We start from the raw sequence: 144,179 nt of genomic DNA, 5'->3' as shown, positions 1-144,179 counted from the left end.
GGAACTCAAGCTATTTTTACTTCTCCCGTGCCCCTCACCTCTATAGCTCAAGAAGAAATCATGCCAGTGTGACGGAGAAATCTTAGCACGCTGAGTGGGAGCAGCCTAGTAGAAGACGGCGGCTGCTCTCTGCTACTTCAGGTCTCCTCTTCCCTTCGTGTCGCTAAAAAGTTCATGTGGCTTGCAGTTGTCTTCTCCCACACCTGCTGCAGTATATTCATCTATTTGGGGTTTTGTCCCATGAAGAGGATTTCCAGACTAGGGTTTGTGCTTAGGAGAAGGAGCGGCATAGGTCAGCCTCTGGCCTCTGTCTTGTGCTCTGGGCCTCCTAACAGAGAGAGGAGAATTTAGCTTTCAGACACAAGCTCCCTTGTCACTGCTACCAGTGAGCATATTGTCCTGAAGAACTTTATGGAGAAGAGAAAGAAGACTACATGCCTTGTTTGGGGAACAGGATTTGGCCATTTCCTGAGGGTTCCTGGCCACCTTCCCCCTCCACCTCCGTGTTTACTGGGAATGTTTTCAAATGTACAGGAAAAATTATCAGAATAAAACAGTGAGTACCGGGCCCATATATATTCCTCCTAACTCACCAACCGGAGAAGGCAACAAGCACCCCACTTCAGTACTCTTGCCTGGACGGAGGGACGGAAGGCACTTCATGCCTTCCCATGGACGGAGGAGCCTGGTAGGCCGCAGTCCATAGGGTCGCGAAGAGTTGGACGTGACTGAGTGATTGAACTGAACTGAGCTGAAACTGTCAGTTTATTGCCTGAGCAATAAATTTGTGTTTTGTCAACCTATAATGGTATTTAGTCCGGGAAGGCAATGGCACCCCACTCCAGTACTCTTGCCTGGAGAATCCCAGGGACGGGGGGAGCCTGGTGGGTTGCCGTCTATCGGGTCGCACAGGGTTGGACACGACTGAAGTGACTTAGCAGCAGCAGCAGCAGCAGCAGCAACTCACCAGCTGTTAAAGTTTTGCCACATTTGCTTTATCTATATGTATGGTATGCTGCTGCTGCTGCTGCTAAGTCGCTTCAGTCGTGTCTGTTTTTTTTTTTTTTTTTCTTGTTTTGAACCATTTGAAAATAAGTCATAGGTATCATGAAACTTTATCCTCCACATATGTCAGAATTCATCTCCTAAGAATATGGACATTGTCCTATATAACCATCAGTATACCTAAGAAAATTAATAATAATTCCATAATATCAAATAGCCCAATTGTTGCAAGAATGTCATCTGTTGTATTGTTATTGTGGTAAAACATCCATCAGAGTTACCATTTTAATACTGTTAATTGTACCTTTCAGTGGCATTAAGTACCTTTACATTTTTGTGCAACTATCACCACCATCCATTTTCCCAAAGCAGAACTGTTCCCTTTGGGCAACAACCCTTCATTCCTCCTCTCCTGAGCTCCTGGCAACCATCATTCTGCTCTGTCTCTACACACTTTGACTATTCTAGGTACCATATGTAGGTGGAATCATACAATATTTGTCCTTTTGTGTCCGGTTTATTTCACTTACCATAATGTCTTCAAGGTCCATCCACAATGTAGCACATGTAAGAATTTCCTTCCTTTTCAAAGATGAATAAAATTCCATTTAACATATATATCACATTTTGTTTATTCATTCATCCATTGATGTCCACTTGAGTTTCTTTTACCTTTTGACAGCAGTGTATTAACTACTGCTGCTATGAATATTGAATACACAAAAAGTGTTCAAGTCCCTGCTTTCAATTCTTTGGGGTATATATCCAGATGTGAAAGTGCTGGATCCTATGGTAATTCTATTTATTTTTTGTGGATTTACCATATTGTTTTCTACAGAGGTTGCACCATTTACATTCTCATCAGCAATAGTTTCAATTTCAATAGTTTCAACTTCTACACATCCTTACCAACACGTTTTATTTCCCATTTTTTAAAATAATAGTCATTGCAATCAGTATGATCTCATTGAAGTTGTTTTTTTTTTTTAAACACCAAAAACATTTTGTACTGAGGTCATTGAAGTCTTGATATGCATTTCCCTAATGATTAGTGGTGTATCCATCAGTGATTATCAATCAGTTGTGTATCTTTTTTGAAAAATATATTTTCAAGTTCTTTGTCCACTTTTAGTCTAGTTATATTTTTGTTGTTTTTGAGTTGTAGTTCTTTATATATTCTGTATATCAATCCCTTATCAGATATATGATTTGCAAATATTTTCTCCAATCCTGTGGTTGCCTTTTCATTCTGTTGGTTGTATCCTTTGATACATATACGTTTTAATTAGGCTATAGTCCAATTTATTTTTTTTTATTTTGTTGCCCGTTGGTGGCTACTAGAAAAGTTAAAACTACGTGTAACTCATATTATACTTCTGTTGAATAGTGCTGGCCTGAAAGTTTGATTAGATTCACTTTGGGCAAGAATACATTATATATTCTTGATTATATCATCAACTATATGGGCTCATGGCCACACAAGCATACAGAAGAAAATTTAGAAATTTCACTGAGTGGTTCTCTCCTACTTAGCTACTGTAATGTATAATATGACTAGCTGTCCCATCTGGAGCCTAAATGAATTTCACATTCCTCTGAAGAAAAGTGGGCAGGAGTGCCAGGAGCTGATTTGGCTAAAGGAAGAGGGAAGGTGTTTTTCCTCAGGCACCTGGAGAAACAGGGAGATCAGAAGAAAGCAAGGTGTCTATCCTGGATATTTATGACGATCCTAGTTCTAGAGACTGAAGCAGAAACTGAAGGATATGATTTCACAATCAATGCTGTGAGGCAGAGGAACACAAACAGAGGTGCTACCTTGGCATCCAGGGAAAAGTGCCCTACCCACATGGTCTTCTCCACCTTACATAGCAGTCCTCACCAGCAGGACTTTAACCTGGGAAGACTGGAAGCATGGGGCATCTTTGGCACCATGGAAGTTTGTAGGTCTGGGAGCCCTGAGACATTGGCATAGACCAGTGTGGTCACAGAAAGAAAGAAGTGGCGACAGAGATGAAAACAAAAGAGAGAGGTTCTCGAGTGCATGAGAGACTCCCCTGTTAAGTCTCCAAAACACTGGAGTAAAGGGTTATTGCCAGTAACAAGATGGGAAAGGAGAGCTGGGTAAGCTTTAGGGACAGTTACAATGGAAACGACTGGCTCATTTGAGAACTACAGGTTATTTAAACGGCCATGAGGAAGGAGGACAGGGAAGGTAAAGCATGGAGTGCTTTCTTCCTGTTGCAGACATGAAGAGGTCAAGGGCTAAAATGGCCAAGAGTTAGCTGAACTGCCCTCCCTAGGAGAGTTATGGATTCAAGATTTGACTCTTTGATGATTATCCTTACTGTTTATCTGTAGATGTTGGCTTCTCTAAGAGGGCTAAGAAGGTTTAATGATAATTTTAAAAGTATTCTGGTGACTTCCCTGGTGGCCCAGTGGTTAAGATTCCACATTCCCATTGCAGAGCCATGGGTTGGATCCCTGGTTGGGGAGCTAAGATCCCACATGCTGCATGAAGCAACCAAAACAAAAAAAGGGAAAAGAAATGAAAAAGTATACTGGTAAATAGTATCATCTCACAAATGATTTGTAGCTGCAAAGGAAAAACATATATCTGAAAGTTACCATTTTAACCACATGATCAAATTTAGCATCACCACTAGTCAAATAATCTGATATTACATATCTCCTTCTGAGATACATCATGAAGTACACAGCATCATATATAATGGACTCCAGCTAGGTCCTTTTCATTATATATTAGATTCACTTTGGGCAAGAATACATTATATATAAAGGATGCCAGCTAGGTCTTCAGGTTTATTCCCCTTATAGATACAAAGAGATGCTACTGACCCTTCCAGGAAAGAGCCGTGGACCCAAGGATCTGAGCGATCAGAAGAGGAAGATTATGCACAAAGATATAAAATCCTAAACCATACAATTTCTAAAAGAAAACACAGGAGAAAAACTTTGCAATCTCAGGGTATGAAAAGATTTCTTAGTATACACAAAAGATAAAATTAAAAGTTAATAGATTGGGGTTAATTAAGAATTTTACATGCTGCTCTTTGAGCTGTCTTTAAACTGTTTTTAAACTGATACTGTTTTTAAAAATGAAAAGTTATGCCACAGAATGGGAAAAATATTTGTAGCACACATATATAGCAAATGACTTATACTCAGAATATATAAACATGTACAAATCAATAATAAAAATACAAAGAATGAAATTTTAAAATGGTCAAAAACTGAAGCAGCATTTCATGAGAGAAAGTTATGAATGGCCAATAAGCACATAAAAATGCTCCACATCATTAATTGTCGGTAATTAAAATCATGGTATACCATTACACACTCTTTAGAATAGGAACAAATTTAAAAAGACTGACCATATCAACCATTGACAAGGATATGGATTAACTGGAACTCTTCTATAATACTACTGGGGATATAAAATAGTACAGTCACTTTGAAAAAGAATGTAGCAATTTTTTAAAATGTTAAACATACACCTGTCATTTAGTCAAATCATTGAACTCCTATTTATCCAAGAGAATTAAAGCAAACATGGAAATTTGTACATGAATATTCATAGCAGCTTTAATCATAATAGTCCCAAAGAGAAAGCAACTTAAATGTCTCTCAACAAGGAAACAGATAAAATGTCATGTACTCATACAATGGAATACTATTCAGCAATTTAAAAAGTAAAAATTTTGATATGCCAATAAGATGGATCAATCTCAAAATAAATAATCATAATGAAAAAAGCCAGACACTAAAGAGAATATATTATAAAACTATTTATACAGAATTTTGGAAAATGTAAACTTCCATACAGTGACAGAAAAGAGATCAGTGGTTCCGTGGGGCTAGGGACACAGGGAATGATGTTTTGCAGATACGTCTAAGGAAACTTTTAGGGGAGCCTGGACATGTCCTGGGCTTCCCAGGTGGTGCTAGTGGTAAAGAACCTGCCTGCCAGTGCAGGAGACACAAGAGACACGGGTTTGACCCCTGGATCAGGAAGATCCGCTGGAGGAAGGCGTGGCAAGCCACTCCAGTATTCTTGCTTGGGAAATCCCATGGACAGAGGAGCCTGGTGGGCTACAGTCCATGGGGTCCCAAAAAGAGTCAGACAGGACTGAAGCGACTTAGCATGCACGCATGCAAGCACGGACATGTGCTATAGTTTGATTGTGCACATGGTTTCCCAAGGGTATGCATCTGTCAAAATTCATTAAACTGTGTAAATTTCCAAAGTAGCAAAGAGAGAGTTAAGGAAGAGAGGGGAGTTGGAAGCTGAGAGTCTGTCATATCCCCAGGGAAATTCAGAGATCTTTTTCCTTGGGTGGGAAGGGGATGGACTGAGTGCCAGATAACTATAGTCAGAGGAAGAGAGATCATCTCTGCCCTTAAGGATCACTCAACAGTGATCAGTCCGAACCCCTGTGAGCCCTGCACACATCTTTCCTGGCTGGAAGGCTTTTCTCTTTCCAGCCATGTTGATCTCTTCTTCTAAGACTCTCTTCCTCCAAGAATTATTTTCTATATATTCCCAAACATTCTTCATTCATAGCATGATTTCCACTAAATCATCTCTACTTCCTTTCACAGTTAGCTGTTGCCCATAGCTGTATATACGTTTTGAGTCAGATATTACTAAGCATTGGCAAGGAGGTGGGGAAATCAGACCCTCATCCACAGCTGGTATAGCCATTCTGAAGTAGAATTGAGTACTTTAAAATCTACCAAGGGAGAAGGCAATGGCACCCCACTCCAGTACTCTTACCTGGAGAATCCCATGGATGGAGGAGCCTGGTAGGCTGCAGTCCATGGGGTCGCTAAGAGTTGGACCCGACTGAGCGACTTCACTTTCATTTTTCACTTTCATGCATTGGAGAAGGAAATGGCAACCCACTCCAGTGTTCTTGCCTGGAGAATCCCAGGGACGGGGGAGCCTGGTGGGCTGCCGTCTATGGGGCCGCACAGAGTCGGACACGACTGAAGTGACTTAGCAGCAGCTTAGCAGCAAAATCTACCAAGCCCGCTACTGTGTATACCTGGAGGGAAATTCCTCCTAGGGAACACAAGGAGATGTGTCTAAGGAAGTTCATTGCCTCGGTGTTGGGACCACCTAGATGTCCATCTCTAATGCATGGACAAGTAAAAGTGGTGTATGCATACAGAAGCATAATGAACCAGATATACAGAAACCTGGATTGATCTCAAGAACAGAGTTGAGAGAAAAAAATAAAAATAAGATTTATAGCCCAATTCATTTATGTATTACACACCCACATAAAACAGCCTTGTGTATTTTTGTTAAAGTTGCTCATATATCTAAATAAACATGTGTCAGATGTATTGGAAGGACTATATTAAATATATTAGAGTAGAGGCCTATGGGAGGAGGGCAGGGAGATTGGGAATGGTGGGTGAAGGGAAAACACATTAAAATTGATTTTTTTCTTGAAAAGAAAGAGGGCCATTCCATGGACAGATGATGATATTCCATGAACTGAGGATGGGATCAACTCAAGCATGTACACTTGAACCCCAAAGGATATAAGAAAGAAAAAAATAGAGATAGATAGATAGATAATAGGTAGATGGATGATAGACAGACAGGTAGGTAGATAGATAGATGGATAGATTTTGCCATTCACATTAAAAATGAATGAACTAACTGTTCCCTGGTATGGTGTATTCGTTTCCTATTGATGCTGTACGTTGCACAATTTTAGTGGCTTAAAACAACATGAATTATTGTTGCACAGCTCTGTAGGTAAGAAGTCAACCACAGGTCTCACTGGGCAAAAATCAGTGTCGTCAGGGCTGCGTTCCTTTCTGGAGGCTCTAAGGAAAACTCGTTCACTTGACTTTTCCAGTGTGTAGGAATCACCCCCATTCCTTGACTCATGGCCCTCTTCCTCCACCTCCAGTAAGGGCAGGCCTAGTTTTTCTTACATGTCCTTCTCCAACCCTGACCTTCTCTTCTGCCAGCCTCTTTCACTTTTCAGAATCATTGTGATTACATGAAGTCCACCTGGATACTCCAGAAATATCTGCCTGTCTTAAAGTTGTGTGACCAATCCCTCAATATCACGTAAGTTAACACATTCACAGGTTTTAGGGATTCACGGGCTCCGTGTGGACATTTTGGGATCCATTATTCTGCCTACCACACCTGAGCATATAGCAAATCCCGGTACCCATACAACTACATATCCTTTGTTATTGTAAGTCAGTTACTCAGCTAAACAGCAAAAAAGCAAAACAAAAGTGTGTTGAGTCCTACTATATGCCAGATCCCTGTGGTAGAGCTGAGGCTGGAATAGGGGTCAAGGATTGGAAATTTGATGATTTCTTCCTCCCTTTCAAACAAAATTCCCATCTGGCTTATGTTAGCAAAGAGATAAATAAGAAGTAATTTGCTTAAACCATTCTCATTACATGGTAAATGACTGGCCTATGGTAACCTGCTAAAAGAGACGTTTGTATTCTTTTTTAAAGGAGAACCCTAACCCAGGGCTTCTTAACCTCTAATGAGCATACAGATCACATGGGAATCTTGTCAAATGCAGTTATGATCCAGTAGGTCTGACATGAGGCCTGAGACTCTGCTCTTTGACAAGCTCCTTCTCAGGCAGTGCTGATGCTGCCTGTCCAGGTTGGCAGTTGAAGGAGCATAGCCCTAACTCAGATAAAGCTCAGGTTGACTTTGCCACCAGTCTATCCCTATGCAGGGTTTGCCGTAAGGCAAGAGGTTGTGGTAGCCATTCAATTTGCTAAAACATCACACTTTGTCAATGACAAAACACCTATGGCAGAGGGGACACTGTGCCTATTGGTAACAGCTTTGGTTTCCCACCCAGATTTCTGACCAAGACTCAAATTTATCCCCAAATATGGAACATACTATTTACAACTCTTGATATAAGAGTGAGTTACTTGTCTCCTAGACCAGGACTTCCAATACCCAAGGCTGACATGCCACCCTCCATTCCAGACAGTGACCTAGTGACCCAGTACCTGAATTCATACCTATTGTCAGAATTTTAAAAGATTTGAGCTATTTAAAGATTCCCTAGACAAGGGAATAAAGGCTGATTAAGACTCAAAGTTATCCATTGAATAGGATTGAGCTTTTGCATATTACCTCCTTTGGGGCCATGGGGAGAGATGGGCAGGAAGCAACAGAATCTCTACAGATAACTTAGATCATCTTGATAGGGACCTCTGACTAGTGACAGTGAAACAGTTCAGGGACCAGTGAGAGGACATATGATGGCATCAAGGGAATTGATACTGTAATTTGTTAGGTGAAAGAATACAGCATGTTCCTATATGTACCACATGGCTACTCCTGATTTCTGAGCTTGGCAACAGGACTTTAGGGAACACTTCTCAACATTGATGCACTTGGATGTCCTCTGACCTACAATTTTTCCAAATCTTTTTTTTTTTTTTTTGACCTCAGAAAGAGATCACTTTGGGGAAAAGAAGCAGATCCATACCTGCAGTTCCATTCCTTCCGTTCGCAAGATAGCTGGGTCCATCTCATCCTCTTGGCAGAGTGCTGTTGTTTCTCCCAGGCCTCCTTGAGGAGCCTTCATTGTATCTTCTCTCTAGGCCCGCTTCTCACCTTACTCTGGGTGGGTAATTGCTAAAGACTCTCTTGTGATCCACCCTCAGCATTCGTCCAAATATTAAAATACAGAATTTTACCCTTGGCAGCAGCTTCTAAGACATAGTATAATATCTGTATGGATAAAGAAAAGGAAGTCTGTCAAAGGGAAATAAATAGATCGAGACTGGAGAGGCAGTTCATGACAGAGTCTATATCCAAACCTAGTCACAGAGGTCTGGTGACCTGTTTGAGGTCATATGGCCAGTTGATGACAATGCTGGAATGAGAACCCAACTCCAAGAATTTTTTCCACTACAGCATCCTTCAACACAGCTAGAACACCCTTGCCCATTCCTGATGGGAGGACACCACATTATTGATTCACTAATGCTTTTGAAGATATTCACCTTGAGGGCTGAGTGTCAAGGTGGGCTTTAGGAAAAAGGGTAAATTGTGCTACCAGGAAATGCTAGTGACCAAATCTGGTTTTTTATCTCATACCAGCCTTTCCACCTAAATCCACTTTTATGGCTTAAGCTTTTTGATTATTTTCCTACCCAATCCCCCTTTCTGGCCATGTGTGATTATCTTGCTATTTCAAGTTTCTCTCCAGCTGGGTAAGTCTTCACATAGGTTTTTCTCTTTGATTTCATCTCATCTGCCTGGGGGAGGAGGAGAGGAGGGAGCAGCTTACCTTCCCACTGCTCTGTTCACCTCTCACTCATTTCTTCCCAGCTCTCCACTTTTCACCAATTTCTATTTCCCATTCCCTCTCTCCCTTCCATTTCTGTTAAAATAATGGCCCCTGAATTTCTTGCCCCCACCAAAATAGATGGCTTCCCTCCCTCTGCTCAAGGGGTGGGGGCGCACCGTGAAAACCCTAAATGCCATCTTTCATCTTTCTTATTTCCTATTTTCAGCACATATCCTATATTTAACTCTGCCTCCTTCTTAGCAGATTGACACAGCACTCTGCTTGGTTCCCAGAATAAATGCAATTCAAGAATGAGCGGCAAGTCCAGCCTCCCAGAATCCTCTGTAGGCAGGCATTTGCTAGGACTGTTGCTGCCAGCCCTGGAGAAGTATCTCTACTGGCATCTGTGTGTCTCAGAGCCCCATCTTTTGCTCTCCTGGAAACTCCTTCCATACAGGATTTTCTTCCTAGCAGATTCCCCTTCTTGATCATGTAAGCACCAAGCTTACATTAAAGATGTTTTTATTCCCCTAGCATACACTGGCTACACTATAAAAGATACTTAAGAAATGCTTGTTGAGTGAATGAATGCTGGCACATTAATAACAGATGATCACTGAGTTTATAGGAAGTCAATTTGGAATTATATGATCCACAAGGTGAACAATACATATTAGAATTCACATTTTAAAAATAAAAACCAATTTCGTATTACATCCAATATTGCTAATGTCTCCAAATCATTATAAACCTGAATGAAGGAGCAACATTTACAGAGCAACTTCCACTATCAGGACCTGTACCTTGCTTAAATGATTTCTTTTATTCTACAACCTCTGAAATAGGTACTATTATCCCCATTTGGGGGTAATAAAACCAAGACTCAAGTAGGTGAGCAACTTGGTCTTGATAACAGAAAGAGTAAGTGGATTCAACCCAAGTCTAACTGCCTTCAAAACTCACTTTAAAAACTGAGAGAGGACTTGGAGTCTTTGAACACAACATCTGAGGTAGCACGTGCTAATACCTTCTGGTTCAGCCCATGTCCCCTTGTCTATTTCTCTCATGCTTGGCACATAGTAGGTGCTCGAACAAATTATCTGTTGAATTACATTATTGAATGTACCATTCAGACCCAGTTTCCTAACCTGGTATCATTCTAATTTTCTGGGCTTGACATAGACACTTTAGAAGAAACTCAGCATCAAGCTCTGGAGGGTTATCAGATGGGGACACACAAGCCAATGTTTTCTGTCTTCATAAAGGAAAATGGGTATGGGATGCAAACCTAGCAGGCAGGATTCAGATTAGAACTAAAGGAAACGCTGAAAGACACTGGACCAGACCGTGAAGAAGACAAAATATTTTGTCTGCAGAACCCCATCTCTCTGGGATGCGTCAGACTCCTGCCTACAGGGAAGGCTCTATTTCTGAGGGTCTACAGAGGCACCAGAAGTTGCTTTTGTGCAAGTGTGGCAACAGTAGGAAGAGCCTGCCGCTGAAACTGCCCTCATTCGATGGCACCCTGTTCACAGCAATATGGTGTTGTCAGTTCCCTTGATTGCTCTCTGATGCATAGCTTTAATTGTATCCTTGCTTTTATGTAGAGAATAGAATCATGTTCCCAAGAGGATAGTCGGGAAAATCCACTGCCAGACTCGAATACAAATGGGAGCCTGCAGAAATTGCTGCTTCATGGGTGGGCATGGGAGAAAGGAGAAGAGGGAGGACACATATCCCTGAAGATTTGGGGTTTATGCAGGAAGGGTCACTGCCCCCCTCTACCTCTCCTAGGAGTACAAACAGCAGAATGTTATTCATAGGAAACTGCCTGGAAATCACATAGGAAACATCCTATGCATAGGAAATTGCCTGTGGAGGAGGGTTTATGTGTGCTGAAAAGCTGCCATCCTCCCAAAAAGCTGCCCCTCATCCACACTGGAGCTTCTGTGGCCTAATATCACTGTTGACATAATTATCTATTGCCTCCCTCAACGTTATGCGTGTTGCTATGCAATTGAGATCATACCGTACATACAGTTTGCAATCTGCTTTTTTCATTTAATATTGTAGATAATAAGCCTTGGAGGGTGGGAAAGTTTGGTAAAATCCAGCCATTTTATAGTTGGCAGTGATAACAGGCAAAAACAGCAACAACAACCAGCTCTGCGGTTCAGGTCCTGGGAGCTGGACTGGTCCTGTCCCATCAGTGGAAGGGTTCAGCTGTTTATACAACTTCATGAGGCAGTGGGCAGTGGTTGGCTCTAGGAGTTGGAATTAAAGGAGTTTTGTTTTGTTTTAATCTGCTCTTAACTTATTTTCCCCCCAAATTTCATAATAAACCAGTATCATTTTTATAGTCAGAAAAAATTATTTTAAGTGTTTCTTCATTGTGCTGCCAAGAAAGCAGCAAGACACTAGAATCTGAATCAGCTACAGAACAGCAAGCCACCCAGGCTCATGTCACCATGCCTTAGGCTGTTTATCTACAAAGTAGGACAATCACCCTAGACCCTCTCACAGTAGAGACTGTAACACCATTACTCTCATACAGAAAAGGTAAAGAGATTAGCAGCCTGGGTCTGGGAGGTGGCCGAGCCTTGTGGTCCACAGGTGCCCAAGCCTCCACACCCCTTCTCCAACAAGCCTCTCAGAAGAACATTCACTCACCTTACTTAGGCTCATAACCTCCCAATGTAGGCATCACTGAGAACAGACTGGAACTCAGTATCTTTAGATGCTGAAATAAGGCATCAAGCTCCTTTCTTGTCCCACTGCTCACTCACAGAGCTGACTAGTTCTTTAGGCCCAGGAGACAAGAACCTAGGGACCAAAAAATGTTTAGGGGTCCACAAAAATATTTTAATATATTACTGTATCTGTCATATACCAACAGAGTTGTAAACATACTTTTTTTTTTTTTTTTTAATGGTGGAAGAGGGCCCACAGAAGCAAATTTACCTGAGATTCACGAAAGCCATAATGTGATCCTGCTCAGCCTATATCAGCTTCATTTTTTCTGGGCCCTACTATGAAATTATCAAGGTGGATTGTGGATTAGATTTCTGATCAGTCCTCTCTATTCATCTTCTTTATCTTTCTGGTACAAAGGAAACAATACTTGGGTGTGGATATTTCACATAACAAGTAACTAGAATGATGAGGTTAGACCGAGAATCCCACAGCAGAATTAGGCAGATGGAGACATATTTAGCAGAGAGCAGAAGAAATAGGGCTTTTAATTGCCCACACAAACAACCATTACAACACAGGAAGAAAAAGAAACCATAACTCTAGGAAATGACTTGGCATTTTCCCTTTTTTTTAAGAATGATTATCCCTTATTCCTTAGGATAAGGTTTCTGCAAAATGTGAACATACCCTTTAATAACTCTGGTTCTTCTTTTCAAATTAGAGTTATAAATAAATAAGCACACTTTGCAAACCATTTGATTACGTCCCTGTACTTTCCCAAGATTCCCTAAGGAGGCACTTACACCAATTTTTGCATCATTAATATTTAAATAAAAATTCGAGTTGAATTGTGGGACAAAAAGGCATTTACAAAGCACATGTTTGGGCACAATGCAGCATGAGTTTTAGACTTAGGGAGCCAGTGGAACATTTGGTCCCTGCAGAGCAGCAACAGAATAATGCAGCAAAGGATTTTGAAAGGAGAGAATACTGGTTTCAAGGGAGGAAGCCAGGGCAAAACTCCCAGTTTTACTTGGAGGCTCTTATTCAGCAGCCACAAATACACGGACCACAATAAGGAACCAGGAAGTAAGCAAAACAGGGCAGTTGAGCAGGCAACATCAAGTCACAAAGCCCAAGTCCTTCTTAAAACATCAAAGAAAAGTTACTGTGCTTGAGACTTTGCTGGTGGTCCATCGGCTAAGACTCCATGCTCTCAATGTATGAGGTCCAGGTTTGATCCTTGATCAGGGAACTAGATCTCACATGCTGCAACTAAGACCCTATGCAGCCAAATAAAATAAAAATTTTTAAAAAGTTACTGAACTCAAATCACCCCAAATACCTGTGATACAAAAAAAAAAAATTAATTCCAAACGCCTTGTTTAAAAAATGAGGTGACTTTTCAGTACATCTTGTTGAAAATTTCATTTTGTAATTTTGTTGTAATTTTCATTGGTAAACATTTATAGAGCTCGGCACTATGCCAAGAAGGTGTATACGATTGTTCAATAAGTCAGCCCCCAGGGGATTGTAATGTGTTTGGGAAACATGAGAAATACTAGATGTAAATGCATCACAGCAGTATGGGGCATACCTGCTGAATGACACTGGAATGGCCCTGCCTCTAAGTTCTGTGCCAAGAGAAAGGCGAATCCTCAAGTGACTAACATGTCATTGAGGATCCAGTGGAAAGCAGATGGCACGCTCAAAGGATTTCACTGAAAGTTTAAGAAAATAATGATTGGAGTGTGGGCAGAGTTAAGCCAACTAATCACAGTGGCAAACAGGGCCAGCAGCAGGGAATGCTGGTGCCACTCTTGGCCTGTAGGGGAAAGCAAGGAGTGAGCCCCATTGAGCAAGTGCTGGTGCCTGGAAAATGGGAAGCTCCACAGGAGCTGAGAACAGAAGCTCAGGATGGGGGTTGGGGAATAAATCCCTAGCCTGCTGGTGCTGTCCACAGGCTCAACCAGAAACTGGAGGACAAGGGAGCTAGGAGATGCAGTCATGGGGCACAGATTGGGAGAGACAAAAGTGGAGAATGGACATGGTGACAAATGAAGACTAACCCAGTGCACAGGCTGGACACCTTACTATGGGCTTTGAGAGAGAGAGAGTTCTTGGCATAGTAATGGAAAGGGAAAGGCATCTTGGGCAGAGGAAGACATGCCCATCCAGGAAATGGGAAACAATTTATCTTTCAGCCAAGAAATGTGTGCAAAGTGCATTTTCTTGAGAACAGGCAGGCTGCAACATTCAGGAAGCTTGGAGGTAAAGATATACAGAACTCAATCTCAGCACTATGACGTCTGAGGTGGATTATTCTTTGTGCCTTGTAGGATGTTTAGCAGCATCCTTGGCCTCAGCAGCATTTCACTCTGAGTTGAGATACCCAGAAGTCTTCAGACATGGCCAAATGTCCTCTGCACCCATGCTAAGTCCCTTCAGTCGTGTCAGACTCTTTGTGACCCTATGGACTGTAGCCCACCAGGCTCCTCTATCCATGGGATTCTCTAGGCAAGAATACTGGAATGGGTAGCCATGCCCCCCTCCAGGGAATCTTCCTGACTCGGGCATCAAACCCCCATTTCCTGTGGCTCCTGCATTGGCAGCAGATTCCTTATCGCTGAGCCACTGAGGAAACCCAAATGTCCTCTAAGCAAATTTCCCCCCAATTGAGAACCACTGGGAAAAGAAAGGAAAGAGACTATAACCAGAAATCTGTTGAAACATGGGATAGACAGGAGATTCTAAAGGCTTAGATCAATACAGAACAGTAAGACAGACAAGAGAAGGACAAATGACACAGACCCTGAAAAAGAAAAGCAGGTAGGCTGTGAGGACAAGGGTGGGTGGTCGTGGGTAGCTTCCAGGCGTGCAGATTGGACAGCAGGTAGGATGACGTCTCCACTGACAGAACTGGGAAGGCCTGAGGATCATCTTATGGAACAAGATGTGTCTTCTGTGAACTTACTTGAAAGGAACCATCGTTTAGATACGGCACTGAGTGGAGAGCGGAGACTAGGACAAGAGGCATAACTTTGAGTCATCCACACAGAGACAGACTTCTACTCTCCTATGGACAGAAGGAAAAGTAGAGAAAACCAAGGTTCTCTTTTCTTTTTGCGGGGGGAGGGATGTTGGGGTGGGAAGGCATGGTGTGCCTATTTAGAAGAAACACGTGGGATAGAAACAGAAGGCTCCGCAGACAAGAAAACCAGGCCGTTTTCTGAGGTGGAAAATAGGCTGAAGTCCAGCTCCTGCCCCACTTGTCTGTTCCTTTGTCCAAGGACTCTGCCTGACACAAGCCCGACACACCTTTTTCTAATGTACAGAGATGCCATGTAGGCTGGGGGTGGTACTGAGGAGAGTCAAAGCTCCCACAACAGTCACGAGTGTCAAGAAGGGAAGTGCCTTGTTGGCCTCACCTCCCCAGTGATGAATGGTTCTCTTTTATTTTTTCTTTTAATCATTCAAATCTGTAAAGAAGTAGAATTTCCTAGGTGATAAGAATGACCATGGTGACTTTTGTTATGTTAATGAAGTGACTTTTGAAAGTCACCAAAGGATGGAGGCTGTTTACCAGAAGAACTAGACATGTCATTAGAGAATTGGAAATTTCAGTCCCACTCCCCAGACCCCTGAGGAGGGGAAAGGGGCTAGGGGTTGAATCACTCACCTGTGGTGGGTAATAATTTTATCAAACATGCCTATGTAATGAACCCTTCATAAAATCCCCAAAGGAGAGAGTTCAGAGAGCTTCCAGGCTGATGAACCAAAATGCATCCACATGCCATGGAGCTGGGCACCAGACTGCACAGGGACAGAAGCCCCTTTCTTCTGGGCCTCACACTATGCATCTCTCATCTGACTGTTGATCTATATCCTTTAATATCCTTTGTAATGATCCTGATTAAGTGAGTAAACTGGTTTCTTGAGTTCTGTGAGCTGCTCTAGCAAATTAATTGAATCCAAGGGGAGGGTTGTGGGTCCTGTGATTTATAGACAGTTGGTCAGAAGCACAGGTGACAACCTGAATTTGAGACAAACATCCCAAAGAAAGGCAATGCCAAAGAATGCTCAAACTACCGCACAATTGCATTCAGCTCACACGCTAGTAAAGTAATGCTCAAAATTCTCCAAGCCAGACTTCAGCAATACGTGAACCGTGAACTTCCAGATTTTCAAGCTGGTTTTAGAAAAGGCAGAGGAACCAGAGATCAAATTGCCAACATCTGCTGGATCATCGAAAAAGCAAGAGAGTTCCAGAAAAACATCTATTTCTGCTTTATTGACTATGCGAAAGCCTTTGACTGTGTGGATCACAAGAAACTGTGGAAAATTCTGAAAGAGATGGGAATACCAGACCACCTGACCTGCCTCTTGAGAAACCTGTATGCAGGTCAGGAAGCAACAGTTAGAACTGGACATGGAACAACAGACTGGTTCCAAACAGGAAAAGGAGTACGCTAAGGCTGTATATTGTCACCTGGCTTATTTAACTTATATGCAGAGTACAGCATGAGAAATGCTGGGCTGGAGGAAGCACAAGCTGGAATCAAGATTGCCAGGAGAAATATCAATAACCTCAGATATGCAGATGATACCACCCTTATGGCAGAAAGTGAAGAGGAACTAAAAAGCCTCTTGATGAAGGTGAAAGAGGAGAGTGAAAAAGTTGGCTTAAAACTCAACATTCAGAAAATGAAGATCATGGCATTCAGTCCCATCAATTCATGGGAAATAGATGGGGAAACAGTGGAAACAGTGTCAGACTTTATTTTGGGGGGCTCCAAAATCACTGCAGATGGTGACTTCAGCCATGAAATTAAAAGACGTTTACTCCTTGGAAGAAAAGTTGTGACCAACCTGGATAGCATATTGAAAGGCAGAGACATTACTTTGCCAACCAAGGTCCATCTAGTCAAGGCTATGGTTTTTCCAATGGTCATGTATGGATGTGAGAGTTGGACTGTCAAGAAAGCTGAGCACCAAAGAATTGATGCTTTTGAACTGTGGCGTTGGAGAAGACTCTTGAGAGTCCCTTGGACTGCAAGGAGATCCAACCAGTCCATTGTGAAGGAGATCAGCCCTGGGATTTCTTTGGAAGGAATGATGCTAAAGCTGAAACTCCAGTACTTTGGCCACCTCATGTGAAGAGTTGACTCATTGGAAAAGACTGATGCTGGGAGGGATTGGGGGCAGGAGGAGAAGGGGACGACAGAGGATGAGATGGCTGGATGGCATCACTGACTCAATGGACGTGAGTCTGAGTGAACTCTGGGAGTTGGTGATGGACAGGGATGCCTGGCATGCTGCGATTCATGGGGTTGCAAAGAGTTGGACTCGACTGAGCGACTGAACTGACTGACTTGTTCAGTCAAGTTGCACAGGACTGAGCTCTTACCTGTGCAACCTGATGCTATCTCTGGGTAGACAGCCTCAGAATTGAGTGAAACTGTAGAACACCCTACAGATGTAGATGGTGTCAGAGAACTGCTTGGTGGTGTGGAGGGGAAAACTGCACATATTGGAACTGGATGCAGAATGTTAGGCTACTATAACAATATACCATAGACTGGGTGGCCTAAAAAACAGAAATTTATTTATCCTGTGGGGAGAGTGTGTAATTTCCTCAGTTCAGTCTCACTGCAACAAAGATTTGAAACAATGGGCAAGTGTTACAGCTTGGTTACAGTTTAGAGTTTTATTCAGTAAACAGAGGATGGTGGAATAGCATCACTGCCTCAATAGAAATGAGTGAGCAAGTTCCAGGAGATGGTGAAGGACAGGGAAGCCTGGAGTGCTGCAGTCCGTGGGGTCACAGAATCAGACATGACTGAGGGAGTGACTGAACAACAACAACAAACAAAGGATAGAACACTCTCAAGGCTTGAGCATAGGCTCGTTGATAGGAAGGGCGAGTGTTTGTTTCACCTGAGGTTCTCACTCTGGTCTGCGGACTTTTCCTTTGTTTCTTTTTCATGGGCTTCCTCCCTTTGTCTGTTTTTTTAGCCACTGCCAGTTTGAACTCCTTTTTCCTATTCTAACTACCTAACACTCCCAGTTCTGGAGGCTGAGAAGTCTAAGATCAAAGGTCTGGCCGACTCAGTCCCTGTGAGAGCCCAAATCAAGGCTTACACACTGCAACCTTCTTGTTGCCCTCACACGGCAAAGAGTCAAATTCTTTTCTGTATCATTTACCCTGCATGAAAGCAGGAAAGACACATCACACCTTCTTCTCTTGTGCACACACAGAATGGACCCCAGTGACCACAGCATTTTTTTTCTCCTGAAAGATGCACCTACAGCCCTCAAATCCCCAGCCTCCCTGTCCAATCCCAAGGCATACACTGCTTAGCAGATGCCTTCACCAGAATCTGGTGGTCCCTCCGCAGAGGGAGCAGGAAAGCCGGTGATGGCCAGTGATTCTGTATCCTTTATCTCCTATTCTTTCCTGTGGACAAGTGGCCATCCTGAAGTCATCTAGAATTCTCCAGGTGTGCAAGGACCTGTAAGACCCTGACAAATGCCAACAGACTGGACCCTTCACAAACAGATGACAGCAGGCTCTGAAAGCCTTCAGAGGCTCCAGCTCCCCCACTTGCTCATCCATGCTTGAAATTGCTTTAAGGAGAGACAACAGTTTTCACTCACAATTGCAGAAAGCTTTGAAGGCCCTAAATGAACTAACTCATTGATTTAAACCAGTGCACTGGTCTGAAAGATTAGATGACACAATGGGCACCTGAAAAATGGGTATGAAATGACAGACAAGGGTTATAGTAGAGAGCAAAAAGGCTTTTCTTGCTTCCTTGGGCACCTAAAAAAGAAAAATCTTAAAATCACAAGACCTGAAGTCAAATTTGGTCTCACTGCCAGTGGTCTGACCATAGGCAAGTTACTCAACGTTTTAAATCTGTCGCTTATTCCTAAAATGAAGGCGAATACCTACTTCCAGAGTCACTGTGAGACTTTGAGGCCATTCTAAGCCTGAATATTTTCCTTCTTGCCCTGTTACCTTCAGCACCTCGAGCTCTGTTCCTATCCACACCAGCTCCATCCCCCTCTCTGATCATTACAGAGGTTAAAAGGGAGAAGTCTGGAACACTGAATCTAAGTACAAACCCTAACCCTATCACCTGCTGTGATCTTGGGCAAGTTACTTGACTGCTCTGTGCTGTTTTCTCTGAAAATGAAGATAATAAGGGTGTTTGCCTCATGGAGTGACTGTAAGGATTGAGCGAGTTAAGACGTTTGAAAACGGCGGGGGTGGGGGTGGGGGTGGGTGGGTGGGGGGGTCACTGCAAGAATTGTTTCTGACAATCGTTCCCCAGGGCTTCTCCTCACCTGCTCTCTTTCCACAAGCCAAAGACAGCACTGAAAACTCCTCCACTTCCGCTAACATAAAAAAGCCTGTAAAGTGCTACACATTCCCCACGGTTTCTCAAAGCCCTCAGCCTCACCCTTAAACCGCTAGGCCGTCTGTTCCTAAGCAGATCTAGGTCCCCCAGCCTGGCCCCGGCGAAACCTGAGGAACCCAGACTCCTCAGGGGCAGCGGCAGAGGGGGCGGGGCGGGGGCCGCGCGAGAGCGGGCGGGGGCAGGGGAGGCTCTGTGAGGTGGTGCCAGCACCCCGCCCCGCGGTTGCCAGGCAGCGCAGCGGGCGTCGGCGTAGCCAGGCGAAGGCGAAGCCCTAACAAAGCCAGGCCCCACCGCTCCTCTCCTGTGCTCCTGGCTGAGGCAGGTGCCGCCCTACCCCGCTCACATTCGGCTGCTTTCCGCCCGCCGGCACGCCGAAGGTGCGAGGCGGGGGATCTCTCTCCACACCTCCCGCCTGAAGCCAGGCGCCAGGTGTCGCCCGGTGCCGGATAGCCCACTTGGGAGCAAGCCTCAGGTAGCCACCCCCAGGGGAAGTGGAGGGAGGGGAGCACCCTGAACACCCCAACGGTGGCTCAGGTCTGAGGGAAGAGTCCTGCCCGATGGGTCCACCTGAATTCTGAACCCTTCCTGTTCACAGAGCCAAAAGAGGGGACTGCGATCTTTAGGAGAAGGTAACCATGGGTGATTATTGCTCTCTACCCAAACTATATGTGTATTTTGTACCCAGAACTACCATTTTATGATTTCTTACACGGGGGCAGTGATTTGGAAACACAAAATCTGGAATCAGATCCTCCCATTGACTATCCAAACCCCGGCTTTATCTTCTCTAACATGGATATAACAATACCTATGGAGGGAGTAAAACTGTGTCCAAAACAGGTCTGTATAGTCAAAGCTATGGTTGTTCCAGTAGTTATGTACAGATGTGAGAGTTGGACCATAAAGAAGGCTGGAGGCCATAGAATTGATGCCTTCGAATTGTGGTGCTGGAGAAGACTCTTGAGAGTCCCTTGGACTGCAAGGTGATCAAACCAGTCCATCCTAAAGGAAGTCAACCCTGAATATTCATTGGAAGGGTTGCTGAAGCTGAAGCTCCAATTCTTTGGCCACCTGATGCAAAGAGTTTACTGGAAAAGACCCTGATGCTGGAAAGATTAAGGGCAGAAGGAGAAGAGGGCAACAGAGGATGAGATGGTTGGATGGCATCGCCAACTCAATGGACATGGATTTGAACAAACCCTGGGAGATAATGGAGGAGAGGCAAGCCTGGAGTGCTGTGGTCTATGGGGTCGCAAAGAGTCAGATATGACTTAGCAACTGAACAACAAAAATGAAGGAGTTGCCATGAGGACCAAAGGACATGACTAATACTTTATATAAACTGCTATCATTCATTCATGCTATCATTCATTCATTTTCCTCATATATATTGAGTAATGTCTGTATTCCAGGCACCAGGTTTGGCAGCAGGGATTCTATTGTGAACAGAAAGTGCCTGCCCTCGAGTTTACAGTCTATTGGGAATAGCAGTTGTTCATAAAAAAAAATCACACAAATAATGTAAAATTAGTCAAGTGTTGCCAAGGAGAAGTGAGTAAGGGGTGCTCTGAGAGGGTATAAGGTAACAGAGAGAGGTCAGGAAAAACTGAACTCAGACCTGAAGAACCTATGAAATGATGAGAAGTGTGTCCAGGCAAGGGTAACCATGTGTCCAAAACCCATCATCTATTCCAAACCCAAACAAATACATACAGTTCCTGGTCCTTGGTTCTAAGAGTTGTTCATAGACCCTCCTCCTGAGATTCTGGTGTCTGAAGCCTTTCATTCAGGTAATTGCGGGCTTTTGTTTAAATTTTTGAGGCCCTGGTTAGCCCATGCCAATAAAACCAAATGGGAAATTGCAAAAACAAATGTATATTTCATATTCAGTAAGACCTATGTTCTTTAGCATGTATGTGTTGGCCTGCCATTTCACATTGGGAGGTATAAGAGGAAATCTGTTGAATTTTAAGATTTGAGGAGGCAGGGCTGGGATGGATGGATAATTTAGGAAGGCCTTGCATAATGAGAGCTTTAAGAATGGAAAAGAACTTCACAAAGCACTGGAATAATGGAATGTTAAGATAGAATGGATCTTTCCCCATTATTTTTTATCAGATATGAATAAATAATCCACAGTGCCCAAAAGAAAACATCGGTCTTCAGACTCCTTTCCACCCTAAGGAGCTATGATCCTAAGTCTCTGTGACTGAAAAGTGCATGGAAGTCCTGAGAGTCCGATGGGGACGTGGGAGAGGACTTTGACCTGTCCTTCCTTCAATGTTCACTATTTCTACTGTGGTGTCACCATCTACCCAGTCATCAATGCTTGAAGGGAGTCACCCTAAACTTTTCTCTCTTCTCATCCATCTCTCCCAGTGGTTACCAAGTCCTGTATCTCCTGTCTCTCATGTCCCTCCCAGTTGCAATTGTTTTTCAAGGCAAGGATGCTCTCCAGAGTTTTTCCCAAAGTGCTGCCATGGTCTCCTAACCAGGCTCCTTGCGTAAGACTTCACTCCACTCTCTTCAGTGCATCTCAGCAGCTTTCAGTCAATGTGTGTTTCAGAGTCCAGCAAAGAGAAAGAAATCATACAACAATTTAACAAAGTTCAATGTAACAAATTTTTAACTATAATGGATTGGGGTAATGGAAGATTGGTTAGCAGGACATAAAGATCCAAAGAGCACAGGAATCACAGATTTAAGAAGCGGTCACTACCCTTGAGATGGATCACCTAAGAAAGAGATGACCTCCTAAGAGTGTGTTACAGAGGGTGTCGACACAGCTCATTAATGGCAGAGAAGTGGAGGTGCCAGGCAGCCAGAAACCCACTGTCTGGGATGCCAAAGAAGCCATGAAAAGGTGACAGTACACTGGCTGTTCAGTTCAGTTCAGTTCAGTCGCTCAGTCGTGTCCGACTCTTTGCGACCCCTGCTGCTGCTGCTAATTTGCTTCAGTCATAGCCGACTCTGTGCAACCCCATAGACGGCAGCCCAACAGGCTCCCCCATCCCTGGGATTCTCCAGGCAAGAACACTGGAATGGGTTGCCATTTCCTTCTCCAATGCATGAAAGTGAAAAGTGAAAGTGAAGTTGCTCAGTCGTGTCTGACTCTCAGCGACCCCATGGATTGTAGCCCACCAGGCTCCTCCATCCATGGGATTTTCCAGGCAAGAGTACTGGAGTGGGGTGCCATTGCCTTCTCCGACTCTGCTGCAAACCTCCCAAGAGAGGTGCCAGGAGAAGCAGCCAGCCACTGGGCGCTGCTGACTGCTGTGCACTACAGCCATTGGGCATTTAAGAGATTGTATGCTGCAGATGCTGGAGAAGCTGTGCACTGCGGATCCTTGCACTGGGGAAACTGCTCATTCCTGGAGCCTAGTGGGAAGAACTTGTGGAACCCAGGAGAGAAGTCCCTTCCTCCTCGAGTATCCCTCCAGCGCCCTCTACTGATAAAGCTTAACATTATGCCAGGCAGCGAAGGAGACCGATCTAAAAGACAAGTTTTTGATGAGGAGGCAGTGCGGGTGAATTTGGAGCAGAGAGGCAATCAATTGATAACTGGAGCATAATGCGAACACCAAAATCTGTTTGAGTGACTCCAGTGCTTAAATCTTCTAGTAGCTCCCTACTGCCCTCAAGATAAAGTTCGAAAGCCTTGCCATGGCAAACCAGGCCTCTTATATTCTGGTGTTGGGCTCTATTTTCAGCCTTAGGCCCAACCATTCCCCCTTTTGCCACTTGGCTAGTCCTCCATAATTACATTTCCCTGAACTCTCTCTGTTTTTTGACACCTCTATACTTTTGTCTAGTCCTAGCCACAGAGAATTCTCTCCTTGCTCTTATCAGGAACCTATTCTGTACCTGGCACTGTTCTGGGACTGGGAATGACAGCAGTAAACAAACCAGGCTTATCCAAGTCTCTGTTCAAATATCATCACTATTTTGGAAGTATTTTCTGACCACCTTATCTAGCCTTCAGATTAGTAAGATGCCTCATCAAGGAGATTTTGTTCTTTTATATCTGCATCTTGACACTTATTGTACCCTATTTTAATCACTGATTTTCCTATTAGTCTCTTCCTTTGGCCTATGAGTGCTCTGAGGGCAGGGTGTGTGACTCATTTATTTCTGTATGCCAGTATGTATTTAGTGCTACTCTTGACACATAAGCTGTTATTGGATTAATTGTTTGCCCAGGATCACATAATTAGTCAAAGATAGGCCCAGGACCAGAGTCCTGGTCTCCTGTTTCATGGTCAGAAGGCCTCTTCATTAGAGTTTGATCTGCCCTGTGGGGTCTCTGAAGGACAGCAGCCCTGTATTTTGTGTTGGAAAAGCTGAATACAGTGTTAAATATCATCAGGAATGGTAGTGGAAAGAGAGACATGTAGCCCTGACCTTTTGTTGAAAACTATGGTGCATTCACCCCTCATAGCCTTTGCTTACTTTGAGTCCCTGGATCATAGGGATGCTATGATGAAAATCAGAAGAGGGAGAACAGGTAAAAGGATGGAAATGATGTGGATGTGGGAAACAGTCTTCACTCAAGGAAATGGAGACTCTCATACACTTATGAAAGGCCCCAGGTTTGTCTGACAGGTCCCCAAATCAGGGTGGAGGGTGTGTGTTCCTAGAGGAGGAAGGGACTTCTCTTGTGAGTTTCATAAGCTCCATAGCTGTGATTAGGGATCACAGTTAACACACAAGTCTATAAATGGTATCCCTGGACTTGTGGACCATGATATGAACATGGAAAGATTCTTTGACATATGAACATGGCTAAGTTAAGATGCATTGAAAGAGGTAACTATTCACTTGTTAGATAATTGTGGCTCAGCTGGTAAAAGAATCCGCCTGCAATGCGGGAGACCTGGGTTCAATCCCTGGTTTGGGAAAATCCCCTGGAGAAGGGAAAGGCTACCCACTTCAGTATCCTGGCATGGAGACTGTATAGTCCACGGGGTTGAAAAGAGTTGGACACGACTGAGCAACTTTCACTTCGCTTCATGTGGAGCTTTTAACTTTCAAAATGTACTAGCATGATATATAAGCAATTTTGAGAAATCTGCTAATAACAGAGCCAAGAACCACTATTCAAAAAAAAGGGACAAGGTCAAATAGGACTGTCCTTAGCAATATTGCTGCTGGCATCCAAATGCTGGGTTGACTTGATCCAGGGGTTGGCCCAGGGTAGAAAAAGATCCAGACTTCTGTGAAATAAAGTTGGAGAGGCAAGCTAATAAGAATAAGACAAATCATGGAGGGCTTGAAAGTCAGGCAGGGCATCATTTTGATGAGAAAAGAAATGAAGATCCAATAAAAGCTTTAGAGAGTGATGTGATGACATGAGTGGTTAAGGCATTTTATCTGAAAAAACTAAATCTTAATTTCCTGGCGTTGGAAAATGATTATAATATTAGAACCTACCTACTCATAGATTGCTGTAAGGATTAAATGAGATAAGGAAACTTCATTGACTTTAAAGAAAGTGAAAATGTTGATCACTCCGTTGTGTCTGACTCTTTTCGACCCCATGGACTGTAGCTCACCAGGTTCCTCTGTCCATGGAGTTCTCCAGGCAAGAATATTGGATTGAGTAGCCATTCCCTTCTCCAGGGGATCTTCCCTACCCAGGGATCAAACTCAGGTATCCTGGATTGCAGGTGGATTCTTTACCATCTGAGCCATCATCTGAAAGCCAAAGGGCTTTCAAAGGGAAGCCCATTGAAAACATTGACTTTCAAGCCCCTCTTAATGCTGGGAACCCTTCCATTATTTGCAACTGTGCAGAATATGGCTAATGAGACAATAATCATATTTTCAGGACAAAAAATTAGGACATACTCTGACAAGTAAAAGTTTTGTTCTACTGAAAATGTACTTTTCATGATGCAAATGGGAATATCCATGATATTTCAGTGATTTATGGAAAGAGTCAAACATAATTTTTGAAACTAGGATTGTCCTAGAGAAAATCCATGATGTTTAGATGGCCTTATTCTGAGAGAGGCAGTGTGGTGTAGTGTGGGAAAAGCAATGAAGGAGACCTGAATTTTTGATTCAGCTCCAACAGAAACTGTGAGCTTGTGCCAACCACTTCACCTCTTTGTGCATCAATTAGTGCTAAGGCGTGTCCAACTCTTTGCAACCCCAGGCAAGAATGATGGAATGGGTTGCCATTTCCTCTTCCAGGGAATCTTCCTGACCCAGGGATCAAACCTACATCTCTTATGTCTCCTGCATTGGCAGGCAGGCAAATTCATTACCACTGTGCCACATGGGAAGCCCCATATTGGACTATATTATAAGTCAGATTAAGTCCCTTCCTATTTTTGGAAAAGATGTTCCTTTTTATTTTCTAGACAGATTTTTTTTTTTAAGTTCACCAGGACTAAAGTGGGGAATGAAAGAGAAGGATAAATAAAAACTGGCCATGATGTATCCGACTAATACAATTGAGGGAGTAAAAGAAGTTCATTTTGGATGCTTTTATGGGAAAGAAGAACTCTACAGTAGGAAGCTGGTGGATATGACTGTAGCATGGTTGAGAGTTTACAACTGGGGATTTGGCAGTCATCAGCACAGAAAAAGTATCCACTTCCAGTTAGAATATAGTAGATTGCAGCAGCTCAAGCCACCCACTGCAACAAATATAAAAATCTAGAAAAATTATTTTTAAAAATATTGTAAATACATCAGAGAGCTTTCGAAGCAATGGGTACTAGATTAATTCAAATTCCAGAAGGAATTTGAATTTGCCAAACCCTTCCAAAGTGAACTCATGGTAAGTCATTTTCTTCCCAGTGGACCTTTGCCAACTTTGGATGTAGACTCAGGACTGCCGGCAAGCCTTGGTAGTCAAACAGCTCTGGCATGACAGATTAGAAATTTAAGTCACCCCAAACCCTTTCGTTTTTACATAAGGTCTGACATAAAATAAAAAAAAATACAAAGAAGCATGAAAATGTGTCTAGTAATCAAGAAGAAAAATAGACATCAAAGAGGATATCCACAGGGAAATTCAGCCACTGGAGTTATCAGAACTTGTTGACTGTAAAATAACTCTAAATAATACGTTCAGGAAAATAAAGGAAAAGATGTATAAATGGCTGAAAGTGGAGAATTCCAACACAGAAATTGTGTGTATAAAAATAACAGATATTCTAGAAATCAAAATGCAATATTTGAAATAAAGAATTTATTAAGTGGATTTATCAACATCCTGGATAGCAGAAGACATGCTTCCTGATGGAAGAAAAGGTGCCAGGTAAGTGGAAAGAAGAAACTTTTCTAAAGAATGGAGAGGGTCAAACGCTGGTTCCTCAGGTCTTGGACAAGACAAGAACTAAGAGCTCAAGCAGCAGAGGAAAGACTATGAGGTCAAAGATATAGGCTGAGTTGGCAGCGAACGGCAGTGTGACTTCTTTCTGACATCCTTGATCTCAAGTAGGAAATTGCTTCATCTACTGGGAGTGAGGAAAACAGTTGAGTGGGACTCAGGCTTGAGGGGAGAGTCATTACCTGGAGATTAAATAAGAACTAGAAGTGTGTTCTTGGGGGCTTGGCAAAGATCAACACAGAAGCAGGCGTGAAGGATCTAGAGAGTAGAGGTGGTGCAAGAATGGAGTGTGCTGCCCTGAATGATCTTGCAACTGAACGATTAGTTTTGTGATGTTATTGTTTTATTAAAATAAAAACGGAGTGAGGCTTAAAGATCAGCCTAGGTCCAAATGTGATTGCCTGTGAGATTAAGTCTAACTTGATATGAGCCTACTTTTCTGGTTCTTTCAAACTCACTCAGTTTACTTAAATCTTAGAATCACATGACCATCTTTAAATATATGTTCATGCTTTGGTGTTTTATGAAAGGGTTAGTCATTCGGTCATGTCCAACTGTTTGTGACCCCATGGACTGTAGCCCTCCAGGCTCCTCTGTCCATGGAATTTTCCAGGCAAGAATACTGCAGTGGGTTGCCATTCCCTCCTCCAGGGGATCTTCCCATCCCAGGGATTGAAGCCGGGTCTCCTACATCATAGGCAAATTCTTTACAGAAATCTTAAAGATCCCCTCCCTCTTCTAGCTTCAGAAAACAACTTCAATTCTCCTAAGGGCATCCCAGCTCCTGTTCATAAACTAATGCAGAGTTACTCTGCCTTATCCTGCCTCCTCAGGAAAGGAGTTGCTGCCGATGATAGATGCTGCTCTTTCTTTCCCTTGGCTCTTACTTTCTTTCAGTTCAGTTCAGTCACTCAGTCATATCTGACTCTTTGCGACCCCATGAACCACAGCACGCCAGGCCTCCCTGTCCATCACCAACTCCCGGAGTCCACCCAAACCCATGTGCACCAAGTCGGTGATGCCATCCAACCATCTCATCCTCTGTCGTCCCCTTCTCCTCCTGCCCTCAATCTTTCCCAGCATCAGGGTCTTTTCAAATGAGTCAGCTCTTCGCATTAGGTGGCCAAAGTATTGGAGTTTCAGCTTCAACATTAGTCCTACCAATGAACACCCAGGACTGATCTCCTTTAGGATGGACTGGTTGGATCTCCTTGCAGTCCAAGGGGCTCTCAAGAGTCTTCTCCAACACCACAGTTCAAAAGCATCAATTCTGTGCTCAGCTTTCTTCACAGTCCGACTCTCACATCCATACATGACCACTGGAAAAACCATAGCCTTGACTAGATGGACCTTTGTTGACAAAGTAATGTCTCTGGTTTTTAATATGCTGTCTAGGTTGGTCATAACTTTCCTTCCAAGGAGTAAGCATCTTTTAATTTCATGGCTGCAGTCACCATCTGCAGTGATTTTGGAGCCCAGAAAAATAAAGTCTGACACTGTTTCCACTGTTTCCCCATCTATTCCCCATGAAGTGATGGGACCAGATGCCATGATCTTCGTTTTCTGAATGTTGAGCTTTAAGCCAACTTTTTCACTCTCCTCTTTCACCTTCATCAAGAGGCTCTTTAGTTCCTCTTCACTTTCTGCCATAAGGATGGTGTCATCTGCATATCTGAGGTTATTGATATTTCTCCTGGCAATCTTGATTCCAGCTTGTGCTTCCTCCAGCCCAGCATTTCTCATGCTGTACTCTGCATATAAGTTAAATAAGTAAGGTGACAATATACAGCTTTGACGTACTCCTTTTCCTATTTGGAATCAGTTCCATGTCCAATTCTAACTGTTGCTTCCTGACCTGCATACAGATTTCTCAAGAGGCAGGTCAGGTGGTCTGGTATTCCCATCTCTTTCAGAATTTTCCACAGTTTATTGTGATCCACACAGTCAAAGGCTTTCGCATAGTCAATAAAGCAGAAATAGATGTTTTTCTGGAACTCTCTTGCTTTTTCAATGATCCAGCAGATGTTGGCAATTTGATCTCTGGTTCCTCTGCCTTTTCTAAAACCAGCTTGAACATCTGGAAGTTCATGGTTCATGTATTGCTGAAGCCTGACTTGGAGAATTTTGAGCATTAGTACTAGATGTTTTCGGCCTTTGTGACACTCTGAGGACACTATTTCTCTGCGATCAAAAGAAGTTTATCTGTTTTGCTAATTTATCTCAAACTTTTTTGATGGCTTCTAATCAATACTTCAGCTGAGTAATTTAACTTGGAAGTGAATTGTTCCGTTAACAACCAGTATTTTTATAGTTCCCTTTCTAATTACATTCTTTTAAAATTGTATAAGTTATATATATAAATTATGTATATGTATACATTGACTTACCTGGTGGCTCAGATGGTAAACTGAGCAACTAACACTTTCACTTTCTCTCTCTCTAAATATATGGGGCTTCCCTAGTGGCACAATTGGTAAAGAATCTGCCTGCAATCCAGGAGACCCGGGTTTGATCCCTGGGTCAGGAAGATCCGCTGGAGGAGGAAATGGCAACCCATTCCAGTGTTTTTGCATGGAGAATGCCATGGACAGAGGAGGCTGGTGGGCTACAGTATCTGGGGTTGCAGAATTAGACATGATTGAGTGACACACACACACATACATATATGTAATATAAATCTCAGCTTTTACCAGAAATTGATTTTAATAATCATCAGCATCTCTTCCATAACACATAATCTTAAAACAATGAGACAAACGGTTTTTAAACAAAAGTTTTTTAACCAAAGTACTTGAAACAAGATTTTACATCAGAGCTTCCCAACCTTTTTCAATATCATGGCATACAGAAATCTTTGTAAAGCACACTGGGGTACACTGTAGGGTTTTGGCAGGTCTATATGGAGCTTAAGAAAAATCCAATATAGTTTTATCATATAATTTCAAGAATAAGTTACACAGTGAGAGTGAAGATATTGAATGTTTACTCTCAATAAACTTTAAATAAAATAGATTTTAAAACTTTTTAAAGAGAAATAAAGCTCATTTTCTAATCATGATTTTGCTTTATACCAAATTTTGTGTTGAAATAACTACATGCAGAAAATTTTTAATTTTCTTTTCAAATTCTTTTTTCTTTTTTTTTAAATTAATTGATTTAATTGGAGGCTAATTACTTTACAATATTGTCGTGGTTTTTGCCATACATTGACATGAATCAGCCACAGGTGTACATGTGTCCTCCATCCCAAACCCCGCTCCCACCCCCCACCCATCCCAGCCCTCTGGTTTGTCCCAGTGCACCAGCTTTGAGTGCCCTGCTTCATGCATCAAACTTGGACTGGTCATCTATTTCACATATGGTAATATACATGTTTCAATGCTATTCTCTCAGATCATCCCTCCCTCACCTTCTCCCACAGAGTCCAAAAGTCTGTTCTTTATATCTGTTCTTTTGCTGTCTTGCATATAGGGTCATCGTTACCATCTTTCTAAATTCCATATGTATGCATTAATATACTGTATTGGTATTTTTCTTTCTGACTTACTTCACTCTGTATTATAGGGTGAAGTAAGTTTCATTCACCTCATTAGAACTGACTCAAATGCATTCTTTTAATAACTGAGTAATATTCCATTGTGTATTTCTCTTCAAATTCTTATAGTCACCATCAGTGAGGAAGTTTGCCCCACAGATGGTTGTTACTTAGCAAATGTTAAAAAGGTTGATTTTTCTCCAACTTACAGAAAACTCCTTTCTATTAACCAAAATTTGAATACTTTGATTTCTTCTGTCTTTGGTTGAAATTTTTAGGATAATGTGAATTGATTTCTAATTCACTTAATTTTTTTTATGTCAAGTATCTACAAGTAACATGACACCTAACAGATGTTTTGCTACTAGTCTTATTTAGGGTTAAAGTTAGAAATATTACTTAAACTCCCCACTGAACTACTTCTAACATCATGTTTCCCTTGAATCTATGAGCACTGTTGGTATACTTTTATATTTTCAAACATTCATTGTGATTTTTATTAAATTTATTCTGGTGCTTGAAAATGTCAAATAAGCCAATTTTCTGAAAAAAAAAAAAAAATCTCTCCCCAACAATTCTGCAATAAGAATCATTGACATTTTCAATTCCTCTTTTAGTTCCTAGCCTCCAGGAAAAAAAAAAAAAGAAAGAAAAAATTTTCCTTCGATAGGTAACTTAGTAGCAAACAGCAGACTGTTTCTTCACAAGAGCTGAAAGCAGACAAAACCATAGCAGCCTGGATTTATTAGTTGCTGCTGCTGCTGCTAAGTCGCTTCAGTCGTGTCCGACTCTGTTGGACCCCATAGACGGCAGCCCACCAGGCTCCCCTATCCCTGGGATTCTCCAGGCAAGAATACTGGAATGGGTTGCCATTTCCTTCTCCAATGCATGAAAGTGAAAAGGGAAAATGAAGTTGCTCAGTCGTGTCCGACTCTGTGCGACCCTATAGACAGCAGCCCAACAGGTTCCTCCATCCATGGAATTTTCCAGGCAAAAGTACTGGAGTGGGGTGCCATTGCCTTCTCCGGGGTTTATTAGTAACATCCTTTAATATGGAATTCACATCTACAGGCAAATATATAGACTAGACCTCTGTAAACAAAGCATGTCTTACTTGCATCTCAAGTGATCAGAACATGGAGAAGAGATATGAGGTAAAGCCCTCTCACCTTCCTGTCATCACAGCTTTCCCACTAGTACAGAAACTGTTGTTCTTGCATAATCTAGAAAGTCTTATTTCTTTTAAAGTATTTAGTTACTACTCATCCTGAGTACTTTGTTTTGTTCAGTTCAGTTCCGTTCAGTCGCTCAGTCGTGTCCAACTCTTTGCAACCCCATGAATCACAGCACACCAGGCCTCCCTGTCCATCACCAACTCCCAGAGTTCACTCAAACTCATTTCCATCGAGTCGGTGATACCATCCAGCCATCTCATCCTCTGTCCTTCTCCTCCTGCCCCCAGTCATGAGTCAACTCTTCGCATGAGGTGGCCAAAGTACTGGAGTTTCAGCTTTAGCATCATTCCTTACAAAGAACACCCAGGGCTGATCTCCTTTAGGATGGACTGGTTGGATCTCCTTGCAGTCCAAGGGACTCTCAAGAGTCTTCTCCAGCACCACAGTTCAAAAGCATCAATTCTTCAGCACTCAGCTTTCTTCACAGTCCAACTCTAACATCCATACATGACCACAGGAAAAACCATAGCCTTGACTAGATGGACCTTTGTTGGCAAAGTAATGTCTCTGCTTTTCAATATGCTACATAACTTTCCTTCCAAGGAGTAAGCGTCTTTTAATTTCATGGCTGCAATCACCATCTGCAGTGATTTTGGAGCCCAGAAAAATAAAGTCTGACACTGTTTCCACTGTTTCCCCATCTATTTCCCATGAAGTGATGGGACCAGATACTATGATCTTCGTTTTCTGAATGTTGATCTTTAAGCCAACTTTTTCACTCTCCTCTTTCACCTTCATCAAGAGGCTTTTTAGTTCCTCTTCACTTTCTGCCATAAGGATGGTGTCATCTGCATATCTGAGGTTATTGATATTTCTCCTGGCAATCTTGATTCCAGCTTGTGCTTCTTCTAGCCCAGCGTTTCTCATGATATGCTTTGCATGTAAGTTAAACAAGCAGGGTGACAATATACAGCCTTGACATACTCCTTTTCCTATTTGGAACTAGTCTGTTGCTCCATTTCCAGTTCTAACTGTTGCTTCCTGACCTGCATACAGATTTCTCAAGAGGCAGGTCAGGTGGTCTGGTATTCCCTTCTCTTTCAGAATTTTCCACAGCTTATTGTGATCCACACAGTCAAAGGCTTTGGCATAGTCAATAAAGCAGAAATAGATGTTTTTCTGGAACTCTCTTGCTTTTTCGATGATCCAGTAGATGTTGGCAATTTGATCTCTGGTTCCTCTGCCTTTTCTAAAACCAGCTTGAACATCAGGAAGTTCATGGTTCACGTATTGCTGAAGCTGGCTTGGAGAATTTTGAGCATTACTTTACTAGCATGTGAGATGAGTACAATTGTGCAGTAGTTTGAGCATTCTTTGGCATTGCCTTTCTTTGGGACTGGAATGAAAACTGACCTTTTCCAGTCCTGTGGCCACTGCTGAATTTTCCAAATTTGTTGGCATATTGAATGCAGTACTTTCACAGCATCATCTTTCAGGATTTGAAATAGGTCAACTGGAATTCCATCGCCTCCATTAGCTTTATTCGTAGTGATGCTTTCTTTCTTTTTTTTTTTTTTTTCAGTGTTACAGCTCTATTTTATTTAGAAGATAGCAGGAGAATCCAAGACTTGAAGAGAAGAGAGTGGAGGAGTGAGTGGGGAGGGAGGGAGAGAGAGTGAGAGAGAGAGTGATAGAGAGAAAGAGAGAGAGAGCGCATGCACGTGGGAGAGAGAGTCCGAGAGAAAGCACTTTGGCTCCTCCTTTTATATGTTTTTTCCTCCACCTGGGCCTGCCCTATGCAAATTGGGCTTAGCCAGGAGTGCTGTTTGTTCTGCCTGAAGTTTTCACTCTGGTCCTCGGACCTTCCTTTGACCTTCCTTGTCTTTTAGCCACCGCCATTTTGGACTCCTTTTCCCTATTCTACCTACCTAACATTCCCCCGTCAAGAGATGGGAGGCCCAATTCTTTGGGAATAGGGGCGTCGAGGTCTTTCTGGCTACTTCCTGCTGAACTGGGGTGGCGAGGGGTATTGGGCCTCCCCCTCTTGCTAGTCTCAATCCTCAGAGTCCTTATAGCGGTGTCCAAGGGTGTGTGATATTTTCCGTGGTCAGCTGTAGTTTTATATCTTTGTTGAACTGGCACTGCATGTTGTAGCTGGTTGACCTGGGCAGAGACAAAACAGGTTAGACAATTGACAGTACATGGAATAATCATAGGCATCATCAATATAGCATAACAAGGACTAGTAGGGACATTGGTCAATTTTAAATTCACATGGCCAGGATGGCTCAAGTCCCTCCTTGTTCAGGGATCAGAAGATCTATCTCCTGTCTGTTTTGGAGTACAGTCTCTGTCAAGCTGTTTTGGCTCCTTAGAGTTATCCTGAGAAATCTTATCCCCAGAAATCAGATTTTGGGGGTGTTCATTAAAATGGCACTCATTGGTAGTTCTGAATAGGTATCTGAGATCTCCCAGGGGCTCACAGGTGTATTGAGTGTCCTCTTCTGTTTTCTTCTATGGCTTGATTCGTGAGCAGTGAATCCAGGAGTCATGTCCTGGTATCTTGACTGCTGTGGGGGTAGAAAGTACTACAGGGTAGGGGCCCTTCCATGTGGGCTGGAGTTGAGCCTTTGGGAACCCATCTTTCCAGACTTTAATTAGGACTTGAGTTCCTGGAGCATATAGTGGTGACTCTTTAGAATCTTTTGGGTCCTGGTTCATACCCCACAAGCGTATATCCTGTTGGAATTGCCCAATGGCCATGGTATAAGACTGGAGGGTCTGAACCTCTGGATCTAGGAAGAGGTCATTGACATAAACAAAAGGTCTCCCACATAGCATCTCATAAGGACTAAGACCAACCTGTTCCTTAGGGGAATGCGGGTGTGGAGGAGAGCTATTGGTAAAGCCTCCTTCCATCCCAGGGAGGTCTCCTGGGTTATCTTTTTTATCGCTGATTTTAAGAATTGATTGGCTCTTTCTACTTTTCCTGAAGATTGAGGCCTCCAGGCACAATGGAGATAATAAGTAATGCCCAATGCTTTCGAGATTCCTTGGGTGACCTTAGAAGTAAATGATGTCCCATTGTCACTTTGTAATGACCTGGGCAGACCAAATCTTGGAATGATTTCATGGAGCAGTTTTTTTACCACCTCCTTAGCCTTCTCAGTCCGGGTGGGAAAGCCTTCAATCCATCCTGTGAATGTATCTATCATGACTAATAGGTATTTATACCCTTGAGAAACTGGCATCTGGGTGAAGTCCATCTGCCAGTCCTCTCCTAGGTAGGCCCCACATCATTGGATGGGCTGGGCCAGCTGGGGTCTTCGAGCTCCTTGGGGGTTATTTGGCAAATGGGACAAGAGGAGACCACCTGTCTTATAGTTGTTTGGAAGCCTGTTCTCTGAAGGACCTTTCTAGTAATTTTTGGAGGGCCTTTTCTCCTAAATGAGTAGTGGCATGTAAGGAGTTAACCAACTTCCATTGGAGGTTTCCAGGCAAAAAAAGGAGTCCCTCCTTTTGGAACCACCCCATATGATCTTCTTGAAAGCCCTCGCTCTTAGCTTTAAGAGTCTCACCTTCAGTATATGAAGGAGTTTCTGGCAAATTAGTCTGTGGAACTAAGGTGGCAATCCCTATTAGGTCATGGTTCTGTAATGCTGCTCTCCTAGCTGCCTGATCAGCTGCTTGGTTCCCTTGTACCACTTCAGTGTTCCCTTTTTGGTGTCCTTTACAGTGGGAGACTGAAACCTCAGTGGGCAGATGGACTGCCTCCAAGAGTCGAAGAATCTGATCACCATATTTGATTGGGGACCCTCGGGTGGTCAAGTGGCCCCTTTCTTTCCAAACAGCTGCATGTGCATGTAGCAAGAAAGGCATACTTGGAGTCAGTGTAAATGGCTATTCTTTTTCCTTTTCCCAGCTCTAAAGCTCGAGTCAGGGCTATGAGCTCAGCTAATTGGGCTGAAATACCTGGTGGCAGAGGCTTAGCCTCTATGGTCTCAAAATTGGAGACTACTGCATACCCGGCTCTTCTTTTTCCATCCAAGACAAAGCTGCTTCCATCAGTGTACCAGATTTCCTCAGGATTGGCCAGAGGATCTTCTGAAAATCCCTCTCGGGGTTTTGTCCAGTGGTCCAAGGTTTCTTAACCGGAGGTTTTCTGGAATCTGAGACTGTGCCGCGTGAGCTTTCTGCTGAGTTCATTTTTCGCTGTCCCGGTTTCCAGCACGATGGGTCTTCCCCTGCACTGGGTTTCTTCGCCTTCTGCTTCTAGCGTGGGAGCTTCGCTGAGTTGGGCTCCTGTTGTGCTTGGCCTCTTCCACGCAGAGGTTGTTTCAGCCAGGTTAAACCCGAGTCACGGCACCATAGATGTCACGCGAGTGTATGTTCCTCGGTTCTTTGTCTCGTCACAACAAAGATTTGGAGCGACAGACATTAAAGCCCTCGGCGCGTCACAGCTCTTGGGTCTTGGACAAACTGTGCTACAGCTCTTAGGCAAATCAGTGTTACAGCTCTATTTTATTTAGAAGATAGCAGGAGAATCCAAGACTTGAAGAGAAGAGAGTGGAGGAGTGCGTGGGGAGGGAGGGAGAGAGACTGAGAGAGAGTGAGAGAGAGAGAGAGCGCATGCACGCGGGAGAGAGAGTCCCGTAGTGATGCTTTCTAAGGTCCACTTGACTTCACATTCCAGGATGTCTGCCTCTAGGTGAGTGATCACACCATCGTGATTATCCGGGTCATGAAGCTCTTTTTGTACAGTTCTTTGTATTCTTGCCACCTCTTCTTAATATCTTCTGCTTCTGTTAGGTCCATACCATTTCTGTCCTTTATTGAGCCCATCTTTGCATGAAATATTCCCTTGGTATCTCTAATTTTCTTGAAGAGATCTCTAGTCTTTCCCATTCTGTTGTTTTCCTCTATTTCTTTGCGTTGATCTCTGAGGAAGGCTTTCTTATCTCTCCTTGCTATTCTTTGTAACTCTGCATTCGGATGCTTATATCTTTCCTTTTCTCCTTTGCTTTTCACTTCCCTCCTTTTCACAGCTATTTTTAAGGCCTCTCCAGACAGCCATTTTGCTTTTTTGTATTTCTTTTCCATGGGGATGGTCTTGATCCCTGTCTCCTGTACAATGTCACGAACCTCTGTCCATAGTTCATCAAGCACTCTATCAGATCTAGTCCCTTAAATCTATTTCTCACTTCTACTGTATAGTCATAAGGGATTTGATTTAGGTCATACCTGAATGGTCTAGTGGTTTTCCCTACATTCTTCAATTTAAGTCTGAATTTGGCAATAAGGAGTTCATGATCTGAGCCACAGTCACTGTATAGAGCTTCTCCATCTTTGGCTGCAAAGAATATAATCAATCTGATTTCAGTGTTGACCATCTGGTGATATCCATGTGTAGAGTCTTCTTCTTGTGTTGTTGGAAGAGAGTGTTGGCTATGACCAGTGCGTTCTCTTGGCAAAACTCTATTAGTCTTTGCCCTGCTTCATTCCGTGTTCCAAGGCCAAATTTGCCTGTTACTCCAGGTGTTTCTTAACTTCCTACTTTTGCATTCCAGTCCCCTATAAATGAAAAGGACATCTTTTTTGGATGTTAGTTCTAAAAGGTCTTGTAAGTCTTCATAGAACCGTGCAACTTCAGCTTCTTCAGTGTTACTGGTTGGGGCATAGATTTGGATTACTGTGATATTGAATGGTTTGCCTTGGAAACGAACAGAGATCATTCTGTCGTTTTTGAGATTGCATCCAAGTACTGCATTTCAGACTCTTGTTGACCATGATGGCTACTCCATTTCTTCTAAGGGATTCCTGCCCACAGTAGTAGATATAATGGTCATCTGAGTGAAATTCACCCATTCCAGTCCATTTGAGTTTGCTGATTCCTAGAATGTTGTTTACTCTTGCCATCTCCTGTTTGACCACTTCCAATTTGCCTTGATTCATGGACCTAACATTCCAGGTTCCTATGCAATATTGCTCTTTACAGCATTGGACTTTGCTTCCATCACCAGTCACATCCACAGCTAGGTATTGTTTTTGCTTTGGCTCCATCCCTTCATTCTTTTTGGAGTTATTTCTCCACTGATCTCCAGTAGCATATTGGGCACCTACTAACCTGGGAAGTTCCCCTTTCAGTGTCCTATCTTTTTGCCTTTTCATACTGTTCATGGGGTTCTCAAGGCACTTTCTGGCAAATCAATATTCTTCCAAGCCTTCCCCTTGAGGGATGCTAACTAGTGCTGTTAACTGTACACTCTTACTAACATCTGTAGATTCATCACCCTGCAAGGAAACACTTTGATTTGGTCATGTGGAGACTGCATCTATGCATCTTCTAATAGTAATGTTCCATTTTTATATTTCCTTTGCTTCATTTGGTTCCGAATGTGATCATATCTCAGGCAGGTGGGTAAAATGATTCTGTAATTGTGGGAGACATTTTGGCCTTACTTCTTAATTATGTGACCTTTTAATTAGCTTCCTGAACCCAACCTGATATAAACTACCGTGTAGTTGTAAACACCTTTGTAAAACGTTTCATAAAGCAGTGGTTTTCAAAGTGTGGTTTCAGGGACTTCTGAGGATCCTTGAGATTTTAGGGGGTAGGAATCCATGAAGGTAAAGCTATTTTTGTAATAATATCAAGACACTGTAGGTCTTTCTCATGCTTCTTCTTAAGAGTGTACACGGGAGTTTCCCAGAAGCTACACGATGTGTGATTGAATTCAGTCAAATGGATTGAATGCAAAAAGCAGATATGATAATCTAGCTGGTTCTATTAAGCCAGACAATAGAAGACTTTCAGAAAATATAATGCCACACTTCTCACTAAGAATTTTTGTTGGTTTGTTTTCTAGAAACTATAGTTATTTTTTATAAGATATGAAGGAGCTATTTTTTTTTAAATTTTTTATTCCTTTATTTCTCATGTGTTCCCCATCCTGAACCCTCCTCCCTCCTCCCTCCCCATACCATCCCTCTGGGTCGTCCCAGTGCACCAGCCCCAAGCATCCAGCATCGTGCATTGAACCTGGACTGGCATCTCGTTTCATACATGGTGAAGGATCTATTTTTATTTTAAAATAAATATTTTAAAATTCCTAAAATGACAAATATTGCATGATATAACCCATAATAACAAAAGACTTTTTGGATCCTCAATAACTTTTCAGAATGTAAGGGGTGCTGAGATCAAAGACTTTGAGAATTAATCTCTTAAAAGACTATCTGTATAATATAGATATTTTCTGTTAAGGCTCTGGCATAATTTACCTGGCACCATTTTTTTCATTCGATAACTTTTCCATTAAAATGAGATATTTAGGCAGATATCTGGGTAAAGAAAAAAATTATCAGAGCAAACAAATCCAAATTTCAAATAGTCCTCACTATGTTGCCTAATAAGTGATTTTAATTTATATTTTGGACTATATGTATAATGTCTGTGAATCTGCACAAGTATTAAATTATAATGAGATATTAATTCAAAATTATATTTTATAGTAGGAAAATCAGAAAAGGCAATGGCACCCCACTCCACCACTCTTGCCTGGAAAATCCCATGGACGGAGGAGCCTGGTGGGCGGCAGTCCAAGGGTTCGCGAAGAGTCAGACACAACTGAGCGACTTCCCTTTCCCTTTTCACTTTCATACATTGGAGAAGGAAATGGCAACCCAATCCAGTGTTCTTGCCTGGAGAATCCCAGGGACGGTGGAGCCTGGTTGGCTGCCATCTATGGGATTGCACAGACGGACACGACTGAAGCGACTTAGCAGCAGCAGCAGCAGCAGCAGTAGGAAAATAAATCATATATTTAAAATACTTGAGACTATAGGCCTTTTTTACTGTAACAAATCAGTTTTCAGATAGAAGAAAATTGTTCATTTTCTTTAGAGTAGTTTTATAACACTTTTGAAAAGGGGAATTTTAAGAAATGCTACCATTTAATTTAGCAGTTAAAATGCTAAACTGTCCACAAAATTTAAATATTACTCATACTCAAGTATAGTTAAAGTATTTTGGGAAATATTTTTATAAGGTAATAAAGGCCCACAGTCTCTTACTGAATCAATTAAATTATTTTACACTATTATTTGCTTTTAGAAGAGAGCTTAATTTTTTAATTTCCACAAACAAATAACATCATTATAGAATTTCATACTGAATCAAATTTTGGATATTTAACATCACAAACCAAGGATAAATAAATATATAAATCAAGACACAATTTTTTAAAATTAACAAAATCAATTATGTTTTATTAGAGAGAAGTGATAATGATGATGATTAAAACATATACCTTCTTTTGGGGGAGTAAATTTTAAAAATAACAGAAAATTAAAGGAAGACCTAAGTACTGGAAACATATATGCACAAAACTTTGGCACTGACAGTAAATACATGGCAGTTACAACAGTGATCAAACTTACAGAGGTGGTTTTAACATGGTGGTTAAAGGGGGAAATTCTATAAAAGCATCTCTGCTGGCATGTGCTCTGCCTAAAACCTTAAGCACCAAAACAATAATCACAGAAATCTGGAAGTTTACTGACTGAGTGAAACAATATCCAAATATAATTTCAACTGTTACAAATTTGTGTATAGTTGTAAAATGGTTGTAAATTTTGTATCACTATGAAAAGTATACAATCACTAATCAATCACTGCACACCTGTAACCCGTTCTGCCATGACCACTTGTGGGAAGCTCCGCTTTAGAGATCTATAAAGGCAGAATAGGATGAGATGATAAAATGTGTACTACAAAGAATATGTGATAATACTCAAGGTTTGTAGGAAGGCTCGTGGCATAGCACAGACTCAAGATGAACCTTGGCGAGGATGTGCAGGGTTTTAACAGATGGGAAGAAAGAGGGAGGACCCCTCAACTAAGCCAGGCTGAATTAGTAACATACTGAGGGAAAGAGGAAAGCTGGATGGAGTATTACTAACAGTGGGAAAGTGCTAAGCTTTGAATTTATAATTTTTTTGGAAAGTGGCCAGAGTAAACCATGTGTTAGAAATTTATGTTGATAAATACTAGTAAAAATTTATACTATAAAATTCTATATAAATTTATTTAATGGAGAGCCTTGAAAGTCAGGATTGGATTATCATTTTGTCAGCTGGACTTTCTGACCTATTAACAGCAGTGTAGAGGGTAGATCAGGACATACCAGTCAGGAGAGACCAGAGAGTAACCCAAGACAGGGTAGCCCATTAGGAGGTGAAGGACTGAACCAGAGTAAATGAGGTGAAAATAAAGAGGAAGGGATGAGTAGGAGACACATGTCAAACGAAACATCAATGAGATTTAGTGACAGATTCAACAGACTAAAGAGAATAGAGGCTCCAGGGCTTGGAGGCCAAACGACCAAGGAATGGTGACATTGTGTTCAGAAACAAATCTAGAGAGGGGCCTTGGGAGATGGAGAATGAGTGACTGAACAACAACAAAAAGATTTGTTTTATATATATTATATACCTATTTATGTATATATAAATATATTTTACATATATGTATTTGGTGGTAAAATATACATAAAACTGACCACATTAACCATTTTTAAGTGTACAGTTCAGTGGCATTCGATACCTTCACATTTTTGTGACATCATCACTCCCATCCATCTGCACAACTTTCTCATCTTTCTAAACTGAAACCGTACCTGTTCCCTAACAGTCATGTCCAACTCTTAGTGACCCCATGGAGTGCAGCAGGCCAGGCTTCCCTGTCCTTCACTATCTCACGGAGTTTGCTCAGACTCATGTCCTTTGAGTTGGTGATGCCATCCAACCATCCTATCCTCTGTCGCCCATTCTTTTCCTGCCCTCAATCTTTCCCAGTATCACGGTCTTTTCCAATGAGTCGGCTCTTCACATAGGTGGCCAAAGTATTGGAGCTTCAGCATGAATCCTTCCAATGAGTATTCATGGTTGATTTCCTTTAGGATTGACTTGTTTGATAAATACAGTTGACCACTTTAACCAGATATATATATACGGTTATGAGCAGACAATATGAGCAAACTAAGTTACTGCCCCTTGCTAGATAAAATGAATTGAAAAGTTATCAGAAACAATCAACTTGTAACAATAACTTTTTAAATTATGAACTATTTCATACATACAAATAAAATACATAACTAAATTTAGACGTAAAAATGATGAAACACACATGTAAGCTTAAAACATAGAACATTCCTAATAGTGTTGGGACTCCTGTTGCATCTCCCTCCCTGATGGTATCTCTCTCCCTCTCCTGTCAAGGACAATACCATTCTGAATTTGTGTTTTTTGTGTTTATCATCCTTTGCTCTTTCTTATAATATTATAAGCATAATAGTTTATAATTTAATTTCTTATAATGCTATTCTTATTATATATGTGACCCTAACTAATATACGGCTTGTTCCACCCAGCATCATGAGATTCACCCTGGTGATACTTGAGGACTGTGCTATCTTCCCAATTAATTGAAGCTTTTATATTATGTAGTGACCCTCTTTATTCTTACATGCTTTGTGCCTTAAAGTCTCTTTCATCTGGTTTTGACTCATCTACCTCAACTTTCCTTTGGTTATTATTTGCCTATTTATCCATACATCCTTTTACCTTCAGCCTTTCTGTGTACTTGAGTCTTTTCAGGTGTGCCTGCAACTAGACATTTAAAAAATCCAGTCTGACAATTTCTGTATTTTAATTGGCACATTTAAGACTTTTCCTTTTTACTGATTACTGATATATGTGACTTCTCTTCTATCGTGTAATTTATCCGCTTTTCCTATGCTTCCCCCAGCCCCTCTTTTCTTGCCTTCTTTTGGATCAATCAAGTTGCGTTGTTATCACTCTTAATTCCTTTTCTTATTTCTGATTGGTGGTTATATTACTTTTATGGTAATTACCCTTGAATTTTTGTATGCAAAATTGATGTCTTTAGACCCTTCTTCCTCTGAACAATAGTACACAAAATGGAAGATAACGGAGTACCACCAACCTGATACCACTTTAATTTCTTGTCTTGAGATTTCCCAACCAGGCTGGTAGTATAAATTTAAAACTTAGACCTAGCTTGTGGCTTCATATTTGTGGGAGACTATTTCTCCCCCAATAAGAAGCAGCAACCCTGGAGTAGGAAATGGCAACCCTCTCTAGTGTTCTTGCCTGGGAAATGCTATGGACTGTAGGGCTACAGTCCATGGCCTACAGTCCATGGGGTCACAAAGAGTTGGACATGACTTAGCTACTGACCAACCACAAAAGAAGCAGCAAGGGAGAAAGATTTCTGTGCCACTTGCCCTTTGCCAGTAGGCAGGTATTCAGTCCCATCCTTTCACACTAAGTGTGTGAACCCTAAAGGGTTTCAGGTTTAGGGGAATAAGAGAGTCTTCCTTTCAGCTGTTTACTTTTTCACTCCTTGCCTGGCCTTTTATCTCAAAGCCTCAGTTCCTGGCATCTACATTTGCCCCAAGCCAGCCCTAACCTCTTCATTTGCTTTCCACTCTCATTTCTGCCTTACTTATGTGGCACATGAGGATTCCCCTCACTTTCTTGCAAGCTCAGCAAAGCAATATGAAAGGTGTGTTTGCTGGGATTTGTCTCATATCCAGGTGTTTCGAAGAGACAGGGCTTTTCAGAACATTATACTCTATTTTAAAGCAAACAAAGTCTTTTCATCTGTTGTTCATTTGCACATGGTGTTGTATACTATCTATGGATTTTCATGTTTTGTTTCAATTTACCCTGGAACTTTTTGAATGAAACATACAAATTTCTCTTTACAATTAAAGTAGATGAGTATACCTGCAAAGGTATAGAGAGCTGTTCATCCAATGGCTCTTTAGTGACTATTTTTATTTGGAAATATGTAATACAATGTCAAGTAATGGAGGATTCACAGAGTAAATTTTGCTACAACTCTTATGGGACCAATAAGAGTTGTGTGATGTGGAAGATGGTAGTAATCTGATGTTGAGCAAATTATTTTGCATGAACCCATTTTTATTTATACAAATATATATTTACATTGGAAAAATTCTGAATGGAGAGATTCAGTATTTTGGGGGTGCTATCATTAGAGGTCTTTCTGTTTACTTCTTATTGATCTCTACTTTTTTTTTGTAAATTAGCAATAATCCTACCTCGGATAAACCTCATTGGCCAGGAAACCGCCACTGTGCAAAGCTAACCTCTACTTTTTTAATGAACAAATAATATTGTGTGTTTTTTAAGTAAATGAAAGAATTAATTATAACAATAGAAAGCGGGGATTAGTGAAGGCCTTCTAACTTCGGGGTCGTGTAACAATAGGTCTGTCTTGTGGGGTAGTGAACCCCCAATATTGAGAGTGTCTCACAGAGGCTGGGTGACCTCCTGTCGAAGATTCCTGTCATCTTATGATTCAAAGATTCTCATTTTCTTTTTCCTCTGACAATAGGTCAATCAATCAATGCCTCAGACAGATAAGCAAATATGCATCCCTCCAGAGCTGCCGGAATTGCTGAAGCAATTCACCAAAGCCGCCATTCGGTCCCAGCCGCAGGATCTCATCCAGTGGGCTGCAGAGTACGTACTCCTTTCTCACCTCCAGCCCTGGTTCCCCTTGGAGGTGGAGGTGGCGGGTGGAGGAGGGAAGGTTTGCAAAACTGAGAGGAGGTTGTCATGGCTGCAGCCTGGGAGTCGGGACTGATTAGCATAATCTTTGTGATGTTCAGCTGTCACGTTGCTTTGATACTTTAAATCCATACAGAAATCCCGCAAACTGAGAGGATGGAGGCCCTTCGCCAAGTAAACCAGACTGAGCGACTGGACGCCAGGGCTATAGTCAAAGTCCTAGGGCAATCAGCAAGAGTTAGATTACCACATCACATCACTCAAGCACATTCCACTGGGTCCCTGCTCCCACCCCGCCCCTCCCCACTCCCTGTCCCAGTGGAAAGAAAGGCCCAGAGTCCCTCGGAGCTTTAGCCTGCCTTTCCCTGATGTAAACCAGAGCCTCATTCTCAGATTTCACCACCAGATGGCAGCAGTGCACATGTGGGGGAGCTATGCGATGAGCCCGTGGGGCGGACTGTGTGGGATCAGTCCAAGTGGGTTCTCTCCTGAGTTAAAGCCTGTAATGAGATCCCTTCCTCTACTACTGTTAAAACTCATTCTTGAGCCTAGCCACAGACACTTTGTATCTCATCTTTGGGGAAATCGCTATTTTCTTGACTTTGAACTAATGTATTCCTTCAGCATAAGGATTCCACACTGCACTAGTGATGGGGGCAGGCGGAGCAGCGGCCTGGCTTCATTGTGCCTCACACACAGGTGTCCTCTTTCAGGAGACACCTCCAGAGGCTGCCCAGTGGAAGGAGCTCACTCAGTAACTGCTAGCCGGGACTGAAACTTTACAGAGAAAGGCTCCCAGCTACGAAATTGCTCCTTAGACAAAAGTGCCTGCATGAAACGGGGGAACTGAGGCTTGGGGCAGAGTTAGGAGTGGACCAATCCTCCCAGGGACCACTTTCAGGCTAGTTTTACTGTTTGGTGATGGCCTCCTTAGTAGGGCTTCACTGGGAGAGGGGTTACGGAGTCACAGGCTGCAGACCAGAGCTGGTAGGTTGGGGGAGGGGAGAGCACCTTCCTCCTGAGGTTGAGGAGGTCCACTGAGCAGGTGGTGAGGAGGAAGCACTGATACCTCTGAGAAGGCTCAAGATGTACCAAGAGGACCCTCACGGAGTCTCCCTGGCCGGTGTGCTCCTGCTCCTGGGCTGGGCTAGTATGAAGTTTCTACAAATGGAAGGAAAATGAGCCAGTAGCGCTCATAAAAACAGGACACAAGTAGGGTTGCTTTGCCTGGTAATGAACCCTGTTTAGTTTTCCATTCTCAACTTTATATATAACGTCTAGGATTGAACTTTAAGCATCAGAAGACTAATTTCCTTTGGCACACCCAGACAGACTTTTATACTACACGATAGTTTAAAACCTCATTTTATTGTTCTTGCACTGCTGCTTTATAGCAAGAAAAATGACATTTCTTGGTCGTGTCCCTGACATTTATGGGAGAAAACATTCCACTGTTGTAGTTTGCTTGCCTCCATATCGTATCGTGTGCTATAAGTGTTGTAGATATCCGTGAAGAATCAGTTTGTAGTTTAACTACAGTGAAAAAGGAGAACATGACCTAAGAGCACTTTCCATCTATTCAGACACAGAAAGCACTTGTCAGATGGTTTTATGCGGCTTAGAAACCTGCAGCATTTTAGAGATAAAACTCTATGAAGTGTTTTCATGACAAAATGTCTATTTACCACGAGCCAAAGTTTCCCTGCATATATACTATCCATGAAGAAACCACCTCCCAGACGTCAGCAGGACACAAACTCATTTGTCTTGTGTGTTGGATATGTGTGACCACACACAAATGTGAAGAACCATGGAAATGCTCACTACAAACGAAGCCAGATAACCCACAGAGGATTACACTCACGACTACAGGCTCAGTTCCACACACTCTAACCAACTCTGCTACAAGGCCCAAAGATGCTGCTGAGCCTCACTCACCCCACACTGACCTGGTCTGCAGAGACCACTCAGGTACATTAGTAGGGTGACCTGGAAGTATTTCTTCTGTCCTCCCTGTGGATGACCTCCAAGGGGTGCCTGGAAGATGTTTTGGTCTTGGAAGCTGTTGCTCTGCATTGTGTGCTGACACAACTTAGACACGGCTAAGAGACAGGCCGTGGTTTACCCCATCATTGTAAGTTGTTCAATCTCTCAGTTGTGTCTAACTCTTTATGACACCATGGACTGCAGCACGCCAGGCCTCCCTGTCCCTCACTATCTCCTGGAGTTTACCCAAGTTCATGTGCATTGAATCAGTGATGCTATCCAACCATCTCATCATTGTATAACTTCACCCTAAAATGGGCTTTTATAAAATTTCATCTGAATTCTTTGTATATTACCTGGAGCTGGAGAAATTCATAAAACGTAAGAGAGGGACAGAGGCTGTGATCCATGGGTAGTCAATAACGAGGCTTCTAATGGAGACAGGCCTTTCCACATAGCATCAGTGCCCTGTGGATCAACTGCTCATGTCTGTTCCCTACTGCAGGCAGCCAGTTTCCTTCATAGGTCAGTCCCAGAACAGAACTCATTGTTTTTCCCACTGCACCAAAACAAAGTGCGTTCCACAAAGCGCTGATGTTCAGGCAGTACTGAAATTTTGAGGGAAGATGAAGATTTTAGGGCTTCCCAGGTGGCTCCGTGGTAAAGAAACTGCCTGCCAATGTAGGAGACTCCCACTAGTTAATGGGGACTTCCCAGGTGGAGCTAGTGGTAAAGAGCCCACCTGCCAATGTGGGAGACGTAAGAGATGCAGGTTCAATTCCTGGGTCGGGAAGATCCTCTGGAGAAAGGCATGGCAACCCACTCCAGTAATCTTGCCTGGAGAATCCTGTGGACAGAGGAGCCTGGCAGGCTATGGTTCATAGGATCACAAGGAGTTGAACATGACAAAGTGACTTAGCACCACTGCCTAATACCAACTTTAAGTAAGTAGATAGCCATCATACCAAGCATAAAGATTTTTATGTTTGAAAAAAGGTCCTTCAGGTACTAGGATTCTTCCTTCATAAAAAAGAGTAGGGGATTTAAAACAACAATAATTTTCTTTCCTTTTATACGCATACATATATATAGACATGTGTATGTACATATACTATATATATTATTATATCTCAACACACATATGTCTGTATATGTGTGTATGTCTCTTTTTGTGCATGTACACACATAAATGGAAAACATTTAGAAGGGAATGACAAAAAAATACCCAGACCCACTATACTTCAGGGAATTTCATATCAAACTTTTGTTGGTTATCCCACATCCTTAGAGAAAAACAAATCTACTTATTCCCTAAGCCATCTCTAGACCTTAAATGTGAAGTAACATTCAGGCTTTTCCCGTACATAAATGAACTAAAAACAACATCTGGCATATTTGTCGTCGTTTAGTTGCAACCCCATGGACTGTAGTTTGCCAGGCTCATCTGTCCATGGGATTTTCCAGGCAAGAATACTGGAGTGGGTTGCCAGTTCCTTCTCCAGGGGATTTTCCTAACCCAGGGATCAAACCTACATCTCCTGCTTGGCAGGAAAATTTTTTTTTACCACTGAGCCACCTGGGAAGTCCATCTAGCATACAGAAGCCACTTAATAAATGTTCTTTCCTCCACCCCTACCCTCAAAAAAAGGGGAGAAGGGATTCCCAAAGCAGCCAGAGGCCACTAAAGTACAGGCTGGTCCCCCACCCCTTTTTTTCTTGTAGATATTTTGGGGCTATGTCCCGTGGAGAGATTCCTCCAGTAAGAGAGCGGTCTGAGCGAGTGGCTTTGTCTAACTGGGCTGAGCTGACACCGGAGCTGTTAAAGATCCTGCATTCCCGGGTAAGCGCCAACAGGCAGTGCAGATAAGGAATGTGGGGGTGATACTGAGTTTGGATGGGTGCAGACCAAAGTCCCCTTCTTGCTCATCAGCTGGCCACTCAGCACTGTCTTAAAATTCACTAAAGCGTGCATTGAGAGTAAATCTTCCCTTGTGAAAATAGGAATGATGCTGAAATAGGCTGTAAGCTGACTTGTCACTTGGGTCATTCCGCATTGTCCTGAAGCTGCCAGAACAGTCAGGGGCTCAGTGCAATTTGAATTCCTTCTCTCTAGAAAATGCAGGTCCACATCCCCTGACAGTGTCTTCCTTACTGATCAAGTCCAGATATGATGCCAATCAGAGTTTGGGGAGGGGCATATTATAGTTCCCCAGTTATCTCAGGTGCCAACATAGCCTTGCTTTTAGGCTCTCTGCACAGCCATATCATCCTGGGAGCTGTCCTGGGAATGGTTGAGAAGGGTCTGTCCTAAGAAAACTTGCAGCTTGGCCAACTCCCAAGAAATATGATTTACACTACCATACCTCATTTTAGGATACAGGTTTGAGGTGATTCAGGATTGACTTAGCCAAACGAGTTGGTCCCAGAGGCTTAGCATTTCACTGGAATCAGAGGACCAGGGAAGGCATAGTAGGACTTCACTGGGGCATCTGCACCCTTATTGTATTGTTGGCCAACAACTAGCCACTTGTGCCCTTCTCCTCTTGACTGCCAAGCACTTTGTGCAGTGGACATGGCAGAGAACCGAGGTGCCTCGGAACGAGCAACATCAGCCATCCATACCATAGACCCCGTATTAAAGCAATGCATTTAGAGTCTAGTACAAAGAACTCAGTGGGGTCTAGAAGCAAGGGATTTAACATCTAGTTCTAGTTCTAGTTTCACCACTAATTAGTGTTTCCAGACAAGTTCTCTACTCCTTGGTTTCATTTTCAGGCTGCCCTCTCTGCCTTATAGGGACAACCTAGGGATGAAACAGCAAATAATAAAAGACCTAGAAAAAAATTAAAGTGTGATATACGTGTATGTTTTCCCCATAACTCTGATACCTGAAGTTCAAGTGATTAAATTATATATCAGAACGTTCTTCACTGGGCTGAACGTTTCTCTACCCTTGCAAAGAGAACTGCCAGAGTCCCTGCTGACCCCTGACACCTTCCCCCACCCCTTGCTGTATGCTGGGAGAACAGGGCCCTTGCCCTGGCAGGTGTCCTCAGGGCCTTCTCTCCTCCCACCCCTCATTCCTTGTCTCATGTCCGTTCCCTGCCCCACAGGTTGGTGGCAGACTGATTGTCCATGCAGATGAGCTGGCCCAGATGTGGAAGGTGCTGAATCTCCCAACTGACCTGTTTAACAGTGTGATGAATGTGGGCCGCTTCACGGAGGAAATTGAGTGGCTGAAGTTTCTAGCCCTTGCCTGTAGCTCTCTCGGAGTTGTAAGTTAGCTTTAATGTTTTTTGTTCCTTAAGGGAAAATCTTTTGTGGGGCTGGACAGTCTCCAGGAAGGGGGGGGGGGCGCGGTGTAGTACACACAGTCAACTCTCCAGGGTTGATAAGGAGCCTACCCCTTCTTTTCTACTCCCCCTCCTCTCTGAATTAAGGTTATTTCTCTGCTTGTTAGCCAGAAGCAGGGATGGGGAGGAGAGCAGGGAAAGCTGTCATCTGGTTCTGGGGAGAAGTTGACTAAAATGCAGTTTTTGGATTATTTATTAATTTCACTTAGGTTTATTACCACTCCACTCCCTCCATTCATGTTCCTAAAGATAAGCAAAAGCCAGCTGTAGACGAAGATTGGCTTACATTTGGGTTTCAGACACCTAGAAGATATAATAATAGAGATTTTAAAAAAGAAATACAGCCTTATAGAAAACTACTGTATGATAAGCATAACTGGATACAAAAATCAGAGATAAGAGAGCAGGAAAGAAGATATGAGGCTGTTTCCAGATTCATAGTCATGACATCACCATGGATGCAGGATGTTCATACAAATTCATGCCTTTTCCAAATTTGACTTGAATTTACAATTGGAAAAGCCATTTTCCCATTTCAAAGAAACCATTTCATATACATACTTAAAAGCTTTAGGTATCATATTATATGTGGACTCACTCTTGTTAAACACTATTATAATAGCAAATGAAAATGAGTCAGAAAAATGATTTTTTAAAAATCCCCTAAATACATACAAATTTAAAAATTAATGAGAAAATTATTGCTTCTGCCAAAACCAAATGGTACAAAAAAGGTAGTTTGAATCATTCAGTATATCTAAATACAACCTTGTTCTTCCTTCTCAAATGTCCTGAGTATGTGTACTTAACACTTGTGCTTGTAAGAAAATTATCAGAAATACTGTAGTCCAACTTTTCCTGTGATTCTGCTCAACTTTCAGCATAATAATTTCTTTAGAGAGGAAGAGAGAAGAGGTCATTCTTGGGTTTTTTCCTTTTTCACGGCCTTCCCTAGCACTCTTATGCAATGAATAAACTATTCCCAGCAACAGAGGCAAATGAGTTGCCAATGAGCACTGCCACACTTCTGTGGAAATAGCCCCATGGATTGGGGGAAAATCACAGAGGAAAAATGAAAAATTGATACATTTTATTAAATTCTCGTAAGGTCACAAGCTTACTCACGCCATATTCACAGATGCTCACGGAGTGGGGAAATGTACTTTCTCTGTAATTAATCCTGCTTTTCCCCACCTACCCTACCCATGAAGAGTGGATTAAGAAAAGAATAGATTCAACCCAACCCAGGAGTTTTTCATCTGCTGCAGTAACTAAAAACAGCTTTCAGGTGAATTACTCAGTTTCTCAGATTTCTCCTCACAGCTCCTCTCTGCAAGGTGGCAGTTGAGTGTTCAAGGAAAGGCGTGATGCTGGGATCTCAGAGCACCCAGTAGGAGGGTTCGCACCTCCCTTGGTCCTCTCCAGCATCTCTGATCTCCATGGAAATACTCACCTGTGTGGTGCTAGCTGTGCAGCTGAAGTCTTTGGTCTTTTCTCTCTCACAGCACAATAATCCTCCAACCAGCAAACCTCCATTCTCCCTGGTGTTCAGGGCCTCCTTAAGTCACTTCCAGAGTGCCCTCATCTGCTCCACGTCACAGCCGCCCACCACCTTGGAGGTGTCTGAGTCCTCTCATCCACACGCCTCACAGTAACCTAGAATGACTTGGGAAAACCAAATTCCAACCCTCCTTCTGCAGCAGCTAGGTTTACTCTGATATGGCTGCCTCCCACACCAGGGAAAAAAAACCCATGAGGTGATGTTTCTACTTCCCTGCTAAAATGAGGAGGTTTGCGTAAATGTTCCATGAGGTTCTTTGGCCTCTATCATCCTGTGATTCTGTTCCACCTTCTCGGCTTCCACTGAGACACCCTCAAGCCTGGCCCAGGATAGCAGTGGCCCCACCAATTCTGAGCGGTGACGGGGGTCTGACTTTGTGTCCTGTATCCATAAGTCAAGGGTGCCCAGTGCTGAAGTCCGCCTGCAGGTCCAGTCCATAAATAAAGGATGCCCTGTGAATCCAGGAGCCCGTCCCGTTTTACCCATTTGTTTCATGTTGGACTGCTGCTGGGAACTTAAACGTGGGAGAGGTCGGGGTGTCACCATCTGGAGGAGGGGTGCGTTCTTGCTAATCTATACATCCTTCAAGGCAAGCCCAGAAATTCCTTTCTTGCTTTGCCAACTCACAGCCAGCCATGATATCTGTGCCATTTAGGAAATCAAGTCCCCTCCTTACAGAAAATCTAATGGCAGGAATTTTAGAAAGCAGGTACATTTACTCCAGTCTTGAGCTCCCTGAATCTACACGTGGTTCAAAGTGCCGCAGATACACTTCCCTTTGAGCATGCGTTCCTCTTCCCTTAGACCATTTCTTCCTCTAGAAAACCTCTCAACCTCCTGTTCCACGGAGACCAATTATATACAAGAGGAGGTTGTGTGATGTGTTCACTAGAAGGAAGGGCATGTTTTGTCAGCAAATAATTCACTTTCTGAGGCTTTCACCTCTGAGTTTTAAAAAGAGGCTTGCAAGATGCTTAAAGGTTATCTTTATGGAGTGGACCCCCATCTGACCAAAAAAACTTGTGCAACAGAATGCAGACCTCTGTTTTTATTGTTGTTTAGTAGCTAGGTCATGTCCGACTCTTTGTTACCCTAGGGACTGTAGCCTGCCAGGCTCCTCTATCTATGCAATTTCCCAGGCAAGAATACTGGAATGGGTTATCATTTCCTTCTCCAGGGGATCCTAACCCAGGGGTCAAACCTCTGTCTCCTGAATTGGCAGGGAGATTTTTTTTTTACCACTGAGCCATCTGGGAAGCCCAGATCTCTGTTTACTTTAGGCTTATTTAAGTTTACCAAAAAGCTCCAGTCCAAAGAGTTCTTATCCATTCATCTATTTATTAAATATTTGAAAATCTTAAGAAGGCAATAGAATTTGAAGGTTTGTTGCTTGAATAATCAATAAAAGATGTTTGGGGCAGAAAGCAAGGGCTGCCATAACAGTGTACCACAGACTAGGTGGCTTAAACAACAGCAATATTTTTTGGAAGCTGGAAGTCTGAGATCAAGATTGTAAATGGAACCACCTTGGCTTGTGAATGGAAGTTGTCTCCCTCTTCCTCATGTGGTCATCCGTCTCTGCACTCATGAGTCTGGTCTCTCTCTCTCTCTCTGCATCGTAACCTCTTCTTGTAAGGACACCAGACCTACTGGATTAGAGTCCACTGTAATGACTTCCTTTTAACGTAATTAGCTCTTTAAAGGCTCCATCTCCAAATACAATCACATTCTGAGGTCCTAAGGGTTAGGGTTTCAACATATGGATTTTGGGCAGACATAACACAGCCCATAACAGCGCCCCAATTTGGATGAGGCTGTAGGAAGAGGACTACAGAACAAAAGTGTGTTTTTTTTCAAAAAACACACACAGAGGATGAGCTATAGATGGGAATTGTGACATTCATGCACACATGCTCGTAAATCTACCTAAAACCACTGTCACGCTGACCTCAAGTCGTGCACACACCCTCCCATCCTCTGACAACCTCTTACCAGCCTCCTGTGTGCCCACCCCCAGCCCTCCTCTATGGAAGCGCCTGGCACACTGCCTCACACACGGCTTCACAACAGCCTCCAGGAGAGAACTCCCAAGGGCAGGAGACAGAGAGTAAATGGAAGTGGCCTGCCCCCCCACTGTGGCACAGCTCCAAGTATCTCTCTGGAGTAGATAAGCTGTCCTAATCACTGCAGCCCTTTAGAACTAAGACCGGAGAGAAGTCAGAAGAAATTATTCTAATTTTGTAGGATGCAAAATCAAATTCCCCTCCTTAAGTGAGGTTATTCTCATTAAGATAATAAATGTCTTAAAGCATTCAACAGTCTATAAACTTAATTCCTTGAAAGTATCCCTCCCACCAAGAAAGGAAAGGAAATATTATAGAAAGATACCCAGTAGAGACAGAGGCGAGTATATTTTCAAAATGAGAAGCAAGTGATTTACGAAAATCATACGGGGAGAAGAAAGGTAATAAAGGAAATAAAATAGTAACACAGTCCAAAGAGTCTCCATTTACTTCTAACATTTACTCTTGGAGGACTTTAGTGATTCACACCATTTGTTTGGACATTCAGGTAACTAATCTTTATTATTAATATAAGTGTATTCATTTGACCTAAGTTTGATTTTACCTTTCTGATAAGAGGGTTTGCTGTTTATATATTCTAATCATTATCTTCCATAGAGATGGTAGCTGTGGTTTCTTTAAAGTACTTATTTTGTGAATAGATAGGGTTGCCACAACAACAAAAAAAGAAAGACACCCAGTAGATACTCAATATTTTGAGATTGAGTTCACTGACATTCGGCATAAAAAATTCAAGCTTTCCAGAACATTGCATCATCCCCACTTAATTTTATGAGAGCAAGGTTTTTGTTTTGTTATATCTAAACTGATCTTAGGAATTTAGCGTGGAGTAGTGAGCTTCTCCTCACTTAACCTTCTGGTTTTATAGACCATTGCCAAAACTCTCAAGATAGTGTGTGAAGTGTTATCATCGGACCATGACAGTGGCCCTCCCCGGATCCCATTCAGCACCTTCCAGTTTCTCTACACGTATATCGCTGAAGTGGATGGGGAGATCTCAGCATCACACGTCAGTCGAATGCTGAACTACATTGAACAGGAAGTGTAAGCAAACATTTAGCAATTGGAGGGGAAAGAGTATATGGAAAGCAAATCCAGCAGACCAAGGCATAGTGAGGTTACTGTATTATGCAGCTCTGGGAACAGAGGAATGTTGTGAAGAACAGTAACTAGGGATCAGAAAGAGAAGGGGAAATGGAAGAGAGAGAATGGTATAGGACAGTGACTCAGAGTGCCACACAGACCAGCAGCAGCACCTGGGAACGTGTTAGAAATGCAATTTTTCAGGCTGTACCCTAAGCCCATCAAATCAGAAACTCTGAGGGTGAGACCAGGTACCTGTGCTTCAGCAAGCCCTCCAAGTGACTCTGGTTCACATTCAGGTTTGACCAGTGGTGGAGGTGGGGTGGAGGAGGAACAGACAGACAAGAGGTCAGAGAAAGAGAGGGTGATGAGGGCAGGAGCCACAGCAGAATTAAGTTGGAGGGAGAGAGTTGTTCATATATTGTCTTTCTTAAGATTACATATTAAATAAACTAACACCCCAATTTTTTTTTCCCAAACAGTATTGGTCCTGATGGTTTAATCAAGGTGAATGACTTTACCCAAAACCCCAGGGTTCGGCTGGAATAAAAGCACACTTTTGGCAATTTTAAAGGAAGATACAGATGATTGTGCTTCAGAATGACTGAACCTCATGTACCATCCAAAGCCAATTTTCTTGTGTAACTGGTACACACTAATAAACAATTAGGCAAACATATGAAATTAGAAATGTGTGGAATTAAGATGTAAAGTTGTTGAGACATTATACTTCAATTAACAGAAGATTGGTATTCTTCCCCCATGGACACTCTGTAAAGTCACTGATGAAGCATGGATAGAAAATACATCTCGAGTGAAAGCCAGGCTGTCGGATTTTCAGAGGTGGAATGTTATCCAGACACAGTTTTCATGTTTTGTGACTGTTAGGCATAATTTACATGAGCATCTTTTACATGATCAATCCACATTTTGACCAGTTTATTTCTCCATTTGTTGTTTTGATGCTAGTTCATTCATTCATTCATTCACTTACCAATGTTTATTGAGGCTAGCTGTATGCCAGGGATAAGACTGCCAGGTAAAATACAGAACACTCAGTTGGACAAATTATATATATATATATATATATATATGTATGTATGTATTTTTTAAAGTAATTTCTGTTTTATTCTTTTGCTATACCTGGCAACCCTAGCCAGGAACTATGCTGGCTTCTGGGTATATACAAATAAATTATATGTGAATTCTGCCTTCAAGGAGCTCACAGTCTAATGTGAAGATAAAACATGAACTTAAAACCACTTTAATGTAAGCGCCCTGCTGCTGCTACTGCTGCTAAGTCACTTCAGTTGTGTCTGACTCTGTGCGACCCCATAGACGGCAGCCAACAAGGCTCCCCCGTCTCTGGGATTCTCCAGGCAAGAACACTGGAGTGGGTTGCCACTTCCTTCTCCAATGCATGAAAGTGAAAAGTGAAAGTGAAGTCGCTCAGTTGTGTCAGACTCTTAGCGACCCTGTGGACTGCAGCCCACCAGGCTCCTCCATCCATGGGATTTTCCAGGCAAGAGTACTGGAATGGGTTGCCATTGCCTTCTGCGTAAGCACCCTAAGAGGCATTAAAAAGCATTTCAGAGATGATTATTGAAGTTTCCACATTAAGGTGCTGACACCATATCCCGATATAATGAGACCCTCTTAGGAAAATCTCCCAGCATGAGCTTAAGACCTTCTGACAAGGTTACCAGATTTTTCTTTCTCCCAGGAAGCCACAAATTTAACAGGCTGTGTGGTTATTGTTCTTAAGGCCAGGTGTGCCCAGGTTGCCTTTCTATCTGTAACACCATCCCCTCTTGAAAGTTGTTTTTGTATAAAAACCATGTTGCCTTTTTCATAATACATGCACCTCTCTACTGAATTGGGGAAATTTTTGTCCATTAGTATCTAAATAAGTAAAAGAAGATTGTGATGGGATGTCACCACAGGCCCTAGAGTGAAACAATAAAAAGGGCTGAAACGAATTTTACCCCTGTGGTCATCTGGCCACACCTGCAGGGGGTCAGTTCAGTTCAGTCGCTCAGTCATGTCCGACTCTGCGACCCCATGAATTGCAGCATGCCAGGCCTCCCTGTCCATCACCAACTCCCAGAGTTTACTCAGACTCACGTCTATCAAGTCAGTGATGCCATCCAGCCATCTCATCCTCTGTCGTCCCCTTTTCCTCCTACCCCCAGTCCCTCCCAGCATCAGAGTCTTTTCCAATGAGTCAACTCTTCACAAGAGGTAGCCAAAGTACTGGAGTTTCAGCTTTAGCATCATTCCTTCCAAAGAAATCCCAGGGCTGATCTCCTTCACAATGGGCTGGTTGGATCTCCTTGCAGTCCAAGGGACTCTCAAGAGTCTTCTCCAACACCACACTTCAAAAGCATCAATTCTTCTGTGCTCAGCTTTCTTCACAGTCCAACTCTCACATCCATACATGACCACTGGAAAAAACATAGCCTTGACTAAATGGACCTTTGTTGGCAAAGTAATGTCTCTGCTTTTCAATATGCCATCTAGGTTGGTCATATCTTTTCTTCCAAGGAATAAGTGTTTTTTAATTTCATGGCTGCAGTCACCATCTGCAGTGATTTTGGAGCCCAAAAAAATAAAGTCTGACACTGTTTCCACTGTTCTCCCATCTATTTCCCATGAAGTGATGGGACCAGATGCCATGATCTTCGTTTTCTGAACGTTGAGTTTTAAGCCAACTTTTTCACTCTCCTCTTTCACCTTCATCAAGAGGTTTTTCAGTCCCTCTTCACTTTCTGCCATAAGGGTGGTGTCACAGCCTTGTCTAACTCAATGAAACTAAGCCATGCCCATGGGGCCACCCAAGACGGGCAGGTCATGGTGGAGAGGTCTGACAGAATGTGGTCCCCTGGAGAAGGGAATGGCAAACCACTTCAGTATTCTTGCCTTGAGAACCCCATGAACAGTATGAAAAGGCAAAATGATAGGATACTGAAAGAGAAACTCCCCAGGTCAGTAGGTGCCCAATATGCTACTGGAGATCAGTGGAGAAATAACTCCAGAAAGAATGAAGGGATGGAGCCAAAGCAAAAACAATACCTAGCTGTGGATGTGACTGGTGATAGAAGCAAGGTCTGATGCTATAAAGAGCAATATTGCATAGGAGCCTGAAATGTCAGGTCCATGAATCAAGGCAAATTGGAAGCGGTCAAACAAGAGATGGCAAGAGTGAACGTCGACATTCTAGGAATCAGCAAACTAAAATGGACTGGAATGGGTGAATTTCCCTCAGATGACCATTATATCTACTACTGTGGGTGAGAATCCCTTAGAAGAAATGGAGTAGCCATCCTGGTCAACAAAAGAGTTTGAAGTGCAGTACTTGGATGCAATCTCAAAAATGACAGAATGATCCCTGTTCATTTCCAAGGCAAACCATTCAATATCACAGTAATCCAAGTCTATGCCCCAACCAGTAATGCTGAAGAAGCTGAAGTTGAATGGTTCTATGAAGACCTATAAGACCTTTTAGAACTAACACCCAAAAAAGATGTCCTTTTCATTATAGGGGACTGGAATGCAAAAGTAGGAAGTCAAGAAACACCTGGAATAACAGGCAGATTTGGCCTTGAAATACGGAATGAAGCAGGGCAAAGGCTAATAGAGTTTTGCCAAGAAAATGCAGTGCAGGGGGTAGGGAACAACTAATTCTCCCTGCTGTTTGCCATCAGCCAGAGTGACCCATCAGTTATAGCCACTCTAGAGCCTTTGGTTGTTTGAAAGGCTGAAGCACTGCAGGTGAAACCCTGCACTGTAATTAATCAGGGTTAGAGAGTGACTATTTTTGGGGGGCTCCAAAATCACTGCAGATGGTGACTGCAGCCATAAAATTAAAAGACGCTTACTCCTTGGAAGGAAAGTTATAACCAACCTAGTTAGCATATTGAAAAGCAGAGACATTACTTTGCCAACAAAGGTCCGTCTAGTCAAGGCTATGTTTTTTCCAGTGGTCATGTATGGATGTGAGAGTTGAACTGTGAAGAAAGCTGAGCACAGAAGAATTGATGCTTTTGAAGTGTGGTGTTGAAGAAGACTCTTGAGAGTCCCTTGGACTGCAAGGAGATCCAACCAGTCCGTCCTAAAGGAGATCAGTCCTGGGTGTTCATTGGAAGGGCGGATGCTGAAGCTGAAACTCCAATACTTTGGCCACCTCATGCGAAGAGTTGATTTATTGGAAAAGACCCTGATGCTGGGAGGGATTGGGGGCAGGAGGAGAAGGGGATGACAGAGGATGAGACAGCTGGATGGCATCACTGACTCGACGGACATGAGTTTGGGTAAACTCCAGGAGTTGGTGATGGACAGGGAAGCCTGGTGTGCTAAGATTCATGGGGTCGCAAAGAGCCGGACACAACTGAGTGACTGAACTGAACTGACTGAGAGAGTGACTGACATCTGTTAACCTGCCTCAGTCTATTTCTCTTTCACTGTGATCAAAGAATTTTAAATATGATCTTGCCTGGCAGTGAGGAGTGAAGGGGAGCTGAGGGAACAGCCCCAGTTTGAAAGACCCTAAGACAACAAGGTCATAGAATAATAAAAGTTAAAAGATCTTTTGTACATTTGAGATAACAGATTGAAATTAGAAACTAAACCTCAGTAGTCCTGAGCATAATCCCTGAAGAGTGAGGCTAATGAAACCTCAGCCATCAAAGTGAATCCTGAACACAGACATGAAATCATCGGTAGTACTAGAGCCGTCAGTTGAGACTCAGCCCTACTGGCAATACCGGTGGGGCACAGTCCATCGCTCGTCTTCCAAGCCACCACTTAGTGCCTGCTGTTTTCCTCCTCTCCAGCTCCCAGCAGTGATGCTTCCTCCAAGGCACTGATATTACTAAACCGTAGACATTCATCAGGGACACAGCACATCTGCACAGCACATCTCATCTACAGCACATGTCCCGAATTAACCTGCAGCAGCAGTCACCCCGATGGTGAAAACCAGCCTTTCCGTCTACCTGTGCTACACTGTGTTAACAATATTATGAATAACACATTAATGGTAACAGCCAGCATTTATCAAGCACTTCCTATGTGCAAGGCACTGTGCACAACATTTTACAGACATTCTCAACTTTTTCTTTATGACCTGACCTTACAAAGTCAGTACTATTAGCCCCATTTTATAGACGAAAAACCGGTTTTAGGGGAATTAAGTTATTCATTGTCACTGGTAAGAAGGAATTTGAGTTCAGGTCTGTTTGGTTCCACACTTGTGCTGCCCTGCATGCACCGTGACTATCTTAGTATGGAGTTTCCCCCCAGAAACAGCCTCTGAGACAAGAATTTAAACGTATGTAGTTTGTTTGGGAGGCAATCCCAGGAATAGTGGAAGGGGAGTAGAGACCGTAAGATGGTAAAAGGAAGAAAGCCAATAGAGATATGTTATCAAGCCAGTTATCCCTGGAGGACTCTGGAGGCAGTGTAGATCATGCCTCACGGTTACCCAACCTGAGGGCTGAGGAAACTCTCCATCCATCATCAGCTAAGAGGCATTCACTTTCTGGCATTAACAGCTTGACCAGCTCATGGCCTGAGCTTGCTCCTTTTACTCCAGAAAAATAAAAAGCTCTTATGTAGGAAGTTACAGATGTACACAATAAGCAACCTTTGAAAGCATACGGATGAGGTGCCACCCGCCTCTGCACAATGCCTTACAGAGACTTTAACGATTTTTAGCATTTTGATCACTATTGTTTCTCTCCTAGGGTGAGGGCCAATCCATAGGGGCTGTAGGCAATGAATGACTGACACTGCTGTTGTAAAATCACAACCTTGACCTTCAAACTGACACACTGTCCCAGACCAACTACTTTGTGTAACTTCCCTAGTGGAGATCGTTCCAGAGGGGCCCACTTGGTCATTGCTGCCAAGAGACCCTTTTCAGATCCATCCCACTGCCCTTCCTATCGTGACCAGAAATATCTGAATCCTAGCATGACCTGTTAAGCTAACTTACACCCTTGTAACATATGGTTTGTATGTCTCCTTTAAAAAGAACAACATTCAGGAAGCAATAAAACCAGGATTTTTTGGAACAAAAAAAGTGGGCTCTTTCTTTCCTAAATTAAGCTATTTTGATTAAAGTGAAGACTGCAGATATATTTAAAGCTTCAGTAGGAAATGCAAAGATTATGGCTCAATTCCACTTTCTCTGTGCTCCATGCCCCCTCTCTCCTGGATGCTGTTCAATCAGGCACCTCTCTAGCCCCAGTTAACCAAAAACTTCCAAGATCCCCAGGGCCCCAAAACAGAAGCTGCTGGACACTCAAGTGTGGAAAGCTGAGTTTGAATCATGTAAGAATGGGATTCTTAACCTGAAATTTTTGGAGAGGCTCCTGAATGCCTCTGATAATGTTGTATAAGAATGTTTCATACATGTGCACATTTGCATTTTTCTGAGGAAAAATTTAAAAGCTTCTAGAAAATTCTCAAAATTGTATAGGAGTTCAAAAAGTTAAGAACCCTTGTGTTAGAAATAATTACAGAAGTCATCAAATGACTTGAGGAAAAGCAATACAGCAGTCTCAGATCTTTCCAAGCAGAACTGAGCTCATGTTTCTAAGCTTTAATTTATTATTCAGTTCACAGCCGATACTTGTTTCCTGGCTACAAATCTTAACTGTGTTTTTAGTTTAGATTTTCATATACTTTGCAACTTTGATGGTTTCCTATAAACTGAAACATGGTTAAACATGGACAAATACTTTCACACTTCAGAGGTGAGACAACTGGAAAAAGTCATTGGTCCAAGGTACTAAATTACAAAATATGGCCTAGACCAAGCTGAGTCATTAACCATGATACTACAGGGACCTAAACTTCCCTATTAGGCTTAAAGGACTGAGTCCTGAATAATTTTGAGTCTTGGGATTCCCTGGTGGTCCAGTGGTTAAGACTCTGCCTTGCAGTACAAAGATGTCAATTTGATCCCTGATCTGGGAAGATTCTAGGCTTCCCTTGTGACTCAACTGGGAAAGAATCAGCCAGCAATGCTGGAGACCTGGGTTTGATCCCTGGGTTGGGAAGATCTCCTGCAGAAGGAATTCTCCAGTATTCTCGCCTGGAGAATTCCATGGACTGTATAGTCCATGGAGTCACTAAGAGTCGGACACGACTGAGCAACTTTCACTGGGAAGATTCCACATGCTTTGGAGTAAGTAAGTCCTGGGTTACAACTACTGAAGCCCTTCTACCTAGAGCCTGGGCTCCACAGGAGAAGCCACCACAGTGAGAAGCCTGTGCACTGCAACTAGAGAGTAGCCCCTGCTCACTGCTTCTAGAGAAAGCCCACGTGCAGCAATGAAGACCCAGCACAGCCAAACATAAAAATAAAGGAAAAAAATAATAATCCTGAGTTTCAGAACATGCAAATAGCAGTCAGCCCCAGTGCAACAAAGGAGTCCAAACACTGGTTGGTTCATTTGTTTACTTAACCATTAAAAAATTCCTACTATGGACACCCCTGGTGGTCCAGTGGCTAAGAATCTGCCTGCCAGTGCAGGGGATTTGGGTTCAATCCCTGGTCTCAGATTCCACATGCCATGGGCAACTAAGCTTGTGCACCACAACTGCTAAAGCCTGTGTGCCCTAGAGCCTGTACATCACAACTAGAGGAAGCCTGAGCACAGCGCAGACCCACTACTGCTGCTGCTGCTGCTAAGTCGCTTCAGTCATGTCCAACTCTGTGCGACCCCATAGACGGCAGCCCACCAGGCCCCACCATCCCTGGGATTCTCCAGGCAAGAACACTGGAGTGGGTTGCCATTTCCTCCTCCAATGCATGAAAGTGAAAAGTGAAAGTGAAGTCGCTCAGTCGTGTCCGACTCCTAGCGACCCCATGGACTGCAGCCTACCAGGCTCCTCCGTCCATGGGATTTGACAGGCAAGAGTACTGGAGTGGGTTGCCATTGCCTTCTCCGAGACCCAGTACAGCCATAAATAAATAAATAAAATTTATCCCACTCTGCACAAGACATGTGCTAGGTATTAGGGATGCTACACTGAATAAGATAAGTTTCTTGCTTTCGTAGAAATGAAATTCTACTTGGGAAGACATCAAGTAACTAATCATGTAAAATAGCTCAGTTGGTAAAGAAACCGCCTGCAATGCAGGAGACCCGGGTTCAATCCCCAGGTTGGGAAGATCCCCTGGAAAAGGGAGAGGCTACCCACTCCAGTATTCTGGCCTGGAGAATCCCATGAACTACCATGGGGTCACAAAGAGTCAGACACAACTGAGTGACTTTCACTTTCAGGTGAAAAGTGGTGCTATAATAGCAAAGTAAGGGGGCACACTAATTAGGCTGCAGGAGTGGAGCAGAAGGAAAGACTTTCTTGAGAAACTAACAGGAGAGAGAACTCAGAAGACCATGGCTTCAGTTACTGCAGATGATTGAGAAATGGTTTCTGTAGCCTATACCTCCCTGCCAAGCTCCAGATTCAAATATCTAGTAGCCTACTTGATATTATTTCTTGTATGATTCCAATGAACTCCCAATCTACATGCCCCCAAATGAGTTCTTCAGTTCAGTTCAGTTCAGTCACTCAGTCGTGTCCAACTCTTTGCGACCCCATGAATCACAGCATGCCAGGCCTCCCTGTCCATCACCAACTCCCGAAGTTCACTCAGACTCACGTCCATCGAGTCAGTGATGCCACCCAGCCATCTCATCCTCTGTCGTCCCCTTCTCCTCCTGCCCCCAATCCCTCCCAGCATCAGAGTCTTTTCCAATGAGTCAACTCTTCGCATGAGGTGGCCAAAGTACTGGAGTTTCAGCTTTAGCATCATTCCTTCCAAAGAAATCCCAGGGCTGATCTCCTTCAGAATGGACTGGTTGGATCTCCTCGCAGTCCAAGGGACTCTCAAGAGTCTTCTCCAACACCACAGTTCAAAACCATCGATTCTTCGGCACTCAGCCTTCTTCACAGTCCAACTCTCACATCCATACATGACCACAGGAAAAACCACAGCCTTGACTAGACGAACCTTTGTTGGCAAAGTAATGTCTCTGCTTTTGAATATGCTATCCAGGTTGGTCATAACTTTCCTTCCAAGGAGTAAGCGTCTTTTAATTTCATGGCTGCAGTCACCAACTGCAGTGATTTTGGAGCCCCCCAAAAATAAAGTCTGACACTGTTTCCACTGTTTCCCCATCTATTTCCCATGAAGTGATGGGATCAGATGCCATGATCTTCGTTTTTTGAAGGTTGAGCTTTAAGCCAATCTTTTCACTCTCCACTTTCACTTTCAAGAGGCTTTTTTTTTAAATTTTATTTTATTTTTAAACTTTACATAATTGTATTAGTTTTGCCAAATATCAAAATGAATCCACCACAGGTATACATGTGTTCCCCATCCTAAACCCTCCTCCCTCCTCCCTCCCCATACCATCCCTCTGGGTCGTCCCAGTGCACTAGCCCCAAGCATCCAGTATCGTGCATCAAACCTGGACTGGCATCTCGTTTCATACATGATATTTTACATGTTTCAATGCCATTCTCCCAAATCTTCCCACCCTCTCCCTCTCCCACAGAGTCCTCTTCACTTTCTGCCATAAGGGTGGTGTCATCTGCATATCTGAGGTTATTGATATTTCTCCTGGCAGTCTTGATTCCAGCTTGTGTTTCTTCCAGTCCAGCGTTTCTCATGATGTACTCTGCATATAAGTTAAATAAGCAGGGTGACAATATACAGCCTTGACGTACTCCTTTTCCTATTTGGAACCAGTCTGCTGTGCCATGTCCAGTTCTAACTGTTGCTTCCTGACCTGCATACAGGTTTCTCAAGAGCAGGTCAGGTGGTCTGGTATTCCCATCTCTTTCAGAATTTTCCACAGTTGATTGTGATCCACACAGTCAAAGGCTTTGGCATAGTCAATAAAGCAGAAATAGATGTTTTTCTGGAACTCTCTTGCTTTTTCCATGATCCAGTGGATGTTGGCAATTTGATCTCTGGTTCCTCTGCCTTTTCTAAAACCAGCTTGAACATCAGGAAGTTCACGGTTCACATATTGCTGAAGCCTGGCTTGGAGAATTTCGAGCTTTACTTTACTAGCATGTGCTGCTGCTGCTAAGTCGCTTCAGTCGTGTCCGACTCTGTTCGACCCCATAGACGGCAGCCCACCAGGCCCTGCCGTCCCTGGGATTCTCCAGGCAAGAACACTGGAGTGGGTTGCCATTTCCTCCTCCAATGCATGAAAGTGAAAAGTAAAAGTGAAGTCGCTCAATCGTGTCCGACTCTTAGCGACCCCATGGACTGCAGCCTACGAGGCTTCTCCGTCCATGGGATTTTCCTGGCAAGAGTACTGGAGTGGGGTGCCATTGCCTTCTCCCACTAGCATGTGAGATGAGTGCAATTGTGCGGTAGTGTGAGCATTCTTTGGCATTGCCTTTCTTTGGGATTGTAATGAAAACTGACCTTTTCCAGTCCTGTGGCCACTGCTGAATTTTCCAAATTTGCTGGCATATTGAGTGCAGCACTTTCACAGCATCATCTTTCAGGATTTGAAATAGCTCCACTGGAATTCCATCACCTCCACTAGTTTTGTTCGTAGTGATGCTTTCTAATGAGTTCTTAGTTTGTATTTTTTCATAATAAAATGTTAGGGGGAAATGAGTTCATACACTTAGCTCCTAAATGTGGATCTCTCCCACCACTCATCCAGATACAAAACCTAGAAACCAAAGCAATGTAAAAAACCTCCCCTTTACCTTACTTCCCAAATTTATCACTAAGTCCTGTTCATTTACTTCCTATGCTTCTCTTGCATCTGTCCTCTTCATCTCCTGTCACACCTCCCTCTGTTCTAGCTACAAATGTATTTCCTCTGAACACTACGGTGGCTTTCTTTAAGTCTGATCATGGTAGCAAACAGAAAACACTCTGAACTAAGATTTTAATGATAATTAAAAAGCTTTACAGAGTTGTGGATGAGGAAACCAACGAGGAGTGTTGAGATGCCCAGACACTCCCAAACACTAGCAAAGAGAGGGAAATGTTTTATTGCAGCCTGCAGAGAACTGGAGCCCAGTGGCTCATCCGAGTTGTAGTCTCAGAGAGCCAAGGCATCAGCCAGAATGTGCTAGGAGGGGAGGAATATTCCAGTTTCTCTCCTCTTTTCCTCCTATCTTCTGCCAGGTGATGCCTATTGATTAAACAAAACCTAAAGTGAAAACCCAATTCTGAGTGATGCTATCCTTAAGAGTGAGTACCCAGGGCATGGAGAAGGGCAGAGAATGGATAGGCAGAAAATGGGGAGATCTATCTATACTGATGATTTCCTTTTCTAAAAACATCCTTTATACTAGGGGCTGGCACTCTTTCTGTAAAGGATAAGGTTGTAAATATTTTAGGCTTTGCAGGCTATAGAGTCTATATTGCAATTACTCAAATTTGCAGCTTTAAGACAGAAGCAACCATAAATAATATGTAAACAATGAGTGTGACAGTGTCCCAACAACATTTTATTTATGACACTGAAGTATAATTTTCCTATAATTTCACGTCATGAAATATTATTCTTTTGATTTTTAAAAAACAATTTAAAATGTAAAAACTGCTGACAACTGTACAAAAAAAGGTGGCAGATTGGATGTGGCCAGGGGCTATGGATTGTGGATTCTTGCTCTATGCTGCAGTCAGTAATATTTATTAAACACCATTCATTTCACTCCATTTTACACTTTGACACATTCCTATTGCCCTTAGCACAATCCAAATCCTTAATGTGGCCTATGAGAACTGCATAGTCTGACCCCCATATATGTGTTTATCCCTGCTGTCAGCACTTGAGCAACAAGTCTCTCTTACTCATCATCATACTGTCTCCACAAGTTTAGAATATCTTTCTCTCTCCTATCTAGTTTATTCTTCAGATCTCAACACACTGTAGCAGTACTTGAAATAGCAGAGCAGGGAAGAGGGAGGAGAATTCTGGAAATACTGTGGAATAGGAATCACCAGAATCTCTCTCCCCACCTAGACAACAGTTACACTTGGAGAATCTGTTTGATGTAATTATTTTGGAACTCTGGAGTCAATTGAAATGCTGAAATTTTTAGGGGGATGGCTAGTATGGTAAATTGAAGCTAATTTCAATTTTAGCTCTTAGTACAGTAGCAGCAACCCATGCTTCACTCCCAGTCCAATTCCAGGCAGCCACACATAGGTTCCAGGAGCAGCTTGCACACAGCTTGTGGGAGCCAGGATGGGCAAAAAGCTCCTCATCCTACAAATGTTGGGTATCTGTGCTCTGATCATTGTTGCTTCTGATCATAGAGGTTCAGACTAAGAGGTGGGTAGCCTTTGTCGTACTTGCCTCCATTGTTGGAAGCCCTTCCCCCTCTGGTTGAAGTGACTCACTGGATTTAAAGGACTGGTATCCTTTCTTCTGGAGAAAGCAATGGTAACCCACTCCAGTCTTCTTGCCTGGAGAACCCTATGGGCAGAGGAGCCTGGCGGGCTACAGTCCACGGTGTCGCAAAGAGTCGGACACGACTGAGTGGCTAAACCAAACCATCCTTTCTTCCTCCTTTCATTTTTCTCTTTTTCCTATTTTAAGAGTCAGACAGTAAAGACTGGGATATTCAAAAGCAACAGTATACATAGGGAAAATTAGAACATGACCATACATGCCCAGGGAAACATGCAGGTTCAGAAAAGCACTGAGAAGACCTTACATTCTGCCAGAGATGGAAAACCTCATCCTGAAATTCAATGGGAATCTCAAAGTACTCTGAATAGACAAAAGAACCTTGAAAGAGAGGAACAAAGTTGGAAGAGTCACACTTTCTGATTTCAAACTTACTACAAAGCTTCCATCATAAAAACAGTTCAGTGTTGGCATAAAGGCAGATAAATAAAACAATGGAATAGATAGCCCAGAAATAAAGCATTACATACACAGTCAAATATTTTTGGGCTGCCAGGACCATTCAATGGAAAAAGGACAGTCCTTTCAAAAAATAATACTAGGAAAATTGGATATCCACACTCAAAAGGATGCATTTAGACCCTTATCTAATATAAGAATGAAATAAAAATGGATCGAAGACCTAGATAAATGTAAGACTTAAAATATAGAAATGTTAGAAGAAAACACAGGGCAAATCTTCATGACATGGATATGCCAATGATTTCTTGGATGTGACAGCAAAAACATAGGTAAGGAAAGAAAAAAAAGGGAAAAATTGGAAATTTCATGAAAATAAAAAATTTTGTATATCAAGAGTCAGTATCAACAGAATAAAAAGACAAATCACAGAATGAAAGAAAATATTTGCAAATCATATATATGACAAGAGATTAATATCCAAAATTTGCACAGAACTCCTAAAAATCAACAACAAAAATACAACTCAACTTTTAAAAAGGCAAAGGCCTTGAACAGACATTTCTCCAAAGAAAATATGTGGATGGCCAATAAGCATATGAAAAGATGCTCAACAATATTAATCATTCAGTTCAGTTCAGTCACTCAGTTGTGTCCAAATCTTTGTGACCCCATGGACTTCAGCATGCCAGGCTTCCCTGTCCACTGCCAACCCCTGGAACTTGCTCAAACTCATGTCCATTGAGTCGGTGATGCCATCCAACCATCTGATCCTCTGTTGTCCCCTTCTGCTCCCACCTTCAATCTTTCTCAGCATCAGGGTCTTTCCCAATGAGTCAGTTCTTTGCATCAGGTGGGGAAAGTATTGGAATGTCAGCTTCAGCATCAGTCCTTCCAATGAATATTCAGAACTGATTTCCTTTAGGATGGACTGATTAGATCTCCTTGCAGTCCAAAGGACCCTCAAGAGTCTTCTCCAACACCACCGTTCAAAAGCATCAATTCTTCGGCGGTCAGCTTTCATTATAGTCCAACTCTCATATCCATACATGACAACTGGAAAAACAGCTTTGAATAGACAAAACTTTGTTGGTAAAGTGATGTCTCTGCTTTTTAATATGCTGTCTAGGTTAGTCATAGCTTTTCTTCCAAGGAGCAAATGTCTTTTAATTTCATGGCTGCAGTTGCCATCTGCAGTGATTTTGGAGCCCCCCAAAAATAAAGTCTCTCACTGTTTTCATTGTTTCCCCATCTATTTGAAGTGGGGGGAATGAAGTGATGGGACTGGATGCCATGATCTTAGCTTTTTGAATGCTGAGTTTTAAGCGAACTTTTTCACTCTCCTCTTTCACCTTCATCAAGAGGCTCTTTAGTTCTTCTTCACTTTCTGCCATAAGGGTAGTGTCATCTGCATATCTGAAGTTTATTGATATTTCTCCCTGCAGTCTTGATTCCAGCTTGTGCTTCATCCAGCTCAGCATTTCACATGATGTACTCTGCATATAAGTTAAATAAGCAGGGTGACAATATATAGCCTTGACATACTCCTTTCCCAATTTGGAACCAGTCTGTTGTTCCACGTCCGGTTCTAACTGTTGCTTCTTGACTTACATACAGATTTCTCAGGAGGCAGGTAAGGTGGTCTGGTATTCCCCTCTCTTGAAGAATTTTCTAGAGTTTGTTGTGATCCACACAGTCAAAGGCTTTGGCATAGTCAATAAAGCAGAAGTAGATGTTTTTCTGGAATTCTCTTGCTTTTTTGATGATCCATTGGATGTTGGCAATTTGATCTCTGGTTCCTCTGCCTTTCTAAATCCAGCTTGAACATCTGGAAGTTCACAGTTCACATACTGTTGAAGTCTGGCTTGGAGAATTTTGAGCATTACTTTGCTAGCGTGTGGGATGAGTGCAATTGTGTGGCAGTTTGAGTATTCTTTGGCATTGCCTTTCTTTGGGATTGGAACGAAAATTGACCTTTTCCAGTCCTGTGGCCACTGCTGAGTTTTCCAAATTTGCTGGCATATTGAGTGCAGCACTTTCACAGCATCATCTTTTAGGACTTTAAATAGCTCAACTGAAATTCCATCACCTCCACTAGCTTTGTTCGTAGTGATGCTTCCGAAGGCCCACTTGACTTCCCATTCCAGGATGTCTGGCTCTAGGTGAGTGATCACACCATCATGATTATCTGGGTCATAAAGATCTTTTTTGTATAGTTCTTCTGTGTATTCTTGTCACCTCTTCTTAATATCTTCAGTTTCTGTTAAGGTCCATACCATTTCTGTCCTTTATTGTGCCCATCTTTGCATGAAAACTTCCCTTGGTATCTCTAATTTTCTTGAAGGGATCTCTAGTCTTTCCCATTTTATTGTTTTCCTCTATGTCTTTGCATTGTTCACTGAGGAAGGCTTTCTTATCTCTCCTTGATAGTCTTTGGAAATTTGCATTCAAACAGTATGCCTTTCCTTTTCTCCTTACCTTTACCTCTCTTCTTTTCTCAGCTACTTATAAAGCCTCCTCTATTAATCATTAGGGAAATTCAAATCAAAATTACAGTGAAATACCACCTCCCACCAATTAGGATGGTCTTGTAGCTCAGTTGGTAAAGAATCTGCCTGCAATGCAGGATACCCGGGTTCGATCCCTGGGTCAGGAAGATCCCCTGGAGAAGGAAATGGCAACCCACTCCAGTATTCTTGCCTGGAGAATCCCATGGACAGAGGAGCCTAGCAGGCTACAGTCCATGGGGTCGCTAGAGTCAGACACGACTTAGCAACTAAACCACCACCACTACCATCAAAAAAAACAAAGAAAAGAAAATAACAAGTGTTGGGGAGAACGTGGAGAAATTGGAACCCTTGTGCACTGTTGATGGGAATGTAAAATGGTGCAGCCGTTGTGGAAAAGAGTATGGTGGTTTGTCAAAAAGTTTAATAGTAGAACTATCATATGATCCAGTAGTTCTGGGTATATACCCAAAAGAATTGAAAGCAGAGTCTGGAAAAGATACTAGTACACCCATGTTTATAGAAACAATATTCATCACGATAGCTAAAATTTTGAAGCAACCCAAGTCCATCAAGAGATAGATGGATAGATAAATGTGGCATATACATACAATGGAATATTATTTAGCTTCAAAAAGAAAGGAAATTTTGATACATGCTACAACATTGATAGACCTTGAAGACAAGTAAAGTATGCCAGTCTTGAAATAATATTCCATTGTATGTAATGCCACATTTATCTGTCCATCAGGGACTGGAGGATGGGTGAATGGGGATTCATTGTTCGATGGCTACAGTATTTTAGTTTTACAAGATGAAGAGTTCTGGAGATGTATGGTGGTGATGGGTGCACAATATTGCAATGTATTTACAACTGCTGAATTGTACACTTAATATTGGTTCAGAGGGCAAATTTTATGATTTGTCTATTTTTCCACAATAAAAAAATTTTAATTAAAAAAAAAGCATCAGGAACTATTATATTAAAAACTTATAAAGAGGTAAAAACCCCAATGAAACAAACAAACAATACTGGACGGGAGAAGCATAAAATTCCAAAGATTAGGGAAATGACCATCAGGTAGCCATTTTGTAATTGTAGGTTAATAAACAACTTTGATGAGATATTAAAACACTCATTTTCAGTAATACGTATCCTATTGTATTGTAACTGTAGTATATTTGTATGTTATTCACTTGCTCCTTGGTTACCATGGGATTGTTGTTATTGGTTGTTTAGTCGGTAAGTCCTATCTAACATCTTTGAGACCCCATGGACTGTAGCCCATCAGCCTCCTCTGTCCACGGGAATTCCCAGGCAAGAATACCTGAGTGGGTTGCCATTTCCTCCTCCAGGGAATCCTCCTCACCCAGGGATTAAACTGGATTTCTCCTGCATTGCAGGCAGATTCTTCACTGCTAAGCCACCGGGGAAGCCCATAGCTTAGCCTAGCCTACATTAAACATGCTCAAACACAGTGCACTGTCCTCACGCTGTGGTTGGCTGGGAACTGAGGCTCCCTAAGATGCCCAGCGTCATGAGAGAGTATCTTACCTCATATCACTAGGCTGGGAAAGATCAAAATCCAAAATTAAAAGTACAGTTTCTACTGAACACATATTGCTTTCAAACCATCGTAATGCTGAAAAATCCTAGCTGGACCATCATAAATGGGGACTGTCTGTATGTAGTTGGAAAAAGTCTAGAAGGGAATGTATCAATCTAGTGGGAACATGAGTTTTATTTCTTTATCTGCTTCCTAAAATATGCCTGTATTAATTAGGAAAAATCAGTATAAGTTTTGAAAAATCAACTAAGAAAAAACTGAAAACAGTCGAATATGTTAAACACTTTATAGGATAGATGAAGAGGGAAGAGAGAGTTCTCAGTATAATCTAATTCAAAGCTAAATTTATCAAATATCTAGTTTCGCCAAATCACTCAGTACAAGTGTGCAATATATTGGTACATAGATTTCAGCTTTTGGATTATTTTAATGGTAATTAGGACTTGCAAGACGTAGATCTTTTTCTTTCTTACTTTAAAATGAAATAAGTTGGGTTAATTTCTCTCCAGCTCGATTTAAAACAGTAACCCCAAACTCAGTACTTTAAAAACAAAGACAGTCCATTAAAATTCGTGCAGCACGCCAATGGTAAGAATACTGTGCTATTCTTTGTTAACAGTGATTACCTCCACTGAAGAAACAACTATGCCTGGAAGTAAAACTAAAATCGCAGCTAATGAGCACGATTATTAGGCCACAGAATAAAAAATATTAAATTGCTATCAGAATCACACAAAGAAAACAGGGCGTAGGATTGATGTTTATTGATTACCAAGAACAAAAACATTCAAAATGGTATACAAAACACCAACTAAAAATACAGGGTCAAAATCCAGAGACAGTGCAATGCCTTCTGAAACCTATTCGCGTTCTACCGTAGTCCCTTCCTCTGTCGTGGCGGGTCCCCGTTGCCACTTCCCCTAGCAGATGCAGGACAACGGCTCTCCCTCCAGTGGAAGCCCTCGCAGCAGCAAACTCAGGTCTCCCAGGTAATGACGGACTCTGGTCAGCCCAATGCTCCCGCTCCTCATCCCGCCCTCCTCCGCCCCGCCCTCCTCCGCCCCGCCCCTCTCGGCCCCGCCCCGCCCCAGTCCCGCAGCGTTCGCCGGCGTTCTGTGGACTTCTCTCACCCTGCAGCCGAGTGTGACGAGCCGGGGCCGGGAGGGGTCTATTGCGCAAACCCAAGGCGCCGTGCGGTGGGTCGAAGAGAGGTTCTGGTTGCGCGCCCGGGACTATGAAGCGCAGCATTCGGCGGGCTCCTTCCCGGAAGCGGAAGCTCGAGGGGCGGGCCAAGGGCGGCCGAGAGTCGGCGGCGGTTAATTCCTTTTATCTTGCGGCTTTGCTTCACTCCGCTTGGACTTTACTGAAGCTGCGAGGGATGGTCAGGTCTGGATCTCGACCGGGCCAGGTGAGGTCTGCGGACCTGAGGCGTCCACTGTGGGGGTGGAGAGGGACGGAGGTAGTCCTCGGGCCTGGAGACGTGGAAAGCCCCCTTTGAAAAAAATAAAAACAGTGCTGCCGCGTTAAAAAATGCTGCGACAGGAGACGAGGCGGAGGGTGGGTGTGCGTACCTAATCTTAACGCCCTAACACAGTTGTTCTGCCTGTAGATGTAGATTCTGTTTTAATCGTTGTGGTCCAACTGAGCGCTGGCTTTGGTGTGGTCCCCGGGTTCGAGTCCAGCCTCAGCCGCTGGATGCGTGACTTAATATCTCGGAGCCTCACGACGTTGTTGCATCAACTCCAGGTTCCCAGCTTTTCCAACAAGTGCTGCTATTAGCTGGTTTTCCGTCACAGTTGCTGGTATTTTACTACTAGTTTTTTTTTTAAAGTCTCCCAAGGAGTGTCCCTGCATTTAGCCTCATCCTTCTCAAATGCACACCCCTCATCAATTCTCTGCTAAAAATCCAACTCTGGAACATTTCCCCCCCCCCCAACATAAACATCCCAGTTCTTTGACCTGTCAGCACAGCCATTTTTCGACGTGGCCAGTGCGTTCCCTACCAGCCCCCACCTCCATCCCAGGAATATCCAACGCTCTTCAGCTATTTCTTCCACAGTGCCCTGAGTGCCCGCGTTCTTTCAGGCTTCTGTGCCTTTGCCTTTTGTTCTGCCGAGAATGATGTCCTCTCCCCCTGAAATCTCCACTTTTCATCTCCTGTCCCTTCAGCTCAAGTACCGCTTCTAGAAGCCTTGTCGGGCCCTGTCAACATTTACATTGTTTGGGTGCCCTCAGCTCCCGTTTTGTGCCTTTACTAAAATCCAGGCTAGAGACATTGCTCATCTTCCTATGCTACTAAGCAGTTTATCTCTGTCTTTTCAGGTAATCAGTCAGTCAACCAATAGCAATCAATCAAGCCTTATGCAGACCCTCTACCTAGAGTGGTGATCTTACGCCTCCTTAAGTGTAACCATACCACCCTTCTTTCCCCTTTCATTTTTGCTCTTCCTTTATTTATCAACTCACTTTTAATGCTGTCTCCCCTATTAATGTGAATCTTATACTTTTCCCCAAGGCTTGGCTCAAGACTTTCTTCATGAATGCTTCCAGACCAGTCCCACCCTTATAGTTCTTTCTTTTGTGTTGAATGAACTCAGACTTCGTGCAGTCAGCAAGGGGAAAAACATGGTTTTTGTAGTCATGGTCACCTACCAATTCAGATTCCAGTTCTGCCACTACTGTCATAGTGATAGTAAGCAAAGTACTTTTTACTTCTCTGAGATTTCTTTTTCTTTTCTACAAAGTAGGTGTAATATCCTGCCTTAAAGAATTGAGGAGATTAAATGAGAGAACCTGGTAAAACATCTATTTCACACTTGGCATAAATTGTGCAACACAACGTAGTCCCCTTAAAAACAGCTTATTACTGTCAATAATCACAGCTAACATTTGGGTAGCACTTATGTGACAGGTATTATTCTGTGTGCTTTTACATATGCTGCTGCTGCTGCTAAGTCGCTTCAGTTGTGTCCGACTCTGTGCGACCCCATAGACGGCAGCCCACCAGGCTCCTCCCTCCCTGGGATTCTCCAGACAAGAATGCTGGAGTGGGTTGCTATTTCCTTCTCCAGTGCATGAAAGTGAAGTTACTCAGTCATGTCCGACTCTTCGTGACCTAATGGACTGCAGCCTACCAAGCTCCTGTTTCCATGGGATTTTCCAGGCAAGAGTACTGGAGTGGGTTGCCATTTATTCTCATTTAATCTTCACAGTAGGCTTAGGAAGTAGATAATAATCCTCATTTTATAGATGAGGAAGTTGAGGGATGCAGAGTTCAGATAACTTCTCTAGTTATACAGCTGGTTAGCAGTAGAGACAGGCTTTAGACCTGTCTAAAGCCTGACATAGTTGGTGCTGGAGTCCATTTAAACATCTGTTCTTAGGTGTATGACTCTGAACAAGCCACCTTTCTGAAATGTAGGTTCCTACCTCACAGAAATAATAACTAACAGGGTGTTGATTAAGTGGAAATGAAAGTCTTTGAAGACTAAATTATTCCACAAATATAATTTTATCTTGCACTTGTTGGTAGGAGATACAGCTCCTAAGAGGTACTTATGTTTTTCTCAAATAAGTAAAAGTTTCTTGCTAATACTTAGTGGAAGTAAATGTGGGATAAAACAAACATTCTCTTATGTATTGCCATTTGGGGCACTTGTTTTGAAAAGTGGTTTTGCAGTTTGTATCTAGGGGCACTAAAGGCATTAAACAATGAATAACTTATCAAATAATTAAGCTTTCAGTCCTGAATATGAAAAGGTATTTCCAGTATATGAAACGATTTATTTCAGATTTGTATTTTAACTGAAAAATATGAAGCACTCCAAGGGCACATTACTTCCATTTATGAAAATAGTATACAACTGTTAAAATTTTTTGAACTTTTTTAATATGGAAAAAGATTTGAAAGTAAAAACACAACACTCAAAATTGCAACTGTCTGGTCATGGTGACTAAATAATCCATATGAAGCCTCAGTAGCAAAGAGTACAGCTAGTGCCTAGATCTTGGTTTCTATTAATAAATACTGTTGTCCACGGGAAGGAATCACTACTTTTTGGGGAAATGGTCAACTCTAGGGTTGGGGCCTGGATATATCAAAGTAAAAAGCTGCACAGCTTCTCACAACACTGAAAAGTCAACTTATGGAATGAGGAAAAATATTTAAAACTACATATCTGATAAAAGGTTCATAATCATAATATACAAGGAACTCCTACATTTCAGTAGCATTCATAGGCAAGGTACTTGAATAGGCATTTCTCCAAAGAAGACATATAGATGGTCAGCAAGTATATGGAAAGATGCTCAATATCACTGATCAGGGGAATGCAAATCGAAGCCACAGCAAGATATCACCTCACACCTGTTGGGATGGCTATCATAAAAACAAAACCAACCCAGAAGATAACAAGTGTTGATGAGGATATGGAGAAATTTGAACCCTTGTACACCATTCATGGGAATGTCAGGGTGCAACTGTTATGAAAAATCATGAAATTTCCTCCAAAATTAAAAGTAGAATTGTTATGTGATCCAGCATTCTCACTTTGGTTGTTTATCCAGGAGAGTTAAACATAGAATCTTAAGAGATATTTTCACTCACATGTTCATTATAACATTCACAATAGCTAAGATGTGATAACAACCTAAATGTCCATTTATGGATTAGTGGATACACAATGGAATATTATTCAGCCTTTAAAAAGGAAGGAAATCATGCTATATGCAACATAAATGTATCTTGAGGATACTTTGCTAAGTGAAATAAGCCAGTTCAGTTCAGTTCAGTCATTCAGTCGTGTCCAGCTCTTTGTGACCCCATGAACTGCAGCACACCAGGCCTCCCTGTCCATCACCAATTGCCGAAGTCTACCCAAACCCATGTCCACTGAGTCGGTGATGCTGTCTATCTCATCCTCTGTCATCCCTTCTCCTCAATCTTTCCCAGCATCAGGGTCTTTTCAAATGAGTCAGCTCTTTGCATCAGGTGGCCAACATATTGGAGTTTCAGCTTCAGCATCAGTCCGTCCAATGAACACCCAGGACTGATCTTTAGGATGGACTGGTTGGATCTCCTTGCAGTCCAAGGGACTCTCAAGAGTCTTCTCCAACACCACACTTCAAAAGCATCAATTCTTCAGCTCTCAGCTTTCTTTATAGTCCAACTCTCACATCCATACAAGACTACTGGAAAAACCATAGTCCGACTAGACGGACCTTTGTTGGCAAAGTAATGTCTCTGCTTTTTAAAATGCTGTCTAGGTTGGTCATAACTTTCCTTTCAAGGAGTAAGTGTCTTTTAATTTCATGGCTTCAGTCACCATCTGCAGTGATTTGGGAGCCAAGAAAAATAAAATCAGCCACTGTTTCCCCATCTATTTGCCATGAAGTGATGGGACCAGATGTCATGATCTTAGTTTTCTGAATGTTGAGCTTTAAGCCAACTTTTTCACTCTCTTTAACTTTCATCAAGAGGCTCTTTAGTTCTTTACTTTCTGCCATAAGGGTGGTGTCATCTGCATCATTCTGTTTATATGAGGTATCTAAAATAGCTAGACTCATAGAAACAGTAAGTAGGGTGGTTGTTGCCAGGGGCTGGAGGGAGAGAAATGGAGAGATGCTATTCAGTGGGCATAAAGTTTTAGTTATGTACAATGAATAAGCTCTGTTAGATTTATGAGATATATCTAAGAGATCTGCTGTAAACATGTGGAATTGAAGTGAAAGTGAAGTCACTCAGTCATGTCTGACTCTTCAACCCCATGGTATGTAACCTGCCAGGCTCCTCCATCCTTGGAATTTTCCAGGCAAGAATACTAGAGTGGGTTGCCATTTCCTTCTCCAGGCAATCTTAATCCAGGGATGGAACCTGGGTCTCCCACATTGAGGGCAGACTCTACCGTCTGAGCCACCAGGGAATCCCATAAACATCATACTACAGTTAACAATTGATGTACACTTAAAATTTGTTGAGGGTAGATTTCATGTTACCACAATGGGGAGAAAAAAAAAGCTGGGGGGTGGGGTGGGACCTGGAGATCTTTATTGTAAGGAATGGCTCAAAAATAATGGTGATGTGTTGAAATGATACAGGGACTGGTTTGAAAAGACTCCTATTGGCAGAATCTGGGACAGTTTGAGCATTAATATAAATAATGATAATCATCAGAACCCATTAAATAAACTAGGAATCAATGAGTCCATACTAGCGAACAAAGAAGTACTTCAATGAAGTACTTCACTAAGGTTGAATGCCAGCTAATAAATCTAGAATGAATGATGTAAGTTAGAAAAATCACCTATTTGACAAATGATTAAGGCAGGAATCCTCAATGAATGCTACTCGATGAAAGTTTGATGAATAGGATGTCTGCATAATCTTCAAGTATCTCCCCACAAAATGCTTAATATTTACAAAGGAAAAAATAGTAACCTGGTGAAAAATCTGGCAGGCACCACCTTAAATAATCAAACTTTACATCCCTAGTAATGGGACAAACTAATATATGCCTGCTCATACGATATTGAGATAAATACAACATTCCTTTTGTGATATTCCTGCCAAAAAAGCACAACCTGAATCTAATCAAGGGGAAGCAGACAAGTCTAAATGCTTACCAGAGGGACATTCTACCAAAGTAACTGCTCATATTCTTTGAATATGTCAAGGCTGTAAAAGACAATGAATGACACCTCTAGGAACTGTTCCCGAGTAAAGGAGACAAAAGAGAAATGACAGCTTAAAATGCTTCGTATGATCCTGGATTTATGGGATAAGGGCCATAATTTTTTTTTTTAATATAAAGGACAGTATTTTGATAATTGGCAAAATGTGAATAAGATCTGTAGATTAGATTATAGTATGGTTTCACTGTTAATTTCCTGATTTTGATAATTTGGTTTTATGAGAGAGTGACCTTGTCCTTAGGAAATATTTAGGAGTAAATAAATATAAAGGAGTATCATGTCTGTAACATAATCTGAAATGGTTCAGACAAAAAGTAATACTATACATTTTTGAAAGGGAGAAGATGGCAGATGTAGTAAAATGTCAGCAGTTGTGGAATCTTGGTAGCATTATACTGTTCTTTGTACTATTATTTCAAAATAAAGAATACAAAATAAATTTGAAGGGAATCTTCCAGTATCACACTGTTGCAGGGTGCTTTATTCTGGTTAATTTTCTTTACCTGATTTTGTAATATGACCTAATGTGTGTGTGTATGTGTTTCGGTGAAATGCTGAATATAATCTTTCAATTATGCCATCATGCCATATATTTATCTCAACAGTATACTTTTTAAATTCTGAAAGATAATTATTGTGGTAGTTGTTTTTAGACTTAGCATGATGGTTTGGTTTTTTATTATGGTCCTGGACAGGACACCAACATAGATAGTGTGAAAGGAAAGCCCCTTAGGGTCTAGTAGAGTTGTGTTATATGGCATCTTATTTCCGCCAATGTTGGTTCTCGCTGCTGCTTTTTGACTCCCTCATATTCTAAGTTATCTTAAGGGGAAGTGAAACTTTATAATTCCAGAAAGTTTAATAGTAATTGCTCAAAGGTATCTTGAGATGAAATATGTAAACATGCCAAGAAAAATCCTAAGTGTAACTGCCAACAGTGACTACACCTAAAGGGTAAAATGAGGGAGTGAGTAGGAAATTTAACCATGTCTTTCAAAAATTATATTTTGAATAGATATTATATTTAAATAATGTGAAGTTATTAAGATATAAAAACGTATACCATGGAAAGTCTCCCTTGTTCTGTCCCCCAGATTCTGAGTTTCCCTCCCCAGGGGCAAGCACAGTTGACTTGCTTCTTGTGTAACTCCCAGCGTATTGGATGTGTGTAGAAGCAAATGAGTAGAGTTTTCACGTGCTGGTCTTGTCAGGCATTCTAAAGAATGTGGAAAAATAGAATCAGAGTTATGAACTCTGCCCTATGTCTTGAGTTAATGTATTTTGAAGACCTAGGGGAAGTAGAATATTTTGAGGGATTGAGTATAGTCCAGACTTACTATAGTAGATACTTCTGGTTAAAGTAAAATTTCAACTTCAGTCTTCAACTTACATAAGACTTAAGGAACAAAGGTATGTGTTGCTTGCTTGACAGTTTATATAGAAAAAAAAATTTATGAGTTCAGTTGTAATAGTGGATTTTATTAAAATTAATAACATGGTACATATATAAAATGGAGTATTATTCAGCCTTAACAAGAAGGAAATTTTGCACATGCTGCAACATGTATACTATGAAGATACTGTCCTAAGCAAAGTAAGCCAGTCACAAAAGGACAAATACTATCTGGTTCCATTTATATGAGATTCCTAGAACAGTGAGACCAAAAGTAGAAGGGTGGTTACACCAGGTACTTAGGAGAGGATTAGAGATTAATGATTAATGGGTACAGAATTTCAGTTTGGGAAGATGACAGTTCTGGAGATGGGCTGTAGTGATGGTTGCACAACTGCGAATGTGTTTAATGCCACAGAGCTGTATACTTGAGAATGGTTTATTTTATGTTATGTATGTTTTACCAAGTGAAACAAAAGGAAACAATAACATTTTAGGTTTTGTCAAAACAGTATACTGAGAATATGATAGAAAAATATTTGTATATCTCCTATAATATAATGCATCATGTCATAGGTAATACCTTCGGGAAAGCACACTGGACCTGCTAAATTAACAAATGGAAAGAAAGGGTAAGTACTTAAGAAAGTGTCCAACTTCAGGAATTCTCAAGAGATTTTCAAGTCTATGGGATGGACTAAATTTTTCCTACCCCAGAGATCTAAGTGAGGGTCTCTACTTTCACAAAACTCTGGGGAGAAACCTTTCATATCTCTACCCATGTTGATCATTTTAGTCTTTACAACCTTCATAAAGTCCTGCATAAATCCATCTTTTGCATGGTTGAACAAGCTTTCTTATCCAACCTTTGGTGGAAAGAAAGTGTCTTTTTAGAATGTATTTTGGGAAAATATATTATTTGTAATTATATTTGTGTTATATGTAAATGTATTAACAAACTTGTTTTCTAGGACCAATTTGAGAAAGATACCCCGTTTTAATGCAGATTCTGGCTATCCCACTCACTCTGATTCAGAAAGTCAGGTAAGAGTAAACTGAATAGATACAGTGTATACTGTTTAATTAGTTTTCAGGTAAAAGTTAAGAAGTGGAAATAAAAATTCAAAGGTGAAGTATTAATTGTCCTGACAAAGAATGAAGACTTTTTTGCTTTAAAACATGTCTTCTACCAATAATAAATTGCTTCTAAATAAGGAAATTTTAAAATTACAGAATTTTTTTTCTGCAGTAAAATTTTATGTACAAATTTCTGTGTGACTTTCTCCTTACAGACTGAAACTGTACAGGGGCTTGATGGCTGTGCGTCTTTGCTGCGGGACATTTTGAGAAATGAAGATTCAGGTTTTTTTTTTTAAATGCTTCTTTGCTGATCACCTTTTCTCAATTAAGTAATTCTCTTAATGCTAATGAATTTTTGTTTTAATCATTAATAGGTTCAGAAATAACATATTCAGAAAATAGATGTAACCCCAGACCTGTAGAAACCAAAAGATACAGATCCAAAAAGAAAGGACATGAAAAACATACTGTGCCTTCTGTAGTCCGGAAGGAAATTTGTAAGTATTTTTTTATCTTATTTATTTAAATATGATACTTAATTATGGGAGTTTTGATAGATTACTGGGGTTATGCAGCTGGGCTTACATTTTAATAATACTGGTTATACAGGTGTGTGTGTGTGCTTGTGATTTTTTTTTTCCTCTATTCAGTTTCTAATTGCTGAATGCTTTGCCAAGAAGAAAAGTAGAAAAAAAAAATGGTTAGGTTTTGTAGGAGAATAGTTCAAACCCAGAATGATATTCACAGATTGATTGGGTTTCATATTTCATTGGGTGTTTTATATTTCAATGTATATTTCATATACATTGGGTGTATATTTATTGTTTTAAAAATACTATATGTGTATACATATATTCTAAGTAGGATCCATAGCTCAATTTTTCAGCTGCACAGTTAGAAGATATGGTAACAGGAAGGTAAAATTCCAAGTTGGATAGTTATGTAAGGAAAAAACTCTGCCGCTGATTGACAGTGACTGTAGCCAAGGATGGTTAACACTCACAGTTAACTTGCTGACCTAAGTGGAATGATTCAGTAAGCAGTTTAGAATAAGCAAGTTTTGATTATGTTGTTCCACAGAGGCCTATGGAACATGGTAGCCCAAAATAGAGATGAAAAAGTCCATAATGGGATTTCAGAGCATCAAGAATGGAACCAGCTAGTTCACAGTTCAGGTGGGCCAAAAATGTTAGTACAGCAGAGTACAGTAAGATTTAGCTTAGGTAAGGGGTTTGAGTCATGTACAGCACTAGTTCTGGGTATTAGAGATCAGGATTCAGGCAAAGAGGCTGAAATTCAGATGGTCTTGAGTCAGAACCAAGGCTGAGAAAACAACTTCCTAACCTATCTTGGAGGCCAGTTGCGTTTAGCCTTGTATTGTCTTGACCTGTGCCACTTAAGGTGGCAGTCTCAAGCCACATGTGACTGCAGAGCATTCCAAGTATGGCTAACACAACTAAGGAACTCAATTGTAAATGTTATTTAATTTTAATTAATTTAAATTTAAAGCTGATACTTGACCTAGTTATTAGAAAACTTTTAAAGTATGTTTGAAATAACTTGGTAAATGAATCTACTTTTTTCAACTGTAAAGTTTATTAAACCTAAATACAGATCAAGGATTTCTGATAAAAATTTACCATCCGGATTGAGATGTGCTTTATAGTAAAAATACACAGTATGCTTAGAATATTTAATGCAAAAAAATAAAATATCTCAGTGATTAATGTTAATCACATATTGTAATGTTAATATTTTGGCTGTATTGATTTGAATAAAACATTATAGTAGTTAATGTTACCTATTTTAATTTTTTAATGTAGTTCTTGGAAAATTTTAAATTGCTTATATGATTTACATTATATTTCAGTGGGACAGTATTGGTCTAATCCAGGGTGAGCATACTACAGCCAGTTTTGTTTTATTGTAATGTTTAGTTATTTTGTAAATGAAGCTTTATCAGAGCACAGTCATGCTAATTCATTTTCATTTATGTATTTTCTATGGTTACTTTCGTGTTGTAGGAGGAGACTTGAGTAGTTGTGGAAGAGACCATCTGGCCTGTTTAAAGCATAATATGTTTATTCTCTAGCCTTTTAAGAACAAGTATGCTCACCCCTGGTCTAACTCTTAAAGTAGAAACCTATTTTGGAGGACTGATGGACAAAGAAAGGAGTGGTAGTACATGGTCAGCGATGGTGCCATGGTAGCAACTTGTTGGATCCTAACTTAACTATTTGTTCAGAGTTCCCACAGAGTTCAATCGATAAATCATGTCCAACTCTGCGACCCCATGGACTTCCAGACTTGTCCTTCCTTCACTATCTCCCAGAGTTTACTCAAACTCATGTCCATTGAGTCAGTGATGCTATCCAACCATCTCATCCTCTGTCACCCTCTTCTTCTGCCCTCAATCTTTCCCGGCATCAGTGTCTTTTCCAGTAAGTCGGCTCTTTGCATTAGGTGGCCAAAGTATTGGAGCTTCAGCATCAGCCCCTCCAATGAATATTCAGGGTTGATTTCCTTTAGAATTGACTGGCAAGAAAGAGTAGATAGGAACACCCAAATTAAGATAGGGGTTTTATTTATGAAGAAACTCATTACAAACTCGTTAGAGTATAAGGGAACCACAAGGGATTCTGCTAGCCCAGTGCTAGCAGCATGAACAGAACTGTTACTATCCCTAGGTCTTAAGGGATGAGGTGAGGAAGAGGTTACTGGGATTCAGCTAGAGATATTGTTCTGTTAGAGTAGGCCACCTTGAGAGGAGAAGTGAGCTTTAAGGGACAAAGCCAGCCCAAGGTGGCCTCATAGAAAGGGAGTTTGAAATATCTTGAATGCATGCTTTTTCCTCTCTTTGATAATGCCACAATTCCCATTGGATTGGACCCAACCAGAACCCTGTTGATGTATATCTAGTCAGGGATCTGATTTTCATTCTTACAAGCTAATGAATTATCCTTACTATGTCGTGCATGTTGACAGGAGACACAAGACTCTTGGGTCAGAGACAAAGGTACTGTGCTCATTGCACAGCTAGCAGCATGCACATTAGCATGTTTGTGTCGGTTCTGCCTCACTGCCAACTGCCAGTGGGATGGTACGATGGACCCACGGGGAAACTGCACATGCTGAAGAACACTGAGCTTGGGGGATTCATTGCTTTGGTGGTAAGCAGTTAGAACGCCTATACTTGACTGAGGGAAAAACATCACCTTATCCCTCAACGTTGCTCAGTATAAACACAGCCCTGAAAAATGTCCCAGGTACAGAGCTTAGTTCAAAGCCTTACTTTTTCTTTGGTAAACCCAGCAAGGCATGTAGGAGCACAAGAGACCCATAAAGGAATGTCTCTTAATAATGTAATCCATACAGAGTAGCATCCCAGAGAGAGCAGAGCAGAGTGGAGATGGATAGAAGGTGGGTTTGCTGAAGCAAATGAGAGAGATCTGGCATTCGTAGTCCCTAGCATTAAATTCCTATTTGGATTAGAGTCAGACCAGCAGTTCTGGCCCGTTATCAGTATATAATATTCTTATTGTCCTTTCCCCTACACTGTCATCATCAGAAGTTAGGACCTACTTGCAAAGGACAGTCTCCATTAGGGTTATAGTATAAGAAGTGGTTCCCATTGACCAAGGTTTATTCTTTGGACGCAGAAGCCTCTTTCCCTTTGGTTAAATTACTTCATCTTTCTTTGATTTATCACTGTAGCACTATCTGGAAAGGATCTTTTTTTTCTTTTTTTGTAGTTAACAGCTGTTAGCCAGTACAAGGTTTTTGCTCTGTTAATCACAGTGCCTAAAATACACAAAAGCTGGGACTTCCCTGGTGGTCCAGTGGTTAAGACTCTACACTTCCAATGCAGAGGGCACAGTTTGATGCCTGGTCGGAGAACTAAGATCCCACATGCCACTGGATATGGCCAAAAGATTTTTTTTTAATAAAATAAATAAAAATGCCCTTTATCTAAAAAGCACAGTTTCTGACAACTAATAGGCAAAACTGCATTTCCTTCCTTTTTCATCTCTCCACAAGTGAGATAGTCATAATTAGAATTTTAGGAATTTATTATAGCATGTTAACTAGTATCTACATATCATTTTAAATTTAACATATGTTATCTTACTATTTTGTGTTACTGTCTTCTGGGGTTTGGGCTCCTTATGTATTTTCTGTCTGGGACCTGCCAGATCACTGGGTGTCTATGGAGTCACACCCACCCACCCTGTTGCTTACTTAGAGGAATGAGGCAGAAAGGCAGTTCCAAAAATGCATTGAGAGCTTACCCAAGAGTGCACCTGACATTTAAAAAAAAAACAAACCATTTTTTAATAAGCAGCTACTTACGTTTTGATAACTATTGAATGCTGTGGTCACATGCTCCTACCTTCAGTATCATATATATATTTCTGCCCTCATCTTGGAGAAATAAACCACTACAGGCAGAATATTTTTAGCATTGATGGCCCCCATCAAGGCCAAGTGTTCTCTGTATTTCAAATTATAATAGGCATCCAGCAATGCCTATCTGCAATAGGTGTTTATTCCATATTTGGGTGGCAGGAATTATCTAAAAATTGTACATCCACTTAATGGTTTTTAACTTGTCTTGGATAAATTGTTTTAAGATTTTTGTGTCTTAAATACAGATGTACAACATTATAAGTAGAGTTTCACATAGATTGAGTTAATGGAGAAGTTAAGTAAGATATGTTAATTCTAAAGCTTTGAATTTTAAGAACTATTTGAAGTTTATTAATTTATGTTGGGTGATGGCATCTGCTAGCAAAGGCAAAATATCGTAGCTTAACTTAATCAGAGATTAAGACAGAATGTGGTCCACTGGAGAAGGGCATGGCAAACCACTTCAGTATTCTTGCCTTGAGAACCCCATGAACAGTATGAAAAGGCAAAATGATAGGATACTGAAAGGGGAACTCCCTGGGTCGGTAGGTGCCCAATATGCTACAAGAGATCAGTGGAGAAATAACTCCAGAAAGAATGAAGGGATGGAGCCAAAGCAAAAACAATACCCAGCTGTGGGTGTGACTGGTGATAGAAGCAAGGTCTGATGCTGTAAGAGCAATACTGCATAGGAACCTGGAATGTCAGGTCCATGAATCAAGGCAAATTGGAAGTGGTCAACAGGAGATGGCAAGAGTGAACATCGACATTCTAGGAATCAGCAAACTAAAACGGAATGGAATGGGTGAATTTAACTCAGATGACCATTATATCTACTACTGTGGGCAGGAATCCCTCAGAAGAAATGGAGTAGCCATCATGGTCAACAGAAGAGTCCAAAATGCAGTACTTGGATGCAATCTCAAAAACGACAATGATTTCTATTCATTTCCAAGGCAAACCATTCAATATCATGGTAATCCAAGCCTATGTCCCAACCAGTAACACTAAAGAAGCTGAAGTTGAATGGTTCTATGAAGACCTACAAGACCTTTTAGAACTAACATCCAAAAAAGATGTCCTTTTCATTATAGGGGACTGGAATGCAAAAGTAGGAAGTCAAGAAACACCTGGAGTAACAGGCAAATTTGGCCTTGGACTACAGAATGAAGCAGGGCAAAGGCTAATAGAGTTTTGCCAAGAGAACGTACTGGTCATAACAAACACCCTCTTCCAACAACACAAGAGAAGACTCTACACATGGACATCACCGGATGGTCAACACCGAAATCAGATTGATTATATTGTTTGCAGCCAAAAATGGAGAAGCTCTATACAGTCATCAAAAACAAGACCAGGAGCTGACTGTGGCTCAGATCATGAACTCTTTAGCGCCAAATTCAGACTTAAATTGAAGAAAGTAAGGAAAACCACTAGACCATTCAGTTATGACCTAAATCAAATCCCTTATGACTAGACAGTGGAAGTGAGAAATAGATTTAAGGGCCTAGATCTGATAGACAGAGTGCCTGATGAACTATGGAATGAGGTTCATGACGTTGTACAGGAGACAGGGATCAAGACCATCCCCATGGAAAAGAAATGCAGAAAAAGCAAAATGGCTGTCCAGGGAGGCCTTACAAATAGCTGTGAAAAGAAGAGAAGTGAAAAGCAAAGGAGAAAAGGAAAGATATAAGCATCTGAATGTAGAGTTCCAAAGAATAGCAGGAAAAGATAAGAAAGCCTTCCTCAGCGATCAATGCAAAGAAATAGAGGAAGACAACAGAATGGGAAAGACTAGGGATCTCTTCAAGAAAATTAGAGATACCAAGGGAACATTTCATGCAAAGATGGGCTCAATAAAGGACAGAAATGGTATGGACCTAACAGAAGCAGAAGATACTAAGAAGAGGTGGCAAGAATACACAGAATACACAGAACTGTACAAAAAAGAGCTTCACGACCCAGATAATCACGATGGTGTGATCACTGACCTAGAGCCAGACATCCTGGAATGGGAAGTCAAGTGGGACTTAGAAAGCATCACTATGAACAAAGCTAGTGGAGGTGATGGAATTCCAGTTGAGCTATTTCAAATCCTGAAAGATGATGCTGTGAAAGTGCTGCACTCAATATGCCAGCAAATTTGGAAAACTCAGCAGTGGCCATAGGACTGGAAAAGGGCAGTTTTCATTCCAATCCCAAAGAAAGACAATGCAAAAGAATGCTCAAACTACCACACAATTGCACTCATCTCACATGCTAGTAAAGTAATGCTCAAAATTCTCCAAGCCAGGCTTCAGCAATATGTGAACCGTGAACTTCCAGATGTTCAAGCTGGTTTTGGAAAAGGCAGAGGAACCAGAGATCAAATTGCCAACATCCACTGGATCATCGAAAAAGCAAGAGAGTTCCAGAAAAACATCTATTTCTGCTTTATTGACTATGCCAAAGCCTTTGACTGTGTGGATCACAAGAAACTGTGGAAAATTCTGAAAGAGATGGGAATACCAGACCACCTGACCTGCCTCTTGAGAAACCTGTATGCAGGTCAGGAAGCAACAGTTAGAACTGGACATGGAACAACAGACTGGTTCCAAATAGGAAAAGGAGTTCGTCAAGGCTGTATATTGTCACCCTGCTTATTTAACTTATATGCAGTGTACATCATGAGAAACGCTGGACTGGAAGAAACACAAACTGGAATCAAGATTGCCGGGAGAAATATCAATAACCTCAGATATGCAGATGATACCAGCCTTACGGCAGAAAATGAAGAGGAACTAAAAAGCCTCTTGATGAAAGTGAAAGAGGAGAGTGAAAAAGTTGGCTTAAAGGTCAACATTCAGAAAATGAAGATCATGGCATTTGGTCCCATCACTTCAGAGGAAATAGATGGGGAAACAGTGGAAACAGTATCAGACTTTATTTTTTGGGGGGCTCCAAAATCACTGCAGATGGTGACTGCAGCCATGAAATTAAAAGACACTTACTCCTTGGAAGGAAAGTTATGACCAACCTAGACAGCATATTCAAAAGCAGAGATATTACTTTGCCAACAAAGGTCTGTCTAGTCAAGGCTATGGTTTTTCCAGTGGTCATGTATGGATGTGAGAGTCGGACTGTGAAGAAAGCTGAACGCCGAAGAATTGATGCTTTTGAACTATGGTGTTGGAGAAGACTCTTGAGAGTCCCTTGGACTACAAGGAGATCCAACCAGCCCACTGTGAAGGAGATCAGCCCTGGGATTTCTTTGGAAGGAATGATGCTAAAGTTGAAACTCCAGTACTTTGGCCACCTCATGCAAAGAGTTGACTCATTGGAAAAAACTCTGATGCTGGGAAGGATTGGGGGCAAGAGGAGAAGGGGATGACAGAGGATGAGATGGCTGGATGGTATCACTGACTCGATGGACGTGAGTCTGAGTGAACTCTGGGAGTTGGTGATGGACAGGGAGGCATGGCGTGCTGCGATTCATGGGGTCGCAAAGAGTTGGACACGACTAAGCGACTGATCTGATCTGATCTGATCTGATTAAGACTTTGGAGCCATTTGGTAATGGCTGTAACATTTATTGAGTTCTTATTATGGGCTAGACACTGATAGTTGACATGTGCTATTTAATTTTCATAACAGTATTATAAAACAGGTAATGCTCGTATTATCATCATTTTTTTGATGAGGAAGAAGAGTCCAAGAGAGGTTAAATAATTTGCCAAAAGTTATTCAGCTAGTAATTGTTAGAGCTCATATGCAAGCCAGGGAAGTATGTTCACAGCAATAGGTTATTACAAAGGAAAGAATAACTCAAGTCAAAATAGATGCATCCAGTATCTCCAACCATTTTCATAGTCCAATAATAATTTAGTAGTAGTTTTCTGTGTTTATTGGTTATAATATTTCATTTGCCTTTAACGTTTTGCTTTTACTTGTAGGTTTTATGCTTTTAGCAGTGTTTTTATTTTCAATAAATTGTGTATGTATTTAGGGAATTCCATACCATTTAAACATTTTTAACTTTTCACTGTTTAAGTAAGGATTAACTTTAATAAAGCAAGTGTATAAATCTCAATAAATATTTGCATATGTGTACATCCATGTAGTTGACCACCCAGTTGAAAATAAAGAACGATTTCAGTACCCTACCAGGCTCCTATCCGTCAGTATTCTCATTATTACCTGTCTCCCCATCCTTGAATAAACACTTTTCTGACTTCTTTCTCAATTGGATAGTTTTACTATCTTTGAACTTCATGTACACTGTGAAAATGCAGCTCTACACTGTAGTCTTGTGTCTGACTCTCACACAGCATCATATCTGTTAACTTCATATAGGCAGTCAGAGTATATCAGTACTTTGTTCTTTTCCATTGCTATATAGTATTCCATCATATGGCTACACCACAATTCATCCACTTCTACTATTCATGACTGGGTTTTCAGTTTGGGGCTACTGCTAATACAGCTGTTGCGAACATTCTTGTACACATTTTAGTAGATGTAATACTCATTTCTGCCAGGTATATTCCCCGAAATATAATTGCTATATCATAAAATATATGTTTAGCTTTGGTAAGCTTTTGCCAAAAAGTATATGTTTTTCTAAGTTTGTTTTGTACTCTGATATAGCCCTGCCTAAAGAAGCTTATAGTTTAGTCAAACAGACAAGAGAGTGAAAGATAAGCAATATAGTACAGTATCCAAGTGATACATGATTTGTATAGACAATATATACTCTGGCACGGTGAAGAGCAGTCACTAGACTGAAATGACTGGAGAAGGCTTCAGATGAGCTTTGGTGAGTTAGGTAGAATTGAATTGAAAGGTATGGTTCATCATGAGTAATAGTATAGGAAAGTGAGAAAAGCATGTAGGTGTCTAAATTGGTCTGACTGGATTGAAAGATTTCTTAGTTGAGGATGATGGAAAGATGGTTGGAAAATTATGTTGTGGTTAGGCTTTTGAGACTTTAAATATCAGGTTAAGGTCTTATTTGAGAGCTCAATGTGTAGATTAAATTCACTTTCTCACTCTAAAAGCTCTGATTTATTTATTGTTGCTGTTATTATCATCATTATCATCAAAGCATCATAATTGTACAAGGTATTCTATCTTTCTGTTCCATTCTCCCTCTCAAGAACATTCCATTTAGTTCAGTCAGTCAATTGTGTCTGACTTTTTGCGAGCCCATGGACTGTAGCACGCAAGGCTTCCCTGTCCATCACCATCTCCCAGAGCTTTCCTCAAACTCATGTGCATCGAGTCAGTGATGCCATCCAACCATCTAATCCTCTATCGTCCCCTTCTCCTCCTGCCTTCAACTTTCCCAGCATCAGGGTCTTTTCCAATGAGTCAGTTCTTCCAGTGAGTCAGTTCTTATCAGGTGGCCAAAGTATTGGAGTTTCAGCTTCAGCATCAGTCCTTCCAGTGACTCCTTTCCCAACTCAAGTGCATTATGAGTAGCATTTAATAGAGATTTTAAAGACATAGTGTAAGTTAATTTTGAGGAGAACCTGATTCATTACTTCCTTTTAAAAAAAGAATTTGAGGTGATTTTCTTTAGGGGTGATCACACTCTGTAAAGTACGTGATGAATCGAGTTACTTTTGAGAGCCCTTTTTTCCTCTAATACCTTTGGTAAAGGTTTTTGAAAAGAACCGTATTTCAGAAAATTTTTTCCCCCTTTTTCCATATTAGTATCTTCAGATAAGAAGAAGCAGATACCTAATGATGCTTCTGTTGGAAGTGAAAGAGACTCATCAGATATACTGCAAAACTGGTCACTACAAGACCACTGTGGAATGTATTCACCCTTAATATACCAAGCTCTTTGCGAACATGTGCAGACTCAAATGTCACTGATGAATAACTTGGCTTCAAAGAACAACCCGAATGGAATTCCTACTGCACCTTGCCACACTGTGTCTGGTTCTGGTTAGTATGAATGACGTTTTAAAAAGCATGAATATAAGCTCTAATTAAGTTGCCTGGTAATTGTATAAGCAGTCTGATATGTGAATGACTTTTTCTCCCTTTTACTTTTTAGAATCTCCAACGTCTTCACCTTCTAGTTATGGTTTACCCACCTCTATCCCAGTCCGGGTACCTCGGCAGCCACCCTGCCCTCCGATGGTTCATTCTGTGAGTGCAGTTTATATACTATATAAGTAATGATTTGCTTTTAGAAATTGTCATCTTGAGAGAAAATTTCATTTGCTGATTGTATCTTAATGCTCTAGGCTGTAAAGACCAATTATTTTTTGAGTTATTTTTTATTAGAAAAGTTTGCCTATTAATTAAGGACAGTGGTGGGCAGGGCGAAGGAAAAAGATTACTAGGGAAAAAAAAATCACCCATACCTACCAGCAAAGCACAATTGCTGTTAACACATTGATAGAGCATGTTCCAGTCATTTAATTCTTTGTGTAGGTTTCATTTTCTGGTTTTAATTTGTTAAGTAAACTTACTTTTAATAATATCATCATAATTAAATTTTATATAGTTTTACATGCTGCTTTTTTCCACTTAACATTTAATTGTGATTTACCTTTTGTAAATTTTTACTAAGTTCTTACTACTCTAGTGGATATACCATGGTCTGTGTAACTCCTCACCTATGGTTAGACATTTAAATAAATTTTTTACTACTGTAACATTTCTCTAAATATGTTTATGCAGAAGCCTTTTCAGCTTATTTTCTACACTGTGATTTCCCAAAGTGGAAGTTTATTTTGGTCCCAAAGTAGACTAATTTTTGATGCCTTTAAACCATTTATGATATATGTAAACAATCTATTTTGGTCGTGGCTTTATAATGTTCCCATATTACTGAGTGAACTAATTAAGCTTTAAAAATGCAGAATAATGAGCTAAGGGGAAATTGACTTATTCACTGGTAATCTGTAACTCCATCCTGCAAATGTCATCTTCTAACATTTTTCATTTGAGTTTATTGTAGTTAATGCCCACAAGTCAGTGCTCATTATTTTTGAAGTCTTAGCTTGTTTTTTTCTTTCTTTAGGAAGTTCAGACTGATGGTGACAGTCAGTTTGCATCACAAGGAAGAACAACTTCTGTGAACTGTACTGATGATGTTGTAAGGAATTCCTTCAATACCTGTCTTGGAGTTTCATGTAACCTGCCCCAAACTGGCAAACCAGCTACTCCAACATTTCAGCAACTGGGTCTTGCTAACGGGGTTCTGCCGAAAAGACTTTCTGAGGAACCGGACTTACTGAAGTGTTTCCAGACATACATGAAACTGTTGCGTTCTCATCCTGACAGTCCCACTCGCCGCAGCCCCACCCTATTACAGCCAGCTTTCTTGGCTACTCATGAAGAAAAATGTACTAACAAACACATTGGTGAGGTCAGAAGTGAAGGAAAGGATTTAAACATACCTCTGGGAGATTCAAGAATAAAGGATGTGCAGAAGGCAAAAAACGTGAACCAGAGTGCTGAAAAAGTTAGAACTATCAAGTATTTGTTGGGAGAGCTCAAGGCCCTGGTAGCAGAACAAGGTAGATAAGTACTTTCTTTGTAATTTTCTGTGGCATGTCATCATTTAAATTCAGAATAATCAACATGAAGTTTGTGATATTTTCCATAGAAGTATGTCTTATGCTAATGAGGAGATGAGTTTTGTCTGTTTTATTCTTATTTTGTGGGTTTTTGCTCCCTGTTGTTTCCTGTGGATTTGAAACGTGCTAGGGAATATCATTCTTTTACTTGTAAGTGTGTGTTCATTCTACTTGATTCAAAGGGACCTTGAAAAGATTCAACCAAAGAAAATTCATAGAGATAAATTTTAAGGGGTTGGAGGACATGGTTAACTCCCTAGAACAGAGTGATAATGTTTCCTCCTTTAAAAAGATGTAAAAGTTTTCCTCTCATCATTTATTTAATAACTGTTACAATGTTTAACAAATCTCACTTTGAGAAGGAACCTAAATCTTCTGATGCCCTTTTCAGTTCACTCTTAAGATATTTTAATTAATCAAAAAAAATATCTTGGGTGGAGTTATGAGCCAGGTTGTATTCATTTTCATTATGTATGTATATTCTGAATAATGACTTTCACTTGGAGTTAGTTACACATTTGTCATCTAGAAAACACAGTAATTGATTATGGAAGTTCTAATTGAGTACCTCATATTTGCAGTCTGACAAAAAAGTTACCAAATCTTAAAATTTATCTGTATTAGGATGTAGCACTATTAATCCTGTGGTTCAGTATATTAAAATTTATCTGTATTATTAGGATGTAGCACTATTAATCCTGTGGTTCAGTATATTAAAATCTCCTGTATTATTCTCTTAAGTGAATACTTAATCATTGGTAACAATTATAATAGTAGTAATATTAGCTATCACTTATTGAGCACCTAGCATGTGCCCAGCACTGTGCTAAGTGTTTTATATGCATTATTTCATTTAATCCTCACAGCAACACTATGAGGTACTATTATTGTCCCCATTTTACAGACGAGGAAACTGAGGCTTGGAGAACAGTATTTCATTTAATCCTCTCAGCAACCCCATGAGGTACTGTTGTTATCCATTTAACCATGAAGAAACCTAGGCTTCAAGAATTAAGTAATTTGACTAAGGTACATTGCAGGAAAATGGTGGAGCCCAGGTCTCTGCTTCTAATGCTTTCATGCAAAAACCCCTCTACAGAGCATTCTGCTCTGTAATTGGGCACAATTACTGTATGCATGTAAACTTTCCATTAAGGTGTTAAAATACTTGTGGAATTGATTAACTTTTTGTAGCTGAATACTTTATCTCTTTTGGATATCAGACAGTTAATATTATATTTATTAAATGTTTTCATTTCCCAGAAATTTTTGTTTAATTGAAGTATAGCTGCTTTACAATGTTGTATGAGTTTCTCCCGTAAAGCAAAGTGCATCAGTTGTATGTATACATATATCCACTCTTTAAAAATTTTCTTCCTGTTTAGGTCACCATAGATCAAGTAGGATTCCCTGTGCTGTACCATAGGTTCTCATTAGTGATCTGTTTTTTACACAGTACTATACGTATATCAACCCTCATCTCCCAGTTCATCCCACCTTCTCCCTCTTTGCTGGCCATAAGCTTTTTTGCTACATTTGTGACTCTATTTCTGCTTTGCAAATAAATTCATCTGTACCATTTCTCTAGCAGTTTACAGAAAATCTGAATAAAAATGAACAAAAATAAAAGGACAAGAGATCTAAAATCTACCTTCTACCTGTATCTTTTTGCCACCTCCCAAATCATCCACTCCCCACAGTCAATGACAAAAATGATACTGCTTTTGATGCTGCATCAAATGAAGTGTAGCCGGTTGTGTTAAATTTACTTTATAAAATTAAATAATAAAACCTTATCTTAGTAGACCCTCCCTCAATATATTTCCAAAATGAATCACCAGAAGTGAATTATTTGCTTATGCCAGGATCAAAGGTTGTGTTGTTAATACTATAATCAATTATAAGAAACCCTTTAGTAATTATAGGAACATGTGGACTAGGAGATATATATATAAACCATCTTCCTACTAGACACTTTAACTGAAAAAAAAATCACTGATATAATAATTCTGTGACTTAACATAAATCTTTAGAATTCTTCTCAATAAGGAAGTGCAGACTGCAGGAAAAAGGAAAATAGGATTTGTATAATAAATTCATAAATAACTGAGTTGAGTTTGTTTATAGTACATATGTATATATGTGAAATGTTTTCTTTTTTAGTAATACATGTGAATAATCTTATCAAAACAGCAATTTATAATACTGTGTTTACTCATTTCTTCTGTTTTTTATAGAAGATTCAGAAATCCAGAGGGTGATTACAGAACTGGAGATGTGTATATCTCTGCTTCCAGCCGTAAGTGCAAACACAAATATTCAGGTTGAAATAGCACTGGCCATGCAGCCACTAAGAAGTGAAAACGCTCATTTACGCAGGTAAGAATTGCTCTTTGACTTTTTTGTCTCCATGCAAAGATGTCCTATGGCCAGAACAAAAGTGCCTAATGAGATACCTAGGGCTTTGTAAGGAAAGCAGACATGGTCTCACTGTATTTGTACTCTTAATCCCCTGTTTTCCAAATACTGACAGCAGTCTCTAACTCTTCCATTATTTCTGCCCACTAGTGTGTATTTTTTCACAACTTTTTCACATCTGTTGTCGCTTGGTTGGTAACAAATAGAGAGCAAAGTGAACTACATCCGGATATTTATTAGGCTAGTCTAGGCTATGCAGTCCATGGACTGTATCGTCCATGGGGTCGCAAAGAGTCGGACACGACTGAGTGACCTTCACTTTCATTTTCAGGCTATGCAGTGCTTGTGCTCAGTTGCTTCAGGCATGTTCGACTCTGCAACCCCATGGACTGTAGCCTGCCAGGTTCCTCTGTCCACGGGATTTCCCAGGCGAGAATACTGGAGTGAGTTGCCATTTCCTTCTCCAGGGCATCTTCCTGACCCCAGGGATCGCATCTGGGTCTCCTACATTGCAGGGGAATTCTTTACCGCTGAGTCACCTGGGAAGCCCAGAACTTAGTCTCTGCGTATTATTTATCTTGATATTGTGACCGTAGGAAATATCAATAGTTGTTATTTGTTTCTATTTCTTAGAACATTTTTCTTTGATTGATTGATTTTTATTTTTGGCTGCACTGGGTGTTCGTTGCTTTCGTGGACTTTCTCTAGTTGCAGCAAGCAGGGCTGCTCTTTGTTGTGGTGTGTGGACTTCTCTTGCGGTGGCTTCTCTTAGGGCAGAGCACAGGCTCTCGGTGCTCAGGCTTCAGTAGTTGCGGCCTGCAGGCTCGGCAGTTGTGGTGCACGGGCTTAGTTTCTCAGTGGCATGTGGAGTCTTCCCAAACCAGGGGTTGAACCTGTGTCCCCTGCACTGGCAGGCGAATTCTTATACACTGTGACACTGGGTAAGTCGCAGAACATTTTAAAATTGCTTTAGGAGCTAATTTATAAGCCACTTTAGAAAATAAAACTTAGTTTATTGGTCACTGCTTGTTTTTAATTTTTTTAAAAGGTATTAGTTTTATGTCTAACCTAATTCTTCGGACTTGGCACCAACATTTCTTGGCTGTGTCCTTAGAGGACAAAGATTATATATCATGCTACTGCCACCGTTTACCTGACCTTCCAAAAATGAAATTATCGAAAAATGAAGAATTTGTCAGATATGCTTTTTATCTCATATGGAAATATGAGATTTCCAGCAGAAGTAGGATTTTTTGTGTCTCTTTGTTAATCTTTGTTTGGAAAGAATCATCCATAATCTCTGTTATAAATAAGAATTGGAATGCATAGGCTCATTCAAAAGTGTTTTTCAGCATTTTCAATCAAAAACGGGGTTTTTTTTTTCTTTTTTGGACATTTTGAAACTTCCTATTCCTTTTTAGCCAGAAAACTGATCTTTCAGGACTTTCTTGGTGTTTATTGCCATCTTGTGGCATTAAAAAAAATGGCTAGCTGCATTGTTTGTTTGGCGTTTGGGTCTGGACAATGTTTATGTGAGACTCCTGACACAGGTCCCTACCCGTAAAATATCTGTAATGACCCATTCATTGTGACCTTGTGGCACATTCCAGAATTTCCTGGATGAAGGCTGTGGGGGGTTCCAGTTAAGCTAGTGAGTGCCGTAATATTTAAAGGGCAAGTTAGAACTCATGACCATTTCCTGATTTTAAACTAAAATACAAGACCATTATGTACCCACGAGGAACAAAGAAATGAAATGGAACTGGGGAGGAACTGGGGTGTGGCATTCAGGCTTTGGCCTGATAATTTGACACATGATAACATAATCCTCCCAGATGGAAGTTACTAGAGGAAGAATAGATTGTTATTTCATTTTATTTTTTAGTTAGAAAATGTAGTGGGAGAACTAGTGAGTTAAGATTTAGACCCTCTGGAGACATGTATGGTATGAGTGGAACCCACAAACAAGATTCAGGATAGAAATGTAAGCTTGGGAGTTATTCACTGACCACATTTTTATTGAGCATTTGCTACAGATCTGGCCCTGTGTAGGTACTGGAGACAATAATGATTAAAAGCAAGTGGTTTGGTATCAGCGTGTAAGTGTTCAATTCACTAAGAACATACAGAGTGTGAACACAACCAAGGGTGCATTGCTGGGGAATAACAGCTTCTTAAGCAGAGAACACAGAAGGAGAAGCCTGTGAAAGAAACCTGAGAAGGAGCAAGTAGGGACTCCTACCAAATGAGATATTTCATTTCCTTATCCTGTCACCAACAAAAAGTGTTATTTCCTTTGAGAATGAAGTAGCAACCTACCCCAGTATTCTTGCCTGGGAAATCCCATAGACAAGAAGCTTGGCAGGCTACTGTCCATGTGGTCACAAAAGAGTCAGAGAGAGACACACACACACACAACTAAGTCCATGGGATCACAAAGAGTCAGAGAGAGACACACACACACAACTAAGTCCATGGGATCACAAAGAGTCAGAGAGAGACACACACACACAACTAAGTCCATGGGATCACAAAGAGTCAGAGAGACACACACACACACAACTAAGTCCATGGGATCACAAAGAGTCAGAGAGACACACACACACACAACTAAAGATCCTGCAACTAAGACCTGGTGCAGCCAAATAAATATATATGTATATATTTTACAGTGTTGTTTCCTTTTATTTTTGTGAATCCTATGGTCATAAAATATCTCCTGTTTTAAATTTGTATTTCTTCATACTAGTGTGGCTGAGAATTTTTCATATGCTTATCAGCCTCTTCTGTTTCTTTTGTGAATTGCCCATTCTTATCATTGGTCATGTTTTCTTTCCCTACTTACTGATTTGTAGGAGCTCTTCAATGTTACAGCCCCTTTGTCTGTTATATGTGTAGCAGATATTTTCTTCCAGACTAATTCTAGAACAAGTTTCAGTTTTGATGTGGTTAAATCCTTTACTTTTTTCCTTGATGATTGCTAGATTTTGAGTATTGCTTAGGAATGCCTTTCCCACTTAAGATTATGTAGATTGCCACCTAAAACTTGTTAAGTTTTGTTTGTTTGTTGTTATATTTTATGTTTAGCTCTTTAATCCAACCTGAATGAATATATACAAATGATGTGAGGTAGGATCTATCGTTTTAGATTTCATAACAGTGATACTTTAGCACAGAATATTTCCAGATAATAATTCTCAAAAGGTATTAGAGATTTTTTTTTTTTAATGTTAACTTCTTAGAAGTAAACACTTGCAGTTCCTTTTGTATGTTCCTATTTGCGAAGCAGCTATATATTATGAAGTTCATTGTGAGGTAGAGGTGGTGCTTATTGGCATTCTCTTTACTTAAATAAAGCCATTAACCTTTAGATCTATTAAAGAAATTAGTAGCAGCATAAGTTTTTGTTTCCCAGTTTTTACACTGCGTGACAAACCAAGCAGTTAGTTGTCTGATAGCAGCTGGTCCTTGTAGGAATTCTGGTTCATAATTACAACAGATCTTTTAAAAGTAGATAATCACTACAGTAATGAAAATACTTCCTGAGAAGGAAGACAGAAGAAAATAGCAAGAGGAGATAGAAATGAAAGAAATAGAAAAACAAGGAAATCACTGAAGAGATAAGAGAACAAAAAAGGGAAGAGGAAAAATAAGTTAACCTTTTTCTGTTGAAGGGGGGTTTTATGCCATCCTGGGCAATCTTAAAAATTATCTCAGGTCTTAAAATAATAGCAGTAGTGTGGTTTTGTTTGTTTGGTTTTTGTCTTATGTTTAGGGACAAGATGGACTTCTGCTCTCCTAGTAGGTGCCACTGTTTATGTTCTCTATTTTAATAGGCTGTCACATGTACACTCTAAAATGAGCTTGGGATTCTTGCATTCATGTTTCTTCATTATTTCATTTAGGCAATTGAGAATTTTGAACCAGCAACTTAGAGAACGAGAAAAAACTCAAAAGGCATCTGGTTCTCTGGAATGCAGCCTTGAATGTAGGTAAAAGAATTGTGAGGACTGATTGTGAACTCTTTATGGCTCTGAAAATGTTGATAAAGAATTGAACTTTCTTAATTACTTTGTCTTAAGTGGACTATTTGTCAAAAAAGTAGGAATGATACTCATTAAAATTTAAAATAGTATAGAAACACAAAAATAAAAGATTTGTGCTATTCCCGATAATTCAATCCTATTTTTTTTTAAAAGTCTGTATTTCCTTTCACATATCTCCTGTTCATTTATAATTGATTTATTTCATAAATGCCTACTGAATATCTACTATTAACAGATGAGTCCTAGTAGAACTACATATGTATTTTTCTTTTGTAAAAATGAGATTGCACACTCCTGCAGCTTGCATTTATTCACTTATTATGTAGTGGATATTTTTCTCTATCAAAATACATAAATATTATTTTTTCTTATTAAAACTAAGTATATATTCTGTTTATGTAGTTCTGTTGTAATGTATTTAAAGTCCTCTGCTGATAGATATCTAGATACTTTCCCTGTTTTCCTAGTACAGATAATCCTCCAGTGAAAACCCTTGTACATGTCTTTGTGCCCATGTGTGACTGTTTTTGTAGATTATAGCCATAGAATTGCTGAGTCAGAGTATTACTGTTTCAGTTTTGACTGATGTTGCCAGATTGTCCTTATGGCTCATAGAGCTTAAAGTAATAGAAAAGAAAAAAAAAAAAAACAGTAACTAGAGGAAAAGACAGGGATTTCTTTTTGTATTCTTGGGAACTTTTCCTAAGCCCAACAAAAACTCACATGCTACAAAGGAAAGATTGGTAAAGCATGTCCCAGAAATCTTTTTCATTTCATGTACAGCAGAATTATAAATAACATTTTATCTTTATTATTATTTTTACACCCTCTCCAACATTTGTTTGTAGATTTTTTGGCAATGGCCATTCTGACTGGTGTGAGGTAATATTTCATTGTAGTTTTGATTTGCATTTCTCTAATAATGAGCGATATTGAGCATCTTTTCATGTGTTTGTTAGCCATCTGTATATCTTCTTTGGAGAAATGTCTGTTTAGGTCTTTTCCCCACTTTTTGATTGGGTTGTTTGTTTTTCTGGCACTCAGTTGTATGAGCTGCTTGTATATTTTGGAAATTAATCCTTTGTCAGTTGTTTCATTTGCTATTATTTTCTCCCATTGTGAGGATTGTCTTTTCCCCTTGCTTATAGTTTCCTTTGCTGTGCAAAAGCTTTTAAGTTTAATCAGGTCATACTTGTTTTCTTTTGTTTTTATTTCCATTACTCTAGGAGGTGGGTCATAGAGGATCTTGCTTTGATTTATGTCATCATATGTTCTGCTTGTGTTTTCCTCTAAGAATTTTATAAGTCTCTGGTCTTAATTTAGGTCTTTAATCCATTTTGAGTTTGTCTTTGTGTATGGTCTTTGTCTTTGTGTTAGGAAGTGTTCTAATTTCATTCTTTTACATGTAGCTGGCCAGTTTTCCCAGCACCATTTATTGAAGAGGCTGTCTTTGCCCCATTGTATATTCTTGCCTCCTTTGTCAAAAATAAGGTACCCATAGGTGCATGGGTTTATTTCTGGGCTTTCTATCTTGTTCCATTGGTCTATATTTCTGTTTTGTGCCAGTACCATACTGTCTTGATGACTGTAGCTTTGTAGTTTAATTTTGAAGTCAGGAAGGTTGATTCCTCCAGCTCCACTCTTCTTTCTCAACACTTCTTTGGCCATTCAGGGTCTTTTGTGTTTCCATATGAATTGTGAAATTTTGTGTTCTAGTTTCATGAAAAATGCCATTGGTAATTTGTTGCTGCTGCTGCTAAGTTGCTTCAGTCGTGTCCGACTCTGTGTAACCCCATAGACTGCAGCCCACCAGGCTCCCCCGTCCCTGGAATTTTCCAGGCAAGAGTACTGGAGTGGGTTGCCATTGCCTTCTCTGCGTTATTTGTTAGGGATCACATTGAATCTGTAGATTGCATTTGGGAGTATAGTCATTTTCACAGTATTGATTCTTCCTATCCAGGAACATGGGTAATATATCCATCTGTTTATACTGTCTTTATTTCATCAGTCTTATAATTTTCTGTGTACAGTTCTTTTGTCTCCTTAGGTAAGTTTATTCCTAGATATTTAATTCTGTTGCGGTGGTGAATGGGATTGATTTCTTAATTTCTATTTCTGAATTTTCATTGTTAGTATATGGAAATGCAAGTGATTTCTGTGTATTGATTTTGTATCCTGCAACTTTGCTAAATTCACCAATTAGCTCTAACAATTTTTTGATACTGTCTTTGTGGTTTTCTATGTACAGTATCATGTCATCTGCAAACAGTGAGAGCTTTACTTCTTCTTTTCCAATTTGGATTCCTTACTTCTTCTTTTCTAATCTGGATTCCTTTTATTTCTTTTTCTTCTCTGATTGCTGTAGACTTCCAGAACTATGTTGAATAATAGTGGTGAAAGTGGACACCCTTGTCTTGTTCCTGATCTTAGGGGGAATGCTTTCAGTTTTTCACCATTGAGAATGATGTTTGCTGTAGGCTTATCATATATGGCCTTTCCTATGTTGAGGTAGGTTCCTTCTATGCCCATTTTTTGAAGAATTTTAATTGTAAATGGGTACTGAATTTTGTCAAATTTGTCAAAAGCAAAAATAGATGCTTTTTTGTATCTATTGAGATTATCATATGGTTTTTATCTTTCAGTTTGTTAATATGGTGTATCACATTAATTGATTTGCATATATTGAAGAATCCTTGCATTCCTGGAATAAACCCAACTTGATGATGGTGTATGAGCTTCTTGATGTGTTGCTGAATTTTGTTTGCTAAGATTTTGTTGAGGATTTTTGCATCTATGTTCATCAGTGATATTGGCCTGTAGTTTTCTTTTTTTGTGTTGTCTTTGTCTGGTTTTAGTATCAGGGTGATGGTGGCCTCGGCAAATAAATTTGAAAGTGTTCTTTCCTCTGCAATTTTTTGAAAGAGTTTTAGAAGGATAGGCATTAGCTCTTCTCTGAATGTTTGATGGAATTCTCCTGTGAAGCCATCTGGTCCTGGGCTTTTGTTTTTTGGGAGGTTTTTTTATCACAGCTTCAATTTCACTGCTTGTATTTGGGTCATTCATAATTTCTATATCTTCCCTTGGAAGATTGAACTTTTCTAAGAATCTGTCCGTTTCTTCCAGTTTACTCATTTTATTGCCAAATAGTTGTTCATAATCGTCTCTTATGCTGCTGCTAAGTCGCTTCAGTTGTGTCTGACTCTGTGCGACCCCATAGACGGCAGCCCGCCAGGCTCCCCCGTCCCTGGGATTCTCCAGGCAAGAACACTGGAGTGAGTTGTCATTTCCTTCTCCAATGCATGAAAGTGAAAAGTGACAGTGAAGTCGCTGAGTCTTGTCCAACTCTTAGCGACCCCATGGACTTCGGCCCACCAGGCTCCTCCGTCCATGGGATTTTCCAGGCAAGAGTGCTGGAGTGGGGTGCCATTGCCTTCTCTGAATAGTCTCTTATAATCCTTTGTATTTCTGCATTGTCTGATGTAATCTCTCCTTTTTCATTTCTAATTTTGTTGATTTGATTCTTCTCTCTTTTTTTCTTGGTAAGTCTGGCTAAAGATTTGTCGATTTTGTTTATCTTCTCAAAAGAACCAGCTTTTAGTTTTATTAATCTTTACTATTGTTTCTTTCATTTCTTTTTCATTTATTTCTGCTCGAATCTTTACGATTTTTTTCCTTCTACTAATTTTGGGGGTTTTTTGTTCTTCTTTTCCAGTTGTTTTAGGTGTAAAGTTAGGTTGTCTATCTGATGTTAATTCTTGTTTCTTGAGGTAGGATTGTATTGCTATAATCTTTCCTCTTAGGACTGCTTTTGCTGCATCCCATAGGTTTTGACTTGTTGTTTTCACTGTCATTTGTTTCTAGAAATTTTTTGATTTCCCTTTTGCTTTCTTCAGTAACCTGTTGATTATTTAGAAACATGTTCTTTAATCTCCATGTGTTTGTGTTTCTTACAGTTTTTTTTTCTTGTAATTGATATCTACTCTCATAGCATTGTGATCAGAGAAGATGCTTGATACAATTTCAATTTTCTTAAATTTACTGAGGTTTGATTTGTGACCCAAGATGTGGTCTACCGTGGAGAATGTTCCATGTGCACTTGAGAAGAACGTGCATTCTTCTGCACTTGGATGGAATGTCCTGAAGATATCAATGAGATCCATCTCATCTAATGTATCATTTAAGACTTGTGTTTCCTTATTAATTTTCTGTTTTGATGATCTGTACATTGGTGTGAGTGGAGTGTTAAAGTCTCCTACTGTTATTGTGTTACTGTTAATTTCTCATTTTATGTCTGTTAGTGTTTGTCTTATGTATTGAGGTACTCCTATGTTGGGTGCATAGATATTTACAATTGTTAAGTCTTCCTCTTGGATTGATCCCTTGATCATTATGTAATCTTGTATCATGTAATCATTATCTCTTGTAATCTTCTTTATTTTAAGGTCTATTTTGTCTGATATGAGGATTGCTACTCCAGCTTTCTTTTGCTTCCTGTTTGTATAGAATATATTTTTCCCTCCTCTTACTTTCAGTCTGTATGTGTCTTTAGATATGAAGTGGGTTTCTTGAAGACAGCATATATATGGGTCTTTGTATCCATTCAGCCAGTCTGTGTCTTTTGGTTGGAGCATTTAATCCATTTACATTTAAAGTAATTATTGATATATATATTCCTGTTGCCATTTTCTTAATTGTTTGGGGTTGATTTTGTAGATCTTTTTCTTCTCTTGTATTTCTTGACTATATAAGTCAGTTTAACATTTGTTGTAAAGCTGGTTTGGTGGTACTAAATTCTTACTTTTGCTTGTCTGAAAAGCTTTTTATTTCTCCATCAATTTTGAATGAGATCCTTGCAGGGTACAATAAATTGGTTGTAGATTTTTCCCATTCAGTACTTTAACTCTGTCCTGCCATTCCCTTCTGACCTGCAGAGTTTCTGCTGAAAGATCAGCTGTTAAGTGTGTGGGGTTTCCTTTGTCTGTTACTTGTTGCTTCTCCCTTGCTGCTTTTAATATTCTTTCTTTGTGTTTAGTCTTTGTTAGTTTGATTAGTATGTGTCTTGGTGTGTTTCTCCTTGGGTTTATCCTGTATGGGACCCTTTGTGCCTCTTGGACTTAATTGACTATTTCCTTTACCATGTTGGGGAAATTTTCAACTATAATCTCTTCAAAAATTTTCTCATACACTTTCTTTTTGTCTTCTTCTGGGACTCCTGTAATTTGAATGTTGGTGCATTTTATATGGTCCCAGAGGTCTCTGAGACTGTCCTCAGTTCTTTTCATTCTTTTTGCTTTATTCTGCTCTTCAGAAGTTATTTCCACCATTTTATCTTCTAGCTCACTGATTTGTTCTTCTGCTTCAGATATTCTGCTATTGATTCCTTCTAGAGTATTTTTAATTTCAGTAATTGTGTTGTTTGTCTCTGTATGTTTATTCTTTAATTCTTCTAGGTCTTTGTTAATCGATTCTTCCATTTTCTCCATTTTGTTTTCAAGGTTTTTTATCATCTTTACTATCATTATTCTGAATTCTTTTTCAGGTAGTTTGCCTGTTTCCTCTTCATTTATTTGGACTTCTGTGTTTCTAGTTTGTCCCTTTGTTTATGTAGTATTCCTCTGCCTTTTCATTTTTTTTTTTAACTTATTGTGTTTGAGGTCTCCTTTTCTCAGGCTTTAAGGTTGAATTCTTTCTTCCTTTTGGTTTCTGCCCTCCTAAAGTTGGTCCAGTGGTTTGTGTAAGCTTCGTATAGGGTGGGATTTGTGCTGAGTTTTTGTTTGTTTGTTTGTTTGTTTGTTTGTTTTTCCTCTCATGGGCAAGGGTGAGTGAGGTGGTAATCCTGTTTGCTGATGATTGGGTTTGTATTTTTGCTTTGTTTGTTGTTTAGAGATGTCCTGCACAGGGTGCTACTGGTGGTTGGGTGATGCCGGGTCTTGTATTCAAGTGGTCTCCTTTGTGTGAGTTCTCACTATTTGATACCCCTTAGGGTTAGTTCTCTGGTAGTCTGCGGTCTTGGAGTCAGTCCTCCCACTCCAGAGGCTCAGGGCTTGATCTAGTCAGTCACCAGCGCATCTGCCTCCTCCCCCACGGGGTGCACCTCCAGCCACAGAGACTTTGGATTGGGGAATGAGAGCGGCCCTGTGGTAAAGAACTGCTCCTGGGTGACGAAGCAGAGCTGCACGCAGTAGTTCAGTTTAAATTTTGAGTTGCATCTTCCAGCAGAAGCTTCCTCACCTGACAGGACACCTCGCCCCCAGGTTTGTACTTTTTAATTGAGGTAATAATTATTTGTTCAATTTTGTCTTACAGTGTCTTCTCTTCAATCATTGAACAAGTCACTGCAAAATCAATTACAGGAGTCATTAAAGAGCCAGGAATTACTGCAGAGTAAAAATGAAGAGCTCTTAAAAGTGATAGAAAATCAGAAAGATGAAAACAAAAAATTTGCTGGTATATTTAAAGAGAAAGATCAAACTTTACTTGAAAATAAACAGCAATTTGACATTGAGACAACAAGAATGAAAATTGGTATGTGTTTGAACTGTAGTCACAGTCACTTTTTAAAAGGTAATACTGAAACTGAAACTTTTGTTGTTTTAGAATTGGAGGAAGCCTTAGTCAATATGAAAAGCTCCCGGTTTAAGTTAGAAGCTGCTGAAAAGGAAAATCAGATATTGGGAATAACATTACGCCAGCGTGATGCTGAGGTGACTCGACTGAGAGAATTAACCAGGTGATGTTGACATTATTTGAATAACTTATGCCTTTTGTTAGATATATTTATAAACTTCAAAATAATTTCAGACCTGCCTTCTTAACCTTATCCTTTTCTCAGTGTTTTTGCTAATTTCTAAGGATATTTTTCTTCTGTTCCAGTTAAATTTCAAACGTGGCTAAATTCCTTTTTAAACCATGTGATTCCTGGCAAAGGAGTCTGATGAGGAACCGAAGACTTGTTTAGCAAATGGTTAAGAACTCTCTGAAGCCAGAGACACCTGAGTGGAATTCCAGCTCTATCATTTATTAGCTGTATGACTTTGAGCAAGATAGTTAACCTTTCTAAACCTTAGTTATAAAGTGGGGGCATGATTAGGGTTGATAAGAGGGCTAAGAAATCATTCATGAAAAGCACTTAGCACAGTAAGCCCTCATTCATAGGATCTTGGGTAAGTTATTTAGCCTCTTTGAACCTTATTCATTGCATTAGTAAAGGGATTTGATAATAATTTCTAAGATTCCTTTGTTCCTTAACATGTCTTAAATAAATAGAACCACCTCACTCAATTTTTATATGATGTTCTTTTATAAAGTTCAGTTTTCTCTTGAGGTGGTTGACAAAAATTGGATTTTCAACTGATTTTTTTCAGTCCTAGAGAAGTCAGTTATTTTAGGCCTGAATTATATATCATCAGATCTGACCATGCTTTTGACTGATCCTGGAAAGTCATAGTTCTAAATATAAAGCAATCCTGAATATAAAACAATCTTCTTTGTATTTCAAATGAAAAGACCCGTTTTGAATTATACACTTTTTCCCCACTTTGAGTTATAATTTTTAGAGAATAAATGATATATAGATACATGGTGGTGGTTTAGTCACTAAATTGTATCTGACTCTTGCAGTCCTGGCAGGACTGTAGCCTGCCAGGCTTCTCTATCCTTGGGATTTCCCAGGCAAGAATACTGGAATGGGTAGTATTTCCTTCTCCAGGGGATCTACCTGACCCAGAGATCAAACCCACATCTCCTACATTACAGATGGATTCTTTTACTGCTGAGCTACCAGGGAAGCCTATATATATATAAAGAATATTTATTAGTTTTGTAAATACATTTGAAATGACTTTATATAAGCTATGTTAATATAGAAATATTGCTTCCCCCCACATTCATATTTCACAGAATAATTTCACTCAAACTTTTTTTGAACAGTGAGAAAAGCAAAATGTACTTCTTGTATCCATGTAGTGTTAGTGTTAATTAGGCTCTAGTCAGAGTTTCTGGAATATTGGGTTATACCACTCTTTTTCCAAGTTAATTATGAGGATGCCCCTTCTTATGAAAGTCTTTATAAGGCCTCTAAAGAAAAGCATCTTCTCTTTTCTGAAGAGTAATTTAGGGTAAAAACTTTGTTATCTTTATTTATGGTAAAAGAAGTTAATCATAAAAAAACCACATATTTTATGATTTTATTTCTAAGAAATGTCCAGAAAAATGCTAAGATTTACTCAGACCAGATTGCCTTTTAAATTTAAGAGCAAAACAGACAAAGAATACTCTTTGAGCTTAGTTGTCAAAATTCACCCACATTGGTGACTTGTAATGTGTTTGGTGTTACTCTAGGCAATTCAATTAATTAGGAATATCCCTAGTACTATAGGTGGGCTACTGTGACAATTTACATTTTACTTCTGACATTAGAGCATAAGTCAACAACACTTGACAATACAGATAAATCTTCATGTTCGCCTACTCCATCTCTTTTTCCTATAGCCATGTAACCTCAGTCAGATATGTGTGTGTGTATTTTTTTTTTTTTTTTTTTGCATGTGTTAAATAGTCTCAGAGATTTGACAAAAATTTTAAATGCCTTTCTCAGACTACTGGGGAGGGATAATGGAGCTAGAAGTTTCACATACAAGTGCTAAACAAATTTCCTAAACCATTTCTTCTCCAACTTTGAATAGTTTTGAAATACATCTTTATTATTATTTTTAGATTTTACTAGAATGCGTGTTATAATACCATTAAAATGTGAGGAAAATTAATATATTTTTCAGTAAATAAGTAGTAAATATTCTTCTGATAGTTTCTAAGAGCACTCATACAAGTGCTGATATTTATTTAAATTAGTATAGTTTTATAAATAGCCAAGAAAGGACTTTACATTTTTATGAAAATACACCAGTTTTCCAAGCATTAAAAATCATTGTGTTTAGCTGAGTCTCATGTAATAGAAACACAGATATATCTACTTGGTAGCTATTTAGGTGCTTGTATTGCTTCCTTTAAAATTTTGGGATAGTTTTATCTCTATTTACAGAGATTTTTCTTTTAATTTCAAAGACAGTTGTAAGTCACATTTGTTTACACATGAGAAACTTAATGATTGCATTTAATTTCCAGAGATTAAACTCTTATTACATGTCCCTTTTTGTATTGTGAATTTTGTACAGAGCAAAGATAATATTTCTAATTAAGTCTGAAAAGGAACTTCAACATAAGGATTTCTTTTCTAAAAATAAATGAAAATAAAAATGTCAGTATGCTGTCTGGTTCAATTAACTAGTGGTCATTACTCATTACAGCACTTCTTTAAAGATGGTTTCTAAAGCATGCTTTTTATCTTTTAATAGTAGCTCGTTAGCTTCTTGAAAGAGGTACGAAAAAAGTGGCTGGAGCCATTGCCATTTAAAGGGCAATCAGAACTCAAGACATAGCATGTTTAAGATGACAGTGTATGCCAGGTTGGGAAAGAATGTTTTTTTCCTTTTGTAGGAAAAGAATCACTCATTCTATATCCAAAGATATTAATATAATCACTGCTAACTGTTTGATACAGAGATTTCCCTTTATTATTTTATTTGGACATGTATAACTTTTTCCAAAAATAGTATTGTTACTGTGTTGCGTATGGCCTACTCTTTTAAATTTAACCTTGTATAATGAACATTTTCCTATCAATAAATATTCTTTACAAATGACTATAAAAAATGGCTATGATGTAGTAAGACTGTAATATACCTGAATCAGTCCACAGTATTTGAAGATAAAGATATTAAGTTCATCAATTTTCTGTTATAAATTGCATCTTTGTAAATATATCTTTGGGTGCAGCCTGTTGGTGAATATCAGTAGGTTAAATTCCTAGAAGTGCAACTTGGTGGGTCTAAAGGTGTGGGATATGAAAATATTAAGATTTCTGATATAATGCTATTTTGCTAGGGGAGTGTACACTCCCACTTTGCCTCTCCAAGCCTTTTTAACAATGGATATTCTTATTTTCCTATGTTAGCTTGATAGGCCAAAAAAAATCGTATTTAAAAAATTTTAATTTCTCTGATAAAAGTCAAACTTTAAAACATACTTACTGACTCATTGTAATCTTTTAAAATTACCTGTTAATGTTCTTTGTATCTTTTTTTTAAATTGGTGTGTTTCTTTTTCTTATCTATATTTAAGAATATATATGATTCCATTCAAATAGACTAAGGTCTTGGTATAAAATGGTTTTAAGAGGACTACTAATAAAAGCTGTCACCAGATGGAAACTGTGCTAAGCACTTTACCCTTATGTTTTATTATTTTATCTTATTTAATGTTCATTCTAAATGTGAAGTAGTTATCTTCATTTTGCAGTTGAGGAACTTGAGATTCAGAAAGGTTGAACAGCTTGCTCAAGATCACAGCTAGCAATAGTGCTAGGATATGAATCAGTTTCTGTCTGACTTCAGACCCTGTGTGGTTTTCCTTATATCGCACTTTCCCTGGAGTCTAGCTGTCAGTTATACCTAAGTATACTGGATAATTAAATTATGTCTAACTATCCTTTTTTTCGCCAGTATTGTTCCAATATCCTTTCCATATATGTTTTGAATGTAGAGTAATAGTTACTAACACAATCCACTAACAAATGGGTAGTATATTTACCATTTTGCAGTGTTGCTCAAGAATAAAGCATCTCTACCTTAAGAGAAAATTTTTTCTAAGCCTCCATTTTTAGATATAATAGTATTAGATTTGATGCAGACTAAGATCTTTTATCAATTGTTACTTTAATTTACTCTTTGCAGAGCATATTCTGTGATTTTGTGCTTTTAGTTGCTTTTTTCCATATTAAGAACCAGGTGCTTGCCTGAGATACTTTCTTTTAAAGATGAGAGGAATATGTAAGTAAATGAAACAAATGGGTAAAAAGAAATAATTAGTGTACTAAATTCTTCTTAACAGAACTTTACAGAGCAGTATGGCAAAGCTTCTCTCAGATCTTAGTATGGACACTGCTCGCTACAAGCCTGGGAATAATCTTACCAAATCACTTCTGAACATTTATGAAAAGCAACATCAACATGACCCAATCTCTGCTCACACTTCCATAATGAGCTACCTAAGTAAGTTAGAACCAGATCACACTCTTATTACACATCCAGAGCCTGTTTCTACAATTGACAGTGAGGAAAACATGGTGCCAGATAGACCTTATGAAAATGTTCTGCCCTCCAAAGGCCCTCAGCATAGTAATACCAGGAGCATGGAGGAGGTATCAGCCCCTGGAATTGTTCCTGCCCTTTCAAAACGGGAGTCTGATGAGGAAAGTGAAATTACAACCTTAGTAGAAGATGAGCATAATTTGGATAAAACAATTTACATTCCATTTGCTAGAAGCACTCCTAAAAAGAAATCACCCCTGTCTAAGAGATTATCCCCCCAGGCCCAGATCAGTGTAGCTCTACCACAACCAGTCAGTGGACTTGTTGCTGAAAAAGAAAAGAAACTGTGTGCACCTGGAGTTTGTTCCTCTTGCCAAAAGGAAGATGCACCTGACAAACTTCGCAGAACAGCTGATCTGGAGGACAAGCAGCTCCTCAAGAAAATAAAGGAAGCCATTTGCAAGATCCCTCCTGCCCCTGAGGAGGAATCGGCGGCCTGTCACGGCCCCTCCGCTTGTCAGAACAGCAACGTTCAGGTGAAAAGCAGTGCAGTCTCTGACGGTAGCTTTTTAAACTCTGAGTTAACTTCTGACTGGAGCATCTCTTCTCTCTCCACGTTCACGTCTCGTGATGAGCAAGACTTCCGGAACGGCCTTGCAGCACTGGATGCCAACATTGCCAGACTCCAGAAGTCCTTAAGGACTGGTCTTCTGCAGAAGTAAGCTCAGAAGAAAGGAAAAGTTGTTTTTAAGAATGGAACTTGGCTACATTGAATGTATATTTTAAATTTCTTTAGAGAAAAGTTTTATATTATGTGTGAAATAAATTGTATGAATAATACATTTATCATTGGAATATATTGACACTAGAGCTTATAAAAACAAGTCATCTTAAGAAACTGACATATGTTAAGAGAAGAAAGGTTGTGTGTTACTAGAAAAATGCTGTATTATAAATAAAATTTAGTATTATTAGAGTTTATTCTTACTCTGCTGGGCTAAGAATACAGGTTGGAAGGAATTTCTGGTTGTTGTAAAGGATAATGGGAAGGGAGTCTCCGGGTACAATTTACTGTATTAAAACTAGAGTTTTTTTTTCTCTTTCAGGATTCCTGTTTGTTTTTTAATGGCATTGTGTTTTAATGTGTGATGTTCTGTGCTATACAGGCTGGTGTTGTTGCTCAGACATATACACATTTATTTTAAGAGAAAAAGTGCCAGTATCTCCATTTTAAAAAAAACAAACGTTGATTGGTCTTAAAAAATACAGACAACATCCTAAGTTAGCATATGGTTTCTTAACACTTTAGCACTTTTATTTATTTTTGTCACAGATACATTGAAGATCATTAAAAGGTAAAGTCAGACTAATAAAAAAAATGCTAAGATAGGTTTTGGTTTTGTAAATTTGTTTTTTTAAATAAATAAGTGTTTATTTGCTTTTTGTCATTATATTTGAACATGATGGATTTTATAAATCTTGTACTGATTGTACTTCTGCCTTTCTGGGCCGATTTTTTTCCCCCCAGCACTTTAGCTGAGAGCATTCTCTATTCTGTAAATGGTATGGGTTAGGCTGATCTCTGCTTCTCTAAACTAGCACTTTCTAACTATTTGGTGTCATCTCCTTCCATGTAAATAGCACAGTTTAACTCTCAGAAAGCTGCATATTGTGCTGTGACTGATACTTCATACAAGTCGCCTGCCTGGTGTCATTTTATTTGGTGCTTGGGCAGGCTTTAGCATAGAGTGTTCTGCTGGTCCCAGAACCACCTCCTGCTGTTTTTAAGTGTTGGGGCTACAACTTCTAGAGACCCAGATAGAGTCTCTTTAACATGTTCAGATTTTATAGAAAGAGATTTCTTAGGCCTAAATATTAAATGAATTTTAAGCTGTTTTCGCAGAATTGTCTGTTGTTTATAATTTCTTCTGCTGCTGCTGCTGCTGCTGCTAAGTCAAGTCAGTCGTGTCCGACTCTGTGCGACCCCATAGACGGCAACCCACCAGGCTTCTCCGTCCCTGGGATTCTCCAGGCAAGATCACTGAAGTGGGTTGCCATTTCCTTCTCAATTTCTTCTAGTATTCATAAATTAATTCCTTAGTTTATGTGGAGGTAGTAGATCACAAGCCTTGAACACGTAAGTTGAGAAATACAGTTCAGAAATACAAAATAGTAAAGCAAGGAAGGAAATTGTGTCATATGTCTACACCTAAATATTCAGTTGTTATGCATATGCAGAAGTAAATTCTTAAAATTATCATGGGATTTTCAAGAAGATTGTCCTCTTTTACCCTTAATATAAGATGGGTATCTTTACATGCAAAGAAAACCTTTTAATATTTATGGGTTCAGTTAACTAAGATTAATAATTTGATTGGATAACAAATGAGACTGGAATGTCCCCAAGGGACCTTTACGAGGCGCTTACTGTTTATTTGGTAAAAGACACATACATGTCACAAAAACATGAAAGAATTTGGTTAAACTTTAAGATGGAATATGATCCTAGCAAAACTGAGGGAATAGACAATGACTTTCATAGAAATTTAAAATAGAAAGAAGCCCCAGTATGGTAGCAAGCAAGTATGAGCTATGCTCGGTCATGTCTAACTCTTTGCAACCCCGTGGACTATAGCCTGCCAGGCTCCTCTGTCCATGGGATTTTCCCAGAAAGAATACAGGAGTGGGTTGCCATCTCTTCCTCTAAGGAATCTTCCTGACACAGGGATCAAACCCATGTCTCCTGCATTGTAGGTGGATTCTACCACTGAGCCACTCAGTTCAGTTCAGTTACTCAGTCATGTCCTACTCTTTGGGACCCCATGAACTGCAGCACGCCAAGCCTCCCTGTCCATCACCAACTCCTGGAGTCCACCCAAACCCATGTGCATTGAGTCGGTGATGCCATCCAACCATCTCCTCCTCTGTCGTCCCCTTCTCCTCCTCCCCCTAATCCCTCCCAGCATCAGGGTCTTTTCCACTGAGTTAGTTCTTCACATCAGATGGCCAAAGTATTGGAGTTTTGCTTCAACATCAGTCCTTCCAATGAACACCCAGGACTGATCTTTAGGATGGACTGGTTGAATCTCCTTGCAGTTCAAGGAACTCAAGAGTCTTCACCAACACCACAGTTTAAAGCATCAGTTCTTTGGCACTCAGCTTTCTTTATAGTCCAACTCTCAACATCCATACATGACCACTGGAAAAACCATAGCCTTGACTAAACGGACCTTTGTTGACAAAGTAAAGTCTCTGCTTTTTAATATGCTGTCTCAGTTGGTCATAACTTTCCTTCCAAGGAGTGTCTTTAATTTCATGGCTGCAGTCACCATCTGCAGTGATTTTGGAGCCCCCCCAAAATAAAGTCTGACACTGTTTCCCCATCTATTTGCCAAGAAGTGATGGGATCGGATGCATTGATCTTAGTTTTCTGAAATGATGAGCATTAAGCCAACTTTTTCACTCTCCTCTTTCACTTTCATCAAGAGGCTCTTTAGTTCTTCACTTTCTGCCATAAGGGTGGTGTCATCTGCATATCTGAGGTTATTGATATTTCTCCCAGCAATCTTGATTCCAGCTTGTGCTTCTTCCAGCCCAGCATTTCCCATGATGTACTCTGCATATAAGTTAAATAAGCAGGATGACAATATACAGCCTTGACGTACTCCTTTTCCTATTTGGAACCAGTCTGTTGTTCCATGTCCAGTTCTAACTTGCTTCCTGACCTGCATACAGGTTTCTCAAGAGGCAGGTCAGGTGGTTTGGTATTTCCATCTCCTTCAGAATTTTCCACAGTTTATTGTGATCCACACAGTGAAAGGCTTTGGCATAGTCAATAAAGCAGAAATAGATGTTGTTCTGGAACTATCTTGCTTTTTGGATGATCCAGCGGATGTTGGCAAATTGATCTCTGGTTCCTCTGCCTTTTCTAAAACCAGCTTGAACATCTGGAAGTTCACGGCTTGGAGAATTTTGAGCATTACTTTACTAGCGTGTGAGATGAGTGCAATTGTGTGGTAGTTTGAGCATTCTTTGGCATTGCCTTTCTTTGGGATTAGAATGAAAACTGACCTTTTCCAGTCCTGTGGCCACTGCTGAGTTTTCCAAATTTGCTGGCATATTGAGTGCAGCACTTTCACAGCATCATTTTTTAGGACTTTAAATAGCTCAACTGGAATTTCATCACCTCCACTAGGTTTATTCATAGTGATGCTTCCTAAGGCCCACTTGACTTCCCATTCCAGGATGTCTGGCTCTAGGTCAGTGATCACACCATCGTGATTTTCTGGGTTGTGATGTTTTTTGTACAGTTCTGTGTATTCTTGCCACCTCTTCTTAATATCTTCTGCTTCTGTTAGGTCCATACCATTTCTGTCCTTTATTGAGCCCATCTTTGCATGAAACGTTCCCTTGGTATCTAATTTTCTTGAAGAGATCTCTAGTCTTTCCCATTCTCTTGTTTTCCTCTGTTTGTTTGCACTGATTGCTGAGGAACACTTTCTTATCTCTCCTTGTTATTCTTTGGAACTCTGCATTCAGATGCTTATATCTTTCCTTTTCTCCCTTGCTTTTTGCTTCTCTTCTTTTCACAGCTATTTGTAAGGCCTTCTCAGACAGCCATTTTTCTTTTTTGCATTTCTTTTTCTTGGGGATGGTCTTGATCCCTGTTTTCTGTACAATGTCATGAACCTCCATCCTTAGTTCATCAGGCACTCTTGTCTATTAGATCTAGTCCGTTGAATCTATTTGTCACTTCCACTGTATAGTCATAAGGGATTTGATTTAGGTCAGACCTGAATGGTCTAGTGGTTTTTCCACTTTCTTCAATTTCAGTCTGAATTTGGCAATAAGGAGTTCATGATCTGAGCCATATCAGCTCCCAGTCTTGTTTTTGCTGACTGTATAGCGCTTCTCCATCTTTGGCTACAAACAATATAATCAATCTGATTTCGGTGTTGGCCATCTAGTGATGTTGGCCATATAGTACAGTCTTGTGTTGTTGCAAAAGGGTGTTTGCTATGATCAGTGTGTTCTCTTGGCAAAACTTTATTAGCCTTTGCCATGCTTCATTCTGTACTCCAAGGCCAAATTTGCCTATTACTTCAGGTGTTTCTTGACTTCCTACTTTTGCATTCCAGTTCCCTATAATGTAAAGGGTATCTTTTTTGGGTGTTAGTTCTAAAAGGTCTTGGAGATCTTCATAGAACCGTTCAGCTTCTTCAGCATTACTGGTCGGGGCATAAACTTGGATTACGGTGATATTGAATGGTTTGCCTTGGAAACGAACAGAGATCGTTCTGTTGTTTTTGAGATTGCATCCAAGTATTGCATTTTGGACTCTTGTTGGCTTTGATGGCTACTCCATTTCTTCTAAGGGATTCCTGCCCACAGTAGTAGATATAATGGTTATCTGAGTTAAATTCACCCATTCCAGTCAATTTTATTTCACTGATTCCTAGAATGTCAGTGCTAACTCTTTCCATCTCCTGCTTGACCACTTCCAATTTGCCTTGATTCATGGACCTGACATTCCAGGGTCCTATGCAATATTGCTCTTTACAGCATTGGACCTTGCTTCTATCACCAGTCACATCCACAACTGGGTGTTGTTTTTGCTTTGGCTCCATCCCTTCATTCTTTCTGGCGTTATTTCTCCACTAATCTCCAGTAGCATATTGGGCACCTACTGACCTGAGGAGTTCATCTTTCAGTATCCTATCTTTTTGCCTTTTCATATGTTCATGGGGTTCTCGAGGCAAGAATACTGAAGTGGTTTGCCATTCCCTTCTCCAGTGGGCCACATTCTGTCAGACCCTTCCACCATGACCTGTCTGTCTTGGGTGGACCCACATGGCATGGCTTAGTTTCATTGAGTTAGAGAAGGCTGTGGTCCATGTGATCAGATTGGCTAGTTTTCTGTTGTTGTGGTTTCAGTCTCTGCGCCCTCTAATGGCCTCTGTCAGTGCCTACCATCTTTCTTGGGTTTCTCTTACCTTGGATGTGGGGTATCTCTTCATGGCTGCTCCAGCAAACATAGTTGCTGCTCCTGAGCCACTGGGGAAGCCCAAAGCCAGAATGGTAGAGAAAGACCTAAAAGAGAAGAAACTTCCTTTGGATCTTAAATAATGCATAGGATTTGAATAATTCTATAAATATCCTCACAATGTTAATCCCATGTAAAGTCAGTATTACCAAAATTTGAGGGTTGAGTGGTATATTAAGAGGTTGTTAGATACACCAATCTGGTTAAAAAAGAGGAGCTGAAGTTGCTAAATGATAATGGTAGTACTAGATAATGGTAACACAACTTAGAAGTGCTGGGGTCAAATTGTAGAATTTCCTGAGCTCCAGACTGAGGAATGACCATTACACATTATGAAATCATTGGGTGTGACGGTTATCTTGGGGGTGTTTTTGTTTTTGTTTTTAAATTGAGGGTCACCAGATGAATGTTCTTAAAACCGCATAGAGTAATGGTAAATAAGGATTAGAGAAGAGAGAGGCTAGGGGCCATTTAGTAAGCTGCTGCAGTAGTCCAGACATAAGTTGATAAGCCTTTAGCAGTAAGATTGAAAAAGGAGAGAAAATTTGAAAATTTTTCAGTAGGCTTGATGACTTAATTGAAAATGAAGGAGAAATCAAAGATGACACCAAAGTTTTTAATTTGGTCAGTTTGGGTCACACCACTGTCTAAAATGAAAAATCAAGTTCTTGGTTAAGTTCAAAGTTAACAAATTCTAATGTAGGTCTTGCTAAACGGTACTGATTGGAGAGTAGGCTAAAAAGAGTGGGAGTGCCCATTTTCAGTAGTTCTGATCTTTACACTAGGAATTATTATAGCTGCCTCATCATCATCTTATTCTAGTCCCAAGTCCCAGTGCTTTCACAAAACCTTTTCTGATAACCCAGAAAATGTGAAAAGCACTTGGTGTGTCTCCTAATTTCTGGAAGGATGAATTCAGTGTCTCCTGATAGATAGGGGCTCTTGAATAGGAAGGAACTAACTATCTTGTCGCTATCCTATGGTCCTTTCTTGGATCAGGGCTAAGGATGCCAAAGTACTTGGTGCATGTTCTTCTCTTGCCACCCTTGGAGTTTAGTGAATCGTCCAGAAATCTTTACTTTTTACTAATGGTGGCATTTATGTCAAGTGTCTTAAAAGTTACAAAGGCCTGCTTCAACTACATGGAAAGTAGGGTAGAATTGCAAATTCTAGTTATATAGAAAACATATGGGACCAAATCATAATGAAGTATATATCTACTGCTTATACTGTGGGGCAGTCCCATCAGCTAGAGAGTCACTCATTTAATGAATAAATGAAATGGAGCTCTAATGTATGTCTGATGCTATTCTGGGCTCTGGGAAAACAATGAGCAAGACAGGTATTCTCCACTTCCAAGGAGTTTATGTTGAGACAAAATGTAAGTGCTGTGAAGAAAAAACATGATGTATTCTTTTTAATGGCTGAGTAATACTCCATTGTGTATATGTACCACAGCTTTCTTATCCATTCATCTGCTGATGGACATCTAGGTTGCTTCCATGTCCTGGCTATTATAAACAGTGCTGCGATGAACATTGGGGTACACATGTCTCTTTCCCTTCTGGTTTCCTCAGTGTGTATGCCCAGCAGTGGGATTGCTGGATCATAAGGCAGTTCTATTTCCAGTTTTTTAAGGAATCTCCACACTGTTCTCCATAGTGGCTGTACTAGTTTGCATTCCCACCAACAGTGTAAGAGGGTTCCCTTTTCTCCACACCCTCTCCAGCACTTACTATTTGTAGACTTTTGGATCGCAGCCATTCTGACTGGTGTGAAATGGTACCTCATAGTGGTTTTGATTTGCATTTCTCTGATAATGAGTGATGTTGAGCATCTTTTCATGTGTTTGTTAGCCATCTGTATGTCTTCTTTGGAGAAATGTCTATTTAGTTCTTTGGCCCATTTTTTGATTGGGTCATTTATTTTTCTGGAGTTGAGCTGTAGGAGTTGCTTGTATATTTTTGAGATTAGTTGTTTGTCAGTTGCTTCAGTTCTAATGAGGTGGATGAAACTGGAGCCTATTATACAGAGTGAAGTAAGCCAGAAGGAAAAACATAAATACAGTATACTAACGCATATATATGGAATGTAGAAAGATGGTAACAATAAGCTGGTGTACGAGACAGCAAAAGAGACACTGATGTATAGAACAGTCTTATGGACTCTGTGGGAGAGGGAGAGGGTGGGAAGATTTGGGAGAGTGACATTGAAACATGTAGAATATCATGTAAGAAACGAGTTGCCAGTCCAGGTTCGATGCGCGATACTGGATGCTTGGGGCTGGTGCACTGGGACGACCCAGAGGGATGGTGTGGGGAGGGAGGAGGGAGGAGGGTTCAGGATGGGGAACACATGTATGCCTGTGGCGGATTCATTTTGATATTTGGCAAAACTAATACAATTATGTAAAGTTTAAAAAAAAAAAAAAACAACATGATGTAAGGGCATAAAGTAGGAAGTCAAGAAACACCTGGAGTAACAGGCAAATTTGGCCTTGGAATACAGAATGAAGCAGGGCAAAAGAGTTTTGCCAAGAAATGCACTGGTCATAACAAACACCCTCTTCCAACAACACAAGAGAAGACTCTACACATGGACATTACCAGATGGTCAACACCGAAATCAGATTGATTATATTCTTTGCAGCCAAAGATGGAGAAGCTCTATACAGTCAGCAAAAAGAAGACCAGGAGCTGACTGTGGCTCAGACCATGAACTCCTTATTGCCAAATTCAGACTGAAATTGAAGAAAGTAGGGAAAACCACTAGACCATTCAGGTATGACCTAAATCAAATCCCTTATGATTAGACAGTGAAAGTGAGAAATAGATTTAAGGGCCTAGATCTGATAGACAGAGTGCCTGATGAACTATGGAATGAGGTTCATGACATTGTACAGGAGACAGGGATCAAGACCATCCCCATAGAAAAGAAATGCAAGAAAGCAAAATGGCTGGGGAGGCCTTACAAATATCTGTGAAAAGAAGAAAAGTGAAAAGCAAAGGAGAAAAGGAAAGATATAAGCATCTGAATGCAGAGTCCAAAGAACAGCAAGAAGAGATAAAAAAGCCTTCCTCAGCGATCAATGCAAAGAAATAGAGGAAAATAACAGAATGGGAAAGACTAGAGATCTCTTCAAGAAAATTAGAGATACCAAGGGAACATTTCATGCAAAGATAGGCTCGATAAAGGACAGAAATGGTATGGACCTAACAGAAGCAGAAGATATCAAGAAGAGATGGCAAGAATACACAGAAGAACTATACAAAAAAGATCTTCATGACCCAGATAATCACGATGGTGTGATCACTGACCTAGAGCCAGACATTCTGGAATGTGAAGTCAAGTGGGACTTAGAAAGCATCACTACGAACAAAGCTAGTGGAGGTGATGGAATTCCAGTTGAGCTATTTCAAATCCTGAAAGATGATGCTGTGAAAGTGCTGCACTCAATATGCCAGCAAATTTGGAAGATTCAGCAGTGGCCACAGGACTGGAAAAGGGCAGTTTTCATTCCAATCCCAAAGAAAGGCAATGCCAAAGAATGCTCAAACTACCGCACAATTGCACTCATCTCACATGCTAGTAAAGTAATGCTCAAAATTCTCCAAGCCAGGCTTCAGCAATACGTGAACCGTGAACTTCCTGATGTTCAAGCTGGTTTTGGAAAAGGCAGAGGAACCAGAGATCAAATTGCCAACATCTGCTGGATCATGGAAAAAGCAAGAGAGTTCCAGAAAAACATTTATTTCTGCTTTATTGACTTTGCCAAAGCCTTTGACTTTATTGTGTGGATCACAATAAACTGTGGAAAATTCTGAAAGAGATGGGAATACCAGAACACCTGATCTGCCTCTTGAGAAATTTGTATGCAGGTCAGGAAGCAACAGTTAGAACTGGACCTGGAACAACAGAGTGGTTCCAAATAGGAAAAGGAGTACGTCAAGGCTGTATATTGTCACCCTGTTTATTTAACTTATATGCAGAGTACAGCATGAGAAACGCTGGACTGGAAGAAACACAAGCTGGAATCAAGATTGCTGGGAGAAATATCAACAACCTCAGATATGCAGATGACACCACCCTTATGGTAGAAAGTGAAGAGGAACTAAAGAGCCTCTTGATGAAAGTGAAAGTGGAAAGTGAAAAAGTTGGCTTAAAGCTCAACCTTCAGAAAACGAACATCATGGCATCTGGTCCCACCACTTCATGGGAAATAGATGGGGAAACAGTGGAAACAGTGTCAGACTTTATTTTTCTGGGCTCCAAAATCGCTACAGATGGTGACTGCAGCCATGAAATTAAAAGACGCTTACTCCTTGGAAGGAAAGTTATGACCAACCTAGATAGCATATTCAAAAGCAGAGACATTACTTTGCCAACAAAGGTCCATCTAGTCAAGGCTATGGTTTTTACTGTGGTCATGTATGGATGTGAGAGTTGCACTGTGAAGAAGGCTGAGCGCTGAAGAATTGATGCTTTTGAAGTGTGGTGTTGGAGAAGACTCTTGAGAGTCTCTTGGACTGCAAGGAGATCCAACCAGTCCATTCTGAAGGAGATCAGCCCTGGGATTTCTTTGGAAGGAATGATGCTAAAGCTGAAACTCCAGTACTTTGGCCACCTCATGTGAAGAGTTGACTCATTGGAAAAGACTCTGATGCTGGGAGGGATTGGGGGCAGGAGGAGAAGGGGATGACAGAGGATGAGATGGCTGGATGGCATCACTGACTCGATGGACGTGAGTCTGAGTGAACTTCGGGAGTTGGTGATGGACAGGGATGCCTGGCGTGCTGCAATTCATGGGGTCGCAAAGAGTCGAACACGACTCAGTGACTGATTTGATCTGATCTGATCTGAAGGGCATAAAAAATGACCGAATTGGCTAAAGTTTTAATTATTAGAGGCTGTTTCTCAAAAATTATTTTAAGAAGGCTAAAATTTAAGCATACCACTAGTTGAATTATTTGCAGGCTAACACTCCCTTAACCATTTTCAAATCTGTTAATTCTTGATTTCTTTCTGCTCAGAATTGCTTTTTAAAAAGAGTTCTATGTATCAGTTATATTTTGATGTTTTGGTTGATTGTGTGTAGAGAACTGGTCTGTTTTATATAAAGCAGTTGGCCTGAGTAGAACCTCCCAGAGAATTACCAGATATCATAAGATCTGAGGGACATCTGAAGGGCTTAAAATCAGTTTTTGAAAAGGCTTCTATCTATGAAAGTCTTCTATCTCACTCTCATGCCCGGAGAGGGAATCATAGTGATGCCAGCTACTGGGAAAGCACCAGGCGCACCTTCTGTCTGGCCTGCCCTTTTGCCCGGCTCCTGACACACTTGGACTCGTTCTTCAAGCCCGCAGCACCACCACTGTGCCTTGTGTGTTCCTCTGTTGATGCATGTGTCAGCTTACATTTCAGCCTCTCTGGTGTGTTCTCTGTCACCAGTACAAGGGTAATCTGTCCTACCAGCCTACCTCACTGATTCGCAGGAGGAATAAAGGTAGTTGCACTTTGAATACTGGAAGATGGTGTACACCGTCTGTGACTTACGAAGTTTAAAGAGCTCTCACCAAGTGGAAAAAAGGGAACCTTCCTATACTGTTGGTGGGAATATAAAGTGGTGTAGCAACTATGGAAAACAGTATGGAAATTCCTTAAAACTAAAAAGAGCATTACCATATGATCCAGCCATCCAACTTCTGCAAAGATATCTGGAAAAGATGAAAACTAATTTAAAAAGATTGCACCCTAATGTTCATAGCAGCACTGAAGAGCCGAAATATGGAAACAACCCAAGTGCCCTTCAACAGATGATTGACTTAAGTTGTGGTGTATATACACAATGGAATATCGCATGCATGCTAAGTCACTAAGTCATGTCTGACTTCTTGCAATTCCATGGATAGCCCACCAGCCTCCTTTGTCCATAGGGTTTCCCAAGCAAGAATACTGGAGTGGGTTGCCATTTCCTTCAAGGGATCTTCCTGACCCAAGGATGGATCCTGCATCTTCTACATTGGCAGTCGTGTTCTTTACCAATGAGCCACCAAGGAAATCCATAATGGAATATTACTCAGCCATAAAAACAATTAAATATTGCCATTTGCAGCAACATGAATGGACCTAGAGAATATTATATTAAGGGAAGTAAGAAAGACAAATGTATGATATTGCTTATACATGAGATATAAAAAATAATACAGACAAATCTATACACAAAACAGAAGTAGACTCACAGACATAGGAAACAAACTTCTGATTCACAAAGGGGAAAAGGGGGACAGGAGAGGTAAATTAGGAGATAAAAATTAGTATACACAAAAATAGATAAGCAACAAGGATTTACTGTATAGCACAGGGAACTATATTCAGTATATTGTAGTAATGGAAAATAATCTGAAAAGTATATAAAACTGAATCACTGCTGATACCTGAAACTAGCACAATATTGTAAATTAACTACTCTTCAGTTTAAATAAAAAATAAGGAGCCCTCGCTGTCCTGCTTGCGCACTTCTGATGTTCTCCAGTTTGTCAATTTCTTTTAGTGTGGGTCCATCAGTGAGCAGTGAACTCCAGATGTGATCTGATCAAGCAGAATACAGTTAGATTATCATTTCTTACAATCTTGTTAATGAGTGAAGTGAAGTCGCTCAGTCGTGTCCGACTCTTTGTGACTGTAGCCCACCAGCCTCCTTCATCCATGAGCTTCTCCAGGCAGGAGCACTGGAGTGGGTTGCCATTTGTTTAAAATGGACTTAGACTGAGTAGGCTGTCTTTAGCCATCACAGTATACTATATGACATATTAGGACTGTAGTTAGTTTCCAGACAATATTCTCATGGTCATTCTCCGTGTTTTGTGTGGCATTATGTTAGCACGGCTTGGGGAGCCAGGTCCTGTCCGCTAGAAATGAGCAGTTCCTTAAAGACAGTTTTGTGCCAAAAACAAGTGGCCTCCACTGCCCCTAAAGGAAGAGCTCACATTTGCCACAACTTGAAGTGCTTGTTCTACTTGAAGCCAGGTCTGCCCCTGGAGGCCATAAAGCATGGTGAAGAGAGCTAGACTGGAAATCGGGAGTCTTGAGTTTGGGTTCAGTTGCTGTTTTTTTTACTGTGTGAACCATTTTTCCCAGTTACAAAACGTGCGAATTTGATGAACAATTCTCTTTTGTCACTCCATGATTCAACAATCATCTATTTAATAATATAGTTCTAGCATTTTGACCAGACGTATCTTTCAGTTGGTCAGCCACAAAGGGTTTGCTCAGAGTTTTAGGGCTTTATGTGAAACTTTTGTTTAGAACTTTATGTGAAGTAGACAGGTCATTCTCCCAATCAATAGGATGGCCCTGCCAACTCTGAAGAAGATTTGTAGAAAGAAGCGGGGAGGGGGTTGTGTGTGATTATTTGTCTCATATAATTCAAAAAGCTCTGATATTCCTGGTATCTCTTAATAATTCCATCTATTTTTAGGATTAAGTTTTGAACATCAGCATTCCCTACTAAGAAGTTTTAAATATGCCTGGTATAAAAATATTGTAAATAAATTTTGCTTTATGTTTTATAGCCACCAATTTTTATGGATTAAAAGATTGGACTGGGAAGCCACCATCATCTAAGGCTTCCCAGATGGCTCAGTGGTAAAGCATCCACCTGCCAAGCAGGATACACAGGTTTAACCCTAGGTTGGAAAGATCCCCTGGAGAAGGAATAAACAGCAACCAACACCAGTGTTCTTGCCTGGGAAATCCCATGGACTGAGAGCCTGGCAGGTTACAGTCTAGGGTGTCACAAGAATCAGATATGACTTAAGCGACTAAACGACAGCAACAACGTGATCTTCTAGTCCAATTTCATTTTTAGAAATATAGAAATTGAAACCAAAAATATTAAAGACATTTGCTCAAAGCCCCACAGCTAACACCTTGAATCAGGTATTGTGATTCGCCGTTTACTTTCTGCACTATGCTGTCTTCTTGATACCAGTTGAATGTCATGACCACTTGAACCCCTAGGGCCTCAAATCTCTCATTCACTCTGTATGCCATTCTCTCTCTACTGGCATGGTCCAAAAATAAGGAATTCCTTCTGTAATTTATCATGAAGACTGAGTAAGATAAGTGAAAATGCTTTGCAAACTATTGACACTATAATAGTTGGTAATGATCACATTACATGTAGTCGGTGTACATGTATATATGTGTGCATACTATACTAGACATTTAAGGTTCATTTTTGCTTTATGAAAGACACAATGTTCTTAAAGTCTGCTTAACATGCAGCATAATGCTAGTAAAACAATTTTCCCACCTATCACTTGGCCATTTCCATCAAAGGTCATTATTTAAACTTGTTTTTAAAGTAGATGGAAGAAGTTTCATTGGGTTTTCTCTCAACAGCACTGGCATTCACAGTGAGTTTGGACATTATCAGGACCCCAGCACTATCTTCTTCTCAGCTAAAGAGAAAGAGAGCTCATTTTCCATGGAGATCTCAAGGAGACATGTAGAAGTATCACAAGCTATCAAGGAGGAAAACATGGTCCCCTTTTAAGCCAGAGACTTACACAATTGTTCAAATCTAAAATAGAAATGCTGTCCACTGCTCAGTAGGGAGCACACAGCCAAGGTACATATTTTCATCCCACCATCCTTTCCAGATTATTCTTTACTTGGCTGTGAGCTGAGCTCCAGGCCCAAAATGGGGTTGGAGATCAGAACCAAGTATTTTAAAGTTGGCAGTTCCAAAACAAGCGGAACAGACCTTTTTGGAGGGTAGTAGTTTGTGGTTTGGCAAGAAGAAAGGAGTAAATGAAAAATAAAATTTTCAATCCAGAGCCTCAATGGATGGAGAGAAAATTAATCTTTTTTTTTTTTTAGGTCAGTACTATCAGACTTGTTGTTTTAGAATAGGGAGATAGATTGATGGAAGATGAGACACAAAGTAGAACAAGCCAGTAAATATTTGAGTGAGTAGGTCCTCACCATTTAGAACAGTGACCTATATGCCACCACTCCACCCTTCCCCTGCCACAAAGCTAATGATCACTTTTTTCACTGGAGGCTTAGAGCACTTGTTATCACCTCTCCCCACCCCCCACCCCCCCACCCCCCGCCAACCCTTGCCTCCACTCCTTTCCCAGCTGGTCTAAAAGCCCATGTGGTTAGATTTCTGTATTAGTGGAAGACTAACACATAAAGCATCTCCTCTTGTCCCCTAACTTATGCAGAAAGAGCCTGAGAATTTAAATTGTAGTTTTGTGTTCTTGGCTAAAGTTTGAGAAAAGGTCATGCTATCTCATTGATGAATATAAGACACTGGAACAGGCAGTGTTCTATGGGATATGTTCAATGTTCAAAGGTCTATGGGATAGTTCATTTTAATGATGGTGCATTAGAAGAGAATGAGCCCTGGATTGGGAGTCAGGTGATGAAGTGAGTCTGTCTTCATGGTCTGTGTGACCTTCAACCAGTAATATATTAGCTCTCTGGTGTGTGCCACACTGAGCATTTAAAGACAAGATAAAGTGTGCCTCTGAAGACCTAGAGCCCCAGGACCTGCCGAATGAGGAGATATGATCTCAGAGACTCTTTCCAACTCAAAATGCCATGGCTTCCAAGGAGGAGGTTTGCAACACCAAGAGAACTAGACACACAGCCCTGATGGACATTCACCCCATGTTGGGGTCACACAGAATTTTAGTGTGGGATTACTGTTCTTTCTCTTTTCCTCTAATACTCATCTCTGAGTACCCTCTATATACACTTTCTTCTAGATGAGAACACTTTCAGAGAGCATTTTTGTGTTGTGACTCTCTGAGGACGTGAATATTTTTATTTCACCCTCACATTTAAACAATAGTTTCCATTGGATTTTGATGTGAGGATGGAAATATAAGGTTGTCTTTTCCCTCTTTGTAGAAATCAAAACTGACAAAAGGAGTACAAACGCCATTCGTGGGGAAAACTAGGAGATAGAAGTTTTGACTAAATATTTGACCATGAACTTTTAAAACTGATTTTAACAACTATTTATTCAAATCAAGAGCATTGAACAGGGAAGCAAATACTTAGGGACAAGGTGATGAGGCAGCAGAAGGAAGTGAAGCAGGAGCTGGGAGAGTTTAGGCAAGAGATGGAAGGAAAACATTAGGCCACCTCAGAAATGAAAGCAAAATTGAAAGTAAGGGAAAATCAAATTTTTTTAATCAAATAATTTTTGAGGGAAAATCAAATTTAAAACATAGCAGTTTTGATATAATATCCTAGATTTGAACTTGCTTTCCTTCAGTGCTTTGCACAGTACACCATTGCCTTCTGGCTCCCAGAGGCTATGAAGAAGACTATCATGGAGCAGGTCCTTGTTACTTTCAAGGTGATAACAGTTTTCTCCCTGGAAGCCTTTAGAATTTTCTCTGGCTTTGATCTTAAATTTCACTCTAATGAATATTACAGTGTTTTGTTTCTGTTCTTAATGTCTCCTGTTAGTGCTCTATGAGTTCTTTAAATCAGTGATCTTACATCTTTTTTTCTAATTCTGGAAAATTATCAGTCATTATTTCTTCAAAGTTTTCCTTGTAATTTGTTTTTCTCTCTACTTTGATTCATATTAAGCTTTTACTCCAAAGTTACCTGTCACTTAACTTTTTTCTTACTTTGAACATTTCTGCCTACTCTTAACTCTCCCGGGGAAGGTTTCTTGACTTGATATTACCATTTGTTTCTCGGTTATCCCCTTCTCCTGATAAACTGGACTTCCCTGGTGGCTCAGTTTTAAAGAATCTGCCTGCCAATGCAGGAGACAGGAGACATAGGTTCAATTCCTGGGTTGGGAAGATCCTCTGGAGGAGGGCATGGCAACCCACTCCAATGTCCCTGCCTGGAGAATCCCATGGACAGAGGAGCCTGGTGAGCTTTAGTCTACAGGGTCACAAAGAGATGGACACAACTGAAGTGACTGAGCACACATGCACACTAATAAATTAATTTATTAGATTCTTAATGAACTGTTACATTAGTAACATAGTTCTTTTATATAATTGTTTATCTCTGCTTCATATTTCCAAAACTCTTATCTTGTTAATCATATTTATTATGCATATTTTACATTCTTGTCTGTCTGGCCCATTGGTTATTTCCTTTAGCATGGACTGTTAAGCATATGTACCTTGTTTGTATCATTCTTTCCCCATGAAAGCCCATATTACCTTGGGAATATTAGCTACCAGACAGGTCATGTATATCTGGCTGAGGTGACTAAAGTCCAGCCTTAGACTCTCATTAGTTCACAGATGATATCTGGTGTCATAGAGTGGTATAGCAGTAGGAAATATTCCCTGCGCTGATGACTTCTGTTGTTTTAGTCTGGACTTGATCACTCCCTACTTACCTACCCACGTTAGCTGACTTTTTCTGTATTTCCTCTCTCAGCTCTGCTCTTTTACAAAAGCTTCCTCATTGGGATTAGAATAAGAATTAGGGCTGCTCAGAGTTACGACACTGATCTGTACCTGTTAGCTGCTCCCCAGCAGCCAGATTCCAGCTCTGCCATATGTTGTATGTATATCCAATGGCACTGTGCCGGCGTTACTCTTCCTCTCCCCACCGAAGTGATGAGGTGAGCAGTGACTTGCCCAGAACAGTGTGTGTGTGTGTGGGGTGGGCAAGAATGTATAATGAGACTATACTGCTACACCCCATCCTCCACCTGCCAGCTTCTATTCTAGACTACCAGTTCCCATATGCATTTGAAACACAGCCACTTCCTGTCTTCCTCAATGTTTCTTGTTTTTATATTATATTATGTTATTCGTTGACCTACCAGTGATTTCTGTAGCAGTTCTAGGGTGGATTCCGAAAGGAGGCCAGAAACTCCTGTTTGGCTGCTATCTTGTCCTCCCCACTAACGTATAACGTCACCTCTGTCACTCACCAGTTCCACAATATATGTGGGTGAATTGCTTCTGTCTCTAGTCTATTTCATTTATGTATTATCTGCCTCTGTGCAATACCACACTGTTTTAATTATTGAAAATTCTTAACATCTTTTAAGAGATGTTATTGGAATATAGTCGATTTACCATAACGTCTTGATATCTGATGTGGGGATGGATCCTTTCTTCTTATTCATTCTGTAAATTGTCTTGGCTATTCCAGGACTTTTACTCTCCTATGTGAACTCAAGGATCAGTTTATCAAGTTCTATGAAAAATCCTCTTGAGTTTTAGGTGAATTGTTCTGAATTTATAGGTTGGTTTAGAGAATTGCCATTGTTACTATATTGAGATCTCTAATACATTAGTATTGTATAAAGCTCCATTTATTTTCTCCCTAAAGATCTTGTTAAACTTTTGTGGGATTAAGTCCTAGGTGCCTTATAGCTTTTGTTACTACTGTAAGTCATTTTTTCTTTTGCTTTTTTCTACAATGAAAATACCTTTTTTTTTCTGATCATATAAAAAGTGCTCATTGGAAACATTTGATTATTATATAAAGAAGAAAGTAAATCCCACCCATCATACTGAGGTTACATTGCTGGTTATCCTTTCAAGCATTCTTTATGTATGCAATATACATACCCCAATAAATTTACATACATAGGATCCTGTCATGCTTGCTCTTTTTTGAACATTTATTCTCTACCTCCTCTCCCCATATTAACCCCTTTTTTATTCCCTAGCCACACACCTGTTACCTATATTCATAACCAATATTTGCTCCATGCTTGTGAAATCCTACATAGATCCTTGTATTGATATTTATAGAGATTTCAGGGAGTTGATCATTGTTTTGAAAAAAATGGGTCATATTATACTCATTTGTACTTTCATTTTCTCACACTTAGAAGTACCTTTGAAAATCTATGTGCTACTACTATAGATTCTACTAAGTCATTTATATGGATCTAATTTATTCTTTTATTATTCCATGATCTGGAGATGCAATACTATAATTTATTCAATAATATGGATCAGTTGTATCTAGCAGGAACTAATTATTTTAAATAGAAAGTGATTTAATACAGGTAATTTGGGACTTAACCAAATCCTTGTGAAAGTGTTAGTCACTCAGTCGTGTCCATCTCTTTATGACTCTAAGGACTGTAGTGCTCCAGGCTCCTCTGTCTATCCGATTCTCCAGGCAAGAATACTGGAACGGGTAGCCATTCCATTCTCCAGGGAATCTTCTTGACCCAGGGATTGAACTCGGGTCTCTGGCACTGCAGATGGATTCTTTACTGTCTGAGCCACTGTGGAAGCCAAAATCCTTCAGTTCAGTTCAGTTCAGTTGCTCAGTCGTGTCTGACTCTTTGTGACCCCATGAATCGCAGCACACCAGGCCTCCCTGTCCATCACCAACCCCCGGAGTTCACTCAAACTCATGTCCATTGAGCCGGTGATGCCATCCAGCCCTCTCATCCTCCGTCGTCCCATTCTCCTCCTGCCCCCAATCCCTCCCAGCATCAGGGTCTTTTCCAATGAGTCAACTCTTTGCATGAGGTGGCCAAACTATTGGAGTTTCAGCTTTAGCATCAGTCCTTCCAATGAACACCCAGGACTGATCTCCTTTAAGATAGACTGGTTGGATCTCCTTGCAGTCCAAGGGACTCTCAAAAGTCTTCTCCAACACCATACTTCAAAAGCATCAATTCTTCGGCGCTCAGCTTTCTTCATAGTCCAACTCTCACATCCATACATGACCACTGGAAAAACCATAGCCTTGACTAGATGGACCTTTGTTGACAAAGTAATGTCTCTGCTTTTGAATATGCTATCTAGGTTGGTCATAACTTTCCTTCCAAGGAGCAAGCGTCTTTTAATTTCATGGTTGCAGTCACCATCTGCAGTGATTTTGGAGCCCAAAAAACAAAGTCTGACACTGTTTCCACTGTTTCCCCATCAGATGCCATGATCTTAGTTTTCTGAATGTTGAGCTTTAAGCCAACCCTTTCACTCTTCTCTTTCACTTTCATCAAGAGGCTTTTTAGTTCCTCTTCACTTTCTGCCATAAGGGTGGTGTCATCTGCATATCTGAGGTTATTGATATTTCTCCCAGCAATCTTGATTCCAGCTTGTGTTTCTTCCAGTCCAGCGTTTCTCATGATGTACTCTGCATATAAGTTAAATAAGCCAGGTGACAATATACAGCCTTGATGTACTCCTTTTCCTATTTGGAACCAGTCCATTGTTCCATGTCCAGTTCTAACTGTTGCTTCCTGACCTGCATACAGGTTTCTCAAGAGGCAGGTCAGGTGGTCTGATATTCCCATCTCTTTCAGAATTTTCCACAGTTTATTGTGATCCACACAGTGAAAGGCTTTGGCATAGTCAATAAAGCAGAAATAGATGTTTTTCTGGAACTCTCTTGCTTTTTCCATGATCCAGTGGATGTTGGCAATTTGATCTCTGGTTCCTCTGCCTTTTCCAAAACCAGCTTGAACATCTGGAAGTTCACGGTTCACGTATTGCTGAAGCCTGGCTTGGAGAATTTTGAGCATTACTTTACTAGCGTGTGAGATGAGTGCAATTGTGAGGTAGTTTGAGCATTCTTTGGCATTGCCTTTCTTTGTGATTGGAATGAAAACTGACCTTTTCCAGTCCTGTGGCCACTGCTGAGTTTTCCAAATTTGCTGGCATATTGAGTGCAGCACTTTCACAGCTTCATCTTCCAGGATTTGAATTAGCTCAACTGGAATTCCATCACCTCCACTAGCTTTGTTTGTACTGATGCTTCCGAAGGCCCACTTGACTTCACATTCCAGGATGTCTGGCTCTAGGTCAGTGATCACACCATCAGGATTATCTGGGTCATGAAGCTCTTTTTGTACAGTTCTTCTGTGTGTTCTTGCCACCTCTTCTTAATATATTCTGCTTCTGTTAGGTCCATACCATTTCTGTCCTTTATCGAGCCTATCTTTGCTTGAAATGTTCCCTTGGTATCTCTAATTTTCTTGAAGAGATCCCTAGTCTTTCCCATTCTGTTGTTTTCCTCTATTTCTTTGCATTGATCTCTGAGGAAGGCTTTCTTATCTCTCCTTGCTATTCTTTGGAACTCTGCATTCAGATGCTTATATCTTTCCTTTTCTCCTTTGCTTTTCACTTCTCTTCTTTTCACAGCTCTTTGTAAGGCCTCCCCAGACAGCCATTTTGCTTTTTTGCATTTCATTTCCATGGGGATGGTCTTGATCCCTGTCTCCTGTACAATGTCACAAACTTCCATCCATAGTTCATCAGACACTCTATCTATCAGATTTAGTCCAAATCCTTAGAGGGACCCAAGTACCAGATTCTAGGCTGGGCCTCCAGTGATGACTCCCACAACAGTTCCATGGAACCTGCCACCCAAGAGAAGTGCAACATCCATCACAGTCAGGAAGTTGATGTCCCAGCTGCTGGTTCCAGAGTCATGCCACCCTAGCTACAACCTGGGGATTCAGGAAGCTACTATCAGAACTGTTGACTCGAGACCCATATCATGTCTGTCAAAGCTACACTTGTACATCTGACTGGTGAAATTAAATCACAGTCTAGAACACTAGCTTCAAGGGAGTCTGGGAATTATGTCTTTAATTTTTCAGACTCTGCAAGTAGACACACAAGAAAAAGGTTAACTAGAGGGAGAGTGGACCAGTCTACCCAATGTGCTGTGTACTGTACGTTGCTGCAGATTGGGTTCCCCTACAAACAGTTTCACAGTAAACATATCTGTAATGTGGCCTCATGGGTTCCTACTTATATTCCTAAGGAATAGGGTCCCAGGAGTAGAATTTCTGGAACAAAGTATATATGTATTTTAAAAAATAGACCTTGCTAATTTGCCCTCTGAAAAAATTGTAACACTTTACATTTCTGCCGGCAATGTGTGAGAATTACCTTCATTCATACCACACAATCAACAATAGGAATGATGGTTTGGTGTTTGGTGTGTGTCTGTGTGTTTGCTTATTGTGGAGAATTTCAAACATGCACAAAAGTAGGCAGAGTGTGTAATGAATTGCCATGTTCCTATCTGGAAGCCTCAACCACCATCCATGCATGTCTGACTCCGTCACATCTACTTCCCATGTTTTATATTATTTTAGAAGAAATTTCAGATACCGTATTATTTCATTTATAAAGATAAGTGTATTTCTAAAAGATAAAAACAATATTATTACAATATCTAAAATATTAACAATAATTATTCATGAACTAGTCAGCCAGTGCTTCCATTTTGTTTGAGTAAAGATTCAAATGGGCTTCCCAGGTGGTGCTAGTGGTAAAGAACCCACCTGCCAATGCAGGAGACTTGGTAGATGCGGGTTTGATCTCTGGGTTGGGAAGATCCCCTAGAGCTGGAAATGGCAACCCACTCCAGTATTCTTGCCTGGAGAATCCCATGGACAGAGGAGCCTGGCAGGCTACAGGCTATACAGTCACACAGAGTTGGACACAATTGAAGCGACTTAGCATGCATGCAAGATTCAAACAAGGCCCACAAATTGCAACAAATTAAAGTGTTTTGTGTCTTTTAACTTACAGCCTCTCCCTCCATTTTTTTAATTCCTCACAATTTATTTGTTAAAAGAACCAGGCTAACGATGCCATGAAGTTCCTTGCAGTCTGAGTTTTCTAGATCGCATCCCTTTGTTGTAGTGGAATGTTGTCCTAGTTATTTCCTGTGAATTGGGAGTGGAATCCAGAGGCTTGGTCAGACTCGAGTTTGACTTTTATGACAACAATAATGCAGATGGTGTCTGTTTCTCCACTGGGACTCACATAATATCTGGTTCTCTCTCCCTTGTGATGTTAGCAATCACTCGTGGTCAGTGTCCAGATCCACTAGGATTACAGCACCAGCTATCCTTTTTCATCTGTGACATAGAACACATCTATAAAGAAAAATGTCCTCCACTCTGCTATTTGATTACCCGAGTTCATTTACATAAGAAAAATGCTTGATTGTTTCCAGTTTTTTGCCAGTTTTCAAAATAATGAATTGGTTCCCTAGCATCCTCAGTGGTGACTTGTTTTTTTAGCATCACTGTGAATTCATGGATTAAATTTACTTGATGGGTTTCAATCCACTGTAGTTGTGACTCTCACAGATACTTTTAAATTGTTCCACCTTTGATCAGTGGAAGCTTTGCTATGATTGTGTTTGTTCTTGCCACTGTGATAGGTGTCAAACAATTTTACATTACTTTCATTTTTATTTCCCTGATCTCTAGTGAATTTGACCATGTTCTTATGTTTTTTGGGCCTTTTGGCTTTACTCACTAGAGAATTATTTGTATCTTTTGCACAATTTTCTATTCCCATTGTTGGTTTTGTCTTATCAGTTTTAAAGGGTGCTTTGTATAGAAAGTAATCCTTGGTGAGACTATAGTAGCACAGACATTTTCCCATACATATTGATTGCTATTAACTTTGTCTTAGTGAAGTGATGAAGTGATAATGAAGAATATAGTAGCACAAACATTTCCCAGACATATTGATTGCTATTAACTTTGTCTTAGTTCAGTTCAGTTTCAGTTCAGTTGCTCAGTCGTGTCCGACTCTTTGCGACCCCATGAATCACAGCACACCAGGCCTCCCTGTCCATCACCAACTCCCGGAGTTCACTCAGACTCAAGTCCATCGAGTCAGTGATGCCATCCAGCCATCTCATCCTCTGTCGTCCCCTTCTCCTCCTGCCCCCAATCCCTCCCAGCATCAGAGTCTTTTCCAATGAGTCAACTCTTCGCATGAGGTGGCCAAAGTACTGGAGTTTCAGCTTTAGCATCATTCCTTCCACAGAAATCCCAGGGCTGATCTCCTTCAGAATGGACTGGTTGGATCTCCTTGCAGTCCAAGGGACTCTCAAGAGTCTTCTCCAACACCACACTTCAAAAGCATCAATTTTTTGGCGCTCAGCTTTCTTTGCAGTCCAACTCTCACATCCATACATGACCACAGGAAAAACCATAGCCTTGACTAGATGGACCTTTGTTGGCAAAGTAATGTCTCTGCTTCTGAATCTGCTATCTCGGTTGGTCATAACTTTCCTACCAAGGAGTAAGCATCTTTTAATTTCATGGCTGCAGTCACTATATAGTTTCTTAATTCTTGGTAAGGAAAGTCTTCCCAAATCATTGTGTATATAATCTCACAGACAGTTTTTTTCAAGTTTAAAAATTATTTTTCTTTTATACTGAAATACTTAATTTGCTTGCAATTTACTTTTGATTTTAGTGTAAGATAGTAGTCCATTTTAATTTTCTTTCATATTGGTAACCAGTTATGCCTGCAATTTTTTAGTAAAGAGGGTTCATCTTTTTCCCACTGAACTACCATTTTGGCACATAAACATTTCTATTAGTCACTGTAATAATGATCAATTATTTATTCTACTCCACAAATGCATTTTTATATACCCTTACTAATGGCATATTGATTTGAATACATAAACTTTACAGTACAGCTGATATCTTAGTAAGTTCTGTATATACCCACTCTTCATTTTCTTTTATTTTATAGTTGTATTAGCTATTCTTTGGCATTCTTTTGCTACTGAATTTTAGAATCATCTTATCTAATTCCAAGAAAAACCTTGTTGGAATTCTAATCAGAACTACATTAAATTTATATATTAAAATTCCTGGAATTAACAGTTTTTTATTGTCTTTCCTTTTAGGATTTCAATTTATTAAAATCCTATTTTGTGTCTTTTAATAGTTTTTTTCCCCTTAGTTTGTTTCAATATAAATCCTAAGTCTGTCTTGTTAAATTTATTTATAAGTATTTAGCATTTTTGTCACTAACATGATTTGACTGGATTTTTATTAACAACATGAAGATTTTATAGGCATAAGAACTTTTTAGACAAACTGTTCAGTCACTGGAACTTGTAATTGAAGTGAAAGCTCCCCCTTATATTATCAGGAAGGAAGGGTAGATACACATCTCTGTAAGACGGTTAAGCATCTGTCTACAATGTGGGAGACCTGGGTTCGATTCCTGGGTTGGGAAGGTCCCCGGGAGAAGGAAATGACAATCCACTCCAGTACTGTTGCCTGGAAAATCCCATGGACAGAGGAGCCTGGTAGGCTACAGTCCATGGGGTCGAAAAGAGTCGGACACGACTGAGCGACTTCACTTAACTCACTTAAGACTATTTAGGTAAGGTCTTGCTGAGAGGTTGGGGCAGGGACCAGATGAGCCCTGGAAGACCTACAAAGAAGAGGAGTCTACAACGTTGCTGTTTTAGCCAGCCTCCTAATATCAGCCCTCATGTGAGGGCTCTTGACTTAGCCAGTTTTTCCAGTGGATACATGGACATGTAGAAGACCATTATAAAACATGCTGGGATAATCTAGACTAATTTAATTTTAAATTTAGGACAATCTAAAAATTTCCCAAAAAAGTTTTTCTTCTGTTTTCTTTTTTTTTTTCAAAATTCCATTTTGCTGTTATGATATAGTTTGTTTTGTTTTTGCAATGAATACCTTTTGGTTGTTGATTTCCCCAGGTAAACAATTACAATAAATGTACTCATTCATTCACTTTGTGTATACAAAAATAATAGAAAGAATTTTAGCCCACTGGAGTCCAGAGTTAATATGCTTTGCAGTACATCTTCTCATTCAATTTTCAAAACATCACCATGAAGTAGACTGAGTTTATTTCGTTTGTATCTCGTTTTTAACAACTAGGAACTTAAGGCCCAGAAGAATGTGTTACTTGTCCAAGGTCACACAACTAGTTAATGACATAGCTTCCATGCCAACCAAGTGGCTGACTCAGAAGATCTTATCATTATAGTATTGTCCTTTCACAGAAGAATTTGAGGTAGAAATGTATGACTTAGAACCTCCATTTCTACTTCTACAAAACAAAGGATTTTTAATAGATGGTATCTGGTTGTAGATTCTTATGCAGAAAATTGAGTTTACTGAATTTGTAAATCAAGGGTTTTACATATGCTGCTGCTGCTAAGTCACTTCAGTCGTGTCCAACTCTGTGCGACCCCACAGACAGCAGCCCACCAGGCTCCCCCGTGCCTGGGATTCTCCAGGCAAGAACAATGGAGTGGGTTGCCATTTCCTTCTCCAATGCAGGAAAGTGAAAAGTGAAAGTGAAGTTGCTCAGTCGTGTCCAACCCTCAGTGACCCCACGGACTGCAGCCTACCAGGCTCCTCCATCCATGGGATTTTCCAGGCCAGAGTACTGGAGTAGGGTGCCATTGCCTTCTCTGTCTGGTTCCTATGAAGCTGCCTTAAAACTTTCAACAAACCACCAAACCTCCCTGACTCTCAGATTTCTTATAACAAAATAATTTAGATGCCCCTAAGGCCCTTTGTGATCTGAAATTCTATGATTTATATATTGTACCACGTGTTCCCTATTTCCCATGTCTAATTCATTGAAAACACACCTCAGTCCTAGCTCCTTGTAAGTGCCCAATAAGGAGAGATTATTTGTTCAAGTCTGTGAATTTTCCAAGTTTTAATCTCTTGTATCACTAAAGTAATGTTCTGCTTTTATATAAGGTAGATTTTGAGTGTTGATTTGATCCATTTTACTAATGTTAATTGAGCACTTTACCACAAGCCAGGTACGGTTTTAGTTGCTCAGAATGGGAAGTGTTTAAGGAGAGCTGTATCAGCCTCTGAGGACTGGAGTATTTGGGATCCACAAGTCAGGCTGGGAGGTGGGCTGGTGGTTGTATGCCTGGGTCTTTGTCTCTAATTTGCCCTGACCTCTGGGCTTTCTTTTCCTCATCTATAAATAAAGAGCTTGGACCGATGACTCTGAAGCCTCTTCCTGCTCTAAAATTCCATGATTCCATGACATAAAATTTAAACAAGATTTTGGAGTAGAGACCTAGTGGCTTTATCGGTGTGCAGGCTATATGAGACTGCAGCCTACCAGGCTTCTCCATCCATGGGATTTTCCAGGCAAGAGTACTGGAGTGGGTTGCCATAAACACCTCAAAATTTTCTTTCCAGTATATGGTTTTCTCAGCTGTGATTTTCATGTGTTCATTTTCTCCTTAAAGGTGGTCTTTGCTTTACTGGCTTTTTGTAGTGTTTCCCTCTATGGTTTCTAAGATAACCTCTACAGTGTGTTTGTGGAGGAGGGGGAGCAAATAGAGACCCTATAGGTTATTAGTAGTAGAATATGAGGAAGAATGATAGAATGTGAAATAACAGAATGTGATCACTTGAGTTCTTATTTGTCTATTCATTAAAAGAGTTGTTGCAATTCTTTCAGACTATATAAAACTGGAACCTGACCCCAGTCCCCTCTGCGTTCCCCTGTCACATCCTTGGAATCTGGGGATTTTGCAGCTTTAAATCATTGGTTTATATCTTAAAATTGATTCTAACATTATAATAACCATAAGAACTTTAAAATAACATTTTGAACTAAATTTTAGAATTATTATTATAATAAGTGATATGATAAAATAGCCCTTTCCTAAAAGATGCCCAAGAAATTCTCAATAGAGGATACTTGTGGGATTGCAGGGTGCAACTGTGGGGGAGATGACAGGTACTTTTTATTTTCTACCTTCTGTAGGGTTCTTTTCTTCCTTTCTTTATTTTTTATTTTTTAGCTATTATAATATGTAACTTTAATGATTAAATTTTGATTTAAACATTTTTTTCTTGAATTTGAAATGATATCTTCACTGATGGCTTTGTAGTCAAATGTTTTCCCCCAAATATAAGATTTTTCAATGATAAAATGACAGTGCATGACAAGATAGGTTTTAAAGTACAGAAAAGCAATTTATAGTAAATATTTACAGGAACAAATACATTCTGGAGTTTAGTATGTCTGTATTTTCATATGGCAATGACTCTGGACAAGGCACTTGTTTTTAAAGAAATCATTAGCCAAACAAAAGCACCGTTGGTTAATTTCTAAAGTGATCTTTCTGCTGTGGGTTTTATCTTAGCTATAAGCAGTTCTCAGCTCTGATCTCACATCAGAATTACTGGGGAATTTTTAAAAAACCATTCCCCAAGCCCCACTCCAGATCAACCAAATTGATTTCTGTGAGTGCAACCAGGCAAAAGTATTTTTAAAAAGCTTCACAGGTAAGTCCCACCTCTGGCCAGACTTGAGAACCTTAATCCACCAAAAATGATCTAGGTGGATTTAATGAATTCATAAACTGAGGTGAGCTATTTGTTATTTGACACTTGTCAGAGATTAATAAATTATGATATTTTACCTTCTCTTTTTTCCCTTTCCTTCTTCTTTGGTTTTCCTAACAAGGGCCCAGCAATGAAGGGGACCAGGCCAGAGGAGGGATCTGGAGACAGGAAGGAAGTGCAGAGGACACGCACAGACAGATGGAGGCTAGGACTTGCAGATTAAATTTCTTAGAAAGGCAGCAAAAATAAACAGGCACCCCCTCCCCACCAAGCAGAAGGATATTTTCTGCAACTAGTGTTTTGCTTTTGGGCAATGGGGTTAACTTGCATTATTTTAGGACATCTTAGGGAACAAACAGACATTTCTCTCAGAAGCGGATTTACTTAATCTTAACAAACCAGCCTTCATGCACTAGGTTTGTGTGCTTGGACCATGGTGTTTTTCAGGTTCAGTGATATATGTCCTGTAATTTCATGCAAACCCTCTTGATCTCTAGTCATTAGCCATGTTTATAGGGACTGGTACAGCCCAGCTCCCATTAACTCTTAAAAACTGGCCAGCCAGGATTCCCTTTCATGACAGGACTTCACACTAAGGATAAATTTTTGGAAGTAGAATAAAATTGACATAATAGGGCAGGATACAAAAATCAATAAACAAAAATCAGTTGCATTTCTACATACTAGCAATGATCAATCATAAAAGGAAATTAAAAAAACAATTCCATTTTCAATAGCATCGAAAAGAAAAAGTAGAAACAAATTTAACCAAGAACATGAACGATTTTTACAGCAAAAACTACAAAACATTATTAAAAGAAATGAAAGAAGAAAAGAAAGAAAAGAAATGAGAAAGCATCTTGTGTTTATGGACTAGAAGACAATATTGTTAAGAAAACTGTATTAACCAAAGCAATCTACAGATTCAATGCAATCTCTCTCAAAATCTCAATGATGATTTTTGCAGAAATAGGGAACAAGAAGTCCTAAAATACATATGAGGACTCCCTAAAATTCATTTAGGGACTCCTAAATAACCACAAAGATCTCAGAAAAGATGATCAAAGTTGGTAGTGAGAGAGTCAATTCCTAGGCAGGTTGATAAGAAGTCCGGGGGTCCCCAAGGAGAGAGGGGTTTGGAATTCTCAAGGAGGAGGAAAGGACAAACTTTTTTTCCCTCTACATTCCTTAGGATTATATAACAATAATCTATCCTGCTTGAGGACAGTTTCTGGAAAAAACCTTCTGGCTAATCCTGTTATCTTAAAATGTAAATTATGGGAGTGGATCTAGTAAGGTCTTTACAACCTCCAGACATTCTTTTGATTTACTGTAATAACTAATTAAAAGTATATAACTTCATTGCTGACACTGGTGAGGAGGCACTCTCTGTCCCCCTTCTGATGTCTATGTCAGAAGCTTTCTCTCTTTTATACTTTAATAAAACTTTATTACACAAAAGCTCTGAGTGATCAAGCCTTGTCTCTGGCCCCGGATTGAATTCTTCTCCTCCAGAGGCCAAGAATCCCGGCGTCTTTCATGGTTCAGGAACAACCTTTCAGTAGTCTCACACTTCATGATTCTAAAACATAATACAAAGCTCCAATAAGCAAAACAGAGTAGGATGGTATAAAAGCAGACGTATAGACCAATGGACTAGAAGAGACAATGCAGAAATAAACACTTGCACACCAAAATGGCAAGATTAGAAAGACATAAGGAATCAATGATGAGCATTAAATATATATTTACCTATAGAACTAAGAGTAAATAAGGAAAATTATATTGGGTTGCCCAAAAAGTTTGTTCCCTAAGCTATTAAGGAAAAACCTGAAACTTTTTGGCCAACCCAATAGTATGCAAGACTAGGAGCTGACAACTATTAGAGCAGAACTATAATAAAATGCAGCCATGAAATTAAAAGACGCTTACTCCTTGGTAGGAAAGTTATGACCAAACTAGACAGCATATTAAAAAGCAGAGACATTACTTTGTCAACAAAGGTCCTTCTAGTCAAGGCTATGGTTTTTCCAGTGGTCATGTATGGATGTGAGAGTTGGACTGTGAAGAAAGCTGAGCGCCGAAGAATTGATGCTTTTGAACTGTGATGTTGGAGAAGACTCTTGAGAGTCCCTTGGACTCCAAGGAGATCCAACCAATCCATTCTAAAGGAGATCAATCCTAGGTGTTCATTGGTAGGACTGATATTGAAGCTGAAACTCCAATATTTTGGCCACCTGATGCTAAGAGCTGGCTCATTTGAATAAGACCCTGATGTTGGGAAAGATTGAGGGCAGGAGGAGAAGGGGACGACAGAGGATGAGATGGTTGGATGGCATCACCGACTGGATGGACAGGAGTTTGGGTAGACTCTGGGAATTGGTGATGGACAGGGAGGCCTGGCGTGCTGGGTTCATGGGGTCGCAAAGAGTTGGACATGACTGAGCGACTGAACTGACTGATAATAAAATGGATAATAGATGCAACAAAAGGAAAGTGCAAATGAAGAGACCAGGGAGCACTATGCAATATTTCATAGCAGATGCAAAGTAAATATTAGGCAAGAGGAAAAAAAAGTTTTAAAGGTATCCTCTAAATCAATGAGGGATTCTTGACTCACGACAAAGGAAAATATCTGAGGAAACCTAAAGCTAACGTTTCAGAGTAGGAAGATGCCTGGAAAAAAAACCCAAACCAAAAAGCATCCTAAGGAGCATCCTGATTTTACACATTAGAAAACTGAGGCCCAGAGACAGTGAGTGACTCCGCAAGCTCCACAAAGCTAGCACCAGACCCAGGTCTAACACTTGGGTCTCACAATCTGGGACTCTCCACCACAGCACACGTCCTTTCTATTTAATTTTTTAAAAATAAGTAGCTGATTTGAACATTTTTAAGATTTCTCCAGAATATCCCATGATACCATTTCAAAATGTCTTCAAACTTGGATCTTCTGTGGGGAAGGTAAGGTAAGGTAAGTCACTTCAGTTGTGTCCGACTCTGTGCGACTCCATAGATGGCAGCCCACCAGGCTCCCCTGTCTGTGGGGAAAGAAGATACAGAAATGCTTTCACAGAGCTGGGTCTGGTTAGCCTCACAGCAGAGTTGGGTGGGGAATCCTGGTGTGAACCTTCCAGACTGTCTCTAATCTTAGGGCATTCTCTCTCCGCCTTTGATAGCTTCTTCCCCTCCTCTGCTTGCTGCTTGCCAAACCATGATCTAGTTGCCTCTCCCTTAAGTAGATATAGGTTATGTCTGTGCTCTGTGCTGTGCTCAGTCGTGTACACTTTGCAACCCCATGTACTGTATGTAGCCTGCCAGGCTCCTCAGTCCATGGGATTTTTCAGGCAAGAATACTGGAGTGGTTTGCCATTTTTTTTCTCCACAAGATCTTCCTGACCCAGGGATGAAAACCTAAAGCTGTGTCTTCTGTGTCTTCCACATTGCAGGCAGATTTTTCACCCACTGAACTGTCAGGGAGGCCCTAGATATAGATCATACTTGCACGTTTAAAAGTAACTCTGTTAGGTGCTATCCTAAGCGCTTTACCAGGCTTATCTCACTGAAGCCTTACATTCCTGAGGCAGATTTTGTGTCCCCATTTCAGAGACAAGAAAATACAGTAACAGAGATAAGTAACTTGCTCCAAATTTTGCAGCTAGAAAATAAGGGGTAGAGTTCTCAACTCCAGAATCCGCCTAATTTTAAGGACTACGTTATCCAGCCTGAACAAAATTGCACGTTATGCCCAATTCTGAAAGTGAGCACGTTTTTCGCGACACTTTGTCCGAAAACCAAAATTGCATTCATTTGGGGAATCTACTCGATTCGTTGTTGTTTTTGGTAGCCACATCAAAGAAAAAGACGATTAATTTTAAAGTCAACAGAGTTTTTCCAGTGTGTGGTCTTCTTTTGTGTATCGAGTGGTCTTCCAGGGGAAAACTTGAGAAAACACACTGAAGGCCACCAGTCCGGTGTGCGAGAAGGAGTTGGGGCGGGGCGAGGGAAGGGCTAAGTGGACCGGCGTCCCGCGCCCGGTTCCGCTCCGGATTCTCGGCTCGCGACCCCGGGAGGAGGGCAGGTGGGCGTGGCGGAAGGACCGCAGGTCCATTCCCAGTGCGCTATGCAAATGACATGCAAACCAGCGCGTGTGAGTCCGAGTCCGCAGTTTGGATCGGGACTCTGAGCGTAGGGCTCTGAGGGGCTCTCCCACTTGCTCGCGCTCTCGCTGGGCCGCTCACCCCTGCCCCGACCCGGACGCGCCTCTCCTGCTCCCAGTGCCGCCGGGTTGGCAGCCAGCAGCGCTTTGAGCGCTGAGCCCGCGCTGCGCGCCGGCGGGACGACCCTGCCGAGCGCTGTGCCTCGGCTCCCGGGCTGCCTTCGCTGCGCGGGTGAGTGAGCCCGCCCCACGCTTTTGTCCCGGCGCGGCCCCTGGGAGTCACTCCCCGAAGGCGGGGATCGCGGGGTCGGGACCCTGTATTGGGAGCTTGCTCCATGCTCCACTGTTGGAGAGGGGTTCCTGCGTGCGGCGGAGTTGGGCGCGGGGACGCATAAGGGGGCGACCCAGCACTTCCAAGCAGCCTCGGTTTTCTTTTGGAAGGTGAGGTGCCTGGGGACAGTGACGTCGTTGTCTCTATAGGGGTCATCCGAAAGGGATACCTTTGATTTGAGTGGTGCAAATAGCCGCTAGCCTGCAAGGAAGAAAGGTGGGCTCTTCTCCCAGCTCCCCAGCGCCCTGCAGGATGACTGGGGAACGACAGCTGCGGGGCGGGGGTGCCACGTGAAAGTCCTCCCTGTCTAAATGCAGCCCTGGAAGATATGGCAATAGGTGCAGCTCTGGGGTCCCAGACAAAATTGGGGCGCCAGGCGTTGCAGTCTTTCTCTCCCTCCCTGCTCCTCACTCAAGCCCCTCGCCTGCTGCTCTGCCTGTCTTCAGCCAGTTTTATGGTTGAAAGACTCTTGTTCTCAGATCATTGCGGTTGGAAAGTTGAGGCTAAACTAATTCCCAGGTGTTAGCTGTCAGTGGTTAAGGCAGAACTCCTCCATGGAACTTGTGGCTGCTTACACTCCTCAAGACCCAAAGGACTGAACTTCTAGGAGTGGTGTTGCAGATGTGAAGATGGCTGGTGGGGAGAGTTTTTCAAGCATTTGTTGTCGTTGAGGGGTGAGGAGGGCACATCCTCTAGATAGTAACCTGAAGTAGAAAGACCCAGCTGCTTTGCTGCCTAGCAAGGGTAAAAATAACCATTGCAATGGAAGGAGCTGGGGGGAAGTGGGGGCACACCCAGGCAGTGGGAATAGTACCAGGCCTCAGGCCACTGGTTTCTACCATCCCTCCTCTCCCTGAGTGCAAAGAACAGAGTATGTGAAATCTCCACTTGCCACCCACCCCACAGCCTGACTAGTGCTGTGTCCCCTTTCCACCTGGGGCTGTGGGTTCCTCCCTGTTTTAGTGCAGTCATTTGTCAAAATGCACAGCTGGTCAATAAGTTATTTGTAAATGGTGGGTTTGAGAGGACTGTTTAGGGGACCCTTCACCCTTTAAAGTGTGGGGGATCCACAGATCCAACAAAATCTCTGGGGGAAGGGCTTCCCTGGTGGCTCAGAGGGTGAAGAGTCCCTCTTGCAAAGCGGGACACTTGGGTTTGGATCCGTGGGTTGGGAAGATTCCCTGGAGGAGGGCATGACAACCCACTCTAGTATTCTTGCCTGGAGAATCCCCATAGACAGAGGAGCCTGGTGGGCTACAGTCCATGGGGTCACAGAGAGTCAGACACGACTGAGCGACTAAGCACAGGGGGAATGGTAGGTGCTTCTGGTAACCTTACTGGCCACCTAAAAGGCATCTCAGGTTGTAGTAAAATAGTTTTGTTTTCTCCTCACTTTATTTCCCTCTTCTCCTCCATCTCTTTATTTTGTCTTAAATTCTCAATCCCCTTGCGTTTTCTCTTTGGTGATCCTGTCTTAGTCTCTTTCCCTTCCCTGCATACTGCAGCCATGTGGAAGGTGACGCTGCTGGCACCACAGTGCCCTGGGCTGGTATGGAATGTTCCTTCTCAATGCCCAGAGTGAGGTGGGCCTTTTGTCTTCCATCCTGACTGGGCTAAGA

At 40.7% G+C, this 144,179-nt stretch overlaps 2 protein-coding genes and 1 pseudogene across 6 annotated transcripts; 2 read left to right on the top strand and 1 right to left on the bottom strand.

Moving 5' to 3' along the window:
- Positions 1-19,704: 19,704 nt before the first annotated feature.
- On the top strand, positions 19,705-56,412 carry ROPN1 (rhophilin associated tail protein 1). 2 transcript variants are annotated; one of them, XM_005893402.2, is made up of 6 exons: positions 19,705-19,925; positions 43,951-44,078; positions 47,835-47,952; positions 49,226-49,387; positions 53,979-54,154; positions 54,676-56,409. In XM_005893402.2, exons 2-6 carry the CDS (start codon positions 43,963-43,965, stop codon positions 54,740-54,742), a joined length of 639 nt encoding a protein of 212 aa, XP_005893464.1. In that variant the 5' UTR covers positions 19,705-19,925; positions 43,951-43,962; the 3' UTR covers positions 54,743-56,409. The 2 variants fall into 2 exon arrangements, with proteins under 2 accessions (XP_005893464.1, XP_014332948.1); XM_014477462.2 differs by lacking the exon at positions 19,705-19,925 and adding an exon at positions 20,063-20,082 and having other exon boundaries at positions 54,676-56,412.
- Positions 43,527-43,699, bottom strand: LOC138989546 (U4 spliceosomal RNA; annotated as a pseudogene).
- A 15,856-nt stretch (positions 56,413-72,268) lies between the features above and the next one.
- CCDC14 (coiled-coil domain containing 14) lies at positions 72,269-111,349 on the top strand. Of its 4 annotated transcripts, none has more exons than XM_070370286.1 (14): positions 72,427-72,545; positions 74,093-74,300; positions 79,797-79,852; positions 80,192-80,264; positions 80,513-80,582; positions 80,675-80,797; positions 90,405-90,641; positions 90,754-90,848; positions 91,729-92,227; positions 94,525-94,666; positions 98,611-98,693; positions 105,058-105,276; positions 105,349-105,481; positions 109,699-111,349. In XM_070370286.1, the coding sequence occupies exons 2-14, from the start codon at positions 74,256-74,258 to the stop codon at positions 110,618-110,620; spliced, it is 2,697 nt and encodes an 898-aa protein (XP_070226387.1). In that variant the 5' UTR covers positions 72,427-72,545; positions 74,093-74,255; the 3' UTR covers positions 110,621-111,349. The 4 variants fall into 4 exon arrangements, with proteins under 4 accessions (XP_070226377.1, XP_070226368.1, XP_070226387.1 ...); XM_070370288.1 differs by lacking the exon at positions 72,427-72,545 and adding an exon at positions 72,747-72,939; XM_070370276.1 differs by lacking the exon at positions 74,093-74,300 and having other exon boundaries at positions 72,269-72,545; positions 94,528-94,666.
- The last annotated feature ends 32,830 nt before the right edge of the window (positions 111,350-144,179 follow it).

Source organism: Bos mutus, chromosome 1, assembly GCF_027580195.1.
Source record: "Bos mutus isolate GX-2022 chromosome 1, NWIPB_WYAK_1.1, whole genome shotgun sequence".
NCBI classification, from domain to species: Eukaryota; Metazoa; Chordata; class Mammalia; order Artiodactyla; family Bovidae; genus Bos; species Bos mutus.
Note: the sequence above shows the minus strand (reverse complement) of the source record. Positions and strands in the feature narration are given on the sequence as shown.

Bases quoted from the DNA above. Each gene is read 5' to 3' on its own strand.
- ROPN1 (XM_014477462.2), top strand. From the start codon at position 43,963: ATGCCTCAGACAGATAAGCAAATATGCATCCCTCCAGAGCTGCCGGAA. The intron at 47,953-49,225 runs GTAAGCGCCAAC...CCTGCCCCACAG, and splicing joins TAAAGATCCTGCATTCCCGG to GTTGGTGGCAGACTGATTGT. The intron at 49,388-53,978 runs GTAAGTTAGCTT...CTGGTTTTATAG, and splicing joins CCTGTAGCTCTCTCGGAGTT to ACCATTGCCAAAACTCTCAA.
- CCDC14 (XM_070370267.1), top strand. From the start codon at position 72,372: ATGAAGCGCAGCATTCGGCGGGCTCCTTCCCGGAAGCGGAAGCTCGAG. The intron at 79,853-80,191 runs GTAAGTACTTAA...CTTGTTTTCTAG, and splicing joins TTAACAAATGGAAAGAAAGG to GACCAATTTGAGAAAGATAC. The intron at 80,583-80,674 runs GTTTTTTTTTTT...AATCATTAATAG, and splicing joins TTTGAGAAATGAAGATTCAG to GTTCAGAAATAACATATTCA.